Genomic DNA, 128,384 nt, shown 5'->3' with positions numbered 1-128,384 from the left:
TTTTATTTTATTATATTCCATGTAAAGAATACCCTGAATAAAGACATATTTGTGGGCTGGTGCGGTGCGGGCCGCGGCGCAGTGTAAACATCACCTTGATAAGCTGGGAAAAGGGGTCAGGGTGAGGTTTTCACTGGCTAACAAGTAAATGAGCCGAGGGGAAGATTTCATTGGCTAGAAATGCGGAGGGGGGCTATAGCATAGGCCGGAAAATGAAGGGCGGTGGTTTTCATCTGCAGCAATTGAAGCCGGGAGCTCTGTGAATGGTCAGATAATAATGAAGCGTCCTTACAGTCCATCAGGGGCGCGAACTGCCTTATCCTGTATTGTTGAAGCGCAAGGGGCGGGTGGGGAGAGAGTCAGCGCACTGAAGTCAAGGCACAGACTACTGTGTTGTTGACAGTGAAGTCATTATTCAGTCCGACTTCATTGTAGCATATAGTAGCCTTTTCATAAATGATATTTGTGCTTAGGCTGTCCTGAAAGTTTATAATATTTAGAGAAATTTAAAGTTTCAAATACAAAAGTAGTAGTAGTAGGCGAGAATTAGCAAACTGGACATTTAGACTGAATGTTTCCTTTATCCTCATCTTGCGCTAATGCACGTATGACGCAACTGTTTTGCCAGGTTTTATTTTTGTTGTTTCTCATCTTCTGCACTCTGGGTAGAGCTACAGACACTAGAGACACAAACATCTAGCCATGATCTAACTCAAAGCTAATAGCTACACATTTCAGTCAACTAGTTCAAATGATAACTTACTTGATTCATCATGTGGTTGAAAATATTACCTAACCACATTAACCCTGGCATCCCTATTTTGTGCAAAATGTTCAATTATTATAATTTTTTAAATTCTGTTAAAAAAAAAAAAATTAAAATAAAATAAAATTACTGAAAATAGCAGATCTGCCAGGCAGCTCACAATATGTTTTGAGCTTGTAGATCGTCTATTTGTCGCATGATGAAGTAAAGCGCTTAAAGGAGCATGAAACCCTAGGTCTAGGCTGATATGATATATTTTCCACTTCAGGTTAAAAACTACAACAGGGTAAAACATGCATGGTTTCATCCCCCTTTAAGTGATTTAAAAGTCCAAAAGTCCAATGTATTTTTAGTTTTTACAAAATGGAGCTAAAGTGGTAAGGGGCATCATGTAGTTATGGAGGCATGTTACTGTTTTTGCCAAAAGGCCACTGTGCTTTAAGGTGTCTCCTCAATTCTTGGAGCAATCAACTTTATTACAACCATTATTAACATGAAACCTAATCACAGCTGGCTGTTTTTCAGTTTTATTGAGGATTTTATTTTCTATATAATGCTGCATATTTGTATTGTATAATTAATACATGTTGTATAATATGTTGAGATTTTAATGATTTGTGTATTATGGTCTGATCCCTGAGTTCGTTGGCAGAACTACCGTACCACCGATCTGTCTCAGACTGTGCGTGTCTAACATAGGCCTAGTTCTCCCCATGCAACCCACGGAGACTGGTTTTCCCAATGATATCATGTATATTAAAGCATATCCATCACCACCTTGACTTTTGTCTACAGCTCCTCTTGCCTCATCACTTAATGATTGCTCTGGAATTCCTAGTTTGAAGGGGTGACGTCATCAAAAATAACTGTCGTAGTTACTGACGTAACATATTGTGTTGAAAAGACCAACATTATACGTTCATCTCAGAATGAATTAGGTCTGCTCCAGGGAACCTTAGGAAGCGAGTCAATATTTAGATTACCAAATTATATTTCAAAGATATGTCAGCAGAAGCAGACAAACGTGAAACTGTGAAAGCTCTCATTATGAAGTTTGAGCATCACTTTCAGGACCTAGAGCCCCCTTCCCCGGCCAAAGGGGAGACATCGGAGACATCATCAGTGCAGAGACCAGTGAGACCAGTGAGAGATACGATAGACAACAGACGGACACCATCACCCTATCAGAAATCGCAAATAGACACCGAGAAGTGTCAGAAAGAGATGCAGGACTACTATCCATGCGATACTGGACAGGCTCCGCACATCTCAGCTCAACCATCCAAAGTAGCCATGGATCAGCAGCAGAGACTGAATCAATTAGACGAGGTTTTGGGGAAGTCTATTAGAGACTCAATGGGCCATCCATATGACGGTGAACAATCGTCTGTTCTGAACAGTACCTCTATCAATCACGAGACTTACAGCCCAGCTCCAACAATGTCCAAAGCAACCATGGATCATCATCCGAGATATACTAAGAGAGATGATGTGAGTTCCCACAGCCATCATGGTGAAGCTGAAACGGGTAGGGGTTACTCTATCATTCACGATGTTCAGCAGCCGTACGGACAACTACAACAACATTCGCCCAAAGCCAGTCAAATGGATCAGATGAGACTGAAGCAATTAGAGCAAGTAAATCAGGCTCTGAAACAGGAGCTCGCCGCCAACCCCCATCTAGCTGGTGATGAAGAATCGCCTCTTATGAAGTGTATTAAAATCCTTCAGCTGGCTCAGTACAATACAGCTGCATCATCGTCCAAAGCAGCCTCTGATTATCTGAAACTGAGGCAACTAGAGGCTGAGAATAAGCTTCTGAAAGATGAGACTGAAAACACCAGCCAAAGGATCGTGGATATGGACCTGATCATGAGAGACACGAGGGATCAATACGAGAGTATGATAATTGAGAGAGAGTCAGCCTGGAAAGATGACATGTACCAGATGGAGCAGAAGTTCCTCAAGGAGAGGCAGGAGTACGACCGCATACTGTCTGAGAGAGAGGACTTCTGGAAAAAGGAAATGGATCTGATGGTGGACCAAGAGAGCAAGAGGATTCTGGCTGAGAGAGAGGATGTCTGGAAACAGGAATTGGGCCAGATGGAACAGAAGTTCATCAAGGAGATGCAGGAGAATGACAGGATGCTGGCTGAGAGAGAGGAAGCCTGGAAACAGGAAATGGATCAGATGATAAACAAACTGCTTGAAGAAAAGGAGGTTGTGTATGAAAATTTCCTCTCAGCACAGCAGAATATCACAGAGCAGATGGACCTGACAGAAAGTCTGTGGAAACAGAGACTGGATCAGACCATGAAAGAGTACAAGCAGAAATGTGAGATCTTGGAGGAACAGGTTAAAGAACTAGAATACAAGCTGGACCACATCAGGAGAGAATGGATAGAGCAAGAAACCGTTTGGACAGACAAAGAACGTGTTTGGGTCAGTGATAAGGAGGCTTATGAGAAGAAGCTCAATGTCACAGGCAAAGAGAAGAAAAAGTTGTTCAGGAAGGATTCAAAAAAGACGTCCATCTCTGAAGCGGAGCAGAAAGAGACGGATCAGAAATGGCCATCAGTCTCCAAGTTCAGAAAGTTAATTGAAGAGCAGAAGAGCAATGACATGCAGCAGATGATCACAGACATAAATTATCTCAAAAGGGTCTTTCTGATAGTAGAGCAGCTAGAAGCTGAGAATGATTCTTTGACAGAGGAGAATAACCAACTCAACAAAAAGGAGCTCAGCACCTCCCAAGCCTTCCAGGAAATGGAGCATAAGTATAATAAGGAGAGGCAGAATTATGAGAGGATACAGTCCACTAACCAGAAAATCGAAGAGGACATCCGCTTCCTCCAAGAGAGGGTGCAGGAAGAGAAGAAATATAAAGAGCAGGCAAACTCAGAGCTCAAACGCGTGCTGGCTGAGAGAGATAAAGCCTGTAGAGATCAGAATGAACTGAGAGAAATTCTGTGGAAACAGGAGCAGACTGTGGAACAGGCCAGGCTGAAGATACACAAATTGTTTAAAGAAAAGGAGGCTTTGTATGAAAAACTCCAATCTGCACAGCAGAAGAGCACTGACATGAAGAAAGAGATGAAGACAACAGAGTTAAAGCTCTTCCAATCTCGGAGCAAGAGGGTGGAGTCTACCACAGCGAAAGCATTGAGGGAGCGGCTTGACCTGCTAGAAGGTTTGTGGAAACAGAAAGTGGAGCAATATACAGAGGTTAAAGATGTGCAACACCAGCTGGACTGCATCATGAGAGAATGGAAAGAACAAGAGACTATTTGGACCACTAAAGAACTGCTGTGGGCCCAAGAGAGGGATGAGTTGGAGGACCGCATGAGAACCAAAGAACTAACTTGGGCCAGTGAGAGGGAGGCTTTGGAGCGCAGCGGCAACTTCAAAAAGAAAGAAAAAAGAAGATTGTTTGGCGGCAGCAGGAGGGACTCGAGAAAGACGACTGTCACCCCTGAACCCACAGATAGCTGGGCAGAGTCTGCACCCAGCAGGATGATGCGGGAGCGAGAGGCACCCACCGGGAGGGGGGGTGCACTCAGCAGAGTGCCGGACAATGCACTCAGCCGAGTGTCGGAGACTTCGCTCAGCAGGGCGCACGACTCGTACCACCCAGACACGCATACAGCTGATGAGGACCGCTCAGTGAGGACCGCCGATGCCATCGCCGAACAGGTATCCGCTTCAGAGCCGGGGGGCCCAGCTCAGGAGAACGAGTCTGTGGCAGCTGAGCCCTCAGCGGACGCAGACAATGCGGCTGAGCCCCAGCCAGAGACACAGCCGGCTGAGGAGGACGAGTCTGTGGCTGCCTGAACCCTCGGCGGAGGATGAGGTTGAGCCGCGGCAGCCTGATGAGGTGGAGCCCCAACCAGAGGGCAAGCCAGGGCAAGATGTCCACTTCTATGCTGGAGTTGCGATCTGCATGAAGATGACCAAAACAATGTAGTTTTTTTTTTGGTCACCTTTTTTTTCCTTTTTTGTTCTTACTGATGTTCCATTTAGTCACAGTTGAATGATTGTCAGTTCATCATGTGGTCTCTGTTGTAGCTAACCTCCACTGTTGATCTGTGGAGGGTGCATACAGCCACATGTCTCCTCCAATACACATGGAGCCACCAGCAGCATCTTCTCACCTGACAGTGAAGAGTTCCACGGGGAGAGGATAATTGTAGCTCTACTATGGTGGGTGACTGCTCTACCTCAATGACAACCAAGATATCCCCATTAGTTTTTCTTTGTTTAGATAGGAGAGTTTAAAGAGACAAGAAGCTGAGGATAGAGAGCGCTTAAGACACATGGCTGAGGCTGGAATCAAACTGGAGATATTTCCCAACCAGTTGGTCAGTGCACTAAGCCTCCTATTTTTACGCCGTGGCTCTGTTGGAGAAGTCTAGAAGAGGGTCTCTGTGTGTCTGTGTATTTGTCCTGGGCTGATCTAGAGAACCGCTGGACTGATCACCTGCCAAGTACATCCATGCATTTTTTGTTCACATGTTTTATCTTTTTTGAAACTTAACTTACATTTATGATGGAAATGAATGGAGATCCGATGGGGCTCAAACCTTGCCCAAACATGAAGTCACACATCACAGATGTAGCCCCATGAAACCACATTGTTATTAGACCCCTTCTTTTTTACAGCGTGACTTTAAAAAGGCTAGCTATCTGTATACGCATTGTGTGCAGCAAGGACCTATCAGATCCACATTTATTGTGCACACTGACTGAAGCCGTCTTAATACATCCACACATTTTTTTTCCTATCATATGTCATAGGTCGGGCCACATGAAGTCCGAAATTCACATGGAAGTACGCTGTTATTGGGCCTGTCTCTGTTTTTTCTTGCAGTTACTATGACATGTATGACTTGTATAGCTTCGGCAGTCAGATCGGTTTTCAGTCCGATCTGACTGCCGATGACAGTGGGGAAGGAAGGCGATGGGGGCATTTAGTCCTCTTCCAAGTCTGTAGAGATGTTGTGAGCCTGTCAACATATGGTATTCCAGAAAAGGACTCCATATATCTTGTAATGTTTTTATCAAACCCGTGAGAATGTGAGTATTTGAGACAGTAATTGGACAGTATATACAAAAGTAGGACTTTGATGCATCGACCACGTGTGTTGGAAGTGTGCTTCCAGTTCAGTAAGATCAGACATCTAGCTTAGGAAGTTGTAAAAGCCAAAGTTCCGTGCGTTGCTACAGAGAAGACCCGTGTCAGAATACAAGAATTAGGGGCAATGCCCACGTCATAAACTTGACTTACATCCGTAAGTCAGGTATTATATGTAGATTTTGAACAGTATGGATTTTACATTAAATTACTCCATGGCAGGCACATGGAAGGAGAGTGCACCAGATCTACGATATAATCACACTGTTCAGGAGATATGTCTGATCCCATCGTAGACCTTCTGTCAGTCTAGACTTGATTGAACTAAAGGACTTGTATTTTTTAGATGCCCTTTTAGTTAGGGTCCATAATCAGAAAAACGTCAATCAATATTTAGTCCCCAAATTTCTCTCTTTGACCAAATATGGAGTATACTGCAGGAATATCCCCCTATTTTTTATACGTACATGGCACCAAAGGGGTGAGCTGTCCCACTCCAGATTGACTTAAAGCAAGTACTGCTGCCTGCAAAGGTAAAATGCGCCATTATTAGATGCCGTCTTATGTTTAACAAACTATCATTTGGAAAAAACTAAAGAGATGAGACTTAGGTAAATTATGTTTGAGAGCTTGCAAAGGCCCTACAAAATCTCATCTTTCCCTGACAGGTAACTGTGCCATTTTTATGTCAAATTGTGAATGCTGGATTCATGCTTGAACGTTTGAAAAGGGATTATGAAGTATTGGGGCCAGATTAGAGGGACTAAGTAGTGTTTTCTAAACAGACTTCATGTTCTGAGAGAGTTAGTTACAACTGGATTCCTGTTATGGAAGAGATTTCCCACTGGAGGCGCACTTCCACTAGTAATGCTGGGAGCATAACTGGTGGACTGTGCAGCATTTGTGAGGTTGCCATTTCTAAACTAGAACTATATAATATTTCTGAGGAAACAATGCCAGTTCGCTTGAAACACTGTAAAGAAAATATGGCTAGTAAAAATGGCATTTGAGAGGAATGTACCAGGAATGTACCTTAAAAAGTACAAACAGTTGAAGTAGAATAGGCCCCCACCCTCCCTACCACAAAAGCCATCTTTTCAGACCTGCTTTGCCCAGCTACTCCTGCCCCTTGTTTTTACTGTTACTTTTAGGCACAATTTCTTGCTATTTTTTAAAATGTTCTACCTAATAAAGTTATTTTTTTTCTATTTAGTGATTTGAGTACATAGGAATATTCTATATAGATCTGAGGTATATTGTCATTATTATATATAAAAGTATGCAAACTGTGAATAGAATTAGCATTCAAGTGGAATGTACCTTGCAAAGTATAAACAATGTGGATATCATATCTGACATCATATTGATGATGTCAAAGGTCTGTGAAAGTCTGCAGCTTCTGGTGTTAACATGTGTTTTTGTTGAACCTATTTTTCTGCTTTTTGCTTGATGCAATTTGTGGCAAAACAATGCTGCGTCATTGTTTTTTCAACACCCTTGGTCAAGGGCCAAACGCCATTCGTCCAAATTCAACACATTATGTTCAACATTGCTGAGAGACACAGCATTAAGGTTTTGATTTTTCATTATCTTATACTACTATAATTGACAAAACCTCCGAAGTTTGTGCGGGATTCACAAGCACAGGATCACTCCACATGCCTCCAAGACCTGTCACAGACTGTTGATCAGAGTTCTGGCTATTATTTAGGCATCTTACCCCACCTCTATCAGTGATCAGACTCTCGGCTTGATTGATTTTCTGATTTGCCTATCAGACCCTCAGCCTGATCTGGCAGGTTGCCATAGCAACCAGATACAGGAAGCCCAAAACCGGCCCAAACCTCTAGTTCATATAATGGCCAACCAAGAAATAAGAAAACAGTAGCTGCTGTCGCGGCGCAATACATCTACGTAGGTGATGCGCTTCTTGCCTTACCTGACTTTTCCCAGGGTATAGGCTCCCATAGTGTCAGTTTGCTTGCCACTACTGCCTGACGATGCAGTGCCCCGCCAGCCTCATCCTTCTCTCTCTGACTTTGTCTGTGACCTGTCTTAGGTCCCTGTCGAGGTCCTCATTTCTGATGTGATCCGTCCATGCAAAGCTAAACCCGCACCCGCGGGCCCATTAGCCACGAAATACGGATAAGACAGCTGGCACTGTCGCTAAACGCTATTCTGCGTCTGCTATATACTCGCTATGCATTATGCCGACTCCATTATTTGCGCATGGAGGTGTGCCCATGGGCGTGTTGTTGCTATATCCCATAAATTGTATTGGGTTTTATTATTGTAATGCCCAAACCACACCTATGCATAATGTAACGGGTAGTGCATGTGTTTTGCGGGTAAGGCGGGTGTCCCAGAACAGCAACTTTGGCGGGGGAACGCCCCTTGCCTAGTCCTAAATCCCATATTAGTGGCTTTAGCCACTTCGGCCCTGAATAGGGCCCTATAGTGCCATTCGTAGCATTCTTGTGTAGACTCCATCCAGGGCCCTTTCATGTTGTGCTGTGAGGGTCCATGTCTCAGCCCCATACAGCAGTACTGACTCCCATTGTAGCTACGAACAGCCAGTATCAATTCAGGTCTGATTTCCACACTCTCCTCATCCCAGACAGGCGCCCCCTGAAGTCCTCGACTGCCTCGAGGACTTCAATTCAATATAACTAATTCAGAGATTAAATATAATATTACACACACACAATATTACATTTTCACAGTACCCAGGGCCATGATGAAATTCAAGCTGTGTTTTGCTGACCCCTTGTGGTGTAAATATTGTACTGTATCTCCAAGGAAACAAAACTGGGGGAAATCTGGACAAGTTTATCTATCCATTCTCTAGCTTCCAAAAGGGCAGCACCACTGGTGGAAAAAGTACTCAAATGTTTTACTTAAGTAAAAGTATCAATACTACAATGTAGAAATACTCTGTTACAAGTAAAAGTCCGCAGTTAAAATGTTACTTGAGTAAAAGTACAAAAGTATTGGTATCAAAATGTACTTAAAGTACCAAAAGTAAAAGTACTAAAATGTTTGAAAATAGCCATGTTTAAAACAGGCCTGAAGTGGTTAATGCATGTTTTATCATAGCGCGGCACCGAGTGCCGCGCTACGAGCTTGTAGATCTGCTATTTTTGAAAAATCATGAAAATGTGTGCAAAACTTTTGAATATATATTGTTTTAAAGCAAACATTTTTTAACTCAAATCTTTGCTTCTGGGGGTCCCTGGAACAAAATATTTTGAGCTGGGGGTCGGCGGCCAAATACATATCATTTTGGGGGTCCTTGACATGCGGATAAACGCAAGGTCTGCGCGTCAGGCGAAAAGATCCGCTCTTGCGTGAATCCACGCATTTACATTGACAGCATTGGCAGATTCTGCCCCAGAGATAAAATAAAAGTGCGGTGGGAGCGCGCCCTTAATGGGTTAAAAAAAGAGGAAAAACCTGCCCAACGATGTCGTCTCTGGTATAGTCCAGGGGCCAACACTGATATTTTCACAAATTGGTACCACCTAAGGTGACCGTAAAGTTTTTGTATTTTTGTCTTCCTACATGTCTCTAGTTTATATTTTGGTATGATAACCCTTCCAATCTTGTAGCTTAATGGCAGTTATCACTACCTACTGGCTAATGTATCCGGTAGGAGACACAAAGTAGAATCTTTGTGTCTCCTACACCCGGGCATCAAATTATTGCGACAAAAAACAAAATATATCCATGTATTCGAGGCTTCATGGGGTGTGCAATTGATAACTTCTCAGATTTTTGGTGTTTGCAAAAAGACTGCTTTCCATAAGCTTGTAAAAGTTGACCCTCCTTCGGTCTAGGGTGGTCATAGCTGAATGGGTAGAGAGTCCCCCTGGGAAACTTAAAGGAGGAGTTCACCCAAAACATTATTTATTTTCTATCAATTGCACACCCTATGAAGCCTTGAATACATGGATATATTTTGTTTTTTGTCGCAATAATTTGATGCCCGGGTGTAGGAGACACAAAGATTCTACTTTGTGTCTCCTACCGGATACATTAGCCAGTAGGTAGTGATAACTGCCATTAAGCTACAAGATTGGAAGGGTTATCATACCAAAATATAAACTAGAGACATGTAGGAAGACAAAAATACAAAAACTTTACGGTCACCTTAGGTGGTACCAAAATATGGCCTGGCCCCTGGACTAGTAGGCAGGTTTCTGAACTGTCCGCAGCCTCTCCTCTGAGACACTGACAGGGTAGAAACAAAATGGTACCATATTATCATTAGCATTAATGAGGACCAATTATATGAAGATAGGATGGAAATGGGTGAAGTCGTCCTTTAAGTCTGTCAGGTTTTATAAATATTGAACTAATTATAAGTATTAACAGGAGCGTGTGACTACAATGAACTCATTAGAACACAGCTTCTTTTTTTCTCCATTTCCTGAAAAGTAACGTTTTTGGACATAAAAACGTCTAACCGACAGCAACGTTATTATGAAATGCTGTGTCATGCTTGCGCGGATAATCAGTAGTATCACAGGAGCAGAGTCACACCGCCAAACTGAACGCAATAGCATTGCAATAAATGGCTAATCCTGACGAAAGTGTCTCACTGAAACGGTATCAGTTCATAAATGTCATACCGGTTGCATTATGTACGGTATATTATGCACATTTACACAAGACAGTGAAATGACTTTGATTTGGGCATTTTCATTTAATTCACTATCTCTTATATCACAAAGAAAGTCTTAAAATGCAGACTAGAATTTCTGTATATAAACTGTACACAAAAAGCAAGGCACTATACATTACTTTTTTTTTTCTCTCTCCCCTCTGCATGTCACAAAAGCCATACCTTTACAACAAGGCCCTTTGTTGCTTTTAAAGTCGGTGTCAAAGGTTAAGGGATCGCATTTGAGCCAATGCAACAAAGGGTACACACCGCATGAGACCTTTGGAGACACCGTAGACAAAGGGAACACTCGTCGACGTCGTCTTGACACACTTCCAAGCTAATACATCGAATTCATTATCCTCCTACATCGTCATGGTTCGTTTTTACATAGATACAACGTCGAACGTCACACACGCACACGCACACGCACACACGCACACACGCGCACACACACACACACACACACACACACACACACGTACTGTATACACATACGACTATTATACAGTGACGCAACATTATGCACACAGTCATAGATCTTGAATGTGCACTTTTACTTTCACATGTACACGTTTAAACAATATACAGCCACTCTTGCACGCACACGCACACGCACACACACACACACAACAGAAGCACGCCATCCGGAGGCCAAGCGTCGCAGTGTGCACATTGTCATTGACAAAGTCCACGGCATGAGCAGTGAGTTAAGTGCTTGAAGGAGACTTCACATACATACACAACTACATCGTGTACTGAAACAAAGCAGAGTTTTGTTTTTCGTAGTTTTTTTTTTTTTTTTTTTTACACCTTTGCTTTAGAACTGCACCGCTTCCTTACATAGTTACATTGTGGAAAAGGTAAAAATGCAACTCTAAACGAGGCTAGCGCACGCATGTAGGCAGGCGCGTTCTTGTCCCAGGAAACGCCAGTCCTCTTCAGTTTTTAATTTAACCTCGTCAGATTAAAGCGAGTCTTTTATGTCGACGTCTTCGACGTGTTCACTCATCACGTAATAGTGATTAAAAGACATTTCCTTCGTTTCCATCTCTAATCCATCAATGTTTCATCCACTTCGCGTACCATCTTGTGTTCATTTTTAGCTTTTAAAATAGTCCTTTGGCCTTCTTTAAATTCACTTGCTTCCACCCTGGCATACTTTCATATTCGTCCCTCTTCATGTCCAATGCTTTCTGAAACGGAAAGGAAAAAACTATGACTTAGTACATTAGTGGAGACATTATTTAACATTTGATGCAGTAATAGTGTAGATAAAGGCCTGACACGACGCAGAATGGTTTGGAGAGTGGCAGCTCATGGTCACAAAAGCCCCATGCCACCATATTGGAAGAAGTGACAGGAAAAGAAAAGAAAAACACCACATTGTCTTCTCCATTATGGAAGCCCATTTCTGCTACTGAACTAAAATGTCAAAAGCCTGAATTGTGAATCATTTTCTTCTAGCAATTGTGAGGTGTTTTTTTGGTAACCCACAACTACCTATGTCACATTTGTGATAGAAAAACTGTTGGTATCAAAATATACTTAAAGTACCAAAAGTAGAAAGTACTCATTATGCAGAATGTCCCATTTCACAAGTTTTCAAATGTATAAAAATGTATAAAAATCTTTCAAAAATATCCGATCTACAAGCTCACAATGTGTTGCACTGCTTGTGCTTGTAGATCGGCTATTTTCAAATGACCGAAATGTATTTAGGGCTGAAGTGGTTAATGTATGTTTCGTAATAATAATCAAAATCTATAAAGTAACTAGTAACTAACGTTTTCAAATAATTGAAGTGGAGTAAAAGTACAATATTTGCCTCTGAGATGCAGTGGAGTAGAAGTAAATCTATTGGAAATTGGAAATACTCAAGTAAAGTACAAGTACCTCAAAATTGTACTTAAGTACAGTACTTGAGTACACGTACTTAGTTACTTTCCACCACTGAGTATATAGTGATGATATAGTGATGATGACAATGTTGAAAGAACAAGCACTTTATGCCGGAACTTTATATCCTAGCACTTTTTTCTGAATGTAGCCTTTTATTTTCATATTTTTATTTTCTATTCTATACTTGCACTAGATGCGCCCAGGTTTCTGTTTATGCTATGGTGTTTCATGTCTGTTGTTGTCCTGTACTGTTTGTATGTTTTAAACCACTACCTCTTGCTGTAAACCTAATTGCCCTCTTGGGACATTAATAAAGACCTTGAACCTTGATAGTGGTTAAGTGGTGGAAATGGGCTTCCAGTCTATGTAGCAGTTCTCCGCTGTAAGAAATTAAAAGTGGGTGCAGTGTGTCCACCAGCAAAGCACCAGGCACATTCAGGTGAACTGAAGAAGACAGCCATAGAGTTGAGGCTGACAGGTGTGTAAAAAGCAGAAGAATATCGTAGTTGTGAATGGGAAAGGGAAGCCGAGTTTCAAGATCGTAGTGATAGTCATATTGTCATGCTTAAAGAAAGAAAGATAAGAGTGCTCATCAGTGCTGGTGAATGCCATGAAATGGCTCTCCTTACCTGAATTATGATTTGTTCTGAAAGGTCAGAGTTACAGTAGGTGGAGTTAGAATTGCATTGCTACGTAACAAGTTGTCTCGTTAAAAAGACTTCTGTTGAAATTGTAACCTTGGAAGAGAGGTTTACAATGGTTTCTTGTATCAATTAATTGTTCGTTACTTTCTTGGATACACATTGAATGCTGGCTGTACCGTGTGCAGTGCGTGCCTTTTTGTCACCACTGTCTGTCTCTAACTCGGTGTTTTTTGTGCCGAAGTCAAAATCTCAAGGTACACCTACAGTACACCATGCAAATTAGCCTTGTTATCAGTAAAAATATCTGTAAATGTTCATTTTTATTTCCTATTAATAATGCTAAATAAGCAATGAATGATAACAACTATGTTACTCAACTAACATTTATTAAAAGAAAACAATCAATAATTGATTTTAAAAATGTATATGGTAAATAAAAAATCAATCAATAAATCAATCAATACATAATAAATACATAATCTATAGAAAATTGGGATCCACATGGGAGTGGTGTAGACTTCATCATTAATATCATGACCAGCCTGTGACGTCAGTCATCCATCACGTCAGTCGTCTGTCTATGACAAATGCATGATGTATAACTTCAGCCCCATCAAAGTCCCATTCCATTAGAAAATGTATTAAAGTTAAATATTTCAAAAGCTATAAAACATACATGAAAGAAGGGGCTTCCATGGCCTACTGGCAGGCAGGCAGACACGCACGCGCGCACGCACGGCGTAATGCCTGATTTTACACTTGGTTCCATGCTGAAAATAGCCGATCTACAAGGTCACAACGTGTTTGCAGCGCGACGCGTGAACTTGTAGATCTGCTATTTTCAGAGCGCAACACCAGAGCCCAACCAAACATAAAATGACTTGTCTTTCATCTCTAGTAGTGGATCTCTTCTCCAGTAGTCCCTCCCTTACATGTTAGTCTAGTTTTTATTTCTTGACAAAATTGTCAATATATTTAGTCTTAGTTTTAGTCATCGTAGCTTAGTTTTTATTTTGGTTTTTCTTTTGGTTTTCGACAGTGAAGAAAGGTAGTCGACGAAAACAGTTTTGTAACAGTTTTAGTCAACTAAAAAGTCCATTAAAAATGAACACTGGGGTGCCCTCACCTCAAAGTCCTGGTCGGAGAGGTAGATCTCAAGGCGAAGGGGGTCCACGCCCTCAGGGAGGGGCCGGGCCAGCAACTGGTCCAGGGGGTAGGTGTTCTGACACAGCCGGGCCAACACATCCTCCACCAGGATGATCTGATTACACACCTCTGCCTCCTATGGGTGGATGGATGGATACACACAGGATGAGCTCATGTCAGGCAGACAAAAAGTTAACATAAATGTTAACTTTTTGTGTTTTGTTTTCGTAAAATTAACGGCCTACTTGATCATACCACAGCGTCACACGAAAGCATCAAAAGTTTCGCGCCGCGTTTCGAGCTAGCGGATCTGCTACTTTTGCAACTTTTGAATTTAAATCCTGAAAAGTAACAGTTTCGGACATATGAGGTTTCCACCCGACAGAGACGACATACTGAGAGCTCAGGTTTGTAACTTTTTTACTTTAGAAAAATATTTTCGAACAGTCAAGCTCTCTATAGAGTACAGAAGTCCTGACGTCACTCGTTCATCCCCTGGTTCGTAAAGTAATTTCTCTATGGAGAATAACATTGGGTCATCATAGAATCGTCTCATATAAGAATTGTGGTCCAAAAATAAACAAACTGTCTCAGCGATATTATCAGGGAGGAGGTTCTGTATCGTTTATGATAGTCAGTCACTTATATTTGATACAGCCTGTTACTGGCTGAAGTAACATTATCGTTTTCTCACCGTCAGTTGATGCTTCATATCCATAAGAGTGAAACCGCCGGGATAATTTGTTTATTTTTGGAACACAGTTCTTATTTGACGCTATATTAAAGACGTCTATGGGAATTCAGAACGGGGCTGGAAAACCGCGAACCAGGTAGGATGAGTAAATTACATCAGACTTCGGTGCTCTATATTGGGCAATCACTGGTGGGCTACGTTGTTCGTGGGGCGATACCCGTCATTCGCTTTGTGTCGTTAGCGGTGACCCCTCTCATTCGCTTCGTGTCATTTGAGGGCGAAGTACGTGGGCTTTTCTTTACATCGACTATGCGTGTGATTCCCTAATAACAGGAGTTACAAAATGCTGAACAGCAATTGGAGCATAAAATACATAGATCAAAGAAAACTATTTACAGGCGTGTGTGTGTGTGCGTGCGTGTGTGCGTGATGCTAACCCTCTCAGTGATCTCAGCGATGTCCTCCCTGTGCTCCCAGCTGGGGAACATGTTGGTGAAGGTCAGGGGCTCCAGACCAGCGTGGATCAGATAGGACTTCTGAGGCTTCTTCTCATTCTTCTCTGCAGGAGAGACAACCAGCACAAGACAACCAGCGTTTACTGAACAGAAAAAGGCTAGTTGCTGTTCTATCTTCTACAATTCTCTAACCCTAGCGTCCCTATTCTGGGGTGAACATTCCGCAAAAATAGCAGATTTACAAGCTTGGGAAATCGGGAGATTTGTCAGGGCACGGGTGATTCAAAAAGATCAGAAATGTATTGTGTGGTGATAAAACCTCAACAAAACGTCATACCATACAAATAAATAACATTTAAATCTGGCGTAGCTGGAACAAGATAGATTCCATATCCAAAATACTAAGCTTATATATGAAATAAATTGACAAAGACGAAAACAGATGTCTCTTATTTTATTCTGTTGTTGTTAGTTTTGTAAACACAATACAGTTTTAGTTAGTTTTCTTTTTTTGTAAAGCCTTGTTTTTATTTAAATATTTTCATTTAACAAAAAAATATATATCTTTTTGGTTATTTGGTTAGTTTTAACAATAATAACCTAAGCTTTGAAGTGGTAAATACATATCTACATGCTCACAAAGCGACGTGTTGTGAGCATGTAGATCTGCTATTTTCAAAAGATTTTTACACATATTGAACTTGTGAAACGGGACATTATACATAATGAGTACTTTTACTTTAACTTGGTATGGTTACTTTTGGTATTAAGACCTGGAACGCATCTGTGTCACTTTAGATTTCTTTGGCTATTCAAAAATAGCAGATCTACAAGCTCATAGCGCGAGTGCCGCGCTATGAGCTTGTAGATCTGCTATTTTTGAAAAATCTTGAAAACATTTCTTTTAGATTGTTTTCAAAAAACTGTTAGGATTTAGAAAACAGGTTTAAGAATCGCCTCAGGTCTTAATGGGTTAAGTATATTTTGATACCAATACTTTTGTACTTTTACTCGGTACATTGTGAATACAGGACTTCTACTTGTAACACAGAGTATATCTACATTGCAGTATTGATACATGGAGGCTCTCTAACCTTTGCAGTACTGCAGCACGGTCTCCATGGCACACTTCCGGTCCACGTCCCAGCGGATGCGGGCGGAGCCGGGGGTCTCGGTGTCCTGAGGCCACCAGCCCTGCCACAGGTACACCTCATGGAAGTTATCCACCAGGAACAACGCTGTGGGAGACACGCGCGCACGCACACACACACACACACACACACACACACACACACACACACACACACACACACACACACGTCACAATGTTATTTTAGTGCAGACATTCTCAACCTTCTGAATTTCAACGACCGCCTTCAAAGATTTGCACAAAAATGTTTTGAAAATAGTAGATTTACAAGATCATAGCGCGGCACTCGGTGCCAAACAATGAGGTTGTATATCAGCTTGAATATCGGCTCGATCATACTACAGCGTCACACAAAAGTATCAAAAGTAGCAGATCTACATGCTCGAAACACGGCCGTTTTGAGTTTGTCGATCTGATATTTTTTTGGTATTTTTTTATTTGAATCCTGAAAAGGAACAGTTTTGGACATGAGGTTTCCACCCGACAGAGACGATATGATCTTCAACTATGTCCTCCTGCACGTGGCGCGATGCACTTCACAACGTCATCACGTGTCCGTTTACTGCAGCTATTTATGTTCACATGCTCATTTACAGTACATGACACTATGATGACCTATAAGCCTGCCATCAGTAGCTGTGATGTGTTAATGTTTTACAAAAAACAAACTTTGGAAATATAGGTGGTTTGATTGAGTTTTTTTGTCTATAAACATAAAAAATGGCATTAAAGACATGGACCTTCACAGAAAGTGTGAAAGATACAAATGTTTGCATAATATGCACCACAGCCTGTGCATGAGCATACAGTACGTACATTTGTGTGTGCATGCATTGTCTGCACGTATACAGTGTGTGTGTGTGTGTGTGTGTGTGTGTGTGTGTGTGTGTGTGTGTGTGTGTGTGTGTGTGTGTGTGCACGTGCTCGCGCATGCGTGCGTGTGTGTGTGTGTGTGTGTGTGTGTGTGTGTGTGTGTGTGTGTGTGTGTGTGTGTGTGTGTGTGTGCTCACCAGGCTGCGGTGCATTATAAAGGTCTTCCTGCAGGAAGGGCAGAGAGCTGACCAGGTCAGGAGCTCTGGATAGATGGTAGAACTCCGTCGCCACAAAGTCTCCTGATGAACTGCTCAGCTGGAAGAGCCGTGGGGTGAAGTTGAACTTTCCTGGGTCTGCAAACAAGCAATGTGTATATACAGGATAAGACAACTCGTTGTGAGAATTCCAATATCATTCTCAAGGAGATTTGCGCTGACGCAGGACATGTATGTCCATATGGTAAAATAATTAACTTGTACATGTATATATATAGGGTACATGTATATATAGGGCCTTTATCCAAAGAAATTATGTTTCTCCTAGTTAAAGACAGCAGAAATTCATAAAAGAATAAAACAAATAGTGCAGACAAATATTCTATCGATCTGAAATAAATCCTATTTTAATGCATAGTAATGCATAACTCCCAAAGTTCATATACTATCTACTAGGGACACTAACAACACTAACCCAGGTGAGCTGCCCCCTAAATGGGCATATCATTTGCAGATTTGCGCCGACGTCGGACATGTCCAGTCCACGGGCATAATCTGTGCATCTGCCCACAGAACCGCCCACTACAACTCAAAATGTATAGCAGATATTCCTCCGCACAGCAACACTAAAACAAATTCCTTGCAGGCACCAGCCTCATACATGTATGTGTTAATGAAGGGCTTGTGAGTTGCGCTCACCTTGCAGCATGCAGTCGTAGGCCTTCCTGTCCTTCCTGCCTAGGGCCTCCCAGAAGCCAGGAGGCTCCACTCCCTCATCACACTCATGGATGGTCACCTTACAGCTGCTATGCAGACCTGCCTCCAGAGGGCATCTGGAACAGAGGAAAAACAAAACGGCTGATGTTTCTCTCAGCGTACCATGATGTAACATTTACTGATCTCCACCTTTTTTATGTGCAAAATCCTTGGTCCTAACTGCCAATTATTTAGCTAGGGACCCCCTGGAACCCCCTTAAGGACCCTTGTGGGTCCCCGGACCCCACATTGAGAATCACTGTCTTACACGACAACGTGATAAGATCGTCATCTTGTGGCAAAGATTAGCTACAAACAAGACAATAAACGTAACGTATAACTCACTGCTCCTTGATCTTGAGTGCGGCGGTGTTTCCCACGGCGCGGGTGTGCGGCTGAGCCTTGCAGCCGTGCCACAGGTAGATGATGGCCTTGTTGATGTTCAGGAGGATCATGGAGGCGCGGGAGCGCAGGCTACTGCAGTGGCACGCCACCTCCAGCAGGTGGCCCTCCACGGGAACCTCCCCACGCACGCAGTACAGACGCCACTCACCTGGGGGGGTAGAAATGTTATGTTTTGATTTATATCATAATTCACCAGGAGCCTGGATGGCTTGGTTCCAGGCTTAAAATAATGTATATAAATATTTTCGGAAATCTCTACATGGGGAAAAAATGAACAGGGTTTCTATCGGTGGCACCACAAAATGGCCTTCACGGCTATGCCCTATATAATGTACTAAAATAAGATACAGAGTGCTGCTGACTCACTCTGAGTGTTCTCCTCCTCTTCCTCTCTCTTCCCAGCGTGGACGATCATCCCTCCGTTGAAACACTGAAGGAAACATGGAGGCTCTTTCCCCTGCTGGACTTGAACCTGTGACACCACCACCACGGATAGAGAGGACAGGTTATGGTTTAGGGATTTGCTGCCACTACTATGTCTCTACGGATGGACAGAGGTAATTGTGACGATGTCTGAACTGTACTAACTATAAATGCAGTGGTGTAAAGTAACTAAGAACATTTACTCAAGTACTGGTAATTATTACAAAACATACATTAAATACTTCAGCCCTATCCGATCTACAAGCTTGTAGATCTGCTAATTCTTTTAAATCGTGAAAATGTGTGCAAATCTATGAATATATATATATTTTAAAGGGAACAGTTTGACTCAAATCTTTGCTTCTGGGGGTCCCTGGAACAAAATATTTTCAGATGGGGGTCCACGACCAAATACATATCATTTTGGGGGTCCTTGACGTGAAAAAGTTTGAGAACCACTGATATAGCCACATACAAGACATTTGTAGATGCCTTTCCGGATTGAGTGGGTTAAAAAGCAACCACTTGGAGGAGCGTTCAGGAGAGTTCAGGAAATCTTTCAGTATTCAGTATTTCACTGATTATAACGTGCCCAACATAATATATGGAAGCCAGGTTGAAAGTGGTTCTTACCTGAGCCCCTCTCTCCTCATCTAGCTCCACAGTCATCAGTGCCGACGTTCCTTTCTCGCTGACAGTGGAGTGTCGGCCCTGCCAGAAGAAGTAGCAGCACTTCTCCTTCCCCGGACCTGTGCTCCTCGCCTCGGGGTTCTGTCTGCGACCCACTGCAGGACGGAAAAACGCACACACGCACACGCACACAAACAGTTAGAGAAAATATGTACGGTAAACAGTTCGAGGGGGGGGGGGGGGGGGCTTTGACTTTTAAAGGTGCCAGTTTCGAATTGCAGCCACCTGTAAGTGCTCTTTTAGAGCGGTTTTGAAAGAGAGTAGGGATTTACACTGTTGGTCAGGCTTTCCACATTTTTGTGACATAGCAGGAGAATGAATTTAACCCCTAGTTTGAGCCAAATCTGGGTTGAACGTGATTAGTGGCGCTCCCTCATTTGCCGTGTAACTTCACCATGTGACTCCATCCGACCACCATGATGTGACTGACCTGACGCGCTGACCATGTATCTCCACTTGACCACGTAGGCGTCTCCCTCGTGGAACTGGCCGATGCTCTGGCGCGGCAGGCGGCTGTAGTCGAACTCCAGGATGTGCCACACGTCGGCGGACACCGTGCTGACCTCCAGGGTCCGCAGGCGCTCCTCGGCGCCGCCGCCCCCCTCCACCGGCCCGTGGCCCCGGCCCACGTCGGTGCCGTCCAGCGTGGTGGCGATGGACGACTGGAGCACCGGGAGCATCAGGGTGGCGTCGTACGCCTGGCACTGCGTGATGGCACGCCCCGCTGGGACCTCCTGGGGGGAGGGGGGAGGGGCGGAGAGCAACGGGAAGAAAGGAAGGGAGGAAGAAAGAAAGAAAGAAAGAAAGAAAGAAAGAAAGAAAGAAAGAAAGAAAGAAAGAAAGAAGACAATGGGAATGGAGGAAATAGGGAGAGAAGTAAGGAAGAGTTATGGGGCGAGTAATGGAAGGAGGAAAAAGAAAAGGTAAAAAGATAGGTTGGCGTAACCGTCTGGGCACCTAGGCTGGTAATCCAGCCTGACAGCATGTTCTCCCGATCCCGACGACCTTTGATGCGTGTAACCCCCCCATCTCTCTCCCCATTTCCTGTCAGTCTACTTTCCTATCAATAAAGGCAGAAAAAGCCCCAAAAATATCTTTAAAAAGATAATACAGAATCACAGTTAGTTTTAACTACTTAAGAGCTACAGAGCCACCGAACCAACACAATTCTAAATTATTTAGAAAATCGTCAATGTACAAGCTCGCAATGTGTCGGGGTGCGTCGTTTTCGCCTATAATAACATACCCAATAAGTGGTGAAAATTATAATATATAATAAGTTCTTAGTTGTGGACTAAATTGTAACTCGATGCGGTTCCACTTTGAGTGTTGGCCTTGACCATTCACTATGAATATGAACCAACAGGCAGTTAGAAAATGTCAGCAGTGCAGGCAATGCAAAAAAAATACCACTGTGACAAGCGAATGCGATCACATATTTGTGTTCCTATGACATCGGCCAACTTCGTTTCCGCAGGATGTATGCCTCCCGCTTTCCCCTCAGACGGTCCAGATAAAAGCTTCATTAAAAAAGCATGTGCCATAGTTTGTCTCCTGTCTCAGCTGCGGTGCAGTGCAGTGTTCCTTAGCAATATGAGCTGAAGGTGACTGGTGAGCCACAGTGTGTGATAATAACACACAATAAACAGATGGGGAGATAGAGGAGAGGGAGCATGAACCTCTCTGATGTCTGCTGCTATCTGTCTGATTAAATCTACTTCCTTCCTTTCTGTCCGTCTGTCTGTCTGTCTGTCTGTCTGTTCAGCTTTAATAAAAAATAAGGTGTACTGTGGGGTGTGTTGTTGGTGTGTACCTTCTGCTCTGGCACTGGCTCGGTGGGGGTCTTGGGTGACGGTGGCTTCGCCTCTGTCCAGTCCAGGAACTTCTCTTTGAACAGGATGGTCTCGTTGTGTTCCGTCAGTCTGCCGAAGATGGCCCAGTCAGGACGACCCTGTCCCTTTCTATGGACAGATGAATGGATGGAGACAAGAAATTGTCAAGACAACGCATGGATATAGCATGTATATATATATGGATTTTTATGCTGTGGCTATACTGTAAGAGGGTCTGGCTGTATGTCTGCCTGTCTGTCTGTCTGTGGGTCTGGAGATGATCTTGCAAACCACTGGACCCGATAAGTGCCAAATTTCCTGCACTACACTTCCAGTAGGCCACAGAAGTACCTCACAATTATCGTTTGTGTTAAGTTTTGCACTTTTGGAAATATGTAACTTTAACTTGGCTGAGACCATGCCCAAATTTGGAGTCTTAGACAACGACTGATGTCATTAATGACTGACGTATTATGAATTATTATTAATATAGAATCTCTGTATTACAGTTCATTGGTTCTTTCCACAGTCCCCACACAAACCGGCATTACAAGATGAACATACGAAATGCAAGGCCAGCGGACCTGATGAACATGCAGCACTGTAACCTGCTGTGTCTACCGGAGAACTACCAGATGAAATATTACTTCTATCATGGATTGACCTGGCCTCAGCTCTCCTACATCGCAGAGGACGAGAACGGCAAGATAGTCGGATACGTGTTGGCCAAGATGGACGAGGACGCGGACGACGACGTCCCTCACGGCCACATCACGTCCCTGGCGGTGATGCGCTCCCACAGGCGCCTGGGCCTGGCCCAGAAGCTGATGGACCAGGCCAGCAGGGCCATGGTGGAAACCTTCAAAGCCAAATACGTCTCCCTTCACGTGCGCAAAAGCAACCGAGCGGCCTTGCACCTGTACCAGAACACGCTGAAGTTCCAAATGAGCGAAGTGGAGGCCAAGTACTATGCGGACGGGGAGGACGCCTACGCCATGAAGAAAGACCTGACCCACGTGGCCGAGGAGTTACGGAAGCCAGGAGGAGGAGGAGGACGTGTGTCAGGACCACCAGAGGCCCCGTCTGCCCCCCAGAGCCTGTCGGGGTCTGGTGATGACCAGGGGAGAGAGAAGGGCTCTGGTGATGACCAGGGGAGAGAGAAGGGGTCTGGTGGTGACCAGGGGAGAGAGGAGGGGTCTGGTGATGACCACCAGGGGAGAGAGGAAGGGTCTGGTGATGACCAGGGAGAGAGGAGGGGGAAGGAGGCAGCGAGGGAGAGAGCAAAGGGCTGAGTGACGTCAGTGAGGCCACAGAAAGCACGGACGTCAAAGATTACCCCTCTGATTCACAATGACTTTTTTCAGGCCAAGGACCCCCTAGCTGTATTTTAACTTGGTCTGCTCTTTATTCCCTCTACACCTACAGTATACCTCTTTAGCCGAAAATAGCCGATCTACAAGCTCACAACGCCTCACAGCTCAGAATAGGGATGCAAGCGTTCAAGTGGTTAATGTAAAATAATAAAATCCTATCACACAAAGATTTGGCGGCCCCCCTGTAGTAACTCTGAGGATCCCTAGGGGTCCCAGACCCCCTGTTGTGGTGCTATAATCGCAATAATATAACTTGCATCATGCAATAAGACAATGCCCATGCTGAAAAGTGTGTGTGTGTGTGTGTGTGTGTGTGTGTGTGTGTGTGTGTCCTGTCCACCCACCTGGGGATGAGTGTGTTGGCACCTCCAGGGTCCAGAGGGTTGACGTCACAGCAGGTGTAGTCAAAGGTTCCATTCCAGAGGTGTTTGGCCAGTTGGAAGGCCACCTTCCTTTGAGCAAGGGTCACCTCCTTACCGTGCCACACGTACACCTCGCTGCCGAAGTCAAACACCAAGACCTGCAGCAGGCAACAACGGGCACAGCGTTTGTGAATTTTCACACCCTTTATCAATTTATGTATACTTTTTGTCAAAGCAAAAAAAATGTAATCTACAGAAATTGCCAAAACAATATTTCTGGGCTTCCGGTGTAGCCAGCGGATATCCGGGCTAAGACATCCTCCACCATGCATCGGTCATTGTTTACAATCCAATCGAGTTGAGAGACGACGTGTCGTGTATGACCAGGTTGTCAGTTTTTACCCTGAGTTAAAAGTCCAGAGACGATAGTGATGTGTTTCAAGCAGGTGCGTTGTGTTTCAGGAAATGCATTCTGCCTCTTTTTGCTCTCCACACTGTTTATGCTAAACCTTGCGTCACCAAAACCCGCTCAATCGTGTGACTGGTCAACAGTTCTCGCTGGACCACAAGCGATCTACAAACGGAAACCAGAACATTTTTTTGTCCCTCTGCCTATTACAGATTCTGGATTCATGACATGCAGTTACAGTTATCTGTTTATAGAGATTAGTTCATTCCAGACCTGGAAATAAATCCTTCTCTATATATTCTGTCTCCCTCTGAGCATTCCTTCGCTCCCTGTGTCGATAATAAAACAAGAAAACTACAAAGGGCAGTGAACTGGCTGGCCGCTTCCCTGTTTTTTTTATTAAGAATAAATCCTCCCTCTGACCTCCTTGGACTCCAGCAGGGAGCAGCGTGGGACCTTGCCCCATTCCTCATCATCAGGCACCAGCTTGTCATCCAGCAGGCGGAAGATGCAGTTGGTCTCCACGATGGCCGTCTCGAATTGCTCATCGTCCTCTGGGGACCCCGCGGCTGTGGAGGGGAAAACACAAGGCACGTATACATTAATAAGACACAAATTCCCAGTTTGATAATATGCATTATTACGCCACTGACGCCCTTTTGATACCATTTTCTATCTCTGAGACCCCGTTCTACACTATGAAACCTTAACTTAGAGAGTGTACAAATGGAACCAAATGCACCCTTACGGGTGCATTTGGTTCCATTTGTACACTCTCAGAGTTACAGGGCGGATTCAGACTATGGTCCCGGGTGCGCACCCCGGACCACTTGGCAGATGTTGTGATAGTGTGAACGTTGCGTACCGTTCCCCGGAACGGATCACCGTACCGCACCTGGGACCGCTCCCGGGAGGTAGTCTCGGATCTGGATCATGCGTACTCGAGTACGGAACGCTGCAATGTGAATCCATCCACAGACTTCTCAAGGATCCCTTTGAGAACCACTGTTATAAATATAACAATAAGCTGCTTTGGTTTGGCACCAATTCATCACTGTTTTATCACTAGTGCTAGTTGCTTTGAGGGACGTTTGAATTCGATTTCACTATTGAATGGAGTAAAATTATGTCACTTATTGAAAAGCCGTTAAATTGACTTGACAAAGTGTCGGAGAGAGAGAGAGGGCTAAGGAGGAACCGCAGACAGGAGAGACGAACATCGAAGTGGGCGATGATTAAGTTGCGGAAAGATAAGGCTGCATTTACGCTGGCCCGTACGTGACAAGCCGAGCGAGTCTTGAATGCACAGCCAAATTAAAACGTCTGGGAAGCCAGACGAAAAGTGCTCTTTTATCAGATATAATCCTATTAATAATCCCCCGGGGTTTTGAAGTGGCCATGCCACATTTACAACACATGCATGGCCTTTTATGACTTCATATAATTGGTCCTCAGTAATGCTCATTATTATAATACAATTTAAAATAAAATGTTTGTCTATTTGGTCTATCTTGGAGGAGGGCTGTGGACAGAAACCTGCCTACCAAGTGACACCATCAGTAGGCACCGTACTGTGTGCATGTATATTGTTAGTAATGATTAAACCCTCTCCTTTAAGAAGGAAAGGGCCTCTTACGTTGGTATGTGGCCTGTCCTCCCAAGGCCTTCCAGAACTCCTGGGCTTCAGTCCCCTGTGAATTGACCCCCTCCTTGATGGTGTGGACCAGGCCAGCTCTGCAGCCCAAGTCCTTCTTGGTCTGGATGTACATGGCCAGGTCTGATGCCTGGAGAAGACAAATCACAAATCTATGTTACCCCCAGTTTGGTATGCAATAGGCCAGAGGTCAGGTTTAGGGTTGGAGTTATGCCTGGTTTATACTTAGTTACGGTGTCGTGCACCTAAAATAGCCGATCTACAAGCTCACAACACGTAAAAAGGGCATTTATAAAATCGGCATCCTTACATGTTGATGTCACAACTCACAAGAATAGTAATACAAACGTGTGTGTGCGTGTGTGTGAGAGTGTGTGAGTGTGTGAGGGAGTGAGTGAGTGAGTGAGTGAGTGAATGAGTGAGTGAGCGTGCGTGCGCGCGCGCGCGCCCGTGCGTGTGTGTGTGTGTGTGCGAGTGAGTGAGTGAGTGTAAAAGGGGTTGACAGTGTGTGGGACTGACCTTAGCTTTCTCTATGACATTGGAGAACTCTCCTATCCAGACGAAGCACTGGTCAGGGGTGACTAACAGGAAACAGTCTCCACTGTTCAGCGATGACGCTCTGGGCTCCACTAGTCTTGTCTGGACATGGCGACGGCCTGAGTACAGAACACAGAGAAATTCTATTGACTTCATGTGTCTTTACGTATGGATTTCATGGCGTCACGCTCAGCCTATAAAGGACCATGAACAGTGGCTTTCATTTGCATAGAAACCTAGCAATTACAAACTCCTCACTGTTGCCATCCGGGGTCATCACCTTGGCCCTTGTTCCTGCATGCATGGTCTCTATTGCCCGAAGTAAGTTGGGAGGGACACCGTAGGCCTTAAGGATTTTCATCATCATGCCTCTGTGGAGGCAAATGCCTTTTTGAAATTGATGAAGCACAAAACGGCACTCAGGTTGTTCTTTTTCACCTCCTCGATTATTCTCCTTAAGGCCAAGATCTGGGCCACGGTAGTTCTCTAGCCTGGCATTGGCCAGACTGATTACGTGGATTCACACTCACATTCCTCCCCCTGTATCAGTCTGGCCTAGGGAGCGAGTTTGAGAAATCAGTGACTGCGTTTCAACTGCTGTCCATACAACAGTGAAAAGCATCAAAATAATGTTCTGATTTCTCATACTCGCTCCCTATGGGCCGAAGTCCAGACTGATACCGGGGAGGAACGTGAGAGTGAATCCACGTTATCAGTCTGGCCAATGCCAGACAAGTAGTTCTCCCCTCTCGAAAGCCATTTTGGTTCTCCCTACAGGTGAGGGTCGATGGCATGCCGTATCCGGTTCATTATCATTCGGTTGTTGACCTTTGCGGTGATGCCTCGGTAGTTGTCTGGTTTCGAGAGGTCTCCAGCTTTAGGCATGATGATTGGACAACATGAACACAACTACCCAATAAAATATAACATTAAAGTATTCATAGCCAAATGGTATATTTGACCTGAAATACTTTCAACCACATCAAGGCACCATGTTGAGGAAGATGAGAGAGAAAAAAAAAGAAAAACAAAATAAAAAGATTTTGACTAGTGACCATTCGTTTTGTTTCGGGTATCCAGGTCACTTTATTTCCTCTTTCTATATTGAGGGCAGCGTTTCACTTTCTTCTGCGTGCTCCTCTTCACTTTAGACTTGGTTTTAGCCACTTTCTTCTTCTGCCTGGAGCAATTTTTCTTTCCTTTACTGGAGGCGGAATCACAGTTGGTGCTCTCAATCCGCTTCTCCTTCAGGTCAGCCTCAAACCGAGCTACGTCTGTGTCCAGACGCCTGATGTGCTTGCCGACCATTTCTTTGGTCTGCATGGCCAGCCGTACTTTATCGTCTCCAAACCCCTTGCATTTGCTGTAGGACTGATGAATCTGCCTTAGCATGGAGAGCTTCTGCTCAGAGGATAGAGTCCGAGCATTGGACATGTACTCTTTAGCCAGGGAGTATATCTGTCTCTTCAGATCTTCTGTGCGTTGATCCAGGTCCCTCATCAGATTGAAGTTCCGCTGCAGTTCGAACGGCAGGCTCTCTATGCTGTCTAAATACTTCTCCAAATACATTCCCGCAGCCATCTTGCCAAAATGTCAAAATACTTCACTTTTAATGTTATGATTAAAGTCAACAGGGCTCTGATTGGGCAGAAACCTTGCCCAAATCTGAAGTCATACGTCATAGATACAGTGATGACTGATGTCACAGGTTGGCCACATGAAGTCACATTGGAGCCATGCCGTTCCCATGATCCACCACGATTACATTGTTTTTCTATTAAATGCACGTGGAGGTGCAAACTTTGCAACAAACGTAACACCTGATTGACCAGTTATTACATTTTGATCTTGACTTTATTGTAATCTTGACCTTTGATATTCTCGACCCAAAAGACAATCATTTCTTTGCGCCACCAAGCTTCATGAAAATCAGCTGATACGTTCTTGCCCTGCCACATGTCGCTGTGGGCAGGGTTAAAATGGTGTTATTTTGTCTGCCCCACATGTTATATCTCACATGAGCTCATTACACTCATGTCATATCTCACATGAGCTTATAACACACATGAAATAACAAGACAGGGTACAAAAACGCTGTGGATCTCTGATACCATATATTGGTGATGACATCAGCCGTACCCAAACATGGAGAGACAAGCAAATTCTTTCAGCTTCATATCTTTTCTGTCGGGCAGAAACCTCTTATCACGTCTATAAGGACGTAAATGAATGTCCTCCTACTAGACTGTGGTGTTTTTAATGCTTGACTCAATCTCTGCTTTGAGACCGAGTTCTCACACAGAGATCACAGACAGACACACTTACCCTGACCCTCTTATAGAAGGCTAGCCCCTACAGGGCTGTGCCTGTAAAATATGACCATTTATATGATGCTTGGCAGAGGACAGACCCTTTGAGAAGAACACAGCACGAAAACGGCATGAATAAAAGACTCCCTCACACTGTCTAGACTTACAGCCAAAAATATGTAATAGTAATACAACGCTTCGGTCACACTGACATTCATCAGGTATTTCTCGGAAACCAAGATGAGGGTCTGTGCGACCGAAAGGTTGTATTCTCATTAAATACATTTTGTCTGTAAGTGAAGACAGTGTGACTTTGACTGCCTGCTCCTACTCAACTGTCCTTCATTCATTCATTCATTCAAACCTTTATTTATTAGACATTGAAAGACATTTAGGTTGCCCTCATTTGCAGTGTCGTCGAGATACATCACAGTACAATTTCATATTCACATCAATATTCACATCAATGATGATAAAACAGAACAAGACAGAAACTTCCCCTATCTTAAACACAAGTTTAAAAGCAGAAGGACCTTTTTTAACTAACAACACAGCCAGCCTGATCTCACACAATTTAGTATACATTGCAGGGACCTAGTGCACATCATTCCGTGAATAGTCGCCTAGAAAACCCGAAAATCTGTGCATATGTACAGCGAGTCCCACGGTGGGCGTAACCGGTTGCAAGCCGGAAGCAGAGCAGTCCCCACAACACAATTTACGATTCTGTGCCCATCGGTATATAACTCAAACGGCGCTGAGTAGGCTCAAGCGATCGTCGCAACGTTCGGGACGGCAACTCGCTCGCTTTAGCTCGCTCTGTGGTCCCTTACGTGGCTTGAGACTGCGCGCCTCCGAAATAGTTTAGTCAATGGGGGAGATGCGAGGCGGTTATGCGCGGATTTTCGGGTTTTCCAGTTGTCTATGCACGGAATGACACTCCGTGCAATGTATACTAAGTTGTGTGAGATCGGGTTGACACACAGCACAGAAAACATGGTGGGTTCACCTTTGATCTGCATGAGCATGAGGGTCTTGTATGGCACGGCGCTGTTGTTGGACATCTGATCGGAGATGTTGATGCTGCGCAGGCTCACACTGCTGAAGTTCTCCTTGCTGGCCAGACCTGCCAGAGCCGCCTCCGAGTACTCTGACGTCTTGGTCACTGTATATACAGCAGCACAGACACACAGGACACACGTTTGATGACAGCCTGCATAGCTACCATATATATATATACAGTATGCTTGTCATAGCGTGTATGCATGCAGAATCATGCCAAAATGAGTTAATAAAGCGTCACAATCATTTTAACCCCTTTATCCATATTTTATACTTTGGCTATTCAAAAATAGCAGATATACAACCGAGTGCCGCGCTATGAGCTTGTAGATCTGCTATTTTTGAAAAATCATGAAATAATGTGCAAATCTTTGAATATATATATATTTTTAAAGCGAACATTTGTAACTCAAATCTTTGCTTCTGGGGGTCCCTGGAACAAAATATTTTGAGATGGAGGTCCAAATACATTTTAGGGGTCCTTGACATGAAAAAGTTTGAGAACCACTGCTTTAGTAGAACAGGGTTTAAGGCAGGGACGACAACGTTTCGACGTTAGTTACAACTCCATCAGGTCGTGGTGTGAACTAAAACATCGAAACGTTGCCGGTCCTGCCTTGCAAGAAGAAAAGGCTCCGACTGTCCGAGTTGCTCCAGTGCCTTCTTTTCACCTGCTCCTGAGATGCACTGGACCAGCCTGATTTTGGCTTGAGGCACAGTGGAACCTCTTTCTTCGTACTGCTAGTGTACCGTACATACATTACATACATATTCAGAGAACAGGGAAACTGTCTCCTTTTACTTGGTAGACGTACGCTCTCTCTCTCTCTCTCTCTCTCTCTCTCTCTCTCTCTCTCTCTCTCTCTCTCTCTCTCTCTCTCTCTCTCTCTCTCTCTCTCTCTCTCTCTCTCTCTCTCTCTCTCTCTCTCTCTCTCTCTCTCTCTCTCTCTCTCTCTCTCTCTCTCTCTCTCTCTCTCTCTCTCACACACAGCGCCATCCTTCCGATGCTCCACTCACTCTTCTCGGCCTTGATCCTCTTGCTCTCCAGCTGACCCACGTTGAGCCTCTGTTCCATGTACTCGTGCCTGATGTCCTGCCTGGCCGCCAGCATCTTCACCGGGTTCCTGGAAGACTGGACGTTCCTGGAGGGACGCACCGACCGCTTGTGCTGCACCATGGCCGAGGTCAGCCTGGATGGATGGGGTGCAGGACGGTGACATGTTAGGAGAAGACGCTCATTATGGATGCGTGCGATTCAAAGATTACTCAAGATTACTGAACGTTTTGAACAAGCCATGTGCTTGGCTGCGCCATCGGCTTACTTAGGACCCTGAGAACCGAATATGGCGTCAAAGTCTTCGTCGATCTCGATCCTGGTGGGCATCCGCGGGAAGTCGGCCACGTGTCTGTAGAACTTAGAAAAGATCTCGTCGTCCAGCTTCATCACTTCCTTCACCGCCTTCTCTGTTACCGTCAGGGTCGTCTCCTGCAGAACAGCAACTACAGAAACACAATGGGGAAAGGTGTGGCACTAATGCATATATACTGCATGTACTGTACAGTAGGGTTTGCATTCTACAGGGTAGCCTACAGTAACCTCCATAGACAGCATATTCAGAATGTGTAGACAAGGAAGTGTTCTGGTTTCCGTTTGTATTCCACGTAGGCGAGTACTATTGACCAAGGGCTTTGGTGACGTGAGGTTAGCATCCAGGCAAACTGTGTGGAGGGCTAAATAGGACGTACACCTTCGTCTCTCAACTCCATTCTCACGTGTCAAGTTGCTAATCGAACTGTAAACAATGACCGACGCACGGTAGAGGAAATGGGTTTGTTTTAATTGTCCCCTGCACCATGAGGCTAAATGATAGTCAGATGATAGCTGAGGGATTTTGCCAGTCGCCTAAATGCTGCTATCACAAAAACCCAATCACATGCGAGAGTCGCTGGCTCAAATTCCCAGACACTGCCAAACTGGGTAAATCCCCTCTGTTGTCCAAATGGCCCTAGTGCAAGGCACTAAACCTCTCCTGGCCATCTCCCCCTTTTGGAAGACACATGGGACTGCTGTACTGCACAGTATATTGTAACTGATAATGGAAGCACTTACCTTTGCTATTCAGACGGCCCAAAAAGATCTCCAACTTGTCAAGCTTCTTGTCTGACTCCATCTCTGGTTTGGCTTCAATTTCTATGAGTGAAAAATACCAGTGTAAGCTTACAGGGAACAAAGCGTATATGACGGACATACTGTACGATAACAATGACAACTGTCCCCTCTTGGGCCAATTAGTGAACAAACCAGTTGCAATTGTTTCAAATGTTAATCTTGACTAACATGAAGTGTATGTATGTGTGTATGCATGTCTGTCTGTGTGTTCCGGAAATAGCTCGGGCGCTGTCTGCCCGAATAGTCTCAACCTTGGCGTGTGTCCCAGTGCCATGTGGCAATTTGATCCGTTGTAAGATTAGCTCGACGCACAGCCTCAACACCGTAAAAAGTATGACATTAGTTGACTTGAAATGTCTTTATTCAGGACAGTCCTTCATGGCCATGATGACACAGGCCTTATGAACGTGTCTCACCTTCTGGTGGTTTGTTGATGGCAGGTGTGATGCTCTTGATTTTGGTGCAGACCGGTGACAAGATGGGGCTGATTACTGAGGAGGAGGCAGCCAGGCCTGAGGACACAGAAATATATATATTTGCATTTTTTTTTAAATATTAATGCTGCAATATCTTCATGGCCCTCGGCCCATGCACAGGTTGTGATCTCTCCACTGAATGTTTGGATGCTCTTTTCTCAGTTATTATGGTATTTGTAAGCTCCAGCAACTCAGCTAAGCCTACAATCAGGCGAGTGGTGTGTTTTACCCTTTCTAAAGATGGACAACTAGTCATAGGGATTCACTGATCCATGCACAGACCTTTCTTGACCATGCGTGCAGCCACGGTGTACTGACTGGAATCGTTGGCCACGCCCTTCCCCTTGGACTTCCAGTCATCCTCACGAGTCGAGATCATCATTTTTCTCTCCTCGATGGACACATGGGCCTCGATCTCGTCTCCCGTCCTCTGTACAGACACACAGACGCACAGACAGACACACATATTGTGAGACTGACAGTGCAAGATAAATTAAGTGCAGAGGGAAATCACTTGGGAGACAGGAAAAGTGCTCTTTCTTGCCACGTAAACACAATTAATCAGTCAATATGCCAAGTCAGATCCATTAGAACAGTTGGAAAGCAAAATATGCATAATAGAATCTAAATTAATTCATTGTCAATACATTGACTTGAAAAAGTATTTGGATAGCAGTACTCTTTGTGCGTCTAAAAGTCCCCCATACATTCATTCAAGTATGAGGTTTAAAGTTAAGTGAGACTGAACATTAGCATAGAGATGGTACCAAACCAGGCAGAAATGGTTAGAATCCAGTGCATGCTGCCTAGTCAACCATGAAGGGTGCATGTTCTTACCTATGAACATTAAACATTCATATTGCAAACTGCATAAGTGCACTGCTTTACTGTGCCAGTTAACTAATACCACCCATTAATGTAGTGAGAATACTGAACCGAACGAGACATATTGTAAAGTTCACTACATTAAAGGTGGCGTAAGTGATATTGTTTTGTTAAAATAAGTATGAAATAACTATATACTGTATTCCCATAGTAATAATCGCTATAGAGTTCAGTAACAGGGCTATCCCTGTCTCGCCAGCTCTTTTATACATTTTATATCACTTACACCACCTTTAATATACTCAATTATTATTCATTATTTCATAGAATTTTTGCAGCACTTTGCAACATTGTTAAGACAAAGTAAATATACCAGTGGAGTTCTTAAGCGCAATACACACTCCTTCCGACGTCCGAACAAAAGTTTGGACGTCTTTCCGAAATTCGGATGGGCGGTGTCAGAACCTTTCCTCAGAACTCGTGCAACCCACCAGATGTCCTGACTCTCCGAACCATAGTTTGGAAAGCCTGTCCGAACCCCAACATCGGAAGGAGTATGTATTGCGCTTTTGTCCATGCAGCCCATTGGATGAATGGAGGGGGGGGCGGGCAGGTGCATGTCCTTACCTGGCTGTGAGGGTCAACATATTGACACTGTTGACCAAGGGAGAGAGGAGGAGAATAGGTGGAAGAGAACACAGGCTCCTGAGGGAGGTAGAGGTGAACGAACGGATGAGAAAGAAAGGATAGGGAAAATAAGGGAAGGTGAGGTGAGGAAAGGTGAAATGGAAGGAAAAGTGATGGGCATGCATGCAAATACATGAAGATGGCTGTTGGGGTGTGAGGGGAGGTGGGGGGGGGGGGGGCATTTGAATCCTGGGAGAGAATTCATCATCATCATTGTTAATTTAATTAATCCTTCACTGCAAAGTGTGACGTCTAAGAAGTCTCTGTTCTAGAAAACTGCTTGATTTACATTCGCCCATGTGTATAAATAGCAGGTCTACAAGCTCAACACGCTCAACACGCTACAACACCTTGTGGTGTGAGCTTGTAGATCAGCTATTTTCGGGGTGTGCAACACAGGTGAGCAACTGAGTATAAATCACCCTATTAGTCATTTTCCGATTTCAATTAGACCTTAAACAGGAAACAACACACATGCGGGACGTTATTTCAAACAAAACGTGGGCATTCAGCCATTCAGAGCCCACTGATCAGAGTCGAGACTACGGATGGAAATTAACATTTGTGCTAAATCCGGTAAATTTGCATGAAATCGTGTACGATTGTTCATTATTAATATGCGCTGTCCCGTCCAAATTATACAAAAATATGGTAAAGTAAAGCATCGTGACACGTGATGCCCGTCTGTGAGTTAAATGGCCATGCAAACTGCAGCTGTGTTCTGATCAAAAAGTCTCTGCACCAGTTCCACAAAGAAACGCTTCCGTACATTATGTGCAGCGTACTGACCCTATTGTGCTCTTTATCAAAGACACTTTCTATCGTCTGTGCCCAGATTTGGAGGTGACAATCGTCGGTATGACGTCACCGATACGGCAGTAATAATAAATGATATAGAATCTGAGCGCATGCACCTTTATTGCGGCGTGGCTCTGTAGGAGATCGTTTTTTTCATACGTAATGTCCTTCTGCAATAGATGCAGAAGGTCTTCATATTTGGGCAAGAGTGACGTTATCAAGGGACTTGTTATGTCTGACACGATGGACCCCATCTTATTTACTTCCTATTTTCTTTCCATTGATGCATGTAAGTCAGGCATTGCTTGTGCACGCGAACGCGACGGGCTTCGATCAGGCTATTAGTACAAACGCACAGTTGACGTCAGAATCAGCAAAAGTGCAGGGAAGCTCATCAACGTCAACCAACATCAAACACCACCCACCCAGAGAGAGGACTGCTACAGAACATCAGCGGCGCACCACAGCAGCACAACCCCACACTGCAAACAGCGTCACACAACACTCAACATACTGTACAAGCTGTGATCGGACAAGATTGGCTGTAAGCCTGGAGGGGTTCATCATCATGCCAAGCTGACTGGTTTGTGTGTCAAAGCTTACCCACAGCTGTTCCGACACAGCAGAGTACTCCTGAATGACCATCCCTTCTTCCTGATTGGATGAACACAGGGGGAAGCAGTAGGTCAGAGAGGAGCTATTGTCACCCTAATAGGTTTAGACGTGGGACTGCCTGCATTCCCTGCAGGATTACCAGGAGGTACATTTACTCAAGTAATGTACTTGAGTACAAATTCAAGGTACTTTTTTTACTTCACTGTACTTCCATTTCTTGATGCTTTTATACTTCTGCTCCACTAAATCTCAGAGGCAAATGTTGTACTTTTTACTTCACTACAATTGTCAGCTTTAGTTAGTGCTTAGCAGATGTTGATTATTTATACAAAACATACATTAACCGATAAACGATGATGTATTATAGGTTAAGCTACCCAGCAGCAGTATTTAAATTCAACCTCACCTTTTACCAGCTGCGACATTAAAGTGATGAACACATTAACGCATTAACTGGATACCATCCAATATGATTGTTAAATGGACCATTCTGCACAATGACTACTTTTACATTTTGAAGCCAATACCGTTGTACTTTTATTCAGGCTTGTGGTATTGATATTTGTAGAATAACATCTGTGTACTTCCTCCAACAATGGTATTGAATTTGGAAATCCAAAGCCTTGTGTGTGTATAGTCTACTGACTAACATCACACCCTATCCCCTTGCACTGTATGTTAGGTTCTGTTCATTATTTCAACTGCATGTGTTATGAAACTCATTTGTAAAACACAGCAGGCCTCAGTGTGGTACGTATATTACAGTGGTTCTCAAACCTTTTCATGTCAATTAATAAATATTTGACCGCAGACCCCCATCTGAAAATAAGTCGTGCCAGGGACCCCCAGAAGCAAATGTTTGTGTTAAAAATGTTCACTAATGTTCAAGATTTTTGAACAATAGCAGATCTACAAGCTCATAGCGCGGCACTCGGTGCCGCGCTATGAGCTTGTATATCTGCTATTTTTGAATAGCCAAAGTATAAAAGGTTAAAGTGGTTAAAATGATTGTGATGCTACATTAACTACTTTTGCTGGGGACCCCCCAAGGACCCCTAGGGGTCCCCGGACCCCACTTTGAGAACCAATTATATTATACTTGGCGACGGCTCGCCGTGAATGTGACAAAGACAGTGACAATGACGCCACATGTCCTCGTTAGTGTCAAATGGACTAAACACATTAGTCCTGGACATTAAAATGAAACTCCATCTGCAGTGTCTTGATCTGAGATGATCTTGCAGAGGAAGGGGGGGGGGGTTCTCTCAAATGTCCCAGACTCCTAATTCCTTAGAGAGACTCTCCCATATGCTGCATTCTTTACACTAGAGAGCCTACAGAATCTGCACCCTGACCCTTATCTGATACAACAGATGGGTCAAGAGTGTGTGCGTGTGGAGGGGGGGGGCACTTAGCAAAAAGGGCAGGATCATTGACATGGCAACCCTGCCTAGAGGATAAGAAGCTACACTGTTACATCCTCTCTGTTAATTTGAAGCTTCAATCTGTAACTTTAACGTAAAACCTCTTGTCAACCAACAGCGGTCCTACCCGATCACATGATCTAAATGTCTCAATAGAGGAGTAGGGAGGAGACCAAATACAACCATCGTCGTAGTGTTAGTTGTATTGTATTAATATTTTATTCACAAATCAAGTTCAAATGAGTTTAAGCTATAACTCTGAGAGTGTAAAAACGTAACATACATTAGATCTTTTGAATCTGGGTTAAATGAACACTGCAGGGTTTACTGTGTACACTGTGGCATGTTGACTGGTTATACGTTGTGGTAAGGTGACTCAGCCGTAAAGAGCTACGGTCGATGTGAGGAGAAATGTTCTTTTTAAAACATGATATGATGTTATAGATGGAGTGATGTGGTGTGATATGGTATGTGACAACTTCAAAATGCCACCTTACCTACAGTATCATAAGCCAAGCCATATGTAGTCTATACATGGAATATATATCTATAGTATTTCAACAAATACCATTTAACTCTGCTTGATAAATATGGACCTCTGGTGAATTTGATTGTAAAAATGTCCCCCAATTTTCTGAAAATAGCAGCTCTACAAGCTGACAAGGAGTCACATCGCTATTCATTGTGAGCTTGTAGATCTGCTATTTTTGAATAGCCAAAACATAAAATAGGGTTTAACCACCCCAGTATCCCTATTCTGCGAGGCACATTCACCAGAAATAGCAGATCTAAATATCATTGCAACGCGTTGTGAGCTTGTTGATTGACTATTTTTGGCGCAGAAATTTGAAGCAGATGGAATAAAAAGCGGATTTAAGTGGCTACTTGGTTAACCCATTCAATCCGGGAACGCATCTGTGTAATTTTAGATTTCTTTGGCTACTAAGCTCATAAATCGTGATCATTTGTGCAAATCTTTGAATATATATATTTTTAAAGCGAACATTTGTAACTCAAATCTTTGCTTCTGGGGGTCCCTGGAACAAGATATTTTAATTTCTTTTGCTTTAAAAAATACATTTTCAAAGATTTTCACAAATGTTCAGAAAAAAAATAGCAGGTCTACAAGCTTGTATATCTGCTATTTTTGAATAGCCAAAGAAATCTAAAATGACAGAGATGCGTTCCTGGATTGAATGGGTTAAGTGGTTACGTGGTTAACATGTTTTGAACACAACTCTTTGCTGACGACACTGACCTTTTTCTGGTAGTTCTGCTCGGTCTCCCATAGCTGAGCCTGCTGCTCACTGGAGACCACCTTCACCACGTCCTGCTTCTTATTAATCCTGTTCCTCCAGTCCTCCTCGCCGCTCTTCTTTAGCAGCGCCAGTCTGAGGAAGAGGACACAGTCACAGTTACAATGATCACCAACTAGTTACTGTACTGCATGCAAAAATATGGCACACAATGCCAGTGGTGGAAAGTAACTAAGTACATGTAATCAAGTACTTAACTTAAAGGGCAAGACCACTTTGGTAGAGGTTTGGGTTGTGTAGTTACCTTGCCATGATGTAACTCCAAAGGTGGGCAAGAAATCAAAAAAAAATGCTCCATTGATTAGAAATTGATAATTCAAAATATGCTCCTCATTGACTCACATTGTACGGTAAAACTGCTCTCAAAGTCACTCTTTTAGCACAGAAACGAACGCAAACAAAGTTGATTCAGACAATATAGAACATCACCAAACCCAGTACTGTTTTTTTGTTTTATAAAAATGTCAACTTCCTGTTGATTTTGCCATTTTTAATAAGTAGAAAACCCGGACTGGATCGGCGGATCCGGATCCAGATCTTCAAATAGTAAAATCAACAGGAAGTTGACATTTTTATTAAAAAAACAAACAGTACTGGGTTTGGTGATGCTCTACATTGTCTGAATCAGCTATGTTTGGGTTCATTTATGTTCTAAAAGAGTGACTTTGAGAGCTGTTTTACCGTACAATGTAAGTCAATGAGGAGCACATTTTGAATTATCAATTTCTAATCAATGGAGCAATTATTTTTGATTTCTTGCCCACCTTTGGAGTTACATCATGGCAAGGTAACTACACAACCCAAACCTACCAAAGTGGTCTTACCCTTTAAGTACAATTTTGAGGTACTTTCCTGGACTATTTCCAATGTTCTACTCCACTACATCTCAGGGTCAAATATTGTACTTGTACTTATTTAAAAACTTTACTAGTTACTTTGTAGATTTTGATTATTATTACAGAATACGCATTAACCACTTCAGCCCTATTTAAACTTTGGCTATTTGAAAATAGCAGATCTACAAGCTCACAGCGTGTCGCGATGCGTCGTGTTGTGAGCTTGCAGATCTGCTATTTTCAAAAGATCTTTTATACATTTTAGACATAATGATAACTTGTGAAATGGGACATTCTGAGTACTTTCACTTTTGGTACTTTAAGTATATTTTGATTCCAATACTTTTGTACCTTTACTGACTTTCGGACCCGCAACTTTTAACTTTTACTTAAGTAAAACATTTATTTTGCTTTTCCACCACTGCATAATGCTACAGTACACACTACATGGCAGTGATTCTCAAACTTTTTCATTTCAAGCACCCCCGGTTGGTTTACAATACATTAGGCCCACAGACACACGCAACTCTGAGTGTACAAAATGGTTCACATATAAATCTCTATATATTCAATTTCCTGGAAGAAACGAATGCCATCCTGTCTGCTTAACGGTGTGTCCAGTGTGATGGTCTACCTACAATGAAAATGCAGTTTGGATGCTGAATTGCACTGCTACTGTTATAGCTTCCATCAATTTTCCAGGAGCCATCTGAATGAACCAGGCCAGAGATTTATTTTTCACAGCCTAAAAAAAACCCTAGTGTGTGTGTGGACGAAGAAAAAAAAAGACATCAGGGCTCTCAGTGCTACACGAGGAGCACTGATAACGGATGGCTTAGCGCTGGAGGAAAAGTATGTCATCATCGGCGCTACTTCAGCGTGGACAGGGCAGAAATGAGGGCATTAGGCGGAGTAAAGCTCCAGAACCGAGCTGAATCTCACAGGATTCCTTCCCCCAGTCCACACAGTTCTGTCTCCACCAGCCAGGAGGAGAGGTGCAACGCCTGCTAAAAATAAATACTTTCCTGCTCACCTCCACAAAGGTAAAAAAGAGGGGGGGGGGGGGGGGTTTGACGACAAACCAAAGCATCACGAGGAAGGACACGCACCAGCAGAGAAGTTTGCGTTTGCTATGGCCTGATTTGATTCAAAAAATTATACTAGAGTATGCAAATATTTCAAGCAGATCTCATTTTAAGCACATGAACCCAACAGTAGCATCGGTACAACGCGATGCGACACGTTTTGATCTTTTAGATCAGCTATTTGTAGCAAAGACATTTGGTATAGAGGGGGGGCAACGAGTGCCGCGCTATGAACTTGTAGATCTGCTATTTTTGAAAAATCTTGAAAATGTGTGCAAATCTTTGAATATATATTTTTAAAGCGAACATTTGTAACTGAAATCTTTGCTTCCGGGGGTCCCTGGAACAACATATTTTGAGATGGGGGTCCGTGGCCAAATACATGTACATTTTGGGGTCCTTGACATGAAAAAGTTTGAGAACCACTGACATAGCAACATGAGCTTTTTTCAAAAAAGAAGACATTAGAAGACATTTTGTAGAATCGGAACCTCAGGTCTTAATGGGTTAAGGACACTTATTGGCCGCCTTTTGGGGTCACATCGGCCAACGCACCTCTCTTTGATGGACATCTGTTTGGCCGACATGCTGTCAGACAGGTGGTCCCCGGACCCCGACGGGGACAGCAGCTCACCGGACTCGATCTGGTCCAGAGGCAGGGACTGGGACTTCACCAGAGGCTGGGGGAAAGACTGGGGCTTGGGCAGAGTCAGCGGAGGCTGGGCCTGGGCCTGGGCCTTCTGGAGGGGCTGCGGCACCGCGGGGCCCTGAGGTTTGGGCTGGGTCTGCGGGGGTGAGTGGGTGAGTGTTTTGGGAGGGGTGGTGGCGGTGGGGGGCGGTGGCTGGGATGCGGGGGGCACGTATGGCTGGAGTTGGGGTTGGACGTAGGACTGCGGTTTGGGTTGGGTGGGAGGTGGGTGTTGTTGTTGTTGGGTGTAGGGTTTGGGGAGGGTCTGGGATGGCTGGATGAAAGGCTGCTGCTGCTGCTGGATGCTGGAGGAGTGAGACACGCTCCTGGACGATGCTGTTGCTGTCGTCGTGGTAGTTCTCAACGACACTGGCTGATCTGGCAGGTCTAGAAAGGAAACACACACACACACACACACACACACACACACACACACACACACACACACACACACACACACACACACACACACACACACACACACACACACACACACGACACACACACACACACACACACACACACACACACACACACACACACACACGCGCGCGCACACACAAATATATACGTGCATTATGCATCGACTTACAGGTTGCAACACATGTTAACTGTGTAAGTGCACATAACGCCTGAGTTATATACTTTACTTTGTAGCACCGACACCGGCACGTAAACGAAGTGTAAATCAGGATTAAACAGGTGCGACCATGCACACAACATGGTGACACACTTGCATTGTAAATCCCTTGTGTAATCGATACTCATCTCTCTCTCTCTCTCTCTCTCTCTCTCTCTCTCTCTCTCACACACACACACACACACACACACACACACACACACACACACACACACACACACACACACACACACACACACACACACACACACACTTGTTTTTTTTCAAGCATCGAACCACACACAGAGCCTATTGGTAGTATTATTCATCTATTCACACTACATATAGGCGTCAGTCACACTATAGTATGATGCACCTGCACACTAGTGAGTCTGCACACCAGTCAGTCACACAGCAGTCTCTTCATGCAGGAGTAAATGAAAAGGCCCAGAGGCTGCAGAGTATAGACAAGGATCTCATTGTTGTGTCCTCCCCTGCCCTCTCTACCTCCTTCATTCACTGAGCTGGACAATTGTTTCTGCACTCACTTAATCACAGCGGGTTGCTTTCATGTCCCTGTATGCCTTGTATGTATGTGTGTGTGTGTGTGTGTGTGTGTGTGTGTGTGTGTGTGTGTGTGTGTGTGTGTGTGTGTGTGTGTGTGTGTGTGTGTGTGTGTGTGTGTGTGTGTGTGTGTGTGTGTGTGTGTGTGTGTGTGTGTGTGTGCATCATGCATGAGAAAAGACCACCACCCCTGGATGCAATGTGCATTAGCACGTTAAAACCAGGTCAGCCTTGTTAACGGACTGTAAGCTGCACCGACTATACCCACTGGCATAAAAGACAAAAAAAAACACACCCGTATGCAAAGAGACCACAGCCCCTAGTTGGCAGAAAATAAATAAATAAATGAAAACATGCATGCCTGCAGACAACTAGAGAGATGCATGCATGCAGACATGTAGATCAAACCCTGCTGCTGTCTGTTTGCTGACAGCCTGCCTGTCAGGGGACCGGGGGTTCCTCTTTATAGACAAAGGAAGCCACAGGGCAAATACATGGAAAGATATGCTAATTAGATTCAGCACCAGACATATCTCTCTCTCTGTGTGTGTGTGTGTGTGTGTGTGTGTGTGTGTCCCTCCATGTGTGCACTAACTAAATCACATACATACCCCCGAGTGAGACAAGTGTGTGCGGCAGGCGTAGAGCGAGCGAGCGAGTGTGGAAACTCGCTGCATGAGACAATGAGGATAATTGGAATCGCCCCATCGTGACAACGTTTCCTCTCTCCCTCTCCCTCTCTCTCTCTTTCCCCTGTCTCCCTTTCCTGTCATTTGCCTTCCTTCATCTCTCCATCTCTATGTACTCTCTCTCTCAGTCTCATGTTCTCTTCCTGTTCCATGTCCTTTCTCCTCCTGCTCTCCATCTCCCTCCTGTCTCTCTGTTTTTTCCCCGTATACCGGAGGAGCCTCCTTCCTACCTGAGATGGGAGCCCGGCTCCTGCTGCCACCGCTCCTCTCCGTGCGCTGCAGCTCGTGTGTGGTGGTGGTGGTGGAACCGTGCGCCTCCTCTCTCAGGAAGCCTCCCCCTCCTCCTTCTGTCCTCTCCCTCCTCTCCTGGGAGTCTCCCTCAGCGGCGGCTCGCCGGCTGGACAGCGGCTCCGGTAGCTCGCCCCTCCTGGCGGGGGGGTTGTCGGGGAGTGGAGGAGGCTGGGGCTCCGGCGGCACTGATGGGGGCTGCTGCTGCTGCTGCTGCGTCTGTCTCTCCCTGTCCCTGTCGGGGGAGTGCAGACGCCCCTTACCGCCGCCGCTGCTGCCTCCTCGGCTCTCCTCTCTGGCTCCTCCCCACTGTCTCCCCCTCCCCACCACCCCCACGTCCTCCACCACCTCCTCCTCCTCCTGCCTCTCGGTCCGGCCCTCCGCCAGCTGCCGGAGGGAGCGGAAGGCGGAGGTCGCGGCGGGGGGAGGAGGTGGTGGGGCTTTGAGGGGCTCGCGGTGGTCTGAGAGGGGAGGAGGGGAGGTGGTCAGCTCAAGCTCCGGGGGGCTGGGGTCCCCGCTCTGGGTCATGGAGAAGTACCTCAGCCCCCTCTCCTGGTGGCTGCCGGCAGTGCCGGAGGCAGGGGGGGGCTGCTGCTGCTCCTGCTGTTGGGTGGGGCTGTAAGGGACAGAGGTGGACGTCGTCGTCGTCCCCAGGTGGTCGCGGTCTCCGCCACAGCCGCCACTGGCTGTCGTCATGGTTACCGCGGTGACGGTGGCCTGGGAGGTGACAGCAGCCACGGAGCGGACCAGAGACGCCGACAGAGGCTCCAGTTTGACCCCGTCCCCGTTCTGAAGCTGCATGTAGAGGATGTCAGGAAACAGAGTGTCAGACATTTAGGATGGACAGGAGGGACGTTAGGAATGAATACATGGATGAATGGATGCATGGATGGATGCATAGATGGATGGATGCCTGGATGGATGGATGCATGGACGCAGTGTTGATTTTGTCGACTAAAACTATGACGAAAAAGGTTCTATTGACTACCTTTTTTCACAGACGAAAACTAAATAAAAACTAAGCTAAGATGACTAAAACTAAGACTAAATATGTTGATAATTCCGTCAACAAATAAAAACTAGACTAAAATGTTAGGGAGGGAACTAGTGGAGAAGAGATCCAGTAGAACTAAAAGACAAGTAATTTTATGTTGGGTGTTGTGCTCTGAAAATAGCAGATCTACAAGCTCACAACGCGTCGCGAGCTTGTAGATCGGCTATTTTCAGCATGCAACCAAGTGTAAAATCAGGCATTACGACGCCATGAAGGCACCGCCAACATACATTTTAGTCGACTAAAACAACTGCAGATTTAGTCGACTATAATCGTATGATATCTAGTCGACTAAAACTAGACAAAAACTGGAATTTTATTCAAAAGACTATGACCAAAAACGAAATCAAAATCAACACTGCACGGACTACAGATGTATGGATGGATGTATGGATGGATACATGGATGGATGGATGGATGTAAGGATGGAGACAGAAGCAGATTAGATTAGCCTCGGCCACATACAGTAAACAGATTATCAGCTGTACAGGAAAATCATTCACACATGAACCTTCTACAGCGGCTGTGGAAAGGTCAAGCCATGAATGAATTGAGCCAGCCATATAAAACCATATAAAACAAATTATTCTCCCTCATAACATCTATATCCTCTGACATTAAGAAGCATCTCACCCATGGATGACATTCACAAGCATTTTGTAATATCAGAGCGGAGTTCAACCACCAGGCGCGATGAATCTCTCATTTCAATTTGTGGTTAATGTTCAATCGTTTGTCAGCATGACGATGAGACCATTTTGACTTTTGTGATTCATATTCCTGGCACTGATGTGGGCCCATTTTCACCTAGACCAGTGATATTTCAATCCAGCCTGCAGTGGCATGTAGTCTAGATTGAAATAAATTGAATTTTGAAAGGAAAATGGGACCTCTAGACCAGTGGTTTTCAACCTTCTTCATGCCAAGGACCCCTGAATTGATATACATTCAGCCACGGAACCCCATCAGAAAATGTTTTGTTCCAGGGACCCCCAGAAGCAAAGATTTGAGTTAAAAATGTTCTCTTAAAATAAATGTATTCAAAGATTTGCACACATTTTCGAGATTTTTCAAAAATAGCAGATCTACAAGCTTATAGTGCGGCACTCGGTGCCGCGCTATGAGCTTGTAGATCTGCTATTTTTGAATAGCCAAAGTAAGTGGTTAAAATGATTCTGACGCTATGTTAACTCATTTCGCTGGCGACCCCCTGGCGCCCCCCCCCCCCCCCCCCCCCCCACGGACCACTGGTGGTCCCCAGACCACTGGTTGAAAACCACTGCTCTAGACAAACATTCTGAGTTATGTTGCTAAATCTCAACTTAAGAAACTTGAAAATGCGTCCATTTGCAAGAAGATTTTTTCCATTTCAAAATCACGATGGGGTTTCAGTTTGCGCATTGAACTGTATATTTTCATTATGCAGACATTCAACATCAAGGCCAGATTTGATCTCATTATAATTGTGTAAGGGTAAGCAGTTTTTGTAAAAGGCCAAAAGTGGATACAGTGCAACATGATGAAATATACAGTGCTTGTTACGTTATGTATGAAGAAGCATTTCAAAGGAGCTGCTAACTTGTAGCTGCTATAAAAAGAGGTTCTCTTTTAGAGCCTCTAAAAACAAACACATCGTAACATAACATGGAGGGGCCTGAGCTCTGTTTAGCATGTAGCAGTTCATTTCCATAGGAATGAACGACTGGCACTTTTGTTACATTTGCCCTTGTTTGCCCTTTGCTTATAAAAAGGGGGCCAAAAAAAAAGGAAAAAAGAAACCTGGCACGGATGAATCTCGTTTCTGATCTGCTTCCCCAAATCAGTTCGGATGTCGCTGAAAAATGTTCAGCGACATCCATTTTCAGTTGCTCACACTGCAGGAAATCTCCTCTTTCCTCATCTTAGCTTTCTAATGGTGGGTATATTATTTTAGCTATTCTCCAAATATTTAGATATTTCATAATATAAACTGTCACCAAACATTTACATCACTCTACAGCAAGGGTTCACAAACTTTTCAGGCCGTGACCCCCCAAAATCTCAACAAGTCCTGTCTACCAGGGAAGAAGAGCAAAGGTGGAAGATACAGGTATGGACAAACTTGTTTGCCACCTTCTAAACCTTTCTTTTTATATATCAAAACCCCAAAACATCCAATCATATATTCTGACAAAAACTTCAGCTAAATCTAAGTGATTTCAGCAGTGTAGGTCATGTATTTGCCATTTAAGGGCACTGCTTTCTCATCAGGGACCCGGATCCAAGCACACTTGACTACCAAAGTCCAGTTAGTTTTATTAGTCCACGCCCTGGCCCACTTGAAAACGTGGCTTATGTGTACTCAGGTAGCCTACAGTTCACATAATGGGGTGAAACCGTAGTACACCACAAGTGTACTCGGGTACGGAACAACATTCCTAATGTGAAAGCTTGTAAAGTCGTACTCAGGCTCGGTACGAAGCAATCGTACCTAACATGGAAAAACGCCCATAAAAGCTGCCACAAGCAACGCATGGCAGCATGAACAATGGTCACTATAGCATGAACACAACCAAATGGGAAGCTCTGTCCAGACAGGCGGTGATGATCTTACATGTTCCTCCTCTTGAATGGCCTCTAACGTGCCGTTAAATACCGGAGATGTAACCATCGGCTCTGCATCCTGTGTGCGGACACCACACCACTGATTAACTTTGATGCCTATAAGTTATGCTCCGTCGTACACCGGCGAAAATAGCCGATCTGCAAGTTGTGACGCACCCGCACCGTGAGCTTGCAGATTGGCTATTTACGGGACGCGACACCGCTGTACGACAAAAATACACTTTACTAACATTCCACACTCGTTTTCTCAGAATCAAAGCTGGTTAGAACAGCGGTTCCCAAACTGCTCTGGACCAGGAACCCACTTGAAAAAGAAAAGTGTTCATGGCCCACCCACCTGACCGCTTCGAGTGGTCAGATGGGTGGGCCACATGCATCATATTTTGATTGATCTTGGATTAATGTATCTAACATATTGTACTTTAAGTTCCTATTGCTATCCCACCATTTTTTCAAGGTAAAGAAAGAAATACCATGACTTTCTTTTTTACATAAATGTTTTATTTTGCTATATTATAAATAAAATCTTAGTGTTTTGCCAAATCATTGGGGGCCCACTTTCAATAAATAAAAAGAGTAGATAAGTCTGATGTGAAGCGCACCCCTATTTATTAGTTACTGGGTCATGGGAGACATCTAGAGGCTACGGTGCTGAAAAGCCAGGAGATAGTGTGACCTAGCCAGTGGTGGAAGAAGTACTCAATTTTTTTTACTTAAGTAAAAGTATCAATACCATAATGTAGAAATACTCTGTCAAGGTAAAAGTCCTGTATTCAAAATGCACTTGAGTAAAAGAACACAAATATTGGCATCAATATGTACTCAAAGTGCCAAAAGTAAAAAGCACTCATTACGAGTTTTCAAAATGTATTGAAATCTTTTGAAAGTAGCAAATTTACAAGCTCACAGCACGTCGCTATGCGACCCGCTGTGAGCTTGTAGATCACCTATTTTCAAATAGCCAAAGTATATAAATGTATATATATACTGTATATAGGGCTGAAGTGGTAAATGCATGTTCTGTGATAATAATCTAAATCTACAAAGTAACTAGTAACTAAACTTTCCAAATGTAAATGTAAAAGTACAATATTTGCCTCTGAGATGTAGTGCAGTAGACTAAGTAGTAGAATAAAGTATTGAGAGTATATGAAATACTCCAGTTAAGTACAAATACCTCAAAAGTGTACCGTACTTAAGTGCAGTACTTGAGTAAATGTACTTGGTTACTTTCCACCACTGACTGGACCTATCTGTCTGTCATTCAGTAGTCTGCACAGATAGGAGAATCCTCCAGGCAGTACAGGGTGATGGAGTGCATCGGGGGAAAAAAACATCCTTTGCTACACTAAATGTTATTGACCTGGAAGTGGACAGCCTCTAGCTGAGGGCCTGTCCAATAAGAAGCTTCCATACTACATTTTCAGCACTGTGGAAATGTAATGGATCGTGAAGAGGCAAACAGCTCACTGAACACACACCGAGTTAGAAACCGGTGACCAAATGAGGCCACGGATTTGGAGTCAACACTGTCACAGTGACACTGTCGCAGTGCTTTTCTAACTGGGTCTTGTCTGTACGTTTTAACCGTATGTCTATCTTTTTGATCTTATTTTTCTTGTTTGTTTCATTAGAATCCAGTATTATCTTGTGTGTATTATTTGTACTACTGTTGTCAGTGGAGTCTTTCCGGACCTGCTGCACCAACATTTTACTACTTGCCTCTATGAGTGAGTGACAAATGACAAATAAAACCCTGTTGATTCTTCTCAGATTAATTAGAATCACAAGAATCAACACGGTTAGTTAACGGCTCAACGTTGCACCTGCCCTTTGCCAATCATAAAGGGATAGTTCACCCAAAAAAAAAACGTTTTTTTCCTATCAATTAGTCACCCCATGGAGACTTGAATTCATGGATATTGTTTTGTTTTTGTCGCATTCCTAAGCCAATAATTTGATGACCAGCGGACCGGTAGGCAGCGGTTCCGGACTCTTTGTTCCGGACTCTTTGTGTCTCCTACCGGAACTGCTGCTGGTCATATTATTGGCTTGGGAATGCGAGGGGGTGAACTATCCCTTTAATTATGTTCAGTGTTAATTCTTTCTTGTTTTCAAAACCACAGGGAAGGCTGGTTAGGTCACAAGGTGGCTAAGGTGCCGTAGTGATGCTCCTCTGTCTGTTTGCTTGTTAGGTCATTGTCACCGTAATCTGCCCTAGATCCGCTGAACAGTGAAACAACAGTGAAACGAGTGGAACGCTGCATGCATTACTGTACCTGCTCCACCTCTCCCTGGGTGATGGGTTGTGTCTGGAAGCGGGCGTTGGCCCTGCGCTGCCGGGTGTCCCCCCCCCTGGACCCGGCGGCGGCGGCAGCTCCAACCGCGGCGGCTTCAGCCACAGCCACAGCTACAGTCCCGGTCCCGGCCCCGCCTTCGGCCCCGGGACCGCCCTCCGAGAGGCGGTTGAACAGGGCCATCTTCTCGGCCAGGCTGAGCGTGGACAGGTCAGGCTCATCCGGGTTCAGTTCCGGGAGCCCATCTCCCGGTCCTCCTTCCACCCTGGGGGGGCCTGGGAGGGGTGGCTGAGGCTCCTGTGGCTCTATGTTCTCCTTCTCCAGGTCCTGGGCCCCTGCGTCTGGCTGGGAGGAGGACTGGAGGCTGCATGGAGAGTGAGATGAGACAGTATAGGTTAGAGAGACGAGATCAACGGGAAGTAACTGTACACAAATTGGTTTTAGTAGAAGAGCGGCCGTTTCAATTTATGTAAACGAATGTTAGAAATGTATTTAAGTTCATAAAGTTAACATAAGTATAACTAAATGCATTTGAAATTAAATGAAAATGTTACTTTTCATGATTCCAATTCAAAAAGAGCAAAAAAAAAAATCAGGATCCCAATTCAGAAATAGCTAAAAGAGCAGATCTACTCTTTTAGCTATTTTGGAATTGGAATCATGAAAAGTAACATTTTCATTTACATTTTCACTTTTGTGTGAGAATGGCGAAGAAGAAACATTCATTTACGAAAAATACGGTGTCTGCCCGACAGTATATGCAATGTGGCCCTCTGGAGTGAATGTGGAAATATAGTGGCCCTCTCCATCATCAAAGTTGCCCACCCCTGCATTCCACTTTCCTGCCATACTCCCATTGTTATAAAGGGCGTCAAGCACATATCCTAAAATTAACACCGTAGGCGTTCTTCATAATTCAGATCCCAGGAGCAGTAACAGAGATATAAGTAGAATACAATGAGTGCAATGTTCCTGGTAGTCATGCAATGCATTGGGCTGTGGTTTGTCATGTTTAACCTTGGTCACTAAACTGAATTGGAGGCACGCAAAGCCAGCAACCCTGAGAGCTTTAACTAGCTTGGCCTTTGGCCTTTCTACTAGGTATCTGATCCATTTCATCATTGAAGTTCACGACCGGCAAGCGTGGGAAGCATTTATGTTTAACCCTGACGTTTTCAGAAATAGCAGATCTATAAGCTCACAGTGCGCCGCAATGCAACACGTTGTGCGCTTGTAGATCAGCTACCTATGCTGTACAACGAAGCATGTAGGGCTTAAAGTGGTTAATGAGCTATTGTGTAGACACCACCTTCATCCCTCTATAAGGAGTAAATGGCTATTCCTGGTAAAGAAGCTTACATGTGAGCCAACACAAATTGGAAGTAATGTGAGCTGGGTGAAGTAAAACACGTCACCCAGCAGAGGGCAGTAAAGTAGAGGTAAAATGGAAGCTGGTGCAACACAAACGAATATTGGTGCAGAAATGTGATGTGAAAAAAAATATCAGTTCAGTTGTACCCAGTACCACATGATGAGGTGGATAAAGGTATAAAAGCAGGCTTAGTAGGAGGAGGAGGAGGTATGATGCAGCCTGACACCCAATGAAGCACATGCTGCACAACCTCACGCACACACACACACACACACACACACACACACACACACACACACACACACACACACACACACACACACACACACACACACACACACACACACACACACACACTCCAGGTCAGTTGTACCTGAAGGTGTTGACTAGAGTAGGACTGGATGCACGGGCTACGGTGGTGTGGACAGCCACAGGTTGTGAAGATATGGCAGGGTCACTTTAGAGTGTCACACACACACACACACACACACACACACACACACACACACACACACACACACACACACACACACACACACACACACACACACACACACACACACACACACACACACAGAGGGAAAAACACACACTGAGGAAGATGACGATGACTGGTGTCAAAGGAAGATAAGAGGAGAAGAGAAGAGAAGAGAAGAGAAGAGAAGAGAAGAGAAGAGAAGAGAAGAGAAGAGAAGAGAAGAGAAGAGAAGAGAAGAGAAGAGAAGAGAAGAGAAGAGAAGAGAAGAGAAGAGAAGAGAAGAGAATCTACATGACAGAAATCAGACCTAAACATAAAATGTTAAAGCTAAACAAGTGAAAGTAGTAGTATTTGTGTGACACCTACGTTGCAGTGACGTTGTCCACCTCCTTGTTGGTGACAGGTTGTGTGTGTGAGCGGTCCTGCACCCTCCTCAGACGCCTCTCCACCGCAGCGTTGCGAGACTTAGGCTTTGGCACGTCGGACGTCCTCTCCAGCTCCTGGAAAGGACATGTTGCAATTTTACTGTAAATGCAAACAGCAAGGCATGGCAATCACACTGTCTACAGCTGCCACGGTATTGTAGCACTGACATTATTATTATTATTAGTTAGCCTACCATTAAACGTATGGCTATTCTTCGCTCCTGAATGTTACGTTTCTCCCCCCCCCCTAAAATAGACATAATAATAGTTGATATAAAGTGTACGTGTGTTGCATACCCTGAACAGTGATCTCTTTGCTGCCACACTCATCTTGGCTCTATCATCGAGTTTTTCCTCATCCACTGGAAAAGGCAAGGAGAAAAAGAAAAGGTTAGCAACTTAACGAGGGAACTTCACTGACTTTGATTATGAGCGATCTCTATATGAAATCAAACACGAAGATGACAAAGAAGGGACTTGCTTTCAGTATCCTGCAGCTGCGTAGGACTCAAACGGGACCTGAGGAGGAGACATGAAAAGACAACCACAGCATCTTTCAGTGTGAATGATTGAATTGATTGCATAATCATATAATATTATGTCTGTGAACCAACCAAGGCTGTGGTAACAAATCCCAGTAAAAATATTGTACCTGACCAATAAAGTGTTTCTGATCGGGAAGTACATTTTGAAATAATATGGGTTCGGTCCAGTACCTATCAGACTCCATGCGCTCTGCTGATGTGATGGGCTGTGTCCTATGCCTCTCAGACGAGCGACTGTCCCCTGGGGTGATGTAACGGCGAGGTCTCCGTGGGGCTCTGTCCCTGTCCCTGTCCCTGTCCCTGTCGGTTCCACTGGCTGCTGGATCTACCTCCATGGCTGATAGATCTACCTTCGTGGTCTCCCTTGTGGAGGAGAACATGTGCCAAAGGATTGACAAAGACGACACAGGGAGAATGAGAGAACTATTAGCATCTTTTCTTTTCGGGTAGTTCACTGGAAATGGACAAAAGTTTACGATGTAGGTTATTCAGACCAAGCACAACGTACAGTAGGTTATTCTCATGCAGCACAACTATGCTGCATGAGCTTTGCACAGCAAACCCCTATAGTCAATAGCTGTTAGACACTCACAACATCAACATGCAGCAGCAACAACAACTGCCAAAACGATTGAGTTGCTAGGAACGCACGTTCATGGCTGAAATTAAGGTTCTTATTATTTCACCATGCTTTGTAATCACAATTAGTAATCATGATTACTGGTTCCAATTAGAGGACTGGGGAGTAGAGGAACACAACTGCTCACAGAATTTCTGAACCTCAGATATGCTTTCCAATTTCAAATATGTTACAATTATTAATTGTGATAACCAAAACTGTGACTTATTATGTTCATGCGAAATTAATTGTGCGGTCATGAGGGTTAGACAGCAGTCAGTGAGACCAGACAGCGTCCATGCCATGAGACCTACAGCTCAGGTTTCCGGTTGGCATTCTCCAGGTAGGAGTGTCGAAGCTGTGCCACTGATATCCTGGTATCCAGGGCACCCACCTCCCCGTTGGACACCCCTCCGTCCCTGGCAAGGAGCCCTGCTGCCGCTACCTCTCGACTGGCTTCTGCTGCCCTCTCCATACTCCGGTACATAGCGGAGCGCTCGCTTACTCCTATATCTGACATGGAGCGAGTTCGGATCTTAGGCTTGGGCCCTCCGCTCATCTCCATGGTCCTGTGTCGGGCCTGGCGGACAGAGGGATCCTTCTGGAGGTAGACAGCTGAGTCAGTTATGTGTTGACCTGGGGACTCTTGTTGTTCCTGCTGCTGCTGCTGATGCCTTTGAGGTTCATACTCCTGCTGTCTTTGGGGCCCTTGCTGCCTTTGAAGCTCTTGCTGATGTATTTGACCCTCTCGTTGCCTTTGAGCCTCTTGCTGATGTCTTTGGGTTTCAAGTTGTCTTTGGGCCTCTTGTTTCTTTTGAGCCTCTTGCTGATGTCTTTGGGTCTCAAGTCGTCTTTGGGCGTCTTGTTGTCTTTGGGCCTCTTGCTGTCTCTGGGCCTCTTGTTGTCTTTGGGCCTCTTGCTGTCTCTGGGCCTCTTGTTGTCTTTGGGCTTCTCTTTGGGACTCTTGCTGTCTTTGGGCCTCGTGCTGTCTTTGAGCCTCTCTTTGGGACTCTTGCAGTCTTTGGGCCTCAAGTTGTCTTTGGGTCTCTTGTTGTCTTTGAGCCTCTTGTTGTCTTTGGGCCTCTTGCTGTCTTTGGGCTTCTTGCTGTCTTTGAGCCTCTCTTTGGAACTCTTGCTGTCTTTGGGCCTCTTGCTGTCTTTGAGCCTCTCTTTCGAACTCTTGCTGTCTTTGAGCCTCTTGTTGTCTTTGGGCCTCAAGTTGTCTTTGGGCCTCAAGTTGTCTTTGGGCCTCAAGTTGTCTTTGGGCCTCTTGTTGTCTTTGGGACTCTTGTTGTCTTTGGGCCTCTTGTTGTCTTTGGGCCTCCTGTTGTCTTTGGGCCTCGTGTTGTGTGTCAGCCTCTTGCTGTCTTTGAGCCTCTTGCTGTCGTCTTAGAGATTCTTGCCGATATCTTTGAGACTCTTGATGTCTTTGAGGTTCTTGATGTCTTTGAGCCTCTTGCTGATGCATTTGGGGCTCTTGCCAAAGTCTTTGGGCCTCGTGTTGCCTTTGGTGCTCTTGTTGATGTCTCTGGGGCCTGTACTGTTGTTCACTCTGGGGCTGTTGGTGAATTTCGGTTTTGTATGGTTGCATTTTGGGGTCAAATTGTTCATCATGTGGCTCATATTGTTGATGTCTTTGGGACTCGTGTTGATTATACCTTTGACGCTCGTATTGCAGGTGTCTTTGGGGTTCTTGATGCTGCATATGGGACTCAAATTGGTCCGGCCCTTGAGATTCATATTGCTCCTTTTGAGGGTCATACTCCAGCTGCCTTTGCCGTGCTTGTTGTTGTCTATAGGGCTGTTGATATATTGGCTCTTCCTGGTGCCCATGTTCAGTGGCTTGTTGCTGCCTGAGCTGATGGTGTGGGGAAGAGTGAGAGGGCTCGACAGACATCAATGCTCTCCTCTCTGGGCTGTCATGGCTGGACAAGGGTTGCTCCCTCCCCCTTTCCCTGAGCCTCTCCCTCCCCCTCTCCATGGGCCTCTCCGTGTCCTCCGTGTCTTCCTCGACTCTGCTCCTCCTGCTCCCACTATCATCAGAGGTCTCCCATTCCATCTCCTCATGTCGGCCCCTCTGAGGGTCATCCACGCTCTTCCCCCTGCGGCGAATCTCAGAGGGCAGCACGGCCTTCCGGCTCCTCAACAGTCCCACTGTGTGGCCCTCCTCCTGCAGGACCTGCTTGGCCTCCATCCTGCCTTCTCTGTTGGTGGCGTAGACTTGGTCTGCGCTCACTCTCCTCCTCGGAGGGACCTCTGGAGACGAAGTCAACTTGGTGGAGGAGTTTTCCGGGGCAGGCATGGCCATGTATGGCTGAGGATCCTGTGAGGGGATGGAGTGGTGGGTCTTGGTTGCTTCTGAGGGGTGGTATGCTGCTTGCCCATGTGCGGGCTGGTGCCCAGGGCTGGGCTGAGGCTGGGGAACGGTCCTTTGGTAGCTAGGGTGCTCTGCGTGATGTGCTACGTTCCCCTGAATGTGGTGTCTGTTGGCCCCTTGCCTGTCTGGACTCCACTCTGGGGGCTTTTGTACGGTTTCATCCCTGGACATTCTTTCCCTGACTCGAATTCTTAAAATGGGAGGAATGGATGAGTGAGAATGTGATCATGGGTTTGAATTAAGACAACACTCTCCAAAATACTCTGAAATGGGAGATGACTCAATATCTTCAAATGCAGATATTGATTCTGGTTGGTAATTAAACTCTTCACATCCAAATAGAAAATCACAACATGCTGATGTTCATGATATAAAACCATATACTGTAAGACCAAGGTGAACTCTCAATCTGACCCAAAGTAGCACTACTAGCAGCATGTGCTGGGTTTAAATTTGAATCTCAGATCAATCGGCCTCGTCTCTGATGTCCTAAAACCAAAACGTCAGTAGGCCAAACTATTTAAATCTTTGAACCTTTGCCCCACAGGAGCTGAAGGTTGCATTAATATCATTGCAGGTCACTAAGCTGGATGTAATTGATGGGCCGCTGCTTCATTTGACACGGCAGAGAGGTTTAAACACATGTTTTCAATTGCAACCCACCACTGGTTAGCAGTAGCAGCTGAATAGGCCACACGGGTAGAAGGAACTCATTGAGAGAGAGTGACCCTAGCAATGTATACATCATTGGTTCTCAAACTTTTTCATGTCAAGGACCCCCACATTGGCACTTATTAGCCCGCGGACCCCCATTTGAAAAGATATGGCAGGGACCCCCCATAAGAGAAGATTTTTACGGCTCTAGCAGTGATTCTAAACCATTTTAATTTCAAGGAGACCCCCACTTTGACATGCATTAGGGCTACGGACCCCCATTTAATGGCATTTATATCTCTGGGACACCAATTTATATTGTAAAATCAATGTTAATGTAACTCTGAGAGTGTCCAAATGGAACCAAATGGACCCGTTAGGGTCCATTTGGTTCCATTTGGACACTCTCAGAGTTACAGACCCATAAGGGTTCATTTGGTGCCTAATCCATCATTTAGCTGGGGACCCCCTGGAACCCCCTCAAGTACCCCTGGGGGTCCCCGGACCCCACTTTGAGAACCAATGGTATACATGATAAATAAAACCTGTTAACAAGATATTCAAGACGTTATACTAGAGTGTTAAATAAAGTGATAAAAGGTGACCCAGAGAGTAATTAGGATTAAAATGAAACTATTCAATCTTTAACATACAGTCAGTCAGTTTGCGAGGCTTCTATTTCCAATGTCACGCATCCACATACTGTAGCTCCACACAGACCACTTAAACGAGGCAGTGATGCAGTATCTGGGTCATGTTCAGGTCCAAAAATATAGGCCAAATGACCCTTTCCCTTCTGGGTGTATAGAGAGGCTCATGGTGGGACCTCAAAGAGCATTCAGAGGACTTCAAAGCCGGTTTAGCTTTCTTTAGACCCCAGGTGTCTTGAGCATAGTCAACCTGCCGCCATACATTGAATTACAAAACGTGACTTCTAACAGGCCAACGTGTGTCTTACGCAACAACATTGTCAATGGCATTTACAGCGTCCCAAAGTAAGAGGATGTAATATCATAGGAGGTTAACAAGCTGGGTTGTGCAGCTGGGGCCCCCCTTGGAGGGGAAAGAGGGTGTGGGGGGGGGGGGGGGGGGCTGAGAACCGCCTCAGCTGACAAGTGCTGAGTCGGCAGGACAGTGGGACTGGGTCAGGGAAGGGAGGGGTAGACTGGTGTTGGCACCCCAACACCTCTGCTTCTACAAACACCACCCAATTCATTTATTTTTAATGAATGCAGAGAGTGCACACAGACATGCACGCAATATAATGGCAATGTTGCTATGGTTTTTCAACACCTAAACACACGGACCGACGGTATTGAAAAAAAAAAAAACACAGGACAGAAGTCTTCTGACATTTAGAGGAGTGTTTAAAAAACAACGGGTCAGAACCCCACAAAAAATCCATATATTAAAAAAGAAAAGAAAAAAGAAAGTAGTGAAAATAGACGATCTACAAGCATATAACGCGTCGCACTGTGACACGTTGTGAGCTTGTAGAGCGTCTATTTTCACTATTACTTGAAATAGTGTTTAATTTATAAAGTATTTTTTGTAAGTTTTGGGTCTGGAACTAAAAAGGTAGGGAGCCCCTGATTTAAAGGGTAGGGAACCCCTGATTTTGGAGGGTCAACTACCTCTGTTTCCTCTAGCTGTCTTGTTGCCAGGCAACAACATCTAATAGTACAGTAAGCCATATTGGCACGAGCTGTTTCACAGGGAGAGCTCTGTCAAAGCAGCTTGAGTGCTTGACTCTAATACAATCTAATATAAAGGTTAACGTGACACAGATGAAGACACCAAAAAGATAGTAGTAGCCTAATGGTAGCCCTAAGAAAAGATAATGTTCCTTGCTCAGATGGCACCTTTAAGCATCTAGGCATGTGCAAATTAACCTATTAAGGCCGATTCGACAAATATCTTCTAAATCCTAACAGTTTCCTAAAAAAATGTTGCTATAATAGTTACTATCGGGCAGAAACCTCTTATCTCCATATTTTGTGTTTTTTCGTAAATTAACGCACTAGTTGATCATGCTAAAGCTTCACACAAAAGTAGCAGATCTACTTTGTGTTTTGCGCTTGTGGATCTGCTACTTTTGATACTTTTGAATTTGAATCCAAAAGTATGAAATACGTCCAAGTTCTGGACGTATGAGGTTTCCAAAAAACTTTTTTTTTTTTTTTAAGATAGATGCTGTCTGCAGATGCTTTATTGGGTTAATACTCTGTTCAATCCTAAACAGCTACTGTCCAATTGATCTACTCCTCAGCTCCCATCTATGACTGTCTGCAACACTCTGAGAGAAGTTCCAGGACACAACTTTGGTTAATCAAAGTTACACAAGCACGACAACATGAATTAGGTTGGTAAGGAGAGAATTGGTCATTTGGAAGAACCGCAAACCCAATCTGCAATCTGGAGGTGAACACCTGTTAACAGGGAGCAGCTAATGGTAACGAGCGATTAATAATAGGGAATATTATGGGAAATATTACTGGATAGTTATAATGGGAGATCTATTGGGATGAGTTAGCCAGATCTTCACACATTCCAAAAGGTGAAAATATACCTGGAAGGCCAGCTGATGCCTGTCTGCGAGTCACGCTCCGAGTCTGTGGCCAGAGACCAGTCGCTCTGCGACAGAGCTGCTAAGCTACAGGACAATGTGGTGAACATGACAAACTGATATGAATCTGATCGTTCTTTACAGGTTCAATGGTATACGTCCATACATTATTCCTTTCCGCTATAGCCAGAGCCTTGTATTAGAGAGTTGCGTCACCTCGGGGGCAGAAAACAGCGCCGGTCACTTGGTTCATGTATAACTCTAAATAGTGACAAACGCTCATAGACCTCCGCTTCAGGGCTTTGTCACTATTCGCCAATTGAAGGCTCTGTAGAAGACTGGCACGATGAAGTGAACGGAGGAGACGCAACTCTCCTTATATGGCTCTGGTACTGTTAATCTTCACGTACCATGCATGCCTTTATGTATGGTGAAACTCTCTAAAAAAGGGTCTGTATATCTCTGCACCCAATGCCACCAAGATCAATTCCCAAATCGAGGCTACGTCTTGGGACCAGCTGAGAAACCATATATCCACATAACCCGCCATGCTGCCTCTTTCTAAGGGGCCTAACCCACTCCTCTCGCTCCCATGCCAAGTCTTACCCCTCCCCAGCCCCTGATGAGCTCCCCAGAACACCTCACCTCCCCGTGTGAAAGTGGGGCACGGTTAGTGTGACAGACCCGTGGGACGCTCAATCTAGAAAGATCCCACCACCACCACCGGCAGGGAGAAGGCAGCAAGCTAGCACAGAGTGGACATCTAAGTTAAGGTTTAAATAACACTGAATCCAGCGTCATTGCCTGTGAAATGATCTTATGTCACCACCAGTGAAAATGATACCTGGTGTGCATACAGTGCTCAACTGTGGCCCCATGTAGCCGTGAGAGGTATTTTAATTTTTTTGCTTGCATGCATGCAGTAACATGGCCCACAGAGAGTGCACTGGGTTCATTTGCACGTTGATTAAACTGTTTATTTAAGCATTAGCTGCCTTCTGAGACGATATGTACCCATGATACTGAATGTAGAGAGAAGATATACTATAGAGACTAAATAAGGTGGACTTTTAGTCTTACCGATAAAACTATTACAACCATAGATCATTTCAGAACCCACGGCCATCAATGTACCGTACAGCACAAATCACAGATGACTCCAAAGATCAGCAGTAGGCTGCTACTTAAACGCTAAATCTGAACTACTATTGCTGCCAGAAGTCTGTAGCTGGTTTGTGCAGAAGTCAAGACCTAGGAACATAAATGGTGGTGCAGAAAAGAAGGTAGCAAGGCTGAAGAGAGTCAGTTTCTTCAAAGGGCCTTTCAGTGACATTGGCCGCCCTTAAAGATGGCATAGTTTATAGATTGAATGGTTAGATTGTCAGCTTATTAAATAAATAGCCAGAGTGATACAGTATGTTGTAATGGAGCTCAGAATTCCCCATATACAATGATTCTGGACGTCTGGTACGGGGACCCACCAGGGGGTCCAAAAATGGACCATTTACAGGTCTGTAACACTGAGAGACACAAATGGAACCAAATGGACCTGTAAAGGGAGTTAAATTAACACTGAGACACACTGAGAACACAGTGTAGATCCCAAAGGATCCCAAAGATTATACATATTTCCATTTTGTACCGTCTCAGAGTTAGAGACCCATAAGGGTCCATTTGGACCCCCTGGTGGGCCCCGGACCAGACGTTGACCTAATAATAGGCCCTACCCTGAGTGTAAGTTACAGTTAACTCATTGACTGCCATGGCCCGAGGTCCACAGTGCCAAGGACGGCTTTGACGAGTTTGGGGTTTTCAGTGGTTTTCCACCAGTTGGCGCTGTTCGCTAACCTATGAATGGTGCCTTGCCTGTCAGAAAAGGATAGACCCGGAAATGACCGGAAAGAACTGCTTGTTTACTTGGAAAAATTGCCTTTTCTCCGTAGCTTGTTGGCTAAAACAAGCCACATTCAAATGGCCACAGTTGAATGTGACAATTTTTTTTCCCCTATTCCACGAGACCCCCGTGTGTGTACTGAGGCAATCGCCATGAGGACGGCGAGCTATAGATGATGTTTTAACAGTTAAAGAGTTGAAACCTGTGTAGGACTCACCCCTGTCTGTTGAGGATGCTCTGGGCCTGCTGCTCGATGAACAGGTCCCCAGGGGAGATGCCGTAGCGCGTGGAGGGCAGGGAGGAACGGCGGGCCGTGCGGGGAGAGCTGGGCACCGCGGCCACGCTGTAGTCCCTGGCGGACGGGGCAGGGCTTGGCTCCTGGGGGGTGGAGGAGGAGGGGGGGTGCTGCTGCTGCTGCTGGGGCTGCTGGGGCTGCTGGGGGTGATGATGATGATGCTCCTGAGGTCTGCTGCTCCTAGAAGCCGACGAGCGCTCCGAGGCCCCTCCCCCTCCTCCTCCACGCCGCTGGTTCTCCATGTTCATGGCCCGCTCCCGCTCGGCGATCCTGCTGGGCCGTTCCTGTTGCGTCGGCGGAGACGTGGCTTGTTGGGTCGTGTGGTGGGCGGCGGAGGGGGCGGGGCCAGAGTCCGCCGGGTGAGTCCGCATGGAAACCCTGCCCACACCCGAGCTGTACGGCGCCCTCTGCTGTTCTTTCCCCGGCTGCTGCTGTTCCGCCGGCACCGGCGCCGCCGGTTCCCGCCTGTCTCGGTGCTCCCGCCTGGCAGGAGGGGGGTCCCGTCTGTCCGAGTTGTCTGACTCACGGCGGGGGCGGTACCGAGGCGTGTAGTCCGTGTCCACCTCCTGGTCCAGGAGGATGCCGTAGCGCTCCGAGAGCTGGCGGCGGCGCTCTGCTTTGTAGCGGGCGATGCGCTCGGCCTTGGAGCTGAGCGCGGCGGCGTCCAAGGGGGCGGACGTGGGCGGCGTGGGGGCGGCGGACAAGGTGACCGGCTCGACGCGGACGGCGGCCGGTTCGGGGCGGCCTCCTCCGGCCCTGAGCCTGGACGACCGGTCTGGGGACGACACCTGCATCTGGGGGGCTTCCATCTCCTCTCGACTGTAGCGCCTCACTGTGGGGACAGGCGGGGAAATACAAATAAACTAACGCTATTATTTCTAGCATTGTCTCTGCGACAGTGTTGATTTAGTCGACTAAAACTATGACGAAAACGAAATAAAAACTATGATGACTAAAACTATGACTAAATATATTGACAATTTCGTCAACAAATAAAAACTAGACTAAAATGTTAGTGAGGGACTGGTTGAGACTAAACTAAACTAAAAGACAAGTAATTTTATGCTTGGTTGCGCTCGGTGTTGCGCTCTGAAAACAGCAGATCTATAAGCTCACAACGCGTCGCAGCGCGACGCGTTGTGAGCTTGTAGATCGGCTATTTTCAGCATGCAACCAAGTGTAAAATCAGCCATTAGCCCATTACGACGCCATCAAGGCACCGCCGAAATACATTTTAGTCGACTAAATCAGCTGTAGTCTGCGACCTGAGGAAGAACCAAAGTGCATCGAAACACTGTCTTATTTCAATAAAAAGTTCTGGTTGCAAGACAGTGTGCAGGCCAGGCCAAACCGAGTCAGGTCAGGGTGCTGAAACTGTGCATGTTTGGCCCACTGGAAAGACTCTGCTGCACTAAATCATGGAACAGAGCCTTTATTTGTGTCATTGTAACACAGATGATGTACTATTTAAGTCGATATCGCTGTCGTGAAAAAGGTCTTTATTATATACACGCCATTATGCTTTAACAAGTGTCATGAAGCCAGCCTTAACATCACATGGCCCACTGGAAAGACTCTGCTGCACTAAATGGAACAGAGCCTTTATTTGTGTCATTGTAACACAGATGATGTACTATTTAGGTCGATATCGCTGTCGTGAAAAAGGTCTTTATTATACGCATCCCATTATGCTATAACCAGTGTTATGAAGCCAGCCTTATCATCACTTTAAACGCTAAGTTTGCCATTATAGATCAAATGGAGTGGATGGACCATGTATAATAAATGGTCGCAGCTCATACAAACTCAAACTTTGTAAAGGGTCAATTTTTTTTCAACTTTTATCTTTTTTTTCTTTCTTTCTTCCTTTCTTTTTTTTTTGGCTGAGCAAGCACACTTCCCCATGCAGCACTGCCCGGGCTCTGAGTCTCACAGTCACATACTTTCATACTTGGTGATGCTGATTGCATCAGCCTTGTTCTGGTGCAGTTCTCTCCACTACAGCAACTAAGGGTTATGGCCACTTTCACCCTGGTGTGTCCTTGTTTTCGGCATGTCCTTTATTATAGGTGGGAATTGTCCAAAATTGTCAATAACTGGGAGGGGGGGGGGGTTAAGTGGTTAAATGTGTCTCAAAGCAGTTACTGAAGGAGGTGCAATTTAGCCCTAACAGAATTGTTTTGAAAAGCTAATTCAAAACATAACAATACAATATCATGTATACTGCATATCATGCATCCTGATAACATAATTTAACAATGCATTATACTCACATTTCAGGTCAACTAGATCAATGTTTCCCAAACAATGGGTTGGGATCCACTTTTGGGTCGCGGACACATTTTTGTGGGTCGCAAGTAAAGCATCATTTTGGGGGAGGGTGTAAAAAAGCACAAGAAATAGTGAAAATAGCAGATCTACAAGCTCACAATGTGTCCCATCGTACAGCTTGTAGATCGGCTTTTTCCAGGGGAGCCATCAAATTGGGTAAAATTTGGAGTCTCAGCTAAAAAGGTTTGGGAACCACTGAACTAGATTACAGTGCCATGATGCAATCCTGATCTTACATGTGCTGTAGCATGCCATGTCACATGCCATACTGTTAAACCTGTTACAATTGCACTTTCATCACTCTATATAGGCAGTGCTGGGGAGGTTACTTTCAAACAGTGTTTGAAAGTGGTTAATGCTTCACCACCACCAACACTGTCTGTATGAAGACTATAGTCCACTATTTCTCAACGACCCTTACTGGGTCTGTAACTCTGAGAGTGCACAAATGGAACCAAACAGACCCCTAAATTAACACTGAGGATTTGACAGTGTACATTGATACAGAGATGAAAATGTTATCAAATCGGGGTCTGTGGCCTAATGCATATCGTCTCTGTCAGGGTGGAAACCTCATACTGTATGTTCAAAACTGTTACTTTTCAGGATTCCATATTTTTTTTTGCAAATGCACGAAAAAACACAAAAAGTTGGAATATGGAAATAAGAGGTTTCTGACCGACAGCAGCGATATCAAACTGGAGGGGTTGGGGTCTTTGAAACGAAAAAAGTTGAGAATCAGTGGTCTAGTCCAACAGAGCAACCTCCACGTGTAGCCACTAGCAGAGCCATATAAGGAGAATTGCGTCACCTCCGTTCACTTCATTGGGCCAGTCCGAGGAGTCGAATAGTGACAAAGCCCTGAAACGGAAGTTTACGGAATGCACTGGAGTCTATGAAGGCTTGTCACTATTTAGAGTTTACATGAACGAGGTGACGGATACGGTTTTCTGCCCGCAACTCTCTAATACAAGGCTCTGGGGGTCCACTACTAAGTGCTCCATGCCATGCTTACCCATCCCACGTGGCTCACAGGGGTCAGAGGCGCGCGTGTAGCGTGGCTGGTCCTCCTCTAGCATTCTGTTGGACACCAGCCCACCGGGCATCGCCGCCAGGGCAGGGGGCACGTCGCTCTCCATCCCCTCCAGGCGGCGGGCTATCCTCTCCTTCCTACCAGGGGGCACAGGGTGGGGTGGGGTGGATGGATGGAGGTCAGTGACTGACTGTACAATGACTGCAGAATGTAAAATAAAACAGGGTTAGATAGGGCAGTGGTTCTCAATGTTTCTCGTGCCACGCAGTCCCCCATCCCCCCATGTATTTGGCCGCGGACCCCCATCTGAATTTGTTTTTGTGCCAGGGACACCCAGAAGAGATTTTTGGGGTTAAAAGTTCTAAATTATTATTAAAACATCGAAAGATTTTAGATATTTTTCAAGTATTTTCAAAAATAGCAGATGTACCATCACTTGTACATCTGCTCTTTTTGAATAGCCAACCTATAAATGGATAAAGTGGTTAAAATTATTGTAATGCTATTTTATCTACTTTTGCTGGGGACCCCCTGGACCCCTGGGGGTCCCCAAACCCCATTTTAAGAACCACAGAGATAGGGGGGAAACAATTTATTAGAGAGAACCAATGTGTTGTTGTTACCTACCTGTTCATTTCCCAATCATCTGAGTTAGCGATCTCAAAATGTCTCTTTAATTCTGAAACTATAGGTGATGGGGAAAAGACAAGAAAAAACATTTGATTGGAATTAATTACTATTTTTTGTTGTATGTTTGTAGAATTTCTAACTGGCCTTTTTTTTGCTGCTACACACTACTGTCCCATTTACCCTCCATGAAGTTAATCAATGCAGAAAAGCCCAGGTAATTATCTGTCAAGGTAATGGATTGTGAACTCACTTTGTTAGGTGTTACGACTAGAAAGTGACAGAAAGTGAACCTCACCCTTGGGTAGGACAGACAGAAGGTTGGCATCGATATCTGAAGCGCTCTTGACCAAGGCGGCCCGTTCCTCCAGAGAGAGGTCACTCTGAAAACTAAACGAATTGAAGTCCATGTGATTGTGACTACGTTACACACTACAGTCATAACAGTGAAAACCATGCAGTGAACAATATGTATTAGTAGTAGTTTATAATAACTTAAGTCAAAATTGGAAGCATGCAGAGAACAGGGGTCATCAATGTGTCCGTACCAAACAAATGTGTCCGTGGCTAGACTTGGCCTTGTCTGTGGCAAATTTTAGATTTTTTATTTTTGTACATAACATAGGAGTCCACTAGGACAGTGGTTCTCTAACTTTTTATTTTATTTTCAAGGACCCCCATAAGTGTGAGAGTTACAGACCTGTAAAGTTGTGTGTTTCTGGTAATATCATTTTCCACTCATTTTTATATCCATGGCAAAGATAGAATTTTAACAAAAATGTCCACCACAAGCCAGCATGGCGATGACCCCTGATGCAGAAACATTTCCACTTTTTCAAAAACATCGTAAAAACACAAACTATAGCAGAAGTAAGGTGGGTGCAGATCATTGTGGCCATCGTTGTTTCAACGCTTTAGCTTTAGCGCTCCTTCAGCAGCCGCTGCTTCTAAATTTCGGTGCTTTTCAGCGATAGTTCAGTCTTCTTTCACTTTCTCCCTGCCGTTTGGTGCTCCCCCCCCCCCCAAGGTTGGTGCCCTGTGCTTCAGCACCTAAAATCCTGAGTGTTACTTTACCTAGTTTAGCAAAGGATTTTTTGCAGTGGAGCGATTCCACTACTCTTAGAGCTGCCTGCCGGTCATATGAATTGGCTTTGGGCGACTCGTCGATTCAGCTTAGTTAAAAGCCCTGTGACTGTTCCCTTTCCCCTGCACGATAAATCAGGCCTGGTTAACCTAGTTCTTATAAGCTAGTTCTCTGTTATATAAGTGGGGTGAATGGTGGAGCTTCTAATTACACCTGCTGTAGTAGTACCTGAGTAGTACACCATGCTTATTGCTTAAACACTGTAAGCGGAGCATAAGGTGAAAGCTAAGACAGGAGTGTAGTAGGCCAGGTTGACATTGAATATCGTCGCTGTCGGGCAGTGGTGGAAAAAGTACTCACGCGTTTTACTTAAGTCAAAGTGTCAATACCGCAATGTAGTAATACTCTGTTACAAGTGAAAGTCCGCAATTAAAAATGCACATGAATAAAAGTACAAAAGTATTGGTGTCAAAATGGTGTTAAAGTACAAAAGTAAAATTGTGCATATTGTCCCATTTCACATATTCAAAATGTATAAAAAATCTTTTGAAAATAGACGATCTGCGTTGCGACGCATTGTGAGCTTGTAGATCTGTTATTTTCAAATGGTCGAAATACATTTAGGGCTGAAGTGGTTAGTGTGGGAATATCAAAACTGACTTGACCACTTAAACCCTATACCCTATTGTTGACCGGGGATCCCCCAGGCCAGGGCTCTGTTACTTGGTCCACTCCTTTTTTCCCCTCTACACCAAAAAAAACAAACTAACACATTGTAGGCTACAGAAGAATATCTGCTGTTTTCAGGCCAACGTTGGCCTATTTTCGCAGAATGTTCGCATATTATGATATGTGCATGCAGAAAAGGGACGCTGATGGATGGGGTTCATGATGTTAGGGTCATTCATTTAGCTAATATTTTACAATTAGTCTCGCGAGCCAGACTATTGCCTCCCACAATTTTCAAATGCTTCCGTCATACAGTCTGGAGCACGGAAGCTCTGAAAATTATCAGAGGATCATTTTCATAGATTTTCAGGCCTCCTCCCCACTTCCGTTTTGTCTGTACAGTTGCGCAAATTTGTCCTAATAAAAATCTAAATAATCAAAGCATTTATAGATTACTGCTTATCAGAAATTGATTTTGTTTTTAAATCAAATGTAAAGATATTTTAAAATATATTTTGTGAACGGAAAATGACGAACAGATGATAGCTTCCGTTCTCAGCTTTCAAGAGGTATAGTTCCAGACTCTATATACAGCATTCAGAGATGGTAGAATAGTTGTCTGGCTATGCAAGACTACTATTGTACAATTGATCAAGGAATACCCTTAAAATGTTGTGAAATACACTGTGTCCTGGGTTGGTTAGTATTCTGACTGATACTGCCAAACAGCGTAAACAAAGGATCTAAGGATAAGCTGCTCTAGACATAGCCAGCTGTTAATTCTTGCTAAGCTCGATAACCTCAAGTAAACTGTTAAACCTATATAATACAATATCTAAAAATCCCCTCTGTTGATGACAAAGCAAACGCACCTTCTGCACAAAATGGCTTTGTTTAACAAACTGCTTCAAGACTGGTTGGTTAATGGTTGGTTACCATTTCTTTAAATGATAACAGCTGTTCCCGACCTGACCTTTTCTGGAAAAGGCTGATGGGTCCACTTGAAAATATATTTCATTTTATGAATCGCCGATCTATGACATTTTAAACTTGGGCTGTCAACTACCTCTACCTGTAATCTTTTGTTAAATTGTGGATCCCTCATTATGCATCAAAATCTCTTTTGTAAATGATTGTGTGTGTGCGTGTGCGTGTGCGTGTGCGTGTGCGTGTGCGTGTGCGTGTGCGTGTGTGTGTTTGTGTGTGTGTGTGTGTGTGTGCGTGCGAGCGAGTGTAATGATCACACATAAATTAGCTTCCTTTCTCATTACCTTAACACTTCTGTTGGCAGTGATGTGGAGTTGCGAAGCTTGGCTCCAAATCCTGAAGAGAGGAAAAACAGATGCCGTCAAACGACAATGTGACCAAAGGAATCTCTTTCTAGCACAATCCAATATCTGCTGCTCACATACGAGTCCAATCAGGTCTTATTAAGTCATCACCGCGATCAAGAGAACAACAGTTCTTTTGCCATTAATTGTGTGTATAGGCTTGTGTGTCCTTGCAGAGCTCAATGGGTCGTGTGAAGGCTCTAAAGCTACACAACTACAACAAATAATTATAACACTGTAATATGCTTTGCATAAGCGTTCATCAAATATTTGATATACTGTAGTGTAGGTGTGAACTGTGTAAACTGTTTAAAGAACAGGATGAAAAAAACATTTTACAATTTACCACAAACGTCACTCCAGTGAAGTTTTAGACTCTTAGAATGAATGAACGAATGAACGGACAAACAAATGATTGATTGATTGACTAAATAATGAATTAACTAACAAACTACAGAGATGTGCTCCACAGAGCGTAGATCTCTGCCAGCGGTTGCTGAAATGAACTGTGTTCTAACTTGATGCAGTGCTTGGGCTGTAGCTCAGTGTGTTTGTGTTGAGGGCCGCGCGCACGCATGCGCACATGGTACTGCAAGTGTCGCACTTATGTGACACTTACCATGTGGGGAGGTGCACGTATGCGTGTGCACGCGTCACAGTTTGTGTGCTATATGTGTATCTGTCTGTGTATTCTGTGTTCTGTCTGTCTGAGCTGTAAAACAGCCGTCAAGAGAAGAGCTTGTAATTCGACACTAAAGTTCGAGTCAATGACGTCACCATGTGTATGTGTATAGGCGATAGAAAAAGTTCAGTTGGGAAATCTACAAATCACGGGCTTCCAGCTTCCGACAGTAGTCTGGAAGGACTGTACGGTGGCAGTGATGCATTCACAAAAATATTACATAACATAGTTGTGATTATATAATAATATCTGGGGAGTGTCTTCCTTAGCCTACCTGCAATATGGACAAACTTTGGTACCGATAGGTCCAGCAGTTTGCAAGATTAGCCCCAAACACACAGACAGACAGACAGACAGACAGACAGACAGACAGACAGACAAGTGCAAAGCATAATGAAAGCATAATATATTGCCACCTTCGGATGGCAGAGAAAATGAATGAATGAATGAATGAATGGCTACAGGTATTAAGTCCATGCTTACAGTGTAACTATAGGCAGGCATGACGGATGATGCCGCTCTCCTTTCAACGGACCGCTATTGCACTGCTACATGAAACAAACTCTCTCTCCAAACACAGCTTCATTTACATTCAGCATCTTACATAGAGCTTCTCCATAACTTACAGTGACAGCATCTCTCTCTCTCTCTCTCTCTCTCTCTCTCTCTCTCTCTCTCTCTCTCTCTCTCTCTCTCTCTCTCTCTCTCTCTCTCTCTCTCTCTCTCTCTCTCTCTCTCTCTCTCTCTCTCTCTCTCTCTCTCTCTCTCTCTCTCTCTCTCTCTCTCTCTCTCTCTCTCTCTCTCTCTCAGCAATAGGAACTTGTTGTAAAGCGGTACCACATTAATATACAGTATACAGATCAAGAGACAGATCAGGTTACTGTGTGTCGGTAGCTACTGTAGCTATTTGGCTGTCTATCTATACATGTGCGTGTGTGCGTGTGTGGGACCAGTACATGTATGCGTGCTTTCCCGTGCACATGTGTGTGTGTCTGTCTGTCTGTCTGTCTGTCTGTCTGTCTGAGAGCATATCTATCTTTATATTTGCCAGGGCATGCGGCAGCACTTTGTCTGTGTACACCAGTGTATCTGTGAGCGTGTGTGTTCATCTGTGCATCTGTCTGTCTCTGTCCATCTCCACTATGTTTACAAGCTTATGCCAGTCAGTGGAAAGCCCCCCCCACATGTAAATAAATGAGGCTGAGTCCGGCGTTATCTCCAATTCCCCCCACGGCTTGTCAACAAAACGGGACATCATGTCCAACCACAGATGTGTGGTGGTGGGCAGCGAAAAACACACTGGGGCGCCCGCCGCCCCCCCCCAAAAAGACGGCTGGGCGAAGATAGGGATTCTTTATAAATAGGCTACTCTCTAAGACAGGTTGTAAAATAGACTCGCCCCCACCACATACAGTACTACTATGTCATCTCTGTCGGGTGGAAACCTCATATGTCCAAAACCATTACTTTTCAGGATTCAAATTCTAAAGCATCAAAAGTAGCAGATCTACAAGCTCGAAACGCGTCGCTTCGCGCCGCGTTTCGAGCTTGTAGATCTGCTACTTTTGATGCTTTCGTGTGACGCTGTAGTATGATCAAATAGGGTGTTAACCCATTAAGAGCGGGAAAAGCATCTGTCATTTTAGATTTTAACCACTTTAACCATTATTTTATACTTTGGCTATTAAAAAACAGCAGATATATATACAAGCTCATGAGCTCGTAGACCAAACACAAATACATATCTGAAAATCCTAACAGTATGTCGCTATATCAGTGGTGCTCAAACTTTTCCATGTCAAGGATCACCCAAATTGGCCACGGACGCCCATCTCAAAATATTTTGTTCCAGAGCCCCCCCCCCCCCAGAAGCAAAGATTTGAGTTATGTTCGCTTAAAAAATATATATATTAAAAAATAGCAGATCTACAATCTGCGCTATGAGCTTGTATATCTGCTATTTTTGAATAGCCAAACAAATCTTAAAATGACACTGATGCTTTTCCCGGTCTTATAATGGATTAATTTACGAAAAAAACACCAAAAGTTAGAATATGGAGATAAGAGGTTTCTTCCCGACAACGACGATCTGCTGAAAAGAGAGGGACAGTGTGAAAGAGTGTCACGTGACAACCAGCCTCCTTCACCCTCCACCTTGTAAGTACATTGTCAAAGCATTCAGTCTCATCTTTACCACATTAACACTGGCACCCCTATTTTGAGCATGTCTTTATATGCAATAAATACAATATGTTAAAACACACGCACGCACGCACGCACGCACGCACGCACGCACACACACACACACACACACACACACACACACACACACACACACACACACACACACACACACACACACACACACACACACACACACACACACACACACAAATACAATATGCCATTGTTATTAAACCCACTGTAATAACTTAATCCTTACCTCAATCACAACCACTCCTAATCTTAACTTCAATATCCCCCATCCACAATAACCCTAAAACTAACCAAACTTAAGCCTTACACTTTATTTAACCTTGCAGTAATTACAACCACACCTAAAAAACCCTAACCTAAAACTAACCTAAACTTTACTTTCTAACCTTATTTACAACAATGACCTTATGTTATGCTTGTGTTTACTTTATACACATACTTACTGATGTATTGCTTTGCTTATCTAACTTGTGCAGCACTTTCATCGGTATAATGGTTGTTTTAAATGTGCTCTAATGAATAAAGTTTGATTAACCTTAATTACAACTACATATAAACCCTATAACCTTAAGCTCAAAATCACTTAAAACTAACCCTAACTTTAACTTTAACCCGTATGTTTTCCACATGCACGGGGATACCAGGGTTCAAATCCTGGGTGTTACAGTTGCAACTACCTCCCTCCTTTTGGGAGAGGACATATTGTAAAATGTTTTTGCAGCGTAACATTTTAATATATACCCACCATGACCCACCTAATTCCTTACAGTCCAAAAACACACAGGTGTAATTCAAACAAGAATCTATAAGCAAAGCCATCCAAGCTGGATCCTTCTGCATGCAGTAGTACACAGCACCATCGAACACATCAGACTCTTCTGGCTCAACAAGTGAGATGAGGGGCACTGGCCAAGTCCAGGCAAAGTACAGTAGTAAGTCTTGTAATCCATTTGTAACTCAGAGAGTGTACAAATGTAACCAAATGGACCCTTGCGTTTTCCAAGGCTATAGCGAGATCACCCAGTATACCAGACAGTGAAACCCCACCATTGCTTTTAGATCTTATAGGCTGCTAATAAGAACAATACGAGCATAGAATAAATCAATAAACAAAGAAGAATGATGGCAGTATGACACCACATACTAAATGCATTACACTGCTATTCTGTCAAATAAAATACAAAAAGTGAGGTGCATGGGCAATCTTTTTAGCCACAGCAACGTCAAGATCACCTGGTAGATCTTCAACATATGGTTGGTTGCCCACCCACCCCTGAGCTAATAGGCCTTAGCTCCATTAAGTCTTTATTGGCTACTATAGGCTATAGTACTAGCCCTGTGTGGCTATACCGCAGCAGGTCTTACCTTGGCTACAGTGCTGCTGAACATCGTCCACATGGTAGCTAGAGATCCATGGGTTCCGGAACATGTTTAGGAGGAGGGAGAGGAACAGAAGGAGATAGATGGAACGAACGCCCTGCTAATAGACTTCCCCCCCACACACAACGCACTGGAGGTTGTATAGCAGACGTGAAGAAGGCTTAGGATGGATGGAGGTGATGGCACAGTCACACACACACACACACACACACACACACACACACACACACACACACTCTCTCTCTCACACACACACACACACTCACATAAACACACGAACACACTGAGTCCCAGCCTCAGTGTGCGAGAGGGAGAAAGAGAGCTCAGAACTGCATGACGGTCACTCACACAGACACTCCCAGCAGAGTGGACACTCCGATCACACAGCGAGTGGCAGCACGCGCGTGAGCACGCACACACACACACACACACACTGACTTGCTGTGTGTGTTTTACAGTATGTGTGGTTGTGCGTGTGAGGGAGAGAGAGAGAGACAGAGAGAGAGAGAGAGAGAGATGAACAGCCAGAGTGTGAGTGTCTGTTTGTGTACATGCCAGGAAGCTGAGAGACGGGAGAGACGATGGAGAGAGAGAGGGGGGGGGGGGGGCAGCGCGGCAGGGTGCTAAAGCTGCTCAGGGCCTCTAATCAGATTACAGGCAGAAATTAGCCTTGATGATAAAAACACTGGAACAGGATTGGAGGAGTGTGCCAGTAAGGCTGAATGGGGCTGCATGCTGCCTGGGAGTGGGACAGTACGCCGTTGGTTCTCTAAGTGGGGTACTACTCCCCCAGGGGTCCTTGGGGGAGTACCAGGGGGTCCCCCAGCTAAATTAGTTACAATTAGTCACTAAAGTAGCGTCACAATCACTTTAACCATGATGCTATACTTTGGCTATTAAAAAATAGCAGATATACAAGCTCATACATATACAAGATATAAATAGCTGAAACATCGGCTTCATTTACCATCAATTGCGTCACTTTGTCCATTCATTTTTACAGTCTATGGTTCAAAAACATTCCCCAATTTTTCTAAAATGTTTGGAAAATGGCCAGTGTACTGAGGGTTAAAGAGGTTAAACAGCAGCAAACCCAAATAAGTAACTCCACGTTAGAAACAAGACCAACGCGCAACTTCCGATTTTTAGAAGCAACTTTAAGGTAAGAACAAGCCCAAAGTCGCTTATAAAAAGCAGACTTAGCAACACCGCTGTCAGGCTGCATCAGAACCTATGCTCTGTGGTATGAGCCTTAACCACTCTTAATCACATCGGCGTGAACGGCCCTTAAGACGGCGTCACGGCGCTCTGCTGCCCTTAACCACAAAACCCTAGCGATCTACAAGCTCACATGTGATGTCATGTGTTTTTGAAACACGTGTGTGTGTGTGTGGGCCAAGGTGTCCAGCTGCCATCCCATTTCAACTTTACACAGTCCCAGGAATGTTCAGAACACTCGTGGACTTTTGAAAGTGTCTGTAAATTGTCTAAATGTAGACATTACTGTGTAGAGTATAGACCATCTCACAATCTGAAGGCAGCCTAAGAGTGAGTCCGCCAATTGATGATACGTTTTTCATTTGATTAAAAAAAGAAGAAAGAATTTGGTGAAAAATATCACCACCCCCCACCCCCCGCCCCGGCTTTACGCATTTGTTAGATTTAAATTTTATTAGTTCATCTTCCATAGTCCATGTGATTCTTTACACTCATCATCCACAAACCCTGCCATCAATTATCCTCTCCTAACCCATTCAATCCGGGAACGCATCTGTGTGCGCACATGAGCGCGGCACTATGAGCTTGTATATCTGCTATTTTTGAAAAAAATATTGAAAATTAGTGCAAATTGTTGAATTTCTTTTTTTCTTAAAGCAAACATTTGTAACTCAAATTTTTGCTTCTGGGAGGGGGGGGGGGGTGTTGGAATGCTACAATGATAGAACCACCTCTCTCTTTCTCTCTCGGTTCTCTCCCTCCTACTGGCACCACCACGCCTCTCTCTCTCTGTTTCTCTCTCCCTCTCTCTCGCTGTTTACACACGCACGCACACGCGCGGTAACATGCAGTAGTGGCATCACTTGGCCTGGATTCAACAGTGCAGCACAGAGCACACACACACACACACACACACACACACACACACACACACACACACACACACACACACACACACACACACACACACACACACACACACACACACACACACACACACACACACACACACACACACACACACACACACACACACACACACACACACAGGTCACACAGTTCACACACAGACAGACAGACGGAGGAGGAGGTGCAGACACAATCTCCTCTAATGTCATCACTGAGAGAGTGAGACCAGGTCCGTCATCACTGAGAGAGTGAGACCAGGTCCGTCATCACTGAGAGAGTGAGACCAGGTCCGTCATCACTGAGAGAGTGAGACCAGCAGGTCTTGAGACAGATGGGACAGGGAAATAGTGGGAGTGGCATGTTGCTCACAGAGAAGAAAGGAATAAAGTCCACACACAGCTGAGCTGTAGCTCCAAATAGTTTTTTTTGCAATCAGGTACACAACGTTTCGGAAACGTTGTGTACGTTGTGTACCTGATTGCAAAGTAAAAAAAAACATTACTTCGAGCTAACAGCTGCGTGCAGACTTTATTCCTTTCCTCACTGTTTTTGTCTGGTACCTGCAGCGACAATAGGCTCTATGCACAGCAGCCATTTTGGAGAAAAATTGGGCCTCTTCTTACTTCCTTCACAGGTGTTACCAATGATACTAATGAAGACTCTGTTCCATTCTGGTCAAACAGAGTCAGGGTGCTGATATTGTGCATGTTGGCTCACTAGAAATACTAGTGGGTCTCAAAGTGTGGTCCAGGGACCCTCATGGTTCCTGGAGAGGATGAAACTCTGAGAGTGTACAAATGGAACCGAATGGACCCTCCCGGGTCCATTTGGTTCCATTTGTACACTCTCAGAGTTATGGGGGTCCTCGAAATTAAAAAGTTTGATAACCACTGTGCTACACTAAATGGAACAGAGCCTTCATTAGTGTCATTGGTAACACCTGTGAAGGAAGCAAGGAAGGGGCCCAATTTCTGTCCAATATGGCTGCTGTGCATATACTAGAGCCTCTCGGATGTGCACAACATAGCTCTTTGAACATGTTGCTCACATAGTCACACAGTGTCTGATTGGAGTAACTAAAGACCCCTAATCTGTGAACCCACATACCAGTGGTTCTCAAAGCCCCAGGGCCAGGGGTCCTCGTCGAGGGGGGGTTCCAGGGGGTCCCCTTCAAAGACGCCAATGACGTCCACAATCACAACACCAGAGGGAGCTCCACAAATCACGTTCAACCCAGATCTGCTATGCCACCAAAAATGTGGAATGCCCTCCCAACAGTCATAAAAAAGTGTGAATCCTTACTCTCCTTCAAAACCACTCTAAAAGAGCACTTAAAGGTGTCTGCACTTCGGAATGGCCTCTGTAACACAGTGGTTCTCAAACTTTTTCATGTCAAGGACCCTCAAATTGATACTTATTAGGCCGCGGACCCCCATTTTTTAAAGATATGTCAAGGACCCCCATAAGAGAAGATTTTTACGGCTTTAGCAGTGATTTTCAACCATTTTAATTTCAAGGATCCCCAGTTTGACATGCATTAGACTACGGACCCCCATTTAATGGCATTTCTATCTCTGGGACCCCAATTCATATTGTAAAATAAATGTTAATTTAACTCTGAGAGTGTACAAATGGAACCAAATGGACCCGTTATGGTTCCATTTGGTTCCATTTGTACACTCTCAGAGTTACAGACCCATAAGGGTCTATTTGGTTCCTATCCATCATTTAGCTGGGGACCCCCTGGAACCCCCTCAAGTACCCCTGGGGGTCCCCGGACCCCACTTTGAGAACCAATGCTGTAACAAGTCAAAGAATAGTTGACATAGCCGATCTACAACCACAAAATGCCCGCCAATTATTTTGGGGGGGGGAGGAGGGGCACTTGCAATATCCCCACGGCCCGCCACCCAGTGGGGCCCCCTATGCTTGTCCAGAGTGATGTCTTAACTGTGTGACACTAATAGAGCCAGGAGGTGACACCCTTGTCCTCCCGCTGCCGTCGCGTGTCAAACGCTCTGATCTCCTTAAGCCTGGCTTTCTATTGGACATGAAATATGGCCCTTCGAGGCCCTGACAACGGATCTTGCAAACATACCGTTGCTGTCGTCGGGCAGAAAAACCATCGCCATATTCTAACTTTTTGTGTTTTTTTTGCGTAAATTATCGGCCTAGTTTTTTTGTCATTTTTTAAAAATTTATGTTTTGGCTCCTATGCTTTTATTATTATTTTTAAATAATTGTTATTCCATAACTTTGTAACCCATTTTTTCACCCAGTGCCAAATCCCGGGCGCTACTCTCCCTCTGCCAGCTTAGGGAGAGGCCAGAATTTAGCTCATGCCTCCTTCAATGCATGAGGAGCTAGCAAGCCGCTTCTGACAGGGGGGGAGTTTCCCCGGTAGGACGTAGCGTGTGGAAGGCCGTCGGGATCGGGACTCGAACCCACAACACGCTGTCAGGCTACTTTGTCGCCTAGGTGCCTGGACCGCTGGCGTAGCGGTCCAGGCACCTAGGCGACAAAGGCACCATTAGTTGATGCCCTACTTGATCATACTACAGCGTCACATAAAAAGTAAAAAAAAAATTGGACATTGGAGGTTTCCACCTGACAGAGACGATGATACACACAGCGGCAGTGGCTCAGGGGTAGAGGTAGAGTGGCCGGTAGAGCGGCCGGATGGGCCACGTTCGATCCCAGGCTCAAAGTGTCCTTGAGCAAGACCCCTAATTGATTCCCGATGAGCAGCCAGGTTGGTGCCTTGCATGGTTTCCTCAGCCATCGGTGTGTGAATGTGTGTGTGAATGTGTGTTTGTGAATGTGAGTGTGTATGTATGTGAATGTGTGTGAATGTAATGCACAATCTATGTAAAGCGCTTTGAATAAAAGCTCTATATAAATGCACCATTTACCATTTTACACACACACACACACAGACACACACAAAAAAAATCACAGAAGTGGATTCTTGGCAGCAGGTGAGAGTAGGTTAATCCCTGTGGACAATTGGACAGGGAGACTGCACTAAAGGTATACCCACCCGCTTAAGCCCTATATGCTTCTTCGTATGACAAATAGCTAAAAATTGCCCGATCAAACTCACAATGTGTCGTGAGCTTGCAGATTTCTCTCTCTCTCTCTCTCTCTCTCTCTCTCTCTCTCTCTCTCTCTCTCTCTCTCTCTCTCTCTCTCTCTCTCTCTCTCTCTCCACACACACTCTCACACCCCATGGCCCAGCCCATCCAGTGTCAGCCTGGTCTCCCAGTAGACACCCCCTAATAAGGCAACATGCATTGTGAGTGGCTGCCTGAGGGGTCTGTCTGCCCCCCCCGCCCCCCCCAGCCTGTGTTAGTGTTTACCAGCGGGCCGGCTACACACGTGCATAAAGTCTGATTGATACTTCGTTGTACAGGGGTATGTGTCGCACGTTGTAGACCCGGCTGTTTTCTGCAGGCGCAGACACCGTTTTTACGAGAGTATAAAGTAACCACTTTCAACTTTGCCATTCATATCTTTTTGAGCGTATCATTTTAGGCGAGACATTTCAAATATTTCCCCAAAAAAAAGTGTAAAACATTTTCAGAACTTTTCAGAAATAGTGAAAATAGCAGATCTGCCCAAGCACTACTCTCTTGTAGATCTGCTACTTTATATCGTTGCTGTTGAGTTGGAAACCTCTATATGTCCAATACTGTTACCTTTCAGTGAAATTTCACTGAAATTCAAAAATAGACGATCTGCAAGCTCAATTTAGAGATAGATTTTTGCTATTTTTGCTACTTTTTAGTATGACGAAGTAGGCATTAATTTACAAAAAAAACTAAAACATTAAGATATGGAGATAAGAGGTTTCTGCCCAACAGCAACGATATAGGGCTTAACAGGGATAGTTCACCCAAAGAATTACTTATTTTCTATCAATTACACATCCCAGAGTTCATGGAGATTTTTTAGTTTTTGTCACATTCCTAAGCCAATAACTTGATGACCGTCTCCGCCGGTCATCCAGTTATTGGGCTTAGGAATGCGACAAGAACTAAAGAATCTCCATGAATTCAAGGCTCCGCGGGGTGAGTAATCGATAGAAAAATTGCATTACCGATTCTGATCAAGTCTTCTTTTTTTCCCATCCTCTATGGTTTTTCTCCCTCCACTTTGTCTTGTCACTCACTCCTTTGACCGCTCCATTCGTCTACTGTACCTTTCTACTTATCCATCTCTGTCATTCCTCTCTTTCTCTATATGCTACCCGCCCCTCCCCATTTTTCTCTCTCACTCGCTCGGTCTGGCAGACCCCGAGACAACAACAGACATGATATTTTGACCCACTCACCACACACACACACACACACACACACACACACACACACACACACACACACACACACACACACACACACACACACACACACACACACACACACACACACACACACACACACACAGACACACACACACACACACACAATTCCGTGTCTTGCCCCCCCCTTTCATAGAAATTTACAATTTCACCAGAGGCCTCTCGATGTCATCCTCAACTCGTGTTTCCACAAATAAAACAAGTCACACGCTGTACGGGCGGGTCGTTCCGGCCCGTCAATGCCTCCTCAAGACCACTCAAGTAAACAAGTGACGGAGGGGGGTGGGGGGGGCACATTGTAGACGAGTCGACGATGACAACACCAGTGTGATTAAGGTTGCTTGGAAATGATCACTTGTGTTACAGTATGTGTCGCTGAAGAAAGCTACAGTATCACATGTTCAGCTCACACATGTAATACGGCGAGGTGTTTTTGTTAGTCCAACATCCACAGGGTTGTTTTTCTTATATCTTTTTCTGTCCTCCTCTCTTTTCTGTTTCTGTTTGTATTTTGTCCACTTTTTTCAAAAACCCCTTCAAACATAATCTTGTGACACAAATCTAATTGTAAGTGTTGAGAACGACTAAGCTAAGCTTCAATGCGCTGTGCAATAACTGGTCCTAATCAACTTACTAGCGCAGAAACAAATTATGTTATTATCATTTATTAACCACTAAAGGCCCATATACTTCGTCGTACGATGAATACTGAAAATAGCCAATCTACAAGCTCACATCAACTTGTGAGCTTGTACATTTTTAAAGGTTTTGAACATAGATTTGCCCATGCTCAAAATAGGGAAGCCAGGTTGAAAGCTGTTAATTCACTATAATTCCAGGTTCTGGACTTCACAGAAGCCACTAATTCCGTCTCTCTTCTCCAGCTAACAAGAACACTGTGAATTTCAGTCTCGCAAGGAATGAGGCATTGTTCATGCAACATGTAAATTGTGCAATAATCACTCAAAGCCCATGTGTTTGAAAAGCTGCGGTTTCGGAGGGATTTGTCCAGCTTTGGTATGAATTGACGTGCTAGAAAAAGGTTATGAATGCCTGCATTGCGAAACGGATAAGTGAGTTAGACTTCATACGAGTTCACTTGATTGTTCCTTCATAACTTTGTCACAAAAAATTAAGTTGTAGGACGCAGGGCATAAAGCAAACCAACTCTATATTACGTAAATGAGACAAATCTCATGTTGGACACTGCGTGGAGAAGCTGACAAGAGAGAGTTATCAAAGCACTGTGTGGGACTCTCCTCTCAACACATCAAAGGTTGAACTAATGAAGATTAAGCTTGGGAGCTGAAAAGCTCGCTGGCGCATGCACTGAGTAATGCTGTGGCTTGTCTTTTCCTATTGGAAACCAATACCATATGATCCTTTGTTCCACCGTGTCCTCGTACGGCAGCTTTACAGTGCTTAGTGCTGTGTGCACGGTATGGGTGACCCTGCATGAGGCACGGCCTTCTGCTGGAGCCTAAAGACTTGATGTAATACTTGGCCCGCTGTACAAGCTCACAACGCTTTGTGCTACGATGCGTTGTAGAGCTTGTAGATCGGCTATTTTCGGCGCGCCGGCGACACCATGTATAAATCAGGATTGAGCTGAACTAATGCGATGGCATTAGCTCGTAAGAGTGAATACAAGTCATCAACTCACAGATAAGAATCAGAATGCCAGCCACCAATGCTAGTAAACTGTGGAGGAGGAGATGTCTGGTGTTTTCTTCTTTTAGGAACAGATTAAAGCAGAGGGGGGAGATGGAACTGCATTGATGTCAAGCCAGCAGGGGTATCTGGGGGCTAGCCTACTACTGACCCACAAGCACAACAATAACACAACCTCACATGCACTGTAAGATGTACAATAGACAGAAGACTATACTTTTCATTTCAAGGACTCCCAGTTCAGTATGCATTATCAGGCCACAGACCCTCTTGTGTACAAATGGAACCAAATGGGTCCATTTTGTTCCTACTATCATCTGTTTTGCTGGGGACCCCTAGAACCCCCTCAAGGGCCCCCCGGACCCCACTTTGTAAAGTGGCATCTGTGACTTTACATGGTAAGGTCAACTGAACTAGATCCAAAACTATGTCGCACCCACTGCGACTTATAAAACATTATGTGAAAACAAATGTGGCAAGTGGCACTTATCGGCCCAGCGGCTTGCAAGATTAGCCCTGGACAGACAGAAAGCCGCGCGCGCACGCACGCACACACACACACACACACACACACACACACACACACACACACACACACACACACACACTCTCACAGGAAGACCCTCTTCTAAACGGCTCACCTTCCCATCTGTGAAGTTCATGGTCAACTCAGAGTCAACTAAAGACTCAGTGACTGAGTCTAAAAGAAGATTAAAACCAGCCAACTAGCCAACCACTAACTGCTGGTAAACTTCAACTGGTTGCTGAAATTTTATATTTTTTAGATTCAGGTAAAACAGCAACAGTGTGTTTCTTCTCAGCTTGCTAATGTCCAATGTTTGATGTTGTTCATCAAATTACAATGACCAAAAAACTAACCCCAAAAAAGGAGGATCACTGAATCTTGTAGCCAATACTTCCAATTGGTGACATGCAATGTAGATAATCAAAAGAACTGAAGCATTATTCTCCAGTCCAGATGTACTTAATTTAAGTGACTCTGAAAATGTGTGTCAGCCTGAATTTAAACAAAGGATGTATGTGGAAACCAGGCAGTCTACAATAATTATGTTAACTGGGGCTATTCTACACAGTAAAATCCAGTGTGTTAATTTACACTTACAGGTCCGTCTTTCCACTTTTAGAGTTAAATGAACACTCCACATTTTACTTTGTGAGGAGACTCTTGTTTACACCATGACTAAGTTCCTGCCTGGTGCATCAGTGTCACACAGCCTGCAGACCTTGCCTCATACTGTTCTCCATTAATTCCTCTATAGTGTGCCTTTATTAGGAGACTGAAAGCCACACACAGTTCAGCTCCACTTTCCTCTGTTTACTTTAGACTGCACAACCACGCTAATGTGTGTACATGTGCGCATACATAGATCCACACACTTGCAAAAATACAAATACATACAAGCACACGCACCCACCAACACACACGCACGCACACACAACAAACAGTCGGGGAGAAACAAACTAATATAAATCCATTGAAAACACCCAAACACACAGACGGACGCACTGACAGCTGAAAGCCCCATGTGAGCCTCCTTCCCTAAACGTTTACTCTGGCGTCTCCCCCCTCCTCCTCCTGGGTTCCAGGTCTGCGTTCCTTCTCCTCTGCCTTGCATCAACTCTCTCCCTGCCTGACGTCCAGAAGCACACAGAAAACACACACCGCTCTGCTCTTATATGGGTATCGATGAGCACAGAATCGCATAGAGGCACTTAGTTAGGAAGCTCTGCAAATCATCAGCCGAGAGAGGGAGGGAGGGGGGGGGGAGAGAGAGAGAGAGAGAGAGAGAGAGAGAGAGAGAGAGAAAAACTGTGGGGAGGGGGGCAGAGGTTCATACCAGAGGCGGTGCGCTGAAGAGCTACTGTCATGTCCTGCCCCAAATCCTCTACATAATCCTGGAACATGCCGTGTTTGGGTGTGATGCGTTCCAGCGGAAGTGTTGTATATAGGCCAGTGGTTCTCAAAGTAAGGGGGGGGGGGGGTCCAGGGACCCTCAGGGTTCCTTGAGGGGGTTCCAAATGGACCCTTACTGATCTGTTACTCTGAGTTTACAAATGAAACCAAATGGACCCGAAAGGTTCCATGTGTGCACTCTCAGAGTTATTGGAGTCCCTGAAATTCCATTTGTACACTCTGAGAGTTATTGGGGTCTCTCAGAGTTATAAAACGCTCTGAGAGTGTACAAATGCAACCAAATGGTCCCGAGTTATTGGGGGTCCTTGAAATTAAAAGGTTTGAGAACCACCGAAAAAAAACGTCAGTCAGTGGCCAGTAGAAGAACTTCATGATGCATGCGGTGTGAAACGTTACTCGGTTCTTCCTTGGCCCTGCAGGATGAACCATTGCACCAAGTTTTCTGCAAACCTGTTCATACTGTAACTCCTCAAATGATATCCTTCTAACAGACAGACAGACAGACAGACAGACAGACAGACAGACAGACAGACAGACAGACAGACGTGGCAGAAACACACCTCCTTAGTGGATGTGATTACGCACCGTCTCCTGACATACAGGCTGGGATACAGCTGAGGGGTTTCAATGTAATATCATGGAGTTCATCCTGTGTTGTTGTCTCTTGCCAATGACAAACTGTAATCACTCTCATGTACACACAACGCATTATACGGACAAAAAACTGACCTAAACAAGAGCTCAATTTGCAATGACCGCATACTCCATCCATTTATCCTGAGGGGAGGTTGGCTTCCATATCCAGTCCAGTATAGCAGCACTCTGGCCCTGCTGTGCAGAGAAGCCCGCTGAGAGCCATGTCTGTCCCGACAAGCCGCCCGCTGACTGGAACAGTGGGCCAGCGGAGGACAATCAGAGATGTGCCGAGTGCAGAGCACAAAGCTCCGGGGTTAATTGGCGGGATGAGATCATACTCCAACAGCTGTGTGCGTGTGGCGAGAAGTCAGTGCGGAGGCAGAAGGGGTCAGGGAGCAAACAGAATGGCGTGTCGCTTGTAGATTAGTGGTTCTCAAACTTTTTCACGTCAAGGACCCCCAAAATGATATGTATTTGGCTGCGGACCCCCCCACCTGAAAAATATTTTGTGGCAGGGATTTTTCAAAAATAGCAGATCTACGAGCTCATAGCGTGGCACTCGGTGCCGCGCTATGAGCTTGTAGATCTGCTATGTTTGAATAGCCAACGTATAAAATAATAGTTAAAGTGGTTAAAATGATTGTGATGCTATATTAACTAATTTAGCTGGGGACCCCCTGGTACCCCGCCAAGGACCCCTGGGGGTCCCCGGACCTCACTTTGAGAACCAATGTCGTAGACAGCGATGATGCAACGCATCGCATTCGAAAGCCTCGCTGGATGAGGGTTCATTCGGGTGTCTCAAGCGGTGGACTGGGCAAAAGGTGAAAAGGTTGGCATGTGCTCGATCGCTCAACCGCCCATCCACCCACTCTGGCTGGAAGGAGCTGCTTTAAATGGAACGAGTAAAATGAGAGGATAACTGAAGACGAGTCTAATTAACAAGCCTACACACCCGACTGTTAATTTAGCTCTGGGAATGTAGAAATATAAGTAGGAATGCACCGATGTGGCATTTCTGGCCAATTCCAATAACCTCCGTCAACATTGCTGTTATGGTCGGTAACCGATATTTACCGATGTCGATTATCTGTCTAAAAACAAGTTCAAATGTTGTCCTTTCTGAAAAAGGCATATAAACATAACATTTTAAAGCAATACCTCCTTATTCGAAAACTAGTGATGCACCATATAGAAATTTTAGTCCATATCCCAACATAAACAACTAAAAATGTTCCAACTTGTTTTGAAAGCTTCCCCCAGAAAACACTGATTTAATCTGCATCGTCATCACAAAAAAACGTTTTCAGCTTCACATTCAAACATAAATATTATAAGATAAAACATTGTCGAAAACCGATATATTATTTTGATATCGGTTCGATACCAAAATTGAATTTTAAGGCCAACATCGTCCAATACCAATATGATGACCGATTAATGGTGCATGCATCCCCAAATATAACGGTCCATTGGGATGGTCTACTCCGGCGTGCCTCAAACATGACTGAGAAGGTAGGGTTTCAATGTCTTGCTCATGGGCACTTTGAAAGGTTTAAGCACTTTCAACCTGGAGTCCCTATTTTGGGCACAAGGCTTCTAAAAACACTCTACAAGCACACAACGCATCACATTAGCGACATCATGCAGCCATACTCTTTACTGTGCTGTTCAAATGCCTACAGCATACCCTACAACACAATCAGTGGTGGAAAAGTACTCTAATTTTTTACTTGAAAAGTATCAATACTGCAGTGTAGAAATACTCTGTTACAAGTCCGGTAATCAAAATTGACTTGAGTAAAAGTACAAAAGTATTGGCATCAAAATATATTGAAAGTACCAAAATTAGAAGTGCTCATTGTGCAGAATGTCGCATTTCACAAGTTCAGAATGTATAAACATATACAGGGAGCGTCAACAAGTGTCATCAACTGACATCTTGGTGGGGTATAAACAGGTATGCCACGCCCCCCGTGGTGATGACACGTTGGCAAGCACTATGGGGGCTGAAGTGGTTAATGAATGTTTTGTGATAAAAAAAATGTAATCTGCAAAGTAACTAGTGACTAAAGCTGTCAAATAAATGTAGTGGAGTAAAAGTACAATATTGTTGCCTCTGAGATACAGTGGAGTAGAAGTAAAAGTATTGAAAATGGGAAATACTCCAGTAAAGTAAAAATTCCTCAAAAGTGTACTCAAGTGCAGTACTTGAGTAAATGTACTTAGTTACTTTACACCACAGAACACAATGTTGAATGATAGCAAAGTGAAATTGTGTCTATGTACACTTACAGTATTGTGTATTAGCGTGCCAGTTATCAATGCGTTTGCACAGAGTCCATACAGTATGTATTTTATTTACTGTGTTGTACTTGGCAAATGCAACGTTTGCGCTTGTGATGGCGTGTCTGGTTATATTTTAGACGGGGGAGAGTCCCGTAGCACAGGGTCAAGCGTAGGGCCAGTAAACTTGTCTGTTTATGTTGACGGAGATAACAGGTGCAGGGCACTAAACAGCCGCAGCAAGAGGCCACCACCCCCCACCCCACACACACACGCACACACGCACACACACACACACACACACATACATACGCACACACATGTCACGTACACAACACTATAAAAACAAAACTTCTGAGAAATAACACCTGGCTGCTGACAGAACCAGCCCCTTGGCCAAAAACATACCAGATATCTCTCATGCGGACATACCATGCCCACAGCCCATATAATTCTGGCAATGAGGAAAACCAATCCCCATGTTGTCACATGAGACAGACCAGCGTGTCAAACGGAGGGAGGAGGGAGGTGTGACTAGTTTGGCTCACCAGTCTCACCGCCTGGCCAGACAGCCACTTCCATCATGTTGCAAAAGCAACATCGGACGAAAGACCAGCAAAGGATTAGCAAGTTTACCCTATTCCACCAGGTTAAGAGGTTTTGTCTTGTGTTCGGCTGGTATAATCAGTATGTAACTCAGTGGTGTTGCTTGTTGTGAAAATGCATTTGTAGCACTGATATCAAGTCAAAGTCTTATACTGTACATTTCTTGCACTTGCGTCATTAAAACATGTTTGAGCTATGATTACCATTATCTAAATGCATAGACTACATGACTCGTACTAGCCTTTCAAGGCTGTCACCAGTAAAACTAATCCAGAAGGGACCCACTAAACGATGATTTGTTACCTGCCAAGCAGACAGCTACCAAAATAATACCCTTAATGACATGTGGAGTTCCATCCAGGCAATGCAGAGATATTTAAATCAGCCTTCAGTAAAGGATGCACAAATCTTTCACCTTTCCATAAATGACACGGAAAAAGTGGCTCATTTATACACTCCAAAATGTTTTTCCTATTGAAAACAAAGTATAAATCAGTCCTAAGAGCACATAACTGACTATACACTATATAAGGAATAAATAAAATTGTCTCACACATTATCAGCACTGTGACAGTTATTCTTACGTGCTTACGAAGGACTTGCCAATATCATACACCCCGTTGCTCATGACAAAACGTCTCCAGGTTACAAAGATCTACATCTACTAATATGTTCAGTGAAACTAAACATGACAACAGAAGGAAAAACAAGATCCGACACTTACTTTGTCTAATTCCAATTCAAGCACGGGTCGGGTCGGACACTCAACAGGTGAGGCAGCGACAGGATTCATAAGTGAAGTCCATTTATCCAGACAGCAAGGAAAAGTTCCTGTTTTCTTTTGTTTTACGTTTAGTTTAGTTTTTTCTTTAGTTGTGTGGGGGGTGTTTTTTTTCTCTCCAGGAAGACAGCCTGGGCTGAGGAGAGAGGCTGGAGATGCAGGTGTGAGAAGGTCAACCTAGTAACCACGGCTTCCAGAACCATCCGCTGACCGCTGCCACAACAACCTGATCCAACTTCAGCCGCTGATGAATATAGCCTGGCTGTGGTGCTTTCCCACCAAAGGTCTGCTGTCTGTGTGCAGCACCCACCAGGGGCCAAATAAATCAGTCCAGACACACAGGAACGCACAGGAAAGAAAGGAGGGGAGAGAAAGAATGGCAAGGAGTGAGAGACCAGGAATGGGTGAGGAAAGGGAGGTAAAGGCACTGGGGAGGGGGAGAGAGAAAGAGAGGAGGAGGGGGGGGCAGAGTGAGGTGGAGAACAAAACACCCAACAGGAGGAGGAGAAGGAGGAGGAGTGGTAACACTTCAGGTGTTTCTTGGAAACTATTTGTGGGATCGGGGTCTAAAGGAGTCCTAGTCCAAGGAGTGTGGCTCTGCCCCCGCAGGATGACATTCCAAAATGTCCATCCTATAGCCAACAACGCTCTGGAAGGGGGGGGGGTTGGCATGACAGCACAGTCTGACAGCAGAGAGAGAGAGAGAGAGAGAGAGAGAGAGAGAGAGAGACTCCATGGGGTTGAGGTGGGAGCACAGGCCAAAACCGGCGTGGTAACCTCATCCAGTAGCAACCATGTATGGGCTGAAGCGAGGAGCCTTGATACTAGAGAGGGGGCATCTGCCATAAATAGCCAGGAGGGGGAGAGAGAGAGACGGCCCAGGCCCGGGCCCGGGCCGGGCTCCCAGCTGCAGTGAAGGGAAGGGTGGATCCATCCAATCAGCTGTTTAAAACAACAATCATCCTCCAGCAGCACCACCACCGGGAGCAGCGTGCTGCCACCGTCTGTCCTGCAGAATCAAAGAACTGTGTGAGAGATGTGCTAGAACAGTGTTTCCCAAACAGTGGGTCGGGGACCCCATTTTGGGGTCGCAGAGAAATTTGTATGGGTCACCAGTAAAATGTCCTACATTTAAAAAATATATATATTATTTTTTTTTTACATTTTTATGAATTAAAAACAAATTCATTTTTTTCATTTTTTTTTTCATAGACATGTTTTTTTTAAATCTAAGAAATTCCATAAATTAGAAGAAATAACGTTTAAGTAGTACAAGCTCTACAAGCTCACAATGCGGCACAATGTGACGCTTTGTGAGCTTGTAGATCTGCTATTTTCAATGTTTGGGTGACCGGGGAGACATCAAATTTCTCTTTTGGGAAGGTTTTGGGAGCAACTGTGCTAGATTCAATGCTTGATTCCAAACACATTCACATGTTTGTGTTACTGTGGTGTGGGTGGGGCTCCACGGTGGGGTGGTGTGGGTACTGTAGTGTACTGCATACATGGGAATATGTAACATTTTACATTTGAAATAGCACTTAAGTGGTGTCCCTACTATGGGCATGGCATTAGCATAGGCCAAAAAATAATAATCATAATCATCATAATCATATATGTTTTTGTACCTGCACACGCGCACACACACACACATGCACACACACAGACATTGCAGACAGACAGTCTTGTAGTTACAAGAACAGGAGATGTAGCAGTTATTTAACGTTGATCGTCTACACTCTTTATGTGTAAAGGAAACCAATATTGAATTTCCTTGAATGTATTGATAAAACTCAAAATAACTTCCATGACTGACTAAATTACCCCAAGCTATAACATCAGTAGACTAGCTGCCATTGGGCTGGATGGATATCTTGCCAATATGTTTGGAATTGTTCTACATATCCAATACTTTAAAAAAAAAAAAAATTTAAGTAGCCTAATCTGGTGAAAGGCTTAATATTTCACTATTTGGCTATATATAGGCCTTCTGTAGACTACCCAAAAGAAGAGAGTGAGGCATTATGTGTCAGAGACTGAAGCCTACTGTGTTTGTAAAAGTCATTACAAGACAGAGGACATGATGATCTCCTATAGCCTTCCTTCCCTACATGTGAGATTAAAGGTAGGGTAAAGATATTTTATATAGTTATTTTACATGTATTTTAACACTGGAATACACCCTACAGGACAGCACTGACTGTTGCCTGTGAGCAGTGTATTACAGTTTGTCGTCATCTAGTGGCTTTATTCTGCTATTGCAGGTAATGCAGTCAGCCAAATTCTATTCATATCCTAATTATTTTGCACTTTTAAAAAAACACTTTTTAACAATAACCTACGTAGTTCACACAGTAAGAAAATACCCTCACACATTTTAAAACAGAACATTCCCCATCGTTTAGTAAATAGTAACCTACCTGTTTGAGTGAGGGACTAATACATGAATCTTTGTTGTGTGTTGAACTTGTGTCGTCGTTTGTTCTCCTCTGCCACCTGGTATGTCGTATGTGTCACACATGTCACTATACGTGATGTGTGGCACATTCCACGATATACTGTACATACAAGTTATGAATGAGAATGAAGTATGGGTGCATTTGGATAGCCTACAACTGTCACTGAGCCTCATTATTATTCCCCATATTGACAGGTGTGGAGCACATGGTTATAATATATCGGTGTGGAGCGACAACAGTTCACTTACCGACTGTATAGAGCAGCTGTGATGACAACCGACTGTCTGACATGACAGCACAGACAGTGACCAACTGACTGTACAGTATATAGTAGCTACAGTACACCAGGCTATGTTGTAAATGTCCTTGACACAGAGGAAAGTTCTTGAGGTCCCCAACTATGCTATTTCTCGAACTAATTATGTTTTAGTTATACCACACCAGGGTGTTTTGGCAAATGTGTCTTTACGGAGTAGGCGGGGCTGTAGACCGCTTAACAGACGACGCCACACTGGCTCCAAACGTCATACTGGCTCCGATTGAAATGAAACCCATTCTGTCAGGTCTCGCTAGGACGCGCCTCACTAGCCAACAAGAGGGGGAAACAGGTTGAGAATTGATTGCATGAAACAATCACCTGTGCATCCAGTCTCAATGTTGGTATTGGTAAACAAATAATTGGTCTACAGCCTAAATTGCTACCTAACCCTCATTATACCGCCATGACTGAATACTTTATTTAGAAGTTTGCAGAAAAAAGCACATGAAAGAAAGTACAGTTCAAATACATGGTCAAATAAATAGGATTTTTTTTTTAAACAATGTCAGCAAATTGGCAAAAGTTTGTAAAGACTGTGGCTGTTTTAAGTTGTGCAACTCAAAAGTTATATCCCTATAAGACAGAACTTTGACAGGTTTGAAGATATAGCATTAAATCCTCTTAACATTAAGGTTATTATATTGGTCTGGCACAATTGCCCACAACAACTGTCTTGAAACAATGTCTATTATAATTGGCTTATTTTTCTAGACTTTAAACTTTTCCTGTAAGCCATCCTCTTGTGTTGTCTTGAATCTATAACACCCAATGCTAGAATGAACCCTGTATTATAAAATAAGAATAAATAAATAAAATCATTTAAAAAAAAAAAAACATTTCACTCACTTAGCATCAATCTGCAATTTCTTCAACTGGTTGGCTGTATGGCTAACATAACATCATAATTCTACATATTGTGCTAATATGAAACACAGCGCTAGTGTGGGGGGGGGCTCTTTTCTCGCTGTTTCACAAATTGCATATTAGGACTTTGGCCTAACAACATTTCTCACGTTGTGAGATTTTATTTTGCTTTAATCCATGAATATCTGTTTAGTATAGGCTACTAGGCTATTACTACTTTTCAACCAACCACACAACTAATGAGATGAGACATCAGTAGAATTTGTTTTGGGACACCCTGAGACAAAACAAATAGAATATTTTTTCATGTCGTGAAATGGGAAATGTATTGTCTCATCAGCAACAATGATATAGTGGTGGTGCATGCTGAATAAAGGGAACTTGGACAAACCCTTCATGACAAACCACAAATCATTTGACAAGACTTCTCCAGCCAAGAAAAATAAGGAAGTAACTGAAATCTCAGCCATATTATGTGTATACCGTACATGAAACTGGATAAAGTGCTGTCATCAGTATTAGTATGCATTTGTCTCATCAGGAACAACAGCACATTGATGGTGAAGAAACGGAACATGGAAAGACACTGGATCAATTGTGCTGTCATAAGCATTTTTAAAAGTACATCTTTTTTTGCATTATTGTTTGATGTGCATAGCACTTTTTCATCATTTATCCTGCCTTTATTATTCATATTAAACTTTTGACTAATTCTGTTTCCATAATTTTAATAAAAATGTCTAGGGGGCCGCCCTGACCTTTGGGCCTCCGGGCCAGGGCCTGGTAATGTCAGCTCTGGCCCCTGGCTGTAGAACTTCTGCTGTTTAGCTAAATAAGGAATTTGGCCCACGATATCCTGCTGAGTGATTGACTAATGCTATCTGCTCCTTCTTAGAAAAAGGGAATTGAGGTGCCATTGTACAAGAAGACACGTATCCCATATTTCCCTCAGTCAAGATGCTGGATGGCCCACGGTGGAAAACTGTGTTTGTTGTACTGGACAACTCCCTGGTGTGAATGTGTGTAACTGCATGTGTCACATGGGACTGTGTGCACTCAGCAAACGTTCTGTGGAATAATTTAAAAATGAGGCCACTGGGTATTGTCAAGGCATAAAGGATGACTAAACTGCTGATCATTTAACTTTTTTTCTTACAGTCGGGTATTTGTTACTGCACAGGGGGTACAGTAACAAATACCCAACTGTGAGAAAAAAAGTTCAAGGCTATTTGACAGTGAAAATAACATGCTAAAATGGGACCTTTATACAGTAAGCTTCCCCCGGCACACACAATAACGTTATTTTTCTTTTCATGCGCTGTATGCTCTTTGATGCCTTAGTTATGATCCCTGATAAAATACAGTGTTTACAGATATAGAAGATTGACAGATACATGATTGTATCATCTCCAGAAGTACATGTACTGTACTGTACATGTATAGCCTGGGTGGCCATAGCTGAATGGTTAGACTCCTGCCTGGGAGCCCTGATGTCCCGGATGGTCCCAGGTACGATTCCAGCCCTCAGCAATGTGTCGAAGTGCCCCTGAGCAAGACTTTGCTCCCCACTACTCGCTGGTCTGTGGGTTTTTTTGGTATCCAAAAAACAACAACTAGCACTTCGCGCTACTGTCTCTCACATTATTCTCACTGTATCACTGTATATTGACATTTGTGAACTTCTCATGTGACTTAGCAGCAATAATACAAACATAAATGTATGGGAGTTTTCAAAAAGTGTCAACATTTTTCATACATTACAACATTTTCACTACGGGTTATAAGCTGGTAGATCTGCTATTTCTGCTATTCCTCGTATATGACAAAGTATATTACGCTTAAGTGGCAAAGGAAGAGTAGGCCTACCCAGGCAGGACAGTAGGATTCCCGCGATCCTTTAACCACTTAAACCCCATATAGCCTACTTAGTTGACCAGAGTCCCACAGGGCTCTATACTACTACTGTACATCATCTAGTATTTTCGCCCCGCCTACACCAAATCTCTTTGACGTAAATTGCAGAATAGTGGCACATTGTGAGCTTGTAGATCGGCTATTTTCATGGAATGTTTGACCCCTGAATAGGGATCCTATAGGGTTCAAGTAGTTAATTTGCAAAGTAAAAAAAGCAGACAGTTTGATTTAAAGGAACAGAGGGTGGATGTCCTCCAGGACTCGAGGAGCGGCCTGAGAGATTCTTTTTACTGGGTTCCGCTTGCATTGCCGTCATGCCAAAGCTTTGATCCAACAAGCGGAGCTCAGTGTGACGGCCTGGCAGGGGTAATTGCCTGTACACAAGCATGGATTTGTACAACGTTGACACCATGAGCACACACAAACACACACAAACACACACACAGAGACACACACACACACACACACACACACACACACACACACACACACACACACACACACAGAGACACACCACACGCACGCACGCACACACACGTATGCACACGCACTCACACGCGTGCACACACACACGCACACGCACACACACACACACACACACACACACACACACACACACACACACACACACACACACACACACACACACACACACTCCTTATCAATCTCCACAATGGTTGTAGATTTAGGTCATATAAAATAGCTATACATTCCAAAATCATAATACAGAACATTAATGCATTTTGGAAATAAAGGATTCTTTGTTTATCGTGCAATATCTAAACAAAATGTAAGGGATTCATATTGTATTTCACGGAGCACATGGCTTCCTCAGAAATATGATTTTTGTAAGCATATTAGGTTTTCAGTTTGGAATAAGCTCTTCAGTTGATGAAATAGCCCCAGTGGCCAGATTGATCACAAACACAACCTTCATGCAAAGAGTTTATTTATGAATCAGACTGCAGTATCATACAACAGTAGCACAATCATATGACTATGGATTATGCTCAGATTTATAGATACAAAGATAAAGGTATGCCCTAAAAGGAAACAATGGATGAGAGTTCTTTTAATTTACTCTAAAAATAGCTTGTAAATACTTGGCATAGTTTGGAAAAAAACAAATTATGAAACAATAATGTTTTGCCCACTGGTTTTTACTACCGGAGTACCAAATGCAAATATATTTTATGAAAAAAAGACATTTTTCCCCTACTCTCACTCTTGCATTTCATGCAAGGAAGAAAAAAAAATGGCAGCGAGTACAAAACGTACTTAAATCTCATATGAAAATAGAAAATATTACAAGTGTGCATAATCGCTTCATGTTGCACATCACCTGCAGTATAAAAAGTCAAATAACACCATGTTCTAGTGTACCTGACATGCCAATTAGTGTTGGTGGGGGCGGGCAGGGGGGGGCGTAGGTACCGAAATAGCCATTTTGCTGTAGTCAGGGGCAGTTTACATACAAGACCACGAGGCAAGGCCTATATGGGTCTTGGAAATGAATTGATAATGAAATGGTTCAGCAGTTATATATGGGCATGTCAGCTCGTCCTCCCTGTATAATGCCAACTATATGGGCTTCATGTGAAAGGCTAAATGTTACTCCTGTATCCAGTAAATGAACCACTTAGGTCATATTAAACAATAAATAATTAACAAAAATATAAGTTTTCTTTTTCCTCAAGCAGCCGATCTATACTGAATAAGCTCGTAAATGTGCGCCTCGTGTCGCGACGCGCCGTGAGCTTGTGAATCGGCTATTTTCAGTTATCAAAGATTTAAGATTTTTAGCTTATAATGACATGCCCAAAAATAGGGACTCCAGTGTTGTAGAGTGGTTAAGTTTGTTGGTTTGTTGTTTGTTGGTGTGTTTGTTTGAAGTTCACAGTTTGAAATTCATATTTCTACAGAATAAAAAGAGCATGGACGGTGGACTCAACATACGGACATTGCTACTGTACCTCTCCGGCTGGAGGAAAATGGCAGAACAGTAAAGTTGCTTGTAAAAAACCTAATGTATGAAACAGTGCTTAGTATGTTTGTTATTTGGCATTGCCTTAAGTACAACGTAATGCACACAAAAATAAGGCGACATGATCACTCCAGATTTACAGTAAATAAGTCACAAATACTAAGACAAGGTTCCAAGTCAATAAAATGCTACAACTGCAGAATGCTACATGACAGTTAAGTGAAACGTGGTTGATGATCGAACAACAAGGGATTCCTACAGATTCACTGTCGTTGCAATATACTAATGCACTGCTGCTGCTGCAGAAAAACCTCACAACCTTTTTTTTTTAAATTAATTTAGATTTTCAATTTCCTTCGGTTTCAGTTTTCTTGAACTTGAAACCTGTCAAAATCCACACGCATACACACACACACAATTAGACTTCATTATAAAATATACATTCACTTCCTGACAAACATCTTCTGAAGAGGTGTTTTTTTTGTTTGACAACAGTAATGCATTGTATACCTCAAGTCAGTGTCCAACAGCAGAAAAGAAAAACAGAAGAGAAAGAAAGAAAGAAAGAAAGAAAGAAAGAAAGAAAGAAAGACAGACAGATAGACAGACAGAAAGACAGACAGACAGATAGACAGACTGTCAGAAAATTGTGGCAGCGTGGATAAAACAACATATTTTCCCACTTTTATCTCTAAACATGTCATTATGAAACAGCGACAAAACAACAGATCATGATTTGGCCTGGAAGACATACAAAGACAAACAAGAAATACAGCTGAGATGAATTTGACGTATGAGATATCACAAAGGTGCGTCCAACAACAACTCTCGTTGTTTAGCATATGAAAAAAAGCACTACCGTATCAAATAGGAAATCATGGCACATACGAATTTTCCCATCCTGTCGACAGACTCACGCAACGACGCGCCCTAGCGTTTCGCTAAAACCAAATTGTGTGTTCAAGGCACACCACAGGGCCATCCCTTACCTCACTGTCACTCAGTTTTAGTTTTAAAGCACTAGAAAAAGTATGTAATACTCTCAATATGATACTATACAGACATGATACTTTCAGCTTGATAGAAGTGTGGAGAAATAAAATTCCATGGTTTAAATACAAAATATCTCTTAAAATATTTAAAATATATTTTATTTTGTACATTATGCAAACTGATTAACAATTCAATGATAACAAAAATAAATACTCCTTGAAATGTTCTCCCTTTTTTTTTTTGATACAGATGTATGAACATAGATCATCTATACTGTATAATGAAAGTAATAAGCACCCACCCCACACCCATTATACCCTGACACGATTCCATATCCCTGTAATATGATTTGAAAGACAGGCTCACATTAAAGGATGCTGGCAGAGTTTTTGTTTTTCCACACTTGGTTCCACCGACGTAATCCGCCATCCTCAAAAATGTGGTTGCATAAAAACATATATTTTTTATTATTGTTTAGATATTTGTTTTGTTTTATTTAAGCACTTAAGCCATATATATATATTTTCATCGTATGATGAATAGCCATCATAGGAGCTTGTCGATTTGCATTTTTTTCTTTTCTAATATATATATATTTAATCAGTGAAAATTGGCCTGTTTTCTTTTTTTTTTTTTTTTTTTACTTAACCACAATTTCATGATGGTGGAAGAAATCAATGGAACCAAATGTGATACAACACCGGCTTTATCCTTTTAAGACTCCTGACAATGCTTCCTACAACTAGCTCCACTAGACCACTGCTGTTTGTACAACAATATTGCTCCATCTTTTTTTGTTGTTCTATGTCTGTGTAACCATTTTTTGTTTATTTTTTCTTCTTTTTTTGTATCTTTTAAATCTTTTTTTAGGTCTCCAACCTCTGCTTAACCTGTGACGTTATTGCTTCCTGAAATTACCTGGAGATTGGAGCTATAATACACCGGGTTGATTGGTGAACTTTACCAGGAACTCGACCTGATCTTGCAGAGACACGCACACGTCTGAATGCAGAAGGCAACTCTCCCCTCTCCACGTATAGAGCCAATGTGTCATACAGAGTATGCCATTGATCTATCATGTCATACGGTATAGAGCCACTCTTCACTGAAGAGCTCCGTGGGTTTATGGTTTTACAGTGTGTTGGAGAAAGCGATGAGACAGGGCACGATGCGTTAAAATAATCATAAACAAAAATAAAAGACTCATTGGATCTGGTCTGGAAATGAAAACAGTTCTTGAGCCAAAGACAGTGATGTCCAGTTCAAAACGGCTGTTACCTCGCCCATGACAATCAAAAACTCAGCAAAATTTTGGTGTAATCGGACTTTGAATGCCACAAAACAGCTTTATGACAAAAATAATACTCCCCTATGTCTACGTAGTGTAAAACATAAGCACTTACATTCATATCCTTTAACAGCTTGCCCGTAAACAAACAGGATCGCTCGGCGATGTGGACAAACGACTCGACCGTCACTACGGGACATTTCTTTTTTGAAGTTCTAGTATGCAGGACAGATTTGCATAATGTCTGCCAATGAGGAAAGCATATAGGGGACGGGGGGTAGACAAGAGAGGACAAGCCGCTACAAGAAGACTAGCTAGTAGAAACCCTATAAGAGAATGGGATACAGGGGCGGATGGGGGGTACAAATGGGGTCTCGGAAAAGTCTGCCGTGGGTGGGGTGGGGTGAGGGGGTGGGGGGTACGGGAAGGACAGTGGGTAGTGGTCGTTGCCCCTTGGTTGAGGGGACACCTCCCTTTGGCAGTGGAACAGCACTCTTAGTAATCAACGCAGCGCCGAGGGTGTGGGGTGTGTACACAATGCTCTTGTCGGACAAGAAGGCCATTTCAGTGTTGGGATGAGATGAAGGCATTCTAGTAGGCAGCCAGGTCACAGTGTTGGAGCTAAAAAACCTCCGATGGAGATGATGGGACGCAGTTTTTCTACACTGTCTCCCCCCGGCTTGGGTCACTTGGTTCTGGGACACAAAAAGAGGAGAAGACATTTTTGTTCTGAGAGAATGAACTTTGAAGAGTTTTGTATCACCATCACAGCAGAGGCCAACGTTTCTTTTTGCATTGAAAAATCAATGACAGGCAGAGTGAGGTGCAATTGGCTAAACATTATGAAGATTAGACAACATAGAATCGAATCTAATAGACAGAAGCGTCTTTATGAAGCATATTCACTGCTGAAGAGCAACAGTTCGGTTCTTAATTTAAACTATAACATTTTTAATTCGTATTTTTAAGCAAATATTTTCCAATTCTATTCTAATATTCCATATCATTGTAACAGAAAGAGTAGTTCTTGGTGATATCGTCATGGTCGGGTTTCAACCTGTATGTCCATATAATAATTATAATTATTATATATATATATGTATATTTATAAAACATGGAGATACAAGTTTTCTGCCCGACAACAAGGATATGCTCCATGAGGTTTCATGTAGCTGGTTGGAGGAGGGGGTCTTGTAGCCTGTAGTACAACAGCACCATCTTGTAGCAATATCTTTAAACAGCAGCACCAGGCTCACTACATTCAATTTATTTTTTATGACAGGATCTCAAGATAAAGCAAACATTTCTGACACCGTTGGAAGTGCCTTTACCCAATATTCACCCGGTATTGTTGGCAGAATTAGGTTAAACGTCTGTGTTATCCCTGAGTTATAGATCTTTAATATAGGAGTAAAAAATGTTATTCCATTTGAAATAATTCAAGAGCAATACTTTGGAAATCAACCCAGAGTAGTAATTGTCATACTGTATGAAATCACATATTCTAGATTTCAACAAGGTAATTTGATTATATTTGAATTATTTGTCAGTTTTAGCTATTTGTCAGTTTTAATGTTACACATTACACATTAACCCATTAAAACCGGGAAACCGGGCCACGCTGCGAGCTTGTACATCTGCTATTTTTGAACATTTTTGAAAAATCTTGAAAGTGTTTGACAAATGTTGACTCATTTTTAACAATAAAATTGTTTGAGAGCTACTGTTTTAGAAGGCTTTTGTAGAATCAGCCTGAGGTCTTAACGGGTTAAAACTGACAAACTGACACATTTTCCTACCACCAAATCCTTTGACAAAATGAGCAGAGGAAGAATTCAATTCTAACGATTACTTTTTCAGTAATTTTTAATATAATCTTTCACTGGTATATTTTTCACAATAACTATTCTACATAAACGTGTTAATTATATTGACAACTTCTCTAAACACTTTTAAATAAAAAAATGTTTTCGTGAATACCAAAATGTTTATTCATATACCTAAATTTACCGAAAATTGTATTATTTATGTATTTTAACGTTAATATATACTGTTTCTGACAATGTGTTGTTCAATTCCAAAGAATGATATCTTGAATATCATCATTTAATTGCTTTGTGGAGAGAGCACCGTCACTTTCTCAAATTCTAGAATTTCATTTTGAAAATGAAATCATTTTCATACTGCAACAACATTTACCAGCATTTGTTCTAAATCGTGTGTCTTACCTGAGAAAGTTGACGCCTCCTCATTCTGCAACACCGTCTCTTCAGAGCCCTGCCGAGAAGGAGTGACCTCTTGATCTTGATCATCCTCCTTCTGGGGAGCAGGGAGGAGCTTCTCTGTCTGTCCACCTTTGGCCTCCCCGTCCTCCTCCTCCCCTTTCCCCTGCGGCTCCTCCTCCCCCTGCGGCTCCTCCTCCCCCTGCGGCTCCTCCTCCCCCTGTGCCTCCGCCCCCCCCTGTGCCTCAACCTCCACCTGTGCCTCAACCTCCCCCTGTGCCTCAACCTCCCCCTGTGCCTCTGCCTCCCCCTGTGCCTCCGTCTCCCCCTCCACAGAGTCCATGCTCCTGATGCCGATACACCTCATGCGAGACACAGCGTCCACCTCTTTCATACGGGCCAGGCGTTCCATTGGCACCCGACTTGGCGAAGCAGCCAGTTTGTCCTGCAGGGCCTCTATGCGTTGGGAAGGACCCCTTATCCTCCTCTCACCCTCCAGGCTGCGGCTGAGGCTGCGGTCAGGGATCGGGGGGACAGAAAGAGGCAGTCTGTCTGGTGGGAACTCGGGTAACCCTGGGTGTTCTCGGCCCAGATGAGTCCGTAGAACATGCCTATGCTCTGGGACAGCAAATGGCTTCTTCTCTGGCTCCTGCCTGCTATCGGCCATTGCGGACTGCGAGCTCTGTTCCTTGCATGCGTCTTTCACTTCAGCTGTCCCTTTCTCTGCACTGTCTTCAGGTCTATCACCTGTACTGGTTTCCCTTTCTGCTATTGCCCTGTCTTCTATTTCAGTTATAAAGACTTTAGTTTCTGGCTCACTAACACTCTGCTCCTCCGTGACTTGGGAATCTGCATCCTTCACTAATATCCTGGCTACCGTCATGTCTGTAGATGGATTATCTGGCGTACCCTCGGCAGACTTGATCTCAGATGCAGTGCTTAGGTCTCCTGCCTGAGCAACATCTGTTTTCTCAGCGCCTCCAGAGCTCTCGTCTGTTAGCGAATGCTGATCCCTCGTTTTGGGACACCGTTCAGACCCGGACTGTCTCGATCCAGGCTCACTGGGTTCCTTTGTGTTTATGTTCTCAGCTGGGCTTTCCAGTGCAGCGTGTTGTGGCGGACTGCCATTTTGATTGCCTGAGCTGTCCGAGCTGTTCTCCTCGTCGAGAGGAGGCAAAGGGGCCTGTCTCATCTGATTCTCCATCTCTCTCTTGCAAATGGGACACTCCTCCTCAGATTCCGCATTGTTGTCTAGAGGAATCTCTCCGTCGTTAGGTTTGGAACCGTCTGTGGATATTTTGTGGAGTGAGTCTCTGGACCGACGCAAAGTCTGGCATATGTCCTCATAATCCGGAGGACTGGTAAGCGTTGAGGCATCCTGCATGGGTTGCCTATCTGCCCAAGGGAGCTCAGCTGCTGCGGTGTTCGTTGCTGGGATGAAGTCACAAATTGGCGTCTCAATAGGCTCATCGGGCAGGTCCAGTTTCACTGTCCTGCCGTCCATGCTGCTCCGTCTGCGCGAAAGTTGCGCAATGACCCTGTATTCTCTGAAGCCTGTCTCCCGAGGTGGGACAGGAAGCTCCTCCCGAAGCTGCTTGCTGAAAGTGACTGATTTTGTTGCGGGTCTCGAGAAGGCGCTCTTGACCTCTCTGTACTCTGGGTCAACCGACCAGCTCACCGCGCTACGCCTAAGGCTGCTGGGCCTTTTTATGGGCTCTGATGTCAGCCGGATCTTGATGCGCTCGGGGATTTGGACCGAGCCGTCGGGGACCTTATTGCTAGCAGTGCCTAGCTCCAAGATGTCTTTGTAGGCCTCGTTGAGGTCCTCAATGCACTTGTCAACGCTGGGTTGCTTGCTGCTCTGCTGCTGCTGCTGCTGCATTTGTTGCTGCTGCATTTGTTGCTCCTGGAGCTCCTTGTTGATGATCTCCAGCTCTTTGACAGCGTCCCACGGTCGCTGGCTCGCCGGCCTCAGCAGGAATTCCCCGAACTCCTCTTCTTCATCACTTGGTGCTGGTTGGTCCTCCTCTGTGGTTCCTGAGGGTGGTGCTGCTTCTGCTGCTGTTGCTTCTGCTGGCATCGAGGCTGTGCTCTTAATCAGCTGGCTGGAGAAAGTGGCGGTCAGGGAGAAGGCGCTGTTGCTGGATAGTTTCAGGCTCTTCACCCCTTTTATAGGGAAAGTGAAGACAGTGCTTACCACACTGCCGGTACCACTGTCGGTGGGCACGTCAGTGCCTTGGGGGACAGGCTCTTCTTTTTCTTGTTGTTGTTGTTGTTGTGCTTCCTTGTTTTCAGGCCCCGTTGGGGCTGGTTTTCGGGCCTCTGGGCTAGTTTGAGTCTCCTGGTCTCGATACTGGTTTGCAGGCCAGGAATCTCCCGACAATTTCATCTCCTTGTAATGATTTATCTTAGGGGGTCTGGGTAATCTTTTCACCAGTTTACTGCTCGCCCTGCTGCTCGTTTTGCTGCTTGCGAAGCTACCAGTGAGGGCTTGCAGCTCGGCCTCGGCTGAAGATGTGCTTTGGAGACTTTGGTTTGTTAAGTGGCCAGTTTTGTTCTCACTCGGACTGTCCACCGGATCTGGAGGCTTTTCATTGTTGTTATTCTGGTCACGCAATATCCCACTGAACTGTGGGGTAACAGGGACGGAAACCAGACAGAATATTGTCTCACTGAGTTTCTTTTTTAGATTCTTAGTTTTGTCCGATTTCTCTGGTGGTTCCGGTGGCGGTTCCGGCTTCTTTACTTCTGTCACAGTTTCAGATGAACACTGGTCGGCAGGCTTGCATGGGGGAGGTGGTGGTTTACCCAGAATACTTGAAGGAAAAAAATTAGCTCGGCTTGACATTGATGACATTGAGTATTGACTCATGACTGCTTCAGGACCTCGGCTTGACATTGATGACATTGAGGGTTGACTCATGACTGCTTCAGAAGCTCGGCTTGACATGGAGCACATTGAGTATTGACTTGTGTAGGCGTCAGTAGCTCGGCTTGACATTGATGACATTGAGAATTGACCTGCGACTGATTCGCAAATTCGGCTTGGCATTGATGACATTGAGAATTGACCTGCGACTGATTCGCAAGCTCGGCTTGACATTGATGACATTGAGAATTGACTCGCAAGGGCCTCAGGAGCTCGGTTTGACATTGATGACATTGAGAATTGACCTGCGACTGATTCGCAAGCTCGGCTTGGCATTGATGACATTGAGATTTGACTCGCGAGGGGGTCAGGAATTCGGCTTGACATTGATGACATTGAGATTTGACTCGCGAGGGGATCAGGAGCTCGGCTTGGCATTGATGACATTGAGATTTGACTCGCAAGGGGGTCAGGAACTCGGCTTGGCATTGATGACATTGAGATTTGACTCGCGAGGGGGTCAGGAGCTCGGCATGGCATTGATGACATTGAGATTTGACTCGCGAGGGGGTCAGGAGCTCGGCATGGCATTGATGACATTGAGATTTGACTCGCGAGGGGTTCAGGAGCTCGGCATGGCATTGATGACATTGATGACATTGAGATTTGACTTGCGAGGGGGTCAGGAGCTCGGCATGGCATTGATGACATTGAGATTTGACTCGCGAGGGGGTCAGGAGCTCGGCATGGCATTGATGACATTGAGATTTGACTCGCGAGGGGTTCAGGAGCTCGGCATGGCATTGATGACATTGACATTGACATTTGACTCGCGAGGGGTTCAGGAGCTCGGCATGGCATTGATGACATTGATGACATTGACATTTGACTCGTGAGGGGTTCAGGAGCTCGGCTTGACATTGATGACATTGACATTTGACTCGCGAGGGGTTCAGGAGCTCGGCATGGCATTGATGACATTGTTGACATTGACATTTGACTCGCGAGGGGTTCAGGAGCTCGGCATGGCATTGATGACATTGACATTTGACTCGCGAGGGGTTCAGGAGCTCGGCATGGCATTGATGACATTGACATTTGACTCGCGAGGGGTTCAGGAGCTCGGCTTGACATTGATGACATTGAGATTTGACTCGCGAGGGGTTCAGGAGCTCGGCTTGCCATAGATGACATTGAGATTTGACTCGCGAGGGGTTCAGGAGCTCGGCTTGACATCGATGACATTGAGATTTGACTCGCAAGGGGTTCAGGAGCTCGGCTTGACATCGATGACATTGACATTTGACTCGCGAGGGGCTCAGGAGCTCGGCTTGGGATTGATGACATTGAGGTTTGACTTAAGACTGCTTCAGCTACACTGTCAGTTCCTTTATGTATTCCCCTGTTGCACCATCTACTATTACTGCTGTCATTGTCATTGAAAAATTTGCGGCTATTGGTATTGAGAGCTAGCCCCTGTGGGGTGGGAAAGGCACTATCATGTGTAGATTGTCCTAAAACCTTAGCGCAGGGAATCTCTTGGTTGATGTTCCGGATCTTGTCCGAATCAGTGAGAGAATTTCCGCCAGGCCCTCCTGAGATTTGTCTCACTCTTGGGTCTTCGATGGGTAAGTAACGGGAATGACCTGGATGTTCTTCGTATCCAGAATGAACCTGTCTCCGATAGGGCATACCTCGATCCCCATAGTGTTCCAACCACGAACCCCCTGCCTGCCTTGAAAACCACCTCCCGTGGTCTGAGCTGGTCAGGTGCAGAGTGTCGCCCCTCCACCTCAAGTTTGCCATCTCATTGCGGTTGATTGGGATTGGTCTCGGGGGCAGGGCTCTTCTGTAAGATGGGGGCGGAATGTAGCCAGGCGGCTCCATACCAAAGATGGCAGAGTGTTGTGCAAAATAGTCTTGTCTCTGCTGCAGCTCGCCACCCCTTGGGTAATAGATAGGCCTGTCTTTTTGTTTGGCACCCTGGTCTATAGCAAGCATTTCTGCGCTACCCCTAGTCTGCTGGTGAATCTCGTATGATGGAGGCTTCAAAGGCCTGCTGAACCTGGGCTTTGGTAAAAGTGCAACATGGCTGCTTGGCCAGGCGTTCCTGCCCCACCTGTCTCTGCCAACAGCACCGCTGTAGATATACCTACTATAAGGCCCAGAGAAAACAGTGCTGCTAACCCTCTGTCTGTCCGGTAAGCTTGGTAAGCTTGGCCTGGACAGAACTATATCTCTGATTTCAGTTCCATCAGGCGACAGCACCCTGGGGAGAGACTGGGACTTGGCTTTAGTTCTGGGGTGAAACGTGCCGTCTGTAATCCTCAGGCGGTGGTGGTGATCCTGAGCCCACCTGTCACCTTCCCCATCAGAAAGATGCCTCCCCAACCCTACGGCGGGCCTCCATTCCTCTGTGCCCAAGCTCTGGCACTTCCTCTCTCCAGTCACCCTCAAGTGACCGGGGGCCGCGTCTGGGTCCCTCAGCCAGGAGATTTCCTCCCATAGCTGAAGCGCTTGCCTCTCTTCGGCCGCTATCAGAGCCTGCGGCCTCCACGCGCCAGCAGAGGCCCGCAGCTCCCTGCCATCGGCGTAGTCCAGCAGGATACTGAAGTCCTGCCCCCGTCTCCTCCAGTACGACACATCCCTCTCGTCGTGACTCAGTGGCTCAGAATAAGTCAAACTGGGAACGTCGTAGAACCTAAAACGAAAAAAGGCCAATATTAGCATGAAGGACGTACACAGGCAACCCGTTCTCACTCCCAAGGCGTAACATTTTGCCGCTCTGTCAGTAGCCCTGAAACGTCATGTTTTGACGTGACGGGACGCCCTGAAAGTCAAGTTTTGACATGACGGGATGCCCTGAAAGTCAAGTTTTGACATGACGGGATGCCCTGAAAGTCAAGTTTTGACATGACGGGATGCCATGGCCTAAACCTAACCCTAATCCTAACCCTAACCTCACAAAAAATATACGGAGAGAGAGAAAAGAATAGTCAAATAGTTCAACTATCGACACGTTGTGAGCTTGTAGATTGGCTATTTGAACTATTTGAAAATGTTTTTAAAAATAGTAAAAGATGGCAAAGAAATTTAGGGATAATGGGTAAGGCACTGGCGAAAATAGGGCCCTTAACCCATAACTGCTCCCGAAGAGCAGGTTGGTACCTAGCATAGTTTGCAGTTGGTGTGTGAATGTGTGAGAATTGGATCACAATGGAAACAAGCCTTTGTCTTTTTTTTATGAATAATCCATTTGGCTTTTGTATGGTACTGCTGATGTATGTCAGATTTTTCAGATTCCTTTCCCATTGGCTATGATTGGCTTTCAAAGTTTTCAAAGTCATATTGCATTCCAGCTAGGACTGACTTACACGTTCTGAGTAGTCAATCTGCACACCTTTCTAGTTATAATATGCAGCAGATTCCTCGCTAACTTTGATATATGGTGCATTTATTTATTAGAGCTTATAAAGTGTGACTGAAAACTTAAATGTATTCTTTTTGAAGACTGCAGACACCTCACTATACACTATATCAATTGCCTTGGCAAATACTTGGTATGATTTGTTCTAAGTCAGTGGTTCTCAACCTTTTCTGGATCAGGGCCCACTTGAAAATCTCAAAAGCGTTCGCGGCCCACCCATCTGACCACTTAACACGCCAATCCGAAAGGCCGCGTGCATTTTCAGAGCAGCGTTTATTTTAATGATCAATCAATCGATTGTGTTACGGCTTGGATTAACGGAACTAACGTACAATACTTTAAGTTCCTATTTATTGGTATCACAAAGAAAACTCATTTGTTTGCTATATTTTTTTTATACTCATGTTATATTATCATTAAATGATTCTATTATCATTAAAATGTTCTAAGTCACCAAGCCGCAAGAACAGATGATTGTGTTTTTTCGACACATGGGACAGTGGAATGGGCTGCAGAACATTTCAACCACCACACAAAGGTCTTTCAAAGACAATTGAATACAGTTTTCTGATATACAATTCCCCATTCAATACTGCATTGATCATGCATGACAATTATCAATATCCTAGATTTAATCTGATCTCTCAGCACATTTTTCATGAATAATGTTTTCCGGTGCAAAGCATTATTCACAAATGTTTGTTTGTCCATGGCTCTGTTTTGCTGGGAATATATCACATGTATTCTCAGCAGAAAAACAAACAAACAGAGGAGGAAATCCATCATTCTTTTACAAGATCTAAAAGGCTTGATGGTTTTAATCCATTAAGACCGGGAACGCATCTGTGTCATTTTGAGATTTCTTTGGCTGTTTAACTCCGATCTGTGCTTCTGGGGGGGTCCCTGGAACAACATATTTTGAGATGGGGGTCCGTGGCCAAATACATATAATTTTGGGGGTCCTTGACAAGGAAAAGTTGGAGCACCACTGATTTAGCAACAAACTGCTATAAGATTTAGAAAACATTTTTAGATTATGTATTTGGCCGGGGACCCCATCTCAAAATGTTTTGTTCCAGGGACCTCCCAGAAGTAAAGATTTGAGTTACAAATGTTCGCTTTGAAAAACATATATTCAAAGATTTGCAAAAAAATCCATGATTTTTCTAAAATAGCAGATCTACAAGCTCATAGCACGGCACTCGGTGCCGCACTATGATCTTGTATATCTGCTATTTCTGAATAGCCAAAAAAAATCTAAAATGACACAGATGCGTTCCCGTAATGAATTGATTAATATGAGAGGAAGGACACACAGTGTCATAGATGCAAAGCACCACCTGCTGTTATATACAGTACAGTAGCACCCCCTGTGTTTATGTCCGCAATGTATAGTAGCTCAATGGTAACACTAAAAAGCTGCAAGCCATAAGTTTTGTTTCCTCACCGGGGTTCAAACTCAGGTCTTTTTCACCTGAGCTTCAGGCAGTACTACCAATTAACCAGTAGGCGTCCTACCCGACACCATGGTGTACATTTTGTCAATGGAAGAGCAGTGCTAGTTGTATTGTATTAATATACTATATCAGTCAGACTGGTTAAAATAAATGTTATTCATTACAATAAGTTCTCAATTTGATATAATTCAAATAAGCTAAATTTAGTGTTAGTGTTACTTGTGTTTCTGGCTTTTTTTTTTCAAATCTCAGAATTATTGTTATTTTTGTTCACATTTATGAGAAAGATAAGCTGCATTCTGAGATTAGTTTGACGCCAGGTTCATAAGGCTCCATATTGATATTTAAAATGCTTGTGGGCATTCAGTAGAGAACCTCACATTCTAGTGAATGAACAGTCACTAGATGCAGACATGAGATATTTAGGACATTTAAAATCAGTACGTGTTAAACGGTTTCAATTAACCTTTTTATTATCAAAGCAAAATGTCTGCTGAACTTTCTATGACCTCTCAGATCAAAGACTAATCTAAAACAGACTGAAAAAGCGACAACATTTTTATTCCTTAAGAAAGTATTTTTTTTTCTTGAGGCAAATAAAAGCATCAACCTGTATGAATGAGGAATCAATTATTATAGAAAACTGTAGCAGCTTGATGCAAAATATTCACCAATGCATTTTCGGATTGTTTATCCATCACATTCCACTCTACCCTACCGAAATGTGAACAAAAATCTGCTATTTTTTAAATAAGGGCTGCCCTTGTCCTTCTACCCCAGATTTGAACCAAGTTTTCTGCATAAGTGCTGAATTTGTTTTACCATTGAGCTAATAGAGCCTGCCTGCTTGGTCAGGGGATACATTGAATCTTGACCATCAGGTCAAACTTTGTGTCAGATCCTGTGTAAATTTGAGACATGACTTTTGACACGATCTAAATGTCTCAATAGAAGAGCAGGGAGACAAATACAACAACCCCAATTGTACAAGGTATATTGTATTAACATATTCTACCATACAGATTGGTAAAACATTATATTTTATTAATTAAAATAAAAAGTTACATAGTGCCGTTTTAACCCATTAAGACCGGAAACGCATCTGTGTCACTTTTTGATTTGAGCTAAAAAGCATTATTTCACACATTGGCTATTCAAAAATAGCAGATATACAAGCTCATAGCGCGGCACCGAGTGCCGCGCTATGAGCTTGTATATCTGCTATTTTGGAAAAATTGTGAAAACTCCAATCGTTGCTTCTGGGGGTCAAAATATTTTGAGATGGGGGGTCCGCGGCCAAATACATATCATGCTGGGGGTCCTTGACAATTATGAAAAAGTTTGAGAACCACTGATATAGCAAATATTTAGAAAACTGTTAGGATTTAGAAGGCATTTGTAGAAAATCGGCTTCAGGTCTTAATGAGTTAAGTAGTTAAATCTGAGATATTGATAATTGTCCAATAGAAACCGCTGCGTGTTGGCCCCACAACATGCAAGGCAGCTAGTGTTTCATCTTCTGGAGTCTTTCCTCCACGATTCCGACGGAGGAGGAAGGAAGGAAGGAGCCTCACACACATCAGGGACGGAAGTGCTTAAGTCAGCGGCTCCCGGCTCCCTTGAAGACACGCGGAAAAATGTGCCGTTTCTGCAATATGATCTGCATATTAAATTGTGCTGACCTTATTATGAAAGTTGGTCATGTGGACACTCAGCCACTGTTGCTTCTTAACCACTTAAGCCTGATTTATATGTCGTTGTCGTCTTCGTATACGGCGGTGGGCACGTGGCCAAAAATAGCTGATCTAACAGGCTTTGTCTACAAGGTGTGGTTGGTTGTAAGATCTGTTATTTTCAAAGGAGAAAAAAAAACATTTAATGTCTGAAAACGTCTGTCGGTCGTTCGTCGGGCGGTCGTTTGGATTTGACTCTACTTGTTTATTCTTATTTGTTGTATCCTGGATCTTAGTTGCATCTATCTCTATCTCTATAGCAACACTTACCTGAATCTGTCCTTTGTTTTATGAATTTATGCCTACTGCAGTGCTGCTATGACATCTGAATTTCCCCCAACGGTATCAATAAAGCAGTGGTTCTCAAATTGGGGTCTGGGGACCCCCAGGGGTCCTTGGGGGCACCAGGGGGTCCCCAGCAAAATTAGTTGATAAAGCATCACAATCGTTTTAACCCCTTTATCCATATTTTATACTTTGGCTAAAAATCGTGAAAATGTGTGCAAATCTTTGAATATATATATTTTTAAAGTGAACATTTGTAACTAAAATTTTTGCTTCTGGGGGGTCCCTGGAACAAAATATTTTGAGATGGGGTCCGCGGCCAAATACATATCATTTTGGGGGTCCTTGACATGAGTTTTTGAAGTTTGAGAACCACTGCAATAAAGATATATCTGTCTGTCTGTCTGTCTGTCTGTCTGTCTGTCTGTCTGTCTGTCTGTCTGTCTGTCTGTCTGTCTGTCTGTCTGTCTGTCTGTCTATAAGCAGTGACAATATTAATGAATACATGTCTATTATCAATGTAGTCTATCAGTCTACCAACAATAATCCTTATCTTCAGTCCCACGCCTGTCCCTAGTTAGCTACATGTGATTAAGTGCATGTCGCAGTGCTGAAACTATTTTCCCTGATGGCCATCCGCACATTCTCTGAAAACATCTTCAACCCTTTTAAGACAGGGGATCTGTCCCTAATGCCCCTAATGCTATTTTAAATTCACATTTTGTCCATCATTGTTCGTAGTGTTGTTGTTTTAACAGAGCACTCCAGCAGAACGAGCACACAGAGGAAACGCTTCCATGAACCTGATTATTCGCAGGTCATCAGTCACATCCAGGCATGTCTCCTTAAGCCACCGTGACAACGCTCCGTGATGGACATCGTTACAATGGAGCCAGGCACTATAGTTTTCCTTTACATTTGACACGTTAGACATTTAGAGCCGTCGCTCCCATCCGGGGGGAATTGCAAACAAGGGCAAACTGCAGAAGCAAACAATAGCAAAAGCAATAGTGCAAGGTTTAGAGCCATATAGTGTTTGAAGAACGCTTTAATGTGTTCCTACAATCTGATCGTATAAGAGAGAAGTGCCAGGACAAGAAATTGACGACAAGAACAAAAGAATAAGGGCAAAAAAACACATTTTGAGACAAAAGCCATGTGAGAGCGAGTGGAGGAGACAGATGTGGGAGAGGGAATCTATTTCACCGAGCTGAGGGAGATGTAAGATGCAGTGGTTTTTCAAACTGTGGTTGGACTTTTGAAACAAAAACACTTTAGATCTTAAAAAAGAGCTATGATCATTTATTCCACTACCCATCTGAGGGAGGAAAAGCTGTCTCCCTGGCCAAAAAAAAACAAAATGAATAAATAAAAGAAATCTATAAATCTATCATAACAGAATAACCTAATCCAATCTGATAAACATTCAAATGATCGCAAAATCAAAAAACGGACTCATTCACAATTAACCTCTCGAGCGCTTCACTCCTGTCTACCCTAAACTGCGAGGTTGATTCAGCCCCGCGAGCCGCGCTGCGCTCGTTCATTTTAAAGCAAACAAGCCCAAGTCAATGGAACGCTCCTATAGCACAGCATACGCTCCAGCGCTACTGTACAGTATGGCTCGCGGGGAGTCTGCTGCGCTGTGCACACTTGCCCAGCAACATGCTTACATCACAGAGCACGTGCTGGGCGTGATTCAGTGTGCCAGTGTTTACAGTGGAGTGATTGCGCGCCTGTCTTGAGGCATGTTCCAGTCCACCCTCTCAGCCCTCTTCGCTGCCTGTCTGCTATGCTGCTTGCTGCTGTTTAGCCCATGTCTGCCTGCCTGCTGGAGGCTGGTGGAGAAGAAGATACTGGCGCATGGGTGGGCTCCTCCGCGGAAGGGATGCCGAGCATGTACTCTTATACCACGGACGAAAACAAGTCAAATATGTGCAGGGGAAGGGGAGGGGGGGGAGGAGGATAGGGGGGGCACCTTTCATAATTGCTCATGTTGTCCCAGCGTAACACGAGGGGAGCAGTGCTTTGCTTGCTGCAGACAGAGTACTCTGCAGCTCCAAAAGGAGGGGAATGGGAAGTAGAGGAGGGAAGGGGAGAGGGAGGGAGAAAGAGAGGAAAAAAAAAAACCCTGCGCAGTGCAGACTCGGCTTTGCATGCAATACCAAAGGGCCCCGGCAAGGAGAGGAGGGGAGGAGAGGAGAGGAGAGGAACGGGGTGGGGTGCATGAGGGAGGGTGGGGTTTAGAGGAGGAGGGTTGTTGGGAGGGAATCTCGAAAAGAGAAGAAGCAAAAGAAGTAGAAGAGAAGGAAGAAAAAAAAAACACTCACCCGCTATCCGTGGCGAGAGAATCACCCAGGGGCTGTGTGTCACCTAGGTTACCGGCTTCTCCGAGTCCTTTCCTCCGTAGTAGGAAAGGCCTCTCCCCGCTCTCGTCGGCGCGGAGGGCGTGGGGGTAGCCCTTGGCCAGGAGTGCGTGCCTGGCGTGCGTGCCGTAGACCCCGGCGAGGGACGCGGGAGGCCCCCGGTCGGCCTCGTACCCATTGAGCGTCCCGCCGCGGCCGGCCCTGTTGTCCGCGACCAGCTCGTGCTGGCAGTCGGTGGGACGCTTGTCGTAAGGCGTGGCAGAGGGTGGGCCGGCGCTGCTCTTGGGCAATTTGTATCCATGCGAAATGAGGAGGTCCTCGACGCTGTACATGGCCGCTGTCTCTCTCTCTCTCTCGCTCTCTTTTTCTCGCTCTCTTTCTCTCGCTCTCTTTCTCTCTGTCTCTCCTCTTCCGCACGCTTCCGAGGGCACAGGGGCAAAGTTGTGTGTGTGTCTGCCTTATGCGCTGTGCTGCTGGTGGAAGCTGGTGCACGGCTGCTCAGCAGAGGCCATCACTGAAAGAGACATGATAAATGCTCGTCAGCAGGGCCCGTTAAGTGCAACTAAAATAGAAATACAACCTATAAATGCAAAGGGGGGGGGGGCATTTCATCGACGAACAGCATTATGCTTCTCATCACAAGCACGCACATTCCAGAACTTCAACGATTGATGCACACATTAAATTGTTTTTTTTTTAGATTTGTAGAGGCTATTACTGTATGTTTACAAGAGTTTGCATCCAACTTGAAAACTCCACTATTTAGGAAACAAACGCGGGATGACATACATCGTAATTTATGACATTTTGACTAAATGAGTTTCAGGCAGCCATTATATTTTGAAATGGATATTAAAACATACATGTTTATTTTTCATATTTCTATAGTGTCATATATTTACTCTAGAGGGTGTGGTCTGCCAAAATCAGCTTTTCAAGTGAACCCTACCCAACTTAAGAAATCCTGTATAACTAGTACAATTAGATGTTGTCGACTAACTCTGTTCCAAATCTAGAAGCCAGAAACACAGAAATAACTTGTGAGGTACAATTTTGTGGTCAAATGAGCCTTGCTCTGCTGCTCGAGAAATTGAAAAAATACCCCTTCAATATCCAACAGCAAATCCCCTTGTGCTCATCCAGTTGTCTTTACCATCTTTTCTGAAATTGATTTCTACAAAACTAAGGCCTATATATAATGTCTTTCCCATATACTATACTGCACTTGCGGTCTAAATAAATAAATACAATACAAAAGAGGGCAGCCTCAACACACATAATCAGTCATATACCTCTATTGTTCTACCTTCAAGTGCATTCATGTGTGCATATTCACATACATCTGTCTAGTTGCACAGAATCAATATCCTCAATAGTTGAACTTCACTCAATGAATAAGAACAAACATTATGATAACAGACAGATCAAAAAGGTAGTCCTGTAGATCAAAGACTTTAACATACTGTATGTGTGATTGATATCCCAATCAAACTAAAAATAGGCATGCCATGCTATAGGCTGTTTAGGCAACTAAGCTGAAAATAGAAACTTTAAAAAAGGGCACTTCACAAAAAAAGGTGATTTATTCTGTATTACATCTCACACATATCCAAAAACAAATGTATTTGATATTACAGCTATTAATAGGATACTAGTTATTTGGCCTGTTATCAGGCCAAATAAAGGAAACGGCAATGATTGCAGATGTACTTCCCCATGATTGTTGGTAAAAAAATAAATAAAGAACTGATACTAGGCTAAGATAAAATATCTACCTCCAAAACTATCTGAAATAAAAAACATAATAAAAACAAAAAAACATAACAACAGTTGAACAGTTTTCCTTCTACAATCACAGAGAGTTAGTATTGGTCTATGGAGGCCCTGCAAAGTGTTATTAGTTTCATTGCAACATTCATTGTAAGTGTGACACAGCCAAAAATCAATTCCCTCTACGATTCCCTCACCACAACAGGACGTGCCATAAAGAGCTACAGTGTTCAATGACTGTCTCTGAATTATGGCTCATAATTAAAAAACTTGTTGCCTCCTCTGTTCGCCCACCCGTGGTTTTATTCATCAAAAGTAGTTTGGCAAAGGATTTATATCCTAAGTATTAAAAAGTAGTGCAACAAGTATTTAAGATCACGCAACTTTATGAACTCATGACAATTTTAAAAAATCGAATTTCTATGGAATATAACCAACTTTAATTGCAAAAGTGCATCGTGTGCGTGTCAGTGTGTGTTTAAAAAAACATGCACTGTGCTACAGTGGCATGTCATTGATTATAATGAAACATATGGACAGCTATTACAGAGGTATAGGTGTGACTATATTAAAAACAGGGACCTGAACCCTAAAAGGAATTTACTGCACAATGAAGACATTGGCCAAATAGAACACTCAAGGTTACACAAACAATGACCATAGACACCTAGTTTTAGCAGCTTTAGATGTCCTTTACAAAATGTTGATTACTAAGTTAGATTTTTGGGAGGTGTTAAGTCTCTGAGATCTGCAAAACAGTTTGAGATTCTAGACATTAGTAAGATACGAACAGGAGTGAATTGTGGGGCTGTTTGTATGTAGTAAACAAAATACGTAATATTGGTTTGGTACAGGGTACTAATACTATTTTGAGCAGTTCATAATCAATTGGTCTGATTATCAGTTGATCTGTATAAGACAATCTTTTTATACAAGTGAAGCACTAAGGCGGCAGGTTGCATGAGATACATCAAATGGGCATTTAAGAAATATGATGTGACACATAGTTTGGCATTTTTGAACATGATACACACACACACGCACACGCACACACACGCACACACACGCACACGCACACCCACACACACACACACACACACACACACACACACACACACACACACACACACACACACACACACACACACACTGCAGTGTAAAAGTATCTACATTCTCAACTGATGCTAATTCAACATACAAAACTGCAGCTACTGTACAATACACAGACATGAGAGCAATGCAGTGAAAGCCTGACTAAATCCGTCAATTAATTCTCTAATCAAAATATCAACAAAACAACACCGCAAAGCAACACCGCAAAGCAACACCGCAAAGCAACGAATATGATAGATAAAAACAAAGGCTTATAAATGAATGACACGTCTCCTGGAAATTCAGTCATGTCCTCTTGACCTTAAGTTGACCTTAACATTTTACCACCGTGTAACTTTGCAGACTTGGCAGTCAGGAGGTGCCTCTGCTTTGGGAGGTGTGAGCACACAGTAAACTCCCTGAGTGTTACTTTAACTCTGCAGAGTTCACTTAAATTTGAGCCTTTATACTCTCTTTCTTTGTTCTGCATCAGCAGGATGATTGCAGTCAGGGTGTATATGTTTGTATACTTAAAAATAAAAGATATATATATATTGAAGGGTGTCTTTCTTCTTGTTCTGCATCAGACAGGAAGATTGTATAGGGCGTATACGTTTGTATATATTAATAATTGATGGTGTCTTTATTGTGATGTTACTCTTACTATATATACATTATTATGCCCTGTATCTGTAACAAACTGCTGTGCTGTCTCTAGTACCTGAATTTCACTCGGGGGATCAATAAAGCTATCTATCTGTCTATATATACATTTACAAATTTGGTTTAACTCCAAAGAGTGTAGGAATGGAAGCAAATGGACCCATTTGCTTCCATTCGTACACTCTTTGGAGTTAAAAATTAACACGGAGGTTTTCACAGTGTGGCTTCAGTTTCGTACTGTATATGCTTCAGTGTAATCCTACACATCAGCGTATATATATTGAAGATAATTAATGCCAGCCAGATGGATGAAGCGCAGCAGAAAAATCTCCACATTTTACAGTCAGCCACCCTGGGCTTTAAGTATCTGTTCAAGGACACAACACATGGTACATGGCCAATCACCAAATGCCAATGGATTTAAGGGAATATAACAGCCCTTTGAGGACAAAATGGGAGCGTGGAATAACTAACATCCCACCAAAAAGTCACGTCTGTTTGTTCTGAAACCCATGGGCTAGCTTTTTGATCTGAAAGTCCTCCAAACTGTCCATGTGCTGCTAGTGCTTTGAAGTGCACCAACACGAGAGGCAGGAATCAACGGGAGAGGAATTCTTGAATAATAGGGGGTGAGAGTTTGGGAGTGGTCAGGACAAAAAAGAAAAGAAAAAGCTTGTAGCTTGAACCCTATAGCGCAGTGGTTCTCAAAACGTTTTCATATCAAGGACCCCCAAAATGTATTTGGTCGTGGACCCCCATCTCAGAATATTTTGTGCCAGGGACCCCCAGAGGCAAAGATTTGAGTTAAAAATGTTCGCTTGAAAAATATATATATTCAAACATTTGCACACATTTTCAAGATTTTAAAAAAATAGCAGATCTACAAGTAGATAGCGCTATGAGATCTGCTTGTAGATCTGTAGATCTAGACCCCAATTTGAGAACCAATGCTATAGCGTCCTATTCCGGGGCTCACATCGCTTGTATGTCGGCTATTTTCAGCTGTATTGATATTTGGTGTAGAGGGAAAAAAGGAGGGGGCCTGGTAGCCTACAGACCGCTATAGGGGGGGGACCCCGGTCAACTAAATAGCCTATATAGGGTTTTTAAGTGGTTAACTACAGTGGTTGGGGTAAACTACAGCAGATCAGGCTGCTTCCACTTTTGACAAGGTCATCACTCAAAAAGAATAGCGAGAGGAACCTACAGGCACATGGCTTTTATTGCATAGCAACAGCAGAACTGTCATCATTAATTACACTTCTTGTTGTTGTTGGGGTTTTCTTTTTCTTTTTTTTTGGTCACGCACATTATTGATTCAGTATGCAACCGAGTGTGTCTATGTTTTTTTTTTTAGAGCTATCTATATCATCTATATAATATCACAGAAGGCCATTGTGGTTGGTTGGCATTGTTCATAAACTTACTATTTGCTCCCAGAAAGCAATGCTTAAATAAGTTTCTCTGTGTGTGTGTGTGTGTGTGTGTGTGTGTGTGTGTGTGTGTGTGTGTGTGTGTGTGTGTGTGTGTGTGTGTGTGTGTGTGTGTGTGTGTGTGTGTGTGTGTGTGTGTGTGTGTGTGTGTGTGTGTGTGTGTGTGGTCCCTTGTCGATAGGGCCCCCAGAAGCAAAGATTTGTGTTAAAAATGTTCAAGATTTTAAAAAGAAATAGCAGATCTACAAGCTCATAGCGCGGCACCGAGTGCCGCGCTATGAGCTTGTATATCTGCTATTTTTGAATAGCCAAAGTATAAAACTTGGTTAAAAAAAGTGGCTAAAATCAATGTGATGCTACATGAACTAAGAAGGTGTTGTTAACAGAACCTGGTGGTAACCTCCACCAGGTTACCTCTAATATTACGCTGAATTGACTTTCAACTTGGTTCTACTGACCCCTCCACCCCACCCCACCCACCCCACCCCTCTCACCCTCACCTTATCTGTGCTGAGTGGGTGTTGATTGATTGGTTGATTGAATACTTTATTAACAGTTTGCAAAGACAAGCACAGTGGAAGTACAGTTCAATACAAGAAGGTCTGTTAAGAGGATTTGAAACCCAAGAAAGCTCAGGCATTGTTCATTTAACTAACCTTTACCCATTCTTTTTTTTACACTCACCAGCGTTAAATTAACACCCACGAAAACAGTGTATTGCGCTTATGAGAAACCGCCAGGCACCAACAACAATTGAAACCCCCTGGACTGGCTGCTGGGGTATAAGATCTGGGTCGGGGCAAGTCACCATGAAGAGATGCTCATCAACTATAATCCCTCAACATCTGAGGTGCCCTTGAGCAAACGCACTTAACCACCCATTGTTTGACTCAGTGGGGCTGCCAACAATAGGAGGCTCAGATTGTTACTGGGCAGCTCTCCTATAGGTGTAGATGATGATGTGTGAGTACAGTAAGTGTGTGAGTGTGTGAAGAAAGAAGCAGGGCGTTGCTGTAAAAAAAAAAAAAGAGAGAGAGAGAGAGAGAGAGAGAGAGAGAGCATCTGTGCCTCAGTCAACTTTCCCTGGATAAATAAAGGTTAAGATGGGGAGGGGGGAGGCCCCCAATACGCAGGCCTGATGGGAGTCTGCATGCACAGGTATAGTGTGTGGTGGCCACTGTGTGTAAATGGCTGATTTACACTTGGTTGCTCGCCGGTGTCGCGCAACCTGAAAACACCAGATCTACAAACAATCACAAACCGCTATGGACACCTTGCACTGGCGATGTTGTAGATCTGTTATTACTCAGCGCAACTGAGTACAAATCCGGCTTATAACCCCAGCATCGGTATAGCCTATTGTGGGGAAAGCTTTCACTGAAAATAGCAGATCGACAAGCTCACAACACAACATATTGCGTTGCGTTGTGAGCTTGTAGATCTTCTAATTTTGGGTATAAGTTCTCCTCAGAATGCTATAGGGTTGAAGTGGTTGATGTAAAAAGAATAATTAAAAAATGATGATTTTCAGCTAAAGCTTTCCCCACAATAACAGAAAACAGAAATATCACTAGCATTGAGCCCTGAGGGACTCCGGTATAACCCATATGGGGTTTGAATGGTTAGCACATCAGCAGCCCTAGCAAGGCAGAACCACCCTAAACTGCTACAGAGAGAGAGAGAGAGAGAGAGAGAGAGAGAGAGAGAGAGAGAGAGAGAGAGAGAGGGAGTATACCTACTAGAGCCTGTGTCTTACCTAGTGACAAGGAGAAACACAGCATCTGAGAGCTGGCCAATCATTAAAGTCAAACAATACCCGGCTCATCTGAACACGTTAAACTCACGTATATATTAGGTCTACTACACACACATCAAGTTCAAAGTATCTATAATTAACAGCACTTTGTCTCATTCTCAGAGGGGGGAGGTAAAAAAAAACAAAAAACATCTGCCTCGTGATACTTTAGCCGAGGACGGCAACACATTCTATGAATGAATAATGATCTGAAATAGATCTATTATATCATAGCATAAGGTTATAAATAATACATCATAGAATAGCTGCCTGTGAGCATGGATACAGTATGTGGTATGATATGATATGACCTACTATAGCCTCGCTATAACACTGCAGTGTGTTATTATTGCACAAGCCTATACAAACAATTGACTGCTAAAGAAATGTGTTTTTTTTTGCTCCCAATACAATCTATAGGCTACACACAGCTTCTCCCAAGTCCGCAAGTATATATAGGCTACAGCCCTATAATGTGAGGGGAGGGGGGAAACACCGTTATACCTGCACGCACTGCAAAGACAAGTTGGAAAATACAGCCAAAGCGAGCGTTCGTCAAAACATGACCGTTGGCTGAGCCAACGATTGTCATTTTTTTTTGGACGAACGCTCGCTTTGGCCCAAAATCCTCATCATAATAACCCCACAGAAGAAGCAAATAAATGTTCACATCTTCCCTGAAAAAAATCCACGCACCATTCATCATCCTCCTCATCATCCTCATGATGAAAGAAACGACCGGTCCATCCAGGGCTGCTAACCTAACATGTTCACACATCATCTCGCATGGAAACAGCGCCTCTGTGGAAGGGCGAACGTTTCTAAGGTGTGTGCATGGCGCGCCAACTTGACGCGCGGTTTTAACGATAAGGCTCTTATGATAGCAGAACGAACCGCGTCTGATCGCTGACTGACTGTGTTTACCAGAGAAGACCCTCTTATTGCCCCTGATGCCGCTGATGCGCTACCAACCACCGCGCCGCGAATGGGGAGGCTAAAAATAAATAAATAAATAAATAAAAACATAGACAACCCCTCCCTAGAAATAACCGCTGTCCGCCTGAAATCTAAGGCAAAGTATAGCCTATAAAGGATGCCACGATAACACGTTGGTACAAAATGGTTGTAAAAAAGGAAGGGCGTAGTGACAGAGACACATACCTGGGTGGAAGATGCTTGGCGCGGCCGTTGCAGTTCCCCTGCGCCCAGCTTTCAGATGCTGAGAGCACTGCACACACACATACACACTCACACACACACATACACACACACACTGGCTGGCTGCTGGGGCGAGCATGCCTATTGGAAGGAGGAGAGACGCGCTGGTTGCTGGCTGAGAGCACTGGATTCTCCTCCTCACTGTGGGGCTGCTGAGCAGAGGAGGTGGTGGTGGTGGTGGTGGGGTGGGCTCCAGTCATATGCTGCTAGTACTAGGGCTCAGGAGGGACTGGGGGGGAGAGAGGGAGAGAGAGAGAGAGAGAGAGAGAGAGAAAGGGATTTCAAAATGGTTTCTTCCAAAGTGTTTCTCAAGTTTGCTTCTTTTTTTCATGGCAACAGTCCCTTTTATCCCTCCATGCTGTCATTGTGGCCTTGCTGTGACTTAAATGATATGGTAGACAAAGACATGTTTGTGCTCACGCATAACACGCATATAGCCTATAGTAAGTGTACTGTATGATATCATATATAGACTATATAAAAGCCAAACAGGAACAGTCTGTGTTCAAGGAAAGCCAGGCTGTTTAGTTGTGCTTAATTTCCTTGCCCATATGGACCTGTACACCTGTACACACACACACACACACACACACACACACACACACACACACACACACACACACACACACACACACACACACACACACACACACACACACACACACACGCCACTGTGTGTAAGTTTGAAATGTGTGGTCAGGGAGCAGTGCCGTGCCCTTGGTGGTGGTGATGGTGATGACTTGTCAGTGTTTGTCGTCTGTCCCCCCCCCCCGTCCCCCCGTCCCCCCTCACACACACACTCCTGTCCAATGCCAAGACAGCTTGGCTAATTAAATGCACTTGGCTTTGGCACTTCCATGCCAACCGTGAGGGATCCCGCCCTCTGGAGTACCAGCGCTACACACAGCAGACCACATACACACACATGCACCTAAACATGACAGGGAGGTCAAGTGGTCTGATATCGTTGTTGTCGGGCAGAAACCTCCTATCTCCATATTCTAACTTGTTGTGTTTTTTTGTAGATTAACGCCCTATACTTGATCATACTACAGCGTCACACAAAAGCGTAAAAAGTAGCAGATATACAAGCTCAAAATGCAGCACATTTGAGCTTGTAGATCTGCTATTTTTGCTACCTTTGATGAAAAGTAACAGTTTTGCATGGACATATGAGGTTTCCACCCGATAGAGACAATATGCAGTAGACCAAGGACCCCCCATTTGATACAATTTATTTTCTTAAATCTCTGGGACACTGTAAAATCTGCAGTGCTACTATAACCCTTGAGTGTGTATATAATGGAACCAAATGGACCCGTTCCATTTGTACGCTCTCTGAGTTACAGACCTGTAAGGGTCCATTTGGACCCCTGTCCCCTGGTACCCCGGATACCCCGGACCCCAATGTTGAGAACCCATGTCCTAATGCTCTACCGTCCTATTTGTCCACAGGTTGTTGCTGTTGTTTGTTTGATTGATTGAATACTTTTTTAACAGTTTGTAAGTACAGAGGTAATCATACAATAATGCTAAAAGGATAACACAAAAAAAGCCCTGAGGGCTTGTTTACATTATGGTCCTGTGTATTCAATTCATCAAGACATATAAAGACATACAATTGCCTACTATAGAGCAAATCATCAAGGAGCATTAAAAGTATATTTACAGAAAAACAGTGGTTGGTCATTCTCTTGGCAAGCTAGAAGACTTGTCTAGGTCCAGTTGTAAATAGGCTCTATGCACAGCAGCCATATTGGAAAGAAATTGGGCATCTTCTTACTTCCCTCACAGGTGTTACCAATGATACCAATTAAGGCTATGTTCCATTCTGGTCAAACAGATTCAGGGTGCTGATATTGTGCAGGTTGGCTCACTGGAAACACTCTACACTGATACACCAGTGGGTCTCAATGTGGGTGCAGGGACCCTCATGGTTCCTTAGGGGGCTCCCGATGTGTAACTCTGAGAGTGTACAAATGGAACCAAATGGACCTTGGGTTGAGAACCACTGCTACAGGAAATGGAGCAAAGCCCTCATTAGTATCATTGGTAACACCTGGCAGGTTTGAAGGAGGGTAGAGCATAGATATAGAAACCTAGATACCTCATTGGCCTCTGCAGTTCATTGGAGCAACCTGTATCGCAATACTCGTATCACTTCCGCCCTTAGTCCGCTCATAGTGACTACTGGCCAATCACAGCGCTCACAGCGCTTTGACTACTGGCCAATCACAGTGCGTCTTTTCCGGGACTTGTCAGTGCAATGGTTCTCAACCAGTGGTCCCCTTCTGTGACGCACGAGACTAAGGGCGGAAGCTGGTGCGCGCCCGAGATACAGACGCCTCAGAGCCGAAGGAGGCGTCTACCTTTATATGTCTATGGGGTAGAGAGTCACACTTTTTGATGGCTGATGGTAGGGCATAGAGGATATGCGCATGCTTAAAGTGAATGGCACATCGAGTGGCAAAGCGAGTGGCAAAGCAACATGCAAAGTGAGTTTAACATTGTTTAATGTTGTTTAATGCAATCAGATATGACTTTTCTGTTTGGATGCATGGGCTGTCAAGGTCAGAAAGTATTTTTTTGACACTCAGTAGGCATTCCTTCATAACTTCCGGGTTTGATGATGATGTCACACGCATATCCTCTATTCCACATTTTGGTGGCATTGTTGCTGTTGTTTTTTCCATAGATTTATTTCAAACGGAACCACTTTCAACCTGGATAAATGTAAACATTTTGAGCTATGTCATTATGAATGAACATTTTCAGAATAAAAAAAAATACGAAAAAGCATTTCTACAAATTCATAGTGACACTAACTCAGTATATGTAAAATTGAGCTTAAGTGGTTAAAACGTTGCAATGCGATATCGTGTCGTAAAATTGTAGATATTAGGCTATTTCATGTGAAGAGATGAAGGGAGTTTTTGTAGAGGGGGGGAAAAAAGGCGTGGGCCAAGTAAAGAGCCCTGGGGGATCCCGGTCAACTAAGTGTATAGGGGTTTAAGTGATTAAGTGTGTGAGGCCTCTATAAGCATCTTTAAGACTTAATGTTCTGACTCGTCCTGCGTTGGTCGTCTGATGATCCCATCATATTACCAGCCCAGGAACGCTGGGTCAGCTCTTTCTGCTGTTGCTGGCTGCTTTACAGGCGCTGCTATCTCTATGGCCACACTCCATACAGTATGGCATGTAGTCAGTGTGTGTGTGCTTTCATACAAAGCACTCTACATAACAGAGCAAAGTTTGCATCATCCGCGTTTAGTATGAATGTTACTGGCTGCAATGCTACTATGTATGCAGGACAGCAATGGACAGAGCTGCTACTGTACATCAATATCTATCTGTCTATATCTATCTATGGCGCATTTATATAGCGTCTTTATCCAAATGTGCTTTACAATGCGCAAAACCATGCAAGGCACCAACATGCTCATCGGGAGCAATTAGGGGTTCAGTGTCTTGCTCAAGGACACTTCGGTACCAACTCTGGGGGAGCCCGGGATCGAACTGGGAACCTTCCGTTTCCCAAGCTGCCCCTTCTGAGCCACTGCCGCCCCGCCCCGCCCCGCCCCGCTGTCTGTCTGTCTGTCTGTCTGTCTGTCTGTCTGTCTGTCTGTCTGTCTGTCTGTCTGTAGTTGCAGGGACTGATGCTGCTTCTTGCACTGGCACACTAAATTGCTTTAAAACTACGTGTCTATACGTCAGCAATCTGGGTTAGTCATCATTTCACTGAGTGGAGATGAAATGGTTTTGTGATTAGGAAATATGTCTTCAAGGACAGGAGGGAGGTTATCTGTGTGCTTGGACAATACAGGCTTTGCAGACTTTTATGCTCGCAGAGTGACGTGTTTCCCTGTTTCTTAAGGCGTAACATATCATTGTACTGAACGGAAATGGCTTTACGTAACCATAATACTGCTGTGTGGCCCTATACACACCGCTCACCATGGGGGGGGGGTCTCACACCCAACTAAAACCACACCAGGCCTACACTTCTTCTTCTAAAGGCAGAAAGACATTTAAGTGGAAGTAGAGGCTTGGATTCTAAATTACCCACTGTGGAATAATACTGTACTAGTTGGAAATATCCTGAAGTGAAAGGGAATAGCACATACAGGCCTACTTGCAGTGGTGGACAAACGGTAGGCGGAACGCTCACCCCAAAACACACTCGCCCCCATTTTTTTCGCGGACCACTCGCCCTCAGCGGTTCTTGTATTCTTCTATTCGTTTTTACTGAGGTTAAGGTTAGGAATAAGTTTAGGTTTAGGCATAATTGTACTGAGGTTACGTTTAGGAATAAGGTTAGGTTTAGGCATAGTTTTAGTGATGTTACGTTTAGGAATAAGGTTAGGTTTAGGCATAGTTTTAGTGATGTTACGTTTAGGAATAAGGTTAGGTTTAGGCATAGTTTTACTGAGGTTAAGTTTAGGAATAAGGTTAGGTTTAGGCATAGTTTTGCTGAGGTTAAGTTTAGGAATAAGGTTTAGTCATAGTTTTACTGAGGTTACGTTTAGGAATAAGGTTAGGTTTAGGCATAGTTTTACTGAGGTTATGTTTAGGAATAAGGTTAGGTTTAGGCATAGATTTACTGAGGTTACGTTTAGGAATAAGGTTAGGTTTAGGCATCGTTTTACTGAGGTTATACGTTTAGGAATAAGATTAGGTTTAGGCATATTTTACTGAGGTTATACGTTTAGGAATAAGGTTAGGTTTAGGCATAGTTTTACTGAGGTTATACGTTTAGAAATACCTGGTGGCGGCCGTTCCGAGGTTGCCGAATTTGACCCGGGGCGAACGTGTTTTGGGACGAGTGTTCTAAGCTTGTATTCAGACAAAGTACCCAACTCCAGCATTTGAGTCAAAGTATAGATATACACTCCTGGTCAAATATTACTAGTATACTGTATGAGATGTTAGGAAAGGTAATGGTAATGGTAGAAAAACACTTTTGCAGCAATGTGGAGTTGGGAGAATGCAGTGTTGTTTTGTTTTGGATTTCTTTCCTTCCCCTTTTCTTTTCTGTTTCCCTTGTTTCCTCTGACAGCCTCAGGGGGAAAAAAAACTCTGGATGAGCGTTGAGCCCGGGGCTTTGAAACACCTCAGGCGCTTGCTTGCCTCGCCTGTCCGCATAGGTAAACTACACACGGTCCGTTGCTGGGAGGATGTTTGTCCTTCACTATCCTTTTCTTTTCTCGTTTTGCTCTGCTCAAACACCTGGACGGGAGGGGGAGGGAGAGCTCCCTGTGGTGCATTTAATGGCTGACCACATCGCCTTCCACAAGGCTTGCCGGTACTGGGAGTAGCTAGTCCCGTAACGTAGTGGTACTCAAACGTTATAGTTTCAAGGACCTTCGGTATCCGTTTGGTATCCATTAGGGCCACGTACTGTATATACCCCCAGGTCTCCAGGCCCCCAGTACCAAGCTATACGCACCATGGCGGACCGGGTCTTCTGCTCGGCAGCACCTCGCCTGTGGAACAGCCCTCCTATCGATTTAAGCACAGACCCTGAACTATTTTAAAACAGGCCTAAAAACTTTTTTTTGTCAGCAATAGCCTTTTGTGCTTGACTTTTTTTACCTTCTATGATTGATTAACTACAGCACTCTGAGATTCCCTGTGAATGAAAAGTGCATTACAAATACATACCCTAGGTGGGGTTGGTGAAAGGGCCTTTCTGAGTTTGCATGTTCTCCCTGTGTCCCCTAGGGTAGGTACCCTCACAAAAAACATGCAGTAATCCGGGTCTCTATACTGCCTGTGGCAGCGGTGGCCTAGTGGTTAGAGGGGCGGCCTTGATACCGGAAGGTCCCTAGTTCGATTCCCCAATTCATCACATCAATCATGAATCACCGCTGAATAGCCCTTGAGCAAGGCTTCCATGCAGGGTCCGGCTGGAAACAAGTTTCGTACTTAGTCCGACACCCTGGGTAAACAACAAACTTTGCTTTGCTTTTGCTTGCCTCCCCCTGGTCAGCCGGGGAGTCTGGTGGAGGGGAAAGGAACTGGTTGGAAAAACGTGTTCCTTCCACGCGTTGCGTCCAACCGGGGAAACTCCCCCCTGTCAGGCGCTAAGAAGCGGCTTGCTAGCTCCTCATGCATTGAAGGAGGCATGAGCTCAGTTCTGGGCTCTCCCCAGGCTGGCAGAGGGAGAGTAGCGCCCAGGATTACATAGGCAATTGGCACTGGGTGAAAAAAAATGTTATTTGTTTGATAAAAATGAAAAGACAAATACATTTTATTAATGTATTATTATTATTATAACTCTGAGAGTGTACGAATGGAACCAAATGGACCCTTAATCCATTCGTCTCAGAGTTAGAGGACATACTGCCGGTAAGGGAGCATTTGCCACGCATTTGGTTGGAACATTTAGCTGGGGCCCCCCTGGAACCCAGTCAAGGACCACTGGGGGTCCTCAGACCCCACTTTGAGCACCACTGCCGTAACGTATACGTAGCAGTTTGAATATATGGATAAGCCGGGGAAAAAAAGCTTTTTTTGGGGGGGCAGGGGGTGAAACTGACAGACTGACGTTTTATTCCAATTAAGATAAATGTTCATTTTGGCTCGGTGGGGTTTATGCAAAAACTCATTCTAATTAGAAGCATAATTATCACTGGTAAATTGGCATAAATAGGGTTCAATTCTGTGGCAAACTCTGAATCACCAGAAGCTATGCAAACCGCCACATGGCCTTTAGCCTCCTCCTGAAATAGAACGGGCCTGACACTGATTGTGACATCCTCATTTAAAGTGTCACAAAAGCTAAACGTTTTATTAAGTTCCCATCGCCAGAATGGGTTTTATTAATCACTTTCAGTCCATGTGTTGTCAATATTATGTATTGCATGTATTCTATATATTGTATGTTTTGATGAATTGAGTCGGAAATAGTCCTACAAGCGCACAATGTGTTGTGACAAGGCTTGTGAGCTTGTAGATCTGTTATTCCCCCCTCAAAAGAAAATGGAATAAATCTAGAAAATGTTCAAATCATTTTATATTCTCTCTTGTTATAGGAGGTCCCTGGCACAAGATCTGTTCAGATGGATGTCAGCAGCGGCCATGCCCTTGACCTGAAAATGTTTGAGAACCACTGATTTAGAACACTGAAGATGATGTCCTTTTATTATGAAATATTAGTGTTATCAATATAAGGGGCAAACAATGTGCTATCATGGCAATACCGCTTATAACACTTGTTTCAGCTGTAAAGGCCATTTCCTTTCTTTCTCATCTTCATCTGAAGGTCAGTGCTGTACATTATCTCCACCTTGCTTACTGTCCATAAGCCTTGTGTTACCTTATCCAGTATAGAGCAGGGCTTCTCAAAGTGGGGTCCGGTGACCCCCAGGGGTCCTTGCAGGGGTTCCAGGGGGTCCCCAGCTAAATTAGATAATATAGCATCAAATAATCAATAACCACTCTAACTGGCTTTTCAAAAACAGCAGATCTACAAGCTCACAACGCGTCGCAGAGCTTGTAGCTCTACTATTTATGAAGCATTTTGAACACAAATCTTCTCTTTAGGTGGTCCCTGGCGCAAAATATTTTAAAATTGGGTTGGTCCGCGGCCAAATACTATACATATTCATTTGGGGGTCCTTGACACGAACATATTTGAGAACCACTGGTCCAGAGGTCCAGTAACCACGTATAAACCCCCCACCCCCCCTCCCCAAACACACACACACACACACACACACACACACACACACACACACACACACACACACACACACACACACACACACACACACACACACACACACACACACACACACACACACACACACACGCTCTGCCCTCTCCCTGTCCCCAACCCTGGTTGCCTAGGAGACAGTGGGGACGGGGACCTCTCCTCATTATAAACCAATAGGGTTGTGTGACTTGCCGGAGGAGGCTTGTGATGCTCACTGCCACCTAGTGGGCAAACAGTGGAACTGGCACAGAGAGGGGATTTTGTATCCCCGAGTCTGCCTAGTAACCTGATAATGCTGACTTCTTCTTAGTCATGATAACCCGCCCTGTTTCCTCTCCTAAACGTAGAGTGACGATTTGGACAGCTAGGGAAATAGTCAAGTACATTGTGTCCTTTGTTGTATCACTGAATACATGTCATCGGACAAAATAAAAGCTGGGGGCCGAGGGCCGCTGTCTCACCGCAGACCTCATGAGGGACCTTGTATCAACTAGGACCCTTGCTTTTTGAGGAATCAAATGTACCCCTGCATGCTTCAAATGGAGCCGTCTCTCTCTCTCTCTCTCTCTCTCTCTCTCTCTCTCTCTCTCTCTCTCTCTCTCTCTCTCTCTCTCTCTCTCTCTCTCTCTCTCTCTCTCTCTCTCTCTCTCCATGTGTCCCTTGTGCCATCATCTCCATGTCAGCTAAAACAAGGACAGCTAGGCAGACACAGTGGGGGTGTTACTGGGGAGGGGCACTCCCTTATAGACTGCAGTATATGTGCATCACATGTGGTGATGAAACTGAAGTATATATATATGATAACAAAAAATAGCTAATTAATCCTTTACTGGGGGAAAGACCATCCGAAAGAATACAAACAGATGTTGTTATTTATTTAGCTTTTTATTTGCATTTCATTTCTGCTGTTCTAGAATAACAATACAGTGCAGTGAAACAGAGGGATTGAGGCAGATGCATGTCAGAAGTATGTTCGCTGGCTGGCTGAGCCATACCTATATATAGGGTATATCTACCCTATAGGGTGACAGACAGTGATGTGTGTGGGATATGCGTAGCAGTCCATCACAGACAAAACATATTTTGGCAAACAAGCGGTGATTGTAATCAAAATGGCTGGTGGTGATGAACTTTAAATGAGCTGATCAATGAGCTGTGGCATTGCACCACATTTTATCTGGCAACAACACTCCATGAGCATATTATTATGAATAATAACATGTGAATACTTGGATCACTGTCTGATGCATTTATCTGAGGTACAATGGAGTATATAACACATGTAGACCAATGGCTCTTAAACGTTTGAATTTCAATGACTCCCATAACTCTGAGAGTGAACAAATGGAACCAAGTGGACCCATTTGTTCAGTTACAGACACGTAAAAAGGGTCCATCTGGAACCCCCTCAAAGGAACCCCTGAGGGTCCCTGGACCTCACTTTGAGAACCACTGATGTACACAGAAGTAAGTAACCGGAAGCCATTGCATTTGGAACTGTTTTCTGTAATTCATGCTGTTTTGAAAACATGTCTTTGCAGTAGTATTTGAACATTATACCCTGTCTGAGTCATGTGATTATAGGCTATAGGGGAAAAACTGTCCCCAATTGTTTAAAACATTGTCACAATTGTTCAAGACATTTCAAACTTTTTCAGCATTTGCAGACATGTTGTGTGCTTGTAGATCGGCTAGGCTATTCAAAAAACGTGCCGATATATAGAAATATAATATATAAAACAACATAATAATTTAGCAATTTAAGTATAAAATAGGTGGTTAAAAGAATATGACAGACTGGGCATGGGTCTGTCAAAGCTTAAAGCACATCTCAGCCCTGTAGGAAGCTATTATGCAGGTTGAACGCAGCATTCTCCAGAGGGCAAATCTAACTCTGATAACATCCCACCTCACAAAGGAGAGAAGCTGGTATATCTCATGGTCATGTGAGCACATTAATTTATCCAGGCAGGCTGTTGTCACAGCATAATGAGACTTTGATATCCTGTTTTTCAGGGTTGGTTCGCTCCAGACAGTCATACATAATTTCCTTGTACAGTCTCTATTACTAAACCCACTGAGATTGTTTTGAAGTTTAATTCAGGACGGTGCAGGTCACTTTGGGTCTTTGTGATTTGTAATCCTTTGTACAGTCTGTTCCAGTGATTCTCTATCCTTTTTCCATTTTGAGAACCCACCCCAGTTTGATATGCAGTGGGCTGTGGATCCCCCCCCCCCCCCTGCACTGTAAAATCCTCTTTGTTTATGTAACTCTGAGAGCGTACAAATGGACCCTATACACTCTCAGAGTTACAGACCTGTAAAGGGTCCATTTGGTCCTCTGGTGGTCCCCGGACCAGACGTTGATAAACAGTGGTCTACTCCAGTGGTTCTCAACCTTTTCAGACTGTGACCCCCCCACAATTGTTTTTGACCATATTTGAACTGGGGACCCCCCACCCTGGCAAGCACTTGGAATTGTAGGAGTTGATGCGTCGAGAGCTTGTAGATCGGCTATTTTCAAAACATTTGCCTCTTTCTTATATAATTTGTGGGGACCCCCCTGGGGGGTCCCAGACCACAGGTTGAGAACCACTGGTCTACTCTACTCTAGTCCAACACTGCGATTGTTTGAAAGTTCAATTCAGGTTCAGGTCACTTTGGGTCTTTGTGATTTGGTTGCCATAGAGACCAGACTGTGATTGATGCTATTTTCTGTGTTGCTTGCAGAGCAGACACGTATGCATGCGTGCCTCTATGTAGTCTGCACACGTCCAGTGCCTTGATTTGTACTTTGTTTGCTGTCTCGCACATAAAATAGCAGATTGTATAGATCTACTATTTTCTAGATCATAATTGTTACTGAGTTCAAATGTCCTGTGCCAATAATTTGATGACTGGCAGCGGTTCCGGTAGGAGACACAAAGAGTCTCCTTTGTGTCTCCTACCGGAACCGCTGGTTATCAAATTACTGGCTTAGGAATGCGACAAAAACAAAAAAATATCCATGAATTCAAGTCTCCATGGGGTGACTAAACCATAGAAAAAATGTCATTTTGGGGGTGAATTATCCCTTTAATGTTTCATGTAGAGCACATTGAATTGCCT

At 44.2% G+C, this 128,384-nt stretch overlaps 4 protein-coding genes across 9 annotated transcripts; 1 reads left to right on the top strand and 3 right to left on the bottom strand.

Annotated features, from left to right (window-relative positions):
• Nucleotides 1-10,582: 10,582 nt before the first annotated feature.
• Nucleotides 10,583-85,855, bottom strand: LOC311044774 (supervillin-like). Of its 6 annotated transcripts, XM_084056557.1 has the most exons (41): nucleotides 70,991-71,089; nucleotides 66,667-66,718; nucleotides 63,941-64,032; nucleotides 63,643-63,700; nucleotides 62,998-63,152; nucleotides 59,574-60,483; nucleotides 52,180-54,432; nucleotides 51,418-51,609; nucleotides 51,183-51,220; nucleotides 50,999-51,063; nucleotides 50,643-50,776; nucleotides 50,172-50,255; nucleotides 48,409-48,790; nucleotides 46,119-46,187; nucleotides 42,414-43,266; nucleotides 40,179-40,698; nucleotides 37,645-37,777; nucleotides 34,951-35,001; nucleotides 33,490-33,567; nucleotides 32,320-32,467; nucleotides 31,978-32,073; nucleotides 31,502-31,582; nucleotides 30,714-30,891; nucleotides 30,409-30,581; nucleotides 29,339-29,494; nucleotides 26,003-26,139; nucleotides 25,466-25,613; nucleotides 24,253-24,398; nucleotides 23,403-23,578; nucleotides 21,667-21,814; nucleotides 20,284-20,587; nucleotides 19,797-19,948; nucleotides 19,107-19,212; nucleotides 18,681-18,888; nucleotides 18,279-18,412; nucleotides 17,562-17,717; nucleotides 16,496-16,639; nucleotides 15,384-15,505; nucleotides 14,233-14,388; nucleotides 13,092-13,108; nucleotides 10,583-11,756 (listed from the first exon to the last, which is right to left on the bottom strand). In XM_084056557.1, the coding sequence occupies exons 1-40, from the start codon at nucleotides 71,052-71,054 to the stop codon at nucleotides 13,097-13,099; spliced, it is 9,264 nt and encodes a 3,087-aa protein (XP_083912683.1). In that variant the 5' UTR covers nucleotides 71,055-71,089; the 3' UTR covers nucleotides 10,583-11,756; nucleotides 13,092-13,096. The 6 variants fall into 6 exon arrangements, with proteins under 6 accessions (XP_083912683.1, XP_083912684.1, XP_083912679.1 ...); XM_084056558.1 differs by lacking the exons at nucleotides 13,092-13,108; nucleotides 70,991-71,089 and adding an exon at nucleotides 85,352-85,855; XM_084056553.1 differs by lacking the exon at nucleotides 13,092-13,108.
• Nucleotides 22,240-23,039, top strand: LOC311044776 (N-alpha-acetyltransferase 11-like; the record flags this gene model as incomplete). The annotated part of the gene is made up of 2 exons (XM_084056560.1): nucleotides 22,240-22,825; nucleotides 22,930-23,039. The coding sequence occupies 2 exons, from the start codon at nucleotides 22,240-22,242 to the stop codon at nucleotides 23,037-23,039; spliced, it is 696 nt and encodes a 231-aa protein (XP_083912686.1).
• On the bottom strand, nucleotides 27,107-27,601 carry LOC311045965 (inhibitor of growth protein 4-like; the record flags this gene model as incomplete). The annotated part of the gene is made up of 1 exon (XM_084058036.1): nucleotides 27,107-27,601. One exon carries the CDS (start codon nucleotides 27,599-27,601, stop codon nucleotides 27,107-27,109), a length of 495 nt encoding a protein of 164 aa, XP_083914162.1.
• A 10,034-nt stretch (nucleotides 85,856-95,889) lies between the features above and the next one.
• On the bottom strand, nucleotides 95,890-109,920 carry jcadb (junctional cadherin 5 associated b; the record flags this gene model as incomplete). Its single annotated transcript, XM_084056940.1, has 4 exons — nucleotides 95,890-95,924; nucleotides 97,458-100,325; nucleotides 101,700-103,021; nucleotides 109,553-109,920. 4 exons carry the CDS (start codon nucleotides 109,918-109,920, stop codon nucleotides 95,890-95,892), a joined length of 4,593 nt encoding a protein of 1,530 aa, XP_083913066.1.
• Between the last annotated feature and the right edge of the window lie 18,464 nt (nucleotides 109,921-128,384).

This window comes from Gymnoscopelus microlampas (assembly GCF_963454915.1).
Source record: "Gymnoscopelus microlampas genome assembly, chromosome: 5".
NCBI classification, from domain to species: domain Eukaryota; kingdom Metazoa; phylum Chordata; class Actinopteri; order Myctophiformes; family Myctophidae; genus Gymnoscopelus; species Gymnoscopelus microlampas.
The sequence above is the reverse complement of the archived record's forward strand: the minus strand, read 5'-3'. Positions and strand labels throughout refer to the sequence as shown.

Coding starts and splice junctions, on each gene's coding strand:
- LOC311044774 (XM_084056553.1), bottom strand. CDS start 71,054: ATGTTCCGGAACCCATGGATCTCTAGCTACCATGTGGACGATGTTCAG. Junction 51,064..51,182: donor GCAGCTGCAGGATACTGAAA/GCAAGTCCCTTC, acceptor TGCCTTTTCCAG/TGGATGAGGAAAAACTCGAT. Junction 16,640..17,561: donor TTATAATGCACCGCAGCCTG/GTGAGCACACAC, acceptor TGTCTCCCACAG/CGTTGTTCCTGGTGGATAAC.